Here is a 144,179-nt window from a genome sequence, read left to right as displayed (position 1 = left end):
GGGCTATAGCCCATGGCCTCGGACGGCATACTATAGCATGCCGTTTTTCATCATTTTTGAGGATTTGAAAAAAAGATGAAAATCACTCCGAGACAATGGACTATAGCCCATGGTCTCGGAGTGATTTTCGTCTTTTTTTCAAATCCTCAAAAATGATGAAAAACCCTCCGAGACCATGGGCTATAGCCCATGGCCTCGGACGGCATACTATAGCATGCCGTTTTTCATAATTTTTGAGGATTTGAAAAAAAGACGAAAATCACTCCGAGACCATGGGCTATAAAACGACGAGTATAATAAACTGGAAGAAAAGTAACAAGTGTGTGTTCTGGTCCTGTTGATTGAGCTGAGCAGGACCTATAAACCTTCAAGGTTTATAAGTCCTTCTCAGCTCAATCAACAGGACCAGAACACACCTGGGCTGGCTGCCAGGATCACATCCACCAATGGGGAGGCTGTCTGTGTCCTGTCATGGTTTCTCCTCTGTATTATCTGATTAACATCCACGATAACACTTAAAAGCACTAAAGACACCTTTGATGCACAGCACCATTCAAATGCTCTGTACATGATCCCAAGGCCCCATTTGAAAAGTGACACCAAGAAGAACAACTTTCAACCTAAAAATCACTGAGAGCTCAGTGGCACCCTTGTTAAGATGATGTCCATGTGAGCCAGAGGTTGTGAGTTCAAATCAAGCTGAGTTCCTGCTACTTTCACTTTGCAGCATGTTTTGGAGAATAACATCCAGAAGAGAACTGCAAAGAGATGGAAAGCTGAGGAGATTCTCAGAGAGCATGGTGGCCTCTGTCATAAGCTGCTGTCTATGAGAACCACAGGTCGTGCGTTCAAGTTCAGCCCATGGCCTCAGATGGCATACTATAGCATGCCATTTTTCATCATTTTTGAGGATTTGTAAAAAAGATGAAAATCACTCCGAGACAATGGACTATAGCCCATGGTCTCGGAGTGATTTTCGTCTTTTTTTCAAATCCTCAAAAATGATGAAAAACACTCCGAGACCATGGGCTATAGCCCATGGCCTCGGACGGCATACTATAGCATGCCGTTTTTCATCATTTTTGAGGATTTGTAAAAAAGATGAAAATCACTCCGAGACAATGGACTATAGCCCATGGTCTCGGAGTGATTTTCGTCTTTTTTTCAAATCCTCAAAAATGATGAAAAACACTACGAGACCATGGGCTATAGCCCATGGCCTCGGACGGCATACTATAGCATGCCGTTTTTCATCATTTTTGAGGATTTGAAAAAAAGATGAAAATCACTCCGAGACAATGGACTATAGCCTATGGTCTCGGAGTGATTTTCGTCTTTTTTTCAAATCCTCAAAAATGATGAAAAACCCTCCGAGACCATGGGCTATAGCCCATGGCCTCGGACGGCATACTATAGCATGCCGTTTTTCATCATTTTTGAGGATTTGAAAAAAAGACGAAAATCACTCCGAGACAATGGACTATAGCCCATGGTCTCGGAGTGATTTTCGTCTTTTTTTCAAATCCTCAAAAATGATGAAAAACACTCCGAGACCATGGGCTATAGCCCATGGCCTCGGACGGCATACTATAGCATGCCGTTTTTCATCATTTTTGAGGATTTGAAAAAAAGATGAAAATCACTCCGAGACAATGGACTATAGCCCATGGTCTCGGAGTGATTTTCGTCTTTTTTTCAAATCCTCAAAAATGATGAAAAACCCTCCGAGACCATGGGCTATAGCCCATGGCCTCGGACGGCATACTATAGCATGCCGTTTTTCATCATTTTTGAGGATTTGAAAAAAAGACGAAAATCACTCCGAGACCATGGGCTATAAAACGACGAGTATAATAAACTGGAAGAAAAGTAACAAGTGTGTGTTCTGGTCCTGTTGATTGAGCTGAGCAGGACCTATAAACCTTCAAGGTTTATAAGTCCTTCTCAGCTCAATCAACAGGACCAGAACACACCTGGGCTGGCTGCCAGGATCACATCCACCAATGGGGAGGCTGTCTGTGTCCTGTCATGGTTTCTCCTCTGTATTATCTGATTAACATCCACGATAACACTTAAAAGCACTAAAGACACCTTTGATGCACAGCACCATTCAAATGCTCTGTACATGATCCCAAGGCCCCATTTGAAAAGTGACACCAAGAAGAACAACTTTCAACCTAAAAATCACTGAGAGCTCAGTGGCACCCTTGTTAAGATGATGTCCATGTGAGCCAGAGGTTGTGAGTTCAAATCCAGCTGAGTTCCTGCTACTTTCACTTTGCAGCATGTTTTGGAGAATAACATCCAGAAGAGAACTGCAAAGAGATGGAAAGCTGAGGAGATTCTCAGAGAGCATGGTGGCCTCTGTCATAAGCTGCTGTCTATGAGAACCACAGGTCGTGCGTTCAAGTTCAGCCCATGGCCTCAGATGGCATACTATAGCATGCCATTTTTCATCATTTTTGAGGATTTGTAAAAAAGATGAAAATCACTCCGAGACAATGGACTATAGCCCATGGTCTCGGAGTGATTTTCGTCTTTTTTTCAAATCCTCAAAAATGATGAAAAACACTCCGAGACCATGGGCTATAGCCCATGGCCTCGACGGCATACTATAGCATGCCGTTTTTCATCATTTTTGAGGATTTGTAAAAAAGATGAAAATCACTCCGAGACAATGGACTATAGCCCATGGTCTCGGAGTGATTTTCGTATTTTTTTCAAATCCTCAAAAATGATGAAAAACACTCCGAGACCATGGGCTATAGCCCATGGCCTCGGACGGCATACTATAGCATGCCGTTTTTCATCATTTTTGAGGATTTGAAAAAAAGACGAAAATCACTCCGAGACCATGGGCTATAGTCCATTGTCTCGGAGTGATTTTCGTCTTTTTTTCAAATCCTCAAAAATGATGAAAAACCCTCCGAGACCATGGGCTATAGCCCATGGCCTCGGACGGCATACTATAGCATGCCGTTTTTCATCATTTTTGAGGATTTGAAAAAAAGACGAAAATCACTCCGAGACAATGGACTATAGCCCATGGTCTCGGAGTGATTTTCGTCTTTTTTTCAAATCCTCAAAAATGATGAAAAACACTCCGAGACCATGGGCTATAGCCCATGGCCTCGGACGGCATACTATAGCATGCCGTTTTTCATCATTTTTGAGGATTTGAAAAAAAGATGAAAATCACTCCGAGACAATGGACTATAGCCCATGGTCTCGGAGTGATTTTCGTCTTTTTTTCAAATCCTCAAAAATGATGAAAAACCCTCCGAGACCATGGGCTATAGCCCATGGCCTCGGACGGCATACTATAGCATGCCGTTTTTCATCATTTTTGAGGATTTGAAAAAAAGACGAAAATCACTCCGAGACCATGGGCTATAAAACGACGAGTATAATAAACTGGAAGAAAAGTAACAAGTGTGTGTTCTGGTCCTGTTGATTGAGCTGAGCAGGACCTATAAACCTTCAAGGTTTATAAGTCCTTCTCAGCTCAATCAACAGGACCAGAACACACCTGGGCTGGCTGCCAGGATCACATCCACCAATGGGGAGGCTGTCTGTGTCCTGTCATGGTTTCTCCTCTGTATTATCTGATTAACATCCATGATAACACTTAAAAGCACTAAAGACACCTTTGATGCACAGCACCATTCAAATGCTCTGTACATGATCCCAAGGCCCCATTTGAAAAGTGACACCAAGAAGAACAACTTTCAACCTAAAAATCACTGAGAGCTCAGTGGCACCCTTGTTAAGATGATGTCCATGTGAGCCAGAGGTTGTGAGTTCAAATCCAGCTGAGTTCCTGCTACTTTCACTTTGCAGCATGTTTTGGAGAATAACATCCAGAAGAGAACTGCAAAGAGATGGAAAGCTGAGGAGATTCTCAGAGAGCATGGTGGCCTCTGTCATAAGCTGCTGTCTATGAGAACCACAGGTCGTGCGTTCAAGTTCAGCCCATGGCCTCAGATGGCATACTATAGCATGCCATTTTTCATCATTTTTGAGGATTTGTAAAAAATATGAAAATCACTCCGAGACAATGGACTATAGCCCATGGTCTCGGAGTGATTTTCGTCTTTTTTTCAAATCCTCAAAAATGATGAAAAACACTCCGAGACCATGGGCTATAGCCCATGGCCTCGGACGGCATACTATAGCATGCCGTTTTTCATCATTTTTGAGGATTTGTAAAAAAGATGAAAATCACTCCGAGACAATGGACTATAGCCCATGGTCTCGGAGTGATTTTCGTCTTTTTTTCAAATCCTCAAAAATGATGAAAAACACTCCGAGACCATGGGCTATAGCCCATGGCCTCGGACGGCATACTATAGCATGCCGTTTTTCATCATTTTTGAGGATTTGAAAAAAAGATGAAAATCACTCCGAGACAATGGACTATAGCCCATGGTCTCGGAGTGATTTTCGTCTTTTTTTAAAATCCTCAAAAATGATGAAAATCACTCCGAGACCATGGGCTATAAAACGACGAGTATAATAAACTGGAAGAAAAGTAACAAGTGTGTGTTCTGGTCCTGTTGATTGAGCTGAGCAGGACCTATAAACCTTCAAGGTTTATAAGTCCTTCTCAGCTCAATCAACAGGACCAGAACACACCTGGGCTGGCTGCCAGGATCACATCCACCAATGGGGAGGCTGTCTGTGTCCTGTCATGGTTTCTCCTCTGTATTATCTGATTAACATCCACGATAACACTTAAAAGCACTAAAGACACCTTTGATGCACAGCACCATTCAAATGCTCTGTACATGATCCCAAGGCCCCATTTGAAAAGTGACACCAAGAAGAACAACTTTCAACCTAAAAATAACTGAGAGCTCAGTGGCACCCTTGTTAAGATGATGTCCATGTGAGCCAGAGGTTGTGAGTTCAAATCCAGCTGAGTTCCTGCTACTTTCACTTTGCAGCATGTTTTGGAGAATAACATCCAGAAGAGAACTGCAAAGAGATGGAAAGCTGAGGAGATTCTCAGAGAGCATGGTGGCCTCTGTCATAAGCTGCTGTCTATGAGAACCACAGGTCGTGCGTTCAAGTTCAGCCCATGGCCTCAGATGGCATACTATAGCATGCCATTTTTCATCATTTTTGAGGATTTGTAAAAAAGATGAAAATCACTCCGAGACAATGGACTATAGCCCATGGTCTCGGAGTGATTTTCGTCTTTTTTTCAAATCCTCAAAAATGATGAAAAACACTCCGAGACCATGGGCTATAGCCCATGGCCTCGGACGGCATACTATAGCATGCCATTTTTCATCATTTTTGAGGATTTGTAAAAAAGATGAAAATCACTCCGAGACAATGGACTATAGCCCATGGTCTCGGAGTGATTTTCGTCTTTTTTTCAAATCCTCAAAAATGATGAAAAACCCTCCGAGACCATGGGCTATAGCCCATGGCCTCGGACGGCATACTATAGCATGCCGTTTTTCATCATTTTTGAGGATTTGAAAAAAAGACGAAAATCACTCCGAGACCATGGGCTATAAAACGACGAGTATAATAAACTGGAAGAAAAGTAACAAGTGTGTGTTCTGGTCCTGTTGATTGAGCTGAGCAGGACCTATAAACCTTCAAGGTTTATAAGTCCTTCTCAGCTCAATAGGCCTATCTCACAGCCCGTTTTTCACGCCCACTTCCGGTAAATAGTGGTGACTTTAACATGGGCATTTACACGTTTTTTTCTCTGGAGAATCTAAGTACATTTTCTAATGTAAAAATGTGACAGACCAATATTATTATGAAGCAAACAAGATGGTAAATCAGGTCGAGCAGATAGAACAAACCTTACCTTGAGAAAACAAAAGTTGTAGACTTCTTAAATAACCTCTGTTAACATGTAGCGTCTATGGAGTGACGTCACGCTATCACCACTAACCCCGAAAGGGGGCGTATTTAGGGGGGCGGGGAAATTCTGTGAGATAGGCTTATCAACAGGACCAGAACACACCTGGGCTGGCTGCCAGGATCACATCCACCAATGGGGAGGCTGTCTGTGTCCTGTCATGGTTTCTCCTCTGTATTATCTGATTAACATCCACGATAACACTTAAAAGCACTAAAGACACCTTTGATGCACAGCACCATTCAAATGATCTGTACATGATCCCAAGGCCCCATTTGAAAAGTGACACCAAGAAGAACAACTTTCAACCTAAAAATCACTGAGAGCTCAGTGGCACCCTTGTTAAGATGATGTCCATGTGAGCCAGAGGTTGTTAGTTCAAATCCAGCTGAGATCCTGCTACTTTCACTTTGCAGCATGTTTTGGAGAATAACATCCAGAAGAGAACTGCAAAGAGATGGAAAGCTGAGGAGATTCTCAGAGAGCATGGTGGCCTCTGTCATAAGCTGCTGTCTATGAGAACCACAGGTCGTGCGTTCAAGTTCAGCCCATGGCCTCAGATGGCATACTATAGCATGCCATTTTTCATCATTTTTGAGGATTTGTAAAAAAGATGAAAATCACTCCGAGACAATGGACTATAGCCCATGGTCTCGGAGTGATTTTCGTCTTTTTTTCAAATCCTCAAAAATGATGAAAAACACTCCGAGACCATGGGCTATAGCCCATGGCCTCGGACGGCATACTATAGCATGCCGTTTTTCATCATTTTTGAGGATTTGTAAAAAAGATGAAAATCACTCCGAGACAATGGACTATAGCCCATGGTCTCGGAGTGATTTTCGTCTTTTTTTCAAATCCTCAAAAATGATGAAAAACACTCCGAGACCATGGGCTATAGCCCATGGCCTCGGACGGCATACTATAGCATGCCGTTTTTCATCATTTTTGAGGATTTGAAAAAAAGATGAAAATCACTCCGAGACAATGGACTATAGCCCATGGTCTCGGAGTGATTTTCGTCTTTTTTTCAAATCCTCAAAAATGATGAAAAACACTCCGAGACCATGGGCTATAGCCCATGGCCTCGGACGGCATACTATAGCATGCCGTTTTTCATCATTTTTGAGGATTTGTAAAAAAGATGAAAATCACTCCGAGACAATGGACTTATAGCCCATGGTCTCGGAGTGATTTTCGTCTTTTTTTCAAATCCTCAAAAATGATGAAAAACACTCCGAGACCATGGGCTATAGCCCATGGCCTCGGACGGCATACTATAGCATGCCGTTTTTCATCATTTTTGAGGATTTGAAAAAAAGATGAAAATCACTCCGAGACAATGGACTATAGCCCATGGTCTCGGAGTGATTTTCGTCTTTTTTTCAAATCCTCAAAAATGATGAAAAACCCTCCGAGACCATGGGCTATAGCCCATGGCCTCGGACGGCATACTATAGCATGCCGTTTTTCATCATTTTTGAGGATTTGAAAAAAAGACGAAAATCACTCCGAGACAATGGACTTTAGCCCATGGTCTCGGAGTGATTTTCGTCTTTTTTTCAAATCCTCAAAAATGATGAAAAACACTCCGAGACCATGGGCTATAGCCCATGGCCTCGGACGGCATACTATAGCATGCCGTTTTTCATCATTTTTGAGGATTTGAAAAAAAGATGAAAATCACTCCGAGACAATGGACTATAGCCCATGGTCTCGGAGTGATTTTCGTCTTTTTTTCAAATCCTCAAAAATGATGAAAAACCCTCCGAGACCATGGGCTATAGCCCATGGCCTCGGACGGCATACTATAGCATGCCGTTTTTCATCATTTTTGAGGATTTGAAAAAAAGACGAAAATCACTCCGAGACCATGGGCTATAAAACGACGAGTATAATAAACTGGAAGAAAAGTAACAAGTGTGTGTTCTGGTCCTGTTGATTGAGCTGAGCAGGACCTATAAACCTTCAAGGTTTATAAGTCCTTCTCAGCTCAATCAACAGGACCAGAACACACCTGGGCTGGCTGCCAGGATCACATCCACCAATGGGGAGGCTGTCTGTGTCCTGTCATGGTTTCTCCTCTGTATTATCTGATTAACATCCACGATAACACTTAAAAGCACTAAAGACACCTTTGATGCACAGCACCATTCAAATGCTCTGTACATGATCCCAAGGCCCCATTTGAAAAGTGACACCAAGAAGAACAACTTTCAACCTAAAAATCGCTGAGAGCTCAGTGGCACCCTTGTTAAGATGATGTCCATGTGAGCCAGAGGTTGTGAGTTCAAATCCAGCTGAGTTCCTGCTACTTTCACTTTGCAGCATGTTTTGGAGAATAACATCCAGAAGAGAACTGCAAAGAGATGGAAAGCTGAGGAGATTCTCAGAGAGCATGGTGGCCTCTGTCATAAGCTGCTGTCTATGAGAACCACAGGTCGTGCGTTCAAGTTCAGCCCATGGCATACTATAGCATGCCATTTTTCATCATTTTTGAGGATTTGTAAAAAAGATGAAAATCACTCCGAGACAATGGACTATAGCCCATGGTCTCGGAGTGATTTTCGTCTTTTTTTCAAATCCTCAAAAATGATGAAAAACACTCCGAGACCATGGGCTATAGCCCATGGCCTCGGACGGCATACTATAGCATGCCGTTTTTCATCATTTTTGAGGATTTGTAAAAAAGATGAAAATCACTCCGAGACAATGGACTATAGCCCATGGTCTCGGAGTGATTTTCGTCTTTTTTTCAAATCCTCAAAAATGATGAAAAACACTCCGAGACCATGGGCTATAGCCCATGGCCTCGGACGGCATACTATAGCATGCCGTTTTTCATCATTTTTGAGGATTTGAAAAAAAGATGAAAATCACTCCGAGACAATGGACTATAGCCCATGGTCTCGGAGTGATTTTCGTCTTTTTTTCAAATCCTCAAAAATGATGAAAAACCCTCCGAGACCATGGGCTATAGCCCATGGCCTCGGACGGCATACTATAGCATGCCGTTTTTCTACATTTTTGAGGATTTGAAAAAAAGACGAAAATCACTCCGAGACCATGGGCTATAAAACGACGAGTATAATAAACTGGAAGAAAAGTAACAAGTGTGTGTTCTGGTCCTGTTGATTGAGCTGAGCAGGACCTATAAACCTTCAAGGTTTATAAGTCCTTCTCAGCTCAATCAACAGGACCAGAACACACCTGGGCTGGCTGCCAGGATCACATCCACCAATGGGGAGGCTGTCTGTGTCCTGTCATGGTTTCTCCTCTGTATTATCTGATTAACATCCACGATAACACTTAAAAGCACTAAAGACACCTTTGATGCACAGCACCATTCAAATGCTCTGTACATGATCCCAAGGCCCCATTTGAAAAGTGACACCAAGAAGAACAACTTTCAACCTAAAAATCACTGAGAGCTCAGTGGCACCCTTGTTAAGATGATGTCCATGTGAGCCAGAGGTTGTGAGTTCAAATCCAGCTGAGTTCCTGCTACTTTCACTTTGCAGCATGTTTTGGAGAATAACATCCAGAAGAGAACTGCAAAGAGATGGAAAGCTGAGGAGATGCTCAGAGAGCATGGTGGCCTCTGTCATAAGCTGCTGTCTATGAGAACCACAGGTCGTGCGTTCAAGTTCAGCCCATGGCCTCAGATGGCATACTATAGCATGCCATTTTTCATCATTTTTGAGGATTTGTAAAAAAGATGAAAATCACTCCGAGACAATGGACTATAGCCCATGGTCTCGGAGTGATTTTCGTCTTTTTTTCAAATCCTCAAAAATGATGAAAAACACTCCGAGACCATGGGCTATAGCCCATGGCCTCGGACGGCATACTATAGCATGCCGTTTTTCATCATTTTTGAGGATTTGTAAAAAAGATGAAAATCACTCCGAGACAATGGACTATAGCCCATGGTCTCGGAGTGATTTAAGTATTTTTTTCAAATCCTCAAAAATGATGAAAAACACTCCGAGACCATGGGCTATAGCCCATGGCCTCGGACGGCATACTATAGCATGCCGTTTTTCATCATTTTTGAGGATTTGAAAAAAAGATGAAAATCACTCCGAGACAATGGACTATAGCCCATGGTCTCGGAGTGATTTTCGTCTTTTTTTCAAATCCTCAAAAATGATGAAAAACCCTCCGAGACCATGGGCTATAGCCCATGGCCTCGGACGGCATACTATAGCATGCCGTTTTTCTACATTTTTGAGGATTTGAAAAAAAGACGAAAATCACTCCGAGACCATGGGCTATAAAACGACGAGTATAATAAACTGGAAGAAAAGTAACAAGTGTGTGTTCTGGTCCTGTTGATTGAGCTGAGCAGGACCTATAAACCTTCAAGGTTTATAAGTCCTTCTCAGCTCAATCAACAGGACCAGAACACACCTGGGCTGGCTGCCAGGATCACATCCACCAATGGGGAGGCTGTCTGTGTCCTGTCATGGTTTCTCCTCTGTATTATCTGATTAACATCCACGATAACACTTAAAAGCACTAAAGACACCTTTGATGCACAGCACCATTCAAATGCTCTGTACATGATCCCAAGGCCCCATTTGAAAAGTGACACCAAGAAGAACAACTTTCAACCTAAAAATCACTGAGAGCTCAGTGGCACCCTTGTTAAGATGATGTCTATGTGAGCCAGAGGTTGTGAGTTCAAATCCAGCTGAGTTCCTGCTACTTTCACTTTGCAGCATGTTTTGGAGAATAACATCCAGAAGAGAACTGCAAAGAGATGGAAAGCTGAGGAGATTCTCAGAGAGCATGGTGGCCTCTGTCATAAGCTGCTGTCTATGAGAACCACAGGTCGTGCGTTCAAGTTCAGCCCATGGCATACTATAGCATGCCACTTTTCATCATTTTTAAGGATTTGTAAAAAAGATGAAAATCACTCCGAGACAATGGACTATAGCCCATGGTCTCGGAGTGATTTTCGTCTTTTTTTCAAATCCTCAAAAATGATGAAAAACACTCCGAGACCATGGGCTATAGCCCATGGCCTCGGACGGCATACTATAGCATGCCGTTTTTCATCATTTTTGAGGATTTGTAAAAAAGATGAAAATCACTCCGAGACAATGGACTATAGCCCATGGTCTCGGAGTGATTTTCGTCTTTTTTTCAAATCCTCAAAAATGATGAAAAACACTCCGAGACCATGGGCTATAGCCCATGGCCTCGGACGGCATACTATAGCATGCCGTTTTTCATCATTTTTGAGGATTTGAAAAAAAGATGAAAATCACTCCGAGACAATGGACTATAGCCCATGGTCTCGGAGTGATTTTCGTCTTTTTTTCAAATCCTCAAAAATGATGAAAAACCCTCCGAGACCATGGGCTATAGCCCATGGCCTCGGACGGCATACTATAGCATGCCGTTTTTCATCATTTTTGAGGATTTGAAAAAAAGACGAAAATCACTCCGAGACCATGGGCTATAAAACGACGAGTATAATAAACTGGAAGAAAAGTAACAAGTGTGTGTTCTGGTCCTGTTGATTGAGCTGAGCAGGACCTATAAACCTTCAAGGTTTATAAGTCCTTCTCAGCTCAATCAACAGGACCAGAACACACCTGGGCTGGCTGCCAGGATCACATCCACCAATGGGGAGGCTGTCTGTGTCCTGTCATGGTTTCTCCTCTGTATTATCTGATTAACATCCACGATAACACTTAAAAGCACTAAAGACACCTTTGATGCACAGCACCATTCAAATGATCTGTACATGATCCCAAGGCCCCATTTGAAAAGTGACACCAAGAAGAACAACTTTCAACCTAAAAATCACTGAGAGCTCAGTGGCACCCTTGTTAAGATGATGTCCATGTGAGCCAGAGGTTGTTAGTTCAAATCCAGCTGAGTTCCTGCTACTTTCACTTTGCAGCATGTTTTGGAGAATAACATCCAGAAGAGAACTGCAAAGAGATGGAAAGCTGAGGAGATTCTCAGAGAGCATGGTGGCCTCTGTCATAAGCTGCTGTCTATGAGAACCACAGGTCGTGCGTTCAAGTTCAGCCCATGGCCTCAGATGGCATACTATAGCATGCCATTTTGTCATCATTTTTGAGGATTTGTAAAAAAGATGAAAATCACTCCGAGACAATGGACTATAGCCCATGGTCTCGGAGTGATTTTCGTCTTTTTTTCAAATCCTCAAAAATGATGAAAAACACTCCGAGACCATGGGCTATAGCCCATGGCCTCGGACGGCATACTATAGCATGCCGTTTTTCATCATTTTTGAGGATTTGTAAAAAAGATGAAAATCACTCCGAGACAATGGACTATAGCCCATGGTCTCGGAGTGATTTTCGTCTTTTTTTCAAATCCTCAAAAATGATGAAAAACACTCCGAGACCATGGGCTATAGCCCATGGCCTCGGACGGCATACTATAGCATGCCGTTTTTCATCATTTTTGAGGATTTGTAAAAAAGATGAAAATCACTCCGAGACAATGGACTATAGCCCATGGTCTCGGAGTGATTTTCGTCTTTTTTTCAAATCCTCAAAAATGATGAAAAACACTCCGAGACCATGGGCTATAGCCCATGGCCTCGGACGGCATACTATAGCATGCCGTTTTTCATCATTTTTGAGGATTTGAAAAAAAGATGAAAATCACTCCGAGACAATGGACTATAGCCCATGGTCTCGGAGTGATTTTCGTCTTTTTTTCAAATCCTCAAAAATGATGAAAAACCCTCCGAGACCATGGGCTATAGCCCATGGCCTCGGACGGCATACTATAGCATGCCGTTTTTCATCATTTTTGAGGATTTGAAAAAAAGACGAAAATCACTCCGAGACAATGGACTATAGCCCATGGTCTCGGAGTGATTTTCGTCTTTTTTTCAAATCCTCAAAAATGATGAAAAACACTCCGAGACCATGGGCTATAGCCCATGGCCTCGGACGGCATACTATAGCATGCCGTTTTTCATCATTTTTGAGGATTTGAAAAAAAGACGAAAATCACTCCGAGACAATGGACTATAGCCCATGGTCTCGGAGTGATTTTCGTCTTTTTTTCAAATCCTCAAAAATGATGAAAAACACTCCGAGACCATGGGCTATAGCCCATGGCCTCGGACGGCATACTATAGCATGCCGTTTTTCATCATTTTTGAGGATTTGAAAAAAAGATGAAAATCACTCCGAGACAATGGACTATAGCCCATGGTCTCGGAGTGATTTTCGTCTTTTTTTCAAATCCTCAAAAATGATGAAAAACCCTCCGAGACCATGGGCTATAGCCCATGGCCTCGGACGGCATACTATAGCATGCCGTTTTTCATCATTTTTGAGGATTTGAAAAAAAGACGAAAATAACTCCGAGACCATGGGCTATAAAACGACGAGTATAATAAACTGGAAGAAAAGTAACAAGTGTGTGTTCTGGTCCTGTTGATTGAGCTGAGCAGGACCTATAAACCTTCAAGGTTTATAAGTCCTTCTCAGCTCAATCAACAGGACCAGAACACACCTGGGCTGGCTGCCAGGATCACATCCACCAATGGGGAGGCTGTCTGTGTCCTGTCATGGTTTCTCCTCTGTATTATCTGATTAACATCCACGATAACACTTAAAAGCACTAAAGACACCTTTGATGCACAGCACCATTCAAATGCTCTGTACATGATCCCAAGGCCCCATTTGAAAAGTGACACCAAGAAGAACAACTTTCAACCTAAAAATCACTGAGAGCTCAGTGGCACCCTTGTTAAGATGATGTCCATGTGAGCCAGAGGTTGTTAGTTCAAATCCAGCTGAGTTCCTGCTACTTTCACTTTGCAGCATGTTTTGGAGAATAACATCCAGAAGAGAACTGCAAAGAGATGGAAAGCTGAGGAGATTCTCAGAGAGCATGGTGGCCTCTGTCATAAGCTGCTGTCTATGAGAACCACAGGTCGTGCGTTCAAGTTCAGCCCATGGCCTCAGATGGCATACTATAGCATGCCATTTTTCATCATTTTTGAGGATTTGTAAAAAAGATGAAAATCACTCCGAGACAATGGACTATAGCCCATGGTCTCGGAGTGATTTTCGTCTTTTTTTCAAATCCTCAAAAATGATGAAAAACACTCCGAGACCATGGGCTATAGCCCATGGCCTCGGACGGCATACTATAGCATGCCGTTTTTCATCATTTTTGAGGATTTGTAAAAAAGATGAAAATCACTCCGAGACAATGGACTATAGCCCATGGTCTCGGAGTGATTTTCGTCTTTTTTTCAAATCCTCAAAAATGATGAAAAACACTCCGAGACCATGGGCTATAGCCCATGGCCTCGGACGGCATACTATAGCATGCCGTTTTTCATCATTTTTGAGGATTTGAAAAAAAGATGAAAATCACTCCGAGACAATGGACTATAGCCCATGGTCTCGGAGTGATTTTCGTCTTTTTTTCAAATCCTCAAAAATGATGAAAAACCCTCCGAGACCATGGGCTATAGCCCATGGCCTCGGACGGCATACTATAGCATGCCGTTTTTCATCATTTTTGAGGATTTGAAAAAAAGACGAAAATCACTCCGAGACAATGGACTATAGCCCATGGTCTCGGAGTGATTTTCGTCTTTTTTTCAAATCCTCAAAAATGATGAAAAACCCTCCGAGACCATGGGCTATAGCCCATGGCCTCGGACGGCATACTATAGCATGCCGTTTTTCATCATTTTTGAGGATTTGAAAAAAAGACGAAAATCACTCCGAGACCATGGGCTATAAAACGACGAGTATAATAAACTGGAAGAAAAGTAACAAGTGTGTGTTCTGGTCCTGTTGATTGAGCTGAGCAGGACCTATAAACCTTCAAGGTTTATAAGTCCTTCTCAGCTCAATCAACAGGACCAGAACACACCTGGGCTGGCTGCCAGGATCACATCCACCAATGGGGAGGCTGTCTGTGTCCTGTCATGGTTTCTCCTCTGTATTATCTGATTAACATCCACGATAACACTTAAAAGCACTAAAGACACCTTTGATGCACAGCACCATTCAAATGCTCTGTACATGATCCCAAGGCCCCATTTGAAAAGTGACACCAAGAAGAACAACTTTCAACCTAAAAATCACTGAGAGCTCAGTGGCACCCTTGTTAAGATGATGTCCATGTGAGCCAGAGGTTGTGAGTTCAAATCCAGCTGAGTTCCTGCTACTTTCACTTTGCAGCATGTTTTGGAGAATAACATCCAGAAGAGAACTGCAAATAGATGGAAAGCTGAGGAGATTCTCAGAGAGCATGGTGGCCTCTGTCATAAGCTGCTGTCTATGAGAACCACAGGTCGTGCGTTCAAGTTCAGCCCATGGCATACTATAGCATGCCACTTTTCATCATTTTTAAGGATTTGTAAAAAAGATGAAAATCACTCCGAGACAATGGACTATAGCCCATGGTCTCGGAGTGATTTTCGTCTTTTTTTCAAATCCTCAAAAATGATGAAAAACACTCCGAGACCATGGGCTATAGCCCATGGCCTCGGACGGCATACTATAGCATGCCGTTTTTCATCATTTTTGAGGATTTGTAAAAAAGATGAAAATCACTCCGAGACAATGGACTATAGCCCATGGTCTCGGAGTGATTTTCGTCTTTTTTTCAAATCCTCAAAAATGATGAAAAACACTCCGAGACCATGGGCTATAGCCCATGGCCTCGGACGGCATACTATAGCATGCCGTTTTTCATCATTTTTGAGGATTTGAAAAAAAGATGAAAATCACTCCGAGACAATGGACTATAGCCCATGGTCTCGGAGTGATTTTCGTCTTTTTTTCAAATCCTCAAAAATGATGAAAAACCCTCCGAGACCATGGGCTATAAAACGACGAGTATAATAAACTGGAAGAAAAGTAACAAGTGTGTGTTCTGGTCCTGTTGATTGAGCTGAGCAGGACCTATAAACCTTCAAGGTTTATAAGTCCTTCTCAGCTCAATCAACAGGACCAGAACACACCTGGGCTGGCTGCCAGGATCACATCCACCAATGGGGAGGCTGTCTGTGTCCTGTCATGGTTTCTCCTCTGTATTATCTGATTAACATCCACGATAACACTTAAAAGCACTAAAGACACCTTTGATGCACAGCACCATTCAAATGCTCTGTACATGATCCCAAGGCCCCATTTGAAAAGTGACACCAAGAAGAACAACTTTCAACCTAAAAATCACTGAGAGCTCAGTAGCACCCTTGTTAAGATGATGTCCATGTGAGCCAGAGGTTGTGAGTTCAAATCCAGCTGAGTTCCTGTTACTTTCACTTTGCAGCATGTTTTGGAGAATAACATCCAGAAGAGAACTGCAAAGAGATTGAAAGCTGAGGAGATTCTCAGAGAGCATGGTGGCCTCTGTCATAAGCTGCTGTCTATGAGAACCACAGGTCGTGCGTTCAAGTTCAGCCCATGGCATACTATAGCATGCCATTTTTCATCATTTTTGAGGATTTGTAAAAAAGATGAAAATCACTCCGAGACAATGGACTATAGCCCATGGTCTCGGAGTGATTTTCGTCTTTTTTTCAAATCCTCAAAAATGATGAAAAACACTCCGAGACCATGGGCTATAGCCCATGGCCTCGGACGGCATACTATAGCATGCCGTTTTTCATCATTTTTGAGGATTTGTAAAAAAGATGAAAATCACTCCGAGACAATGGACTATAGCCCATGGTCTCGGAGTGATTTTCGTCTTTTTTTCAAATCCTCAAAAATGATGAAAAAAACTCCGAGACCATGGGCTATAGCCCATGGCCTCGGACGGCATACTATAGCATGCCGTTTTTCATCATTTTTGAGGATTTGAAAAAAAGATGAAAATCACTCCGAGACAATGGACTATAGCCCATGGTCTCGGAGTGATTTTCGTCTTTTTTTCAAATCCTCAAAAATGATGAAAAACCCTCCGAGACCATGGGCTATAGCCCATGGCCTCGGACGGCATACTATAGCATGCCGTTTTTCATCATTTTTGAGGATTTGAAAAAAAGACGAAAATCACTCCGAGACCATGGGCTATAAAACGACGAGTATAATAAACTGGAAGAAAAGTAACAAGTGTGTGTTCTGGTCCTGTTGATTGAGCTGAGCAGGTTTATAAGTCCTTCTCAGCTCAATCAACAGGACCAGAACACACCTGGGCTGGCTGCCAGGATCACATCCACCAATGGGGAGGCTGTCTGTGTCCTGTCATGGTTTCTCCTCTGTATTATCTGATTAACATCCACGATAACACTTAAAAGCACTAAAGACACCTTTGATGCACAGCACCATTCAAATGCTCTGTACATGATCCCAAGGCCCCATTTGAAAAGTGACACCAAGAAGAACAACTTTCAACCTAAAAATCACTGAGAGCTCAGTGGCACCCTTGTTAAGATGATGACTATGTGAGCCAGAGGTTGTGAGTTCAAATCCAGCTGAGTTCCTGCTACTTTCACTTTGCAGCATGTTTTGGAGAATAACATCCAGAAGAGAACTGCAAAGAGATGGATTTCTGAGGAGATTCTCAGAGAGCATGGTGGCCTCTGTCATAAGCTGCTGTCTATGAGAACCACAGGTCGTGCGTTCAAGTTCAGCCCATGGCATACTATAGCATGCCACTTTTCATCATTTTTAAGGATTTGTAAAAAAGATGAAAATCACTCCGAGACAATGGACTATAGCCCATGGTCTCGGAGTGATTTTCGTATTTTTTTCAAATCCTCAAAAATGATGAAAAACACTCCGAGACCATGGGCTATAGCCCATGGCCTCGGACGGCATACTATAGCATGCCGTTTTTCATCATTTTTGAGGATTTGTAAAAAAGATGAAAATCACTCCGAGACAATGGACTATAGCCCATGGTCTCGGAGTGATTTTCGTCTTTTTTTCAAATCCTCAAAAATGATGAAAAACACACCGAGACCATGGGCTATAGCCCATGGCCTCGGACGGCATACTATAGCATGCCGTTTTTCATCATTTTTGAGGATTTGAAAAAAAGATGAAAATCACTCCGAGACAATGGACTATAGCCCATGGTCTCGGAGTGATTTTCGTCTTTTTTTCAAATCCTCAAAAATGATGAAAAACCCTCCGAGACCATGGGCTATAGCCCATGGCCTCGGACGGCATACTATAGCATGCCGTTTTTCATCATTTTTGAGGATTTGAAAAAAAGACGAAAATCACTCCGAGACCATGGGCTATAAAACGACGAGTATAATAAACTGGAAGAAAAGTAACAAGTGTGTGTTCTGGTCCTGTTGATTGAGCTGAGCAGGACCTATAAACCTTCAAGGTTTATAAGTCCTTCTCAGCTCAATCAACAGGACCAGAACACACCTGGGCTGGCTGCCAGGATCACATCCACCAATGGGGAGGCTGTCTGTGTCCTGTCATGGTTTCTCCTCTGTATTATCTGATTAACATCCACGATAACACTTAAAAGCACTAAAGACACCTTTGATGCACAGCACCATTCAAATGATCTGTACATGATCCCAAGGCCCCATTTGAAAAGTGACACCAAGAAGAACAACTTTCAACCTAAAAATCACTGAGAGCTCAGTGGCACCCTTGTTAAGATGATGTCCATGTGAGCCAGAGGTTGTTAGTTCAAATCCAGCTGAGTTCCTGCTACTTTCACTTTGCAGCATGTTTTGGAGAATAACATCCAGAAGAGAACTGCAAAGAGATGGAAAGCTGAGGAGATTCTCAGAGAGCATGGTGGCCTCTGTCATAAGCTGCTGTCTATGAGAACCACAGGTCGTGCGTTCAAGTTCAGCCCATGGCCTCAGATGGCATACTATAGCATGCCATTTTTCATCATTTTTGAGGATTTGTAAAAAAGATGAAAATCACTCCGAGACAATGGACTATAGCCCATGGTCTCGGAGTGATTTTCGTCTTTTTTTCAAATCCTCAAAAATGATGAAAAACACTCCGAGACCATGGGCTATAGCCCATGGCCTCGGACGGCATACTATAGCATGCCGTTTTTCATCATTTTTGAGGATTTGTAAAAAAGATGAAAATCACTCCGAGACAATGGACTATAGCCCATGGTCTCGGAGTGATTTTCGTCTTTTTTTCAAATCCTCAAAAATGATGAAAAACACTCCGAGACCATGGGCTATAGCCCATGGCCTCGGACGGCATACTATAGCATGCCGTTTTTCATCATTTTTGAGGATTTGAAAAAAAGATGAAAATCACTCCGAGACAATGGACTATAGCCCATGGTCTCGGAGTGATTTTCGTCTTTTTTTCAAATCCTCAAAAATGATGAAAAACCCTCCGAGACCATGGGCTATAGCCCATGGCCTCGGACGGCATACTATAGCATGCCGTTTTTCATCATTTTTGAGGATTTGAAAAAAAGACGAAAATCACTCCGAGACAATGGACTATAGCCCATGGTCTCGGAGTGATTTTCGTCTTTTTTTCAAATCCTCAAAAATGATGAAAAACACTCCGAGACCATGGGCTATAGCCCATGGCCTCGGACGGCATACTATAGCATGCCGTTTTTCATCATTTTTGAGGATTTGAAAAAAAGATGAAAATCACTCCGAGACAATGGACTATAGCCCATGGTCTCGGAGTGATTTTCGTCTTTTTTTCAAATCCTCAAAAATGATGAAAAACCCTCCGAGACCATGGGCTATAGCCCATGGCCTCGGACGGCATACTATAGCATGCCGTTTTTCATCATTTTTGAGGATTTGAAAAAAAGACGAAAATCACTCCGAGACCATGGGCTATAAAACGACGAGTATAATAAACTGGAAGAAAAGTAACAAGTGTGTGTTCTGGTCCTGTTGATTGAGCTGAGCAGGACCTATAAACCTTCAAGGTTTATAAGTCCTTCTCAGCTCAATCAACAGGACCAGAACACACCTGGGCTGGCTGCCAGGATCACATCCACCAATGGGGAGGCTGTCTGTGTCCTGTCATGGTTTCTCCTCTGTATTATCTGATTAACATCCACGATAACACTTAAAAGCACTAAAGACACCTTTGATGCACAGCACCATTCAAATGCTCTGTACATGATCCCAAGGCCCCATTTGAAAAGTGACACCAAGAAGAACAACTTTCAACCTAAGAATCACTGAGAGCTCAGTGGCACCCTTGTTAAGATGATGTCCATGTGAGCCAGAGGTTGTTAGTTCAAATCCAGCTGAGTTCCTGCTACTTTCACTTTGCAGCATGTTTTTGAGAATAACATCCAGAAGAGAACTGCAAAGAGATGGAAAGCTGAGGAGATTCTCAGAGAGCATGGTGGCCTCTGTCATAAGCTGCTGTCTATGAGAACCACAGGTCGTGCGTTCAAGTTCAGCCCATGGCCTCAGATGGCATACTATAGCATGCCATTTTTCATCATTTTTGAGGATTTGTAAAAAAGATGAAAATCACTCCGAGACAATGGACTATAGCCCATGGTCTCGGATTGATTTTCGTCTTTTTTTCAAATCCTCAAAAATGATGAAAAACACTCCGAGACCATGGGCTATAGCCCATGGCCTCGGACGGCATACTATAGCATGCCGTTTTTCATCATTTTTGAGGATTTGTAAAAAAGATGAAAATCACTCCGAGACAATGGACTATAGCCCATGGTCTCGGAGTGATTTTCGTCTTTTTTTCAAATCCTCAAAAATGATGAAAAACACTCCGAGACCATGGGCTATAGCCCATGGCCTCGGACGGCATACTATAGCATGCCGTTTTTCATCATTTTTGAGGATTTGAAAAAAAGATGAAAATCACTCCGAGACAATGGACTATAGCCCATGGTCTCGGAGTGATTTTCGTCTTTTTTTCAAATCCTCAAAAATGATGAAAAACCCTCCGAGACCATGGGCTATAGCCCATGGCCTCGGACGGCATACTATAGCATGCCGTTTTTCATCATTTTTGAGGATTTGAAAAAAAGACGAAAATCACTCCGAGACCATGGGCTATAAAACGACGAGTATAATAAACTGGAAGAAAAGTAACAAGTGTGTGTTCTGGTCCTGTTGATTGAGCTGAGCAGGTTTATAAGTCCTTCTCAGCTCAATCAACAGGACCAGAACACACCTGGGCTGGCTGCCAGGATCACATCCACCAATGGGGAGGCTGTCTGTGTCCTGTCATGGTTTCTCCTCTGTATTATCTGATTAACATCCACGATAACACTTAAAAGCACTAAAGACACCTTTGATGCACAGCACCATTCAAATGCTCTGTACATGATCCCAAGGCCCCATTTGAAAAGTGACACCAAGAAGAACAACTTTCAACCTAAAAATCACTGAGAGCTCAGTGGCACCCTTGTTAAGATGATGTCTATGTGAGCCAGAGGTTGTGAGTTCAAATCCAGCTGAGTTCCTGCTACTTTCACTTTGCAGCATGTTTTGGAGAATAACATCCAGAAGAGAACTGCAAAGAGATGGAAAGCTGAGGAGATTCTCAGAGAGCATGGTGGCCTCTGTCATAAGCTGCTGTCTATGAGAACCACAGGTCGTGCGTTCAAGTTCAGCCCATGGCATACTATAGCATGCCACTTTTCATCATTTTTAAGGATTTGTAAAAAAGATGAAAATCACTCCGAGACAATGGACTATAGCCCATGGTCTCGGAGTGATTTTCGTCTTTTTTTCAAATCCTCAAAAATGATGAAAAACACTCCGAGACCATGGGCTATAGCCCATGGCCTCGGACGGCATACTATAGCATGCCGTTTTTCATCATTTTTGAGGATTTGTAAAAAAGATGAAAATCACTCCGAGACAATGGACTATAGCCCATGGTCTCGGAGTGATTTTCGTCTTTTTTTCAAATCCTCAAAAATGATGAAAAACACTCCGAGACCATGGGCTATAGCCCATGGCCTTGGACGGCATACTATAGCATGCCGTTTTTCATCATTTTTGAGGATTTGAAAAAAAGATGAAAATCACTCCGAGACAATGGACTATAGCCCATGGTCTCGGAGTGATTTTCGTCTTTTTTTCAAATCCTCAAAAATGATGAAAAACCCTCCGAGACCATGGGCTATAGCCCATGGCCTCGGACGGCATACTATAGCATGCCGTTTTTCATCATTTTTGAGGATTTGAAAAAAAGACGAAAATCACTCCGAGACCATGGGCTATAAAACGACGAGTATAATAAACTGGAAGAAAAGTAACAAGTGTGTGTTCTGGTCCTGTTGATTGAGCTGAGCAGGACCTATAAACCTTCAAGGTTTATAAGTCCTTCTCAGCTCAATCAACAGGACCAGAACACACCTGGGCTGGCTGCCAGGATCACATCCACCAATGGGGAGGCTGTCTGTGTCCTGTCATGGTTTCTCCTCTGTATTATCTGATTAACATCCAAGATAACACTTAAAAGCACTAAAGACACCTTTGATGCACAGCACCATTCAAATGATCTGTACATGATCCCAAGGCCCCATTTGAAAAGTGACACCAAGAAGAACAACTTTCAACCTAAAAATCACTGAGAGCTCAGTGGCACCCTTGTTAAGATGATGTCCATGTGAGCCAGAGGTTGTTAGTTCAAATCCAGCTGAGTTCCTGCTACTTTCACTTTGCAGCATGTTTTGGAGAATAACATCCAGAAGAGAACTGCAAAGAGATGGAAAGCTGAGGAGATTCTCAGAGAGCATGGTGGCCTCTGTCATAAGCTGCTGTCTATGAGAACCACAGGTCGTGCGTTCAAGTTCAGCCCATGGCCTCAGATGGCATACTATAGCATGCCATTTTTCATCATTTTTGAGGATTTGTAAAAAAGATGAAAATCACTCCGAGACAATGGACTATAGCCCATGGTCTCGGAGTGATTTTCGTCTTTTTTTCAAATCCTCAAAAATGATGAAAAACACTCCGAGACCATGGGCTATAGCCCATGGCCTCGGACGGCATACTATAGCATGCCGTTTTTCATCATTTTTGAGGATTTGTAAAAAAGATGAAAATCACTCCGAGACAATGGACTATAGCCCATGGTCTCGGAGTGATTTTCGTCTTTTTTTCAAATCCTCAAAAATGATGAAAAACACTCCGAGACCATGGGCTATAGCCCATGGCCTCGGACGGCATACTATAGCATGCCGTTTTTCATCATTTTTGAGGATTTGTAAAAAAGATGAAAATCACTCCGAGACAATGGACTATAGCCCATGGTCTCGGAGTGATTTTCGTCTTTTTTTCAAATCCTCAAAAATGATGAAAAACACTCCGAGACCATGGGCTATAGCCCATGGCCTCGGACGGCATACTATAGCATGCCGTTTTTCATCATTTTTGAGGATTTGAAAAAAAGATGAAAATCACTCCGAGACAATGGACTATAGCCCATGGTCTCGGAGTGATTTTCGTCTTTTTTTCAAATCCTCAAAAATGATGAAAAACCCTCCGAGACCATGGGCTATAGCCCATGGCCTCGGACGGCATACTATAGCATGCCGTTTTTCATCATTTTTGAGGATTTGAAAAAAAGACGAAAATCACTCCGAGACAATGGACTATAGCCCATGGTCTCGGAGTGATTTTCGTCTTTTTTTCAAATCCTCAAAAATGATGAAAAACACTCCGAGACCATGGGCTATAGCCCATGGCCTCGGACGGCATACTATAGCATGCCGTTTTTCATCATTTTTGAGGATTTGAAAAAAAGATGAAAATCACTCCGAGACAATGGACTATAGCCCATGGTCTCGGAGTGATTTTCGTCTTTTTTTCAAATCCTCAAAAATGATGAAAAACCCTCCGAGACCATGGGCTATAGCCCATGGCCTCGGACGGCATACTATAGCATGCCGTTTTTCATCATTTTTGAGGATTTGAAAAAAAGACGAAAATCACTCCGAGACCATGGGCTATAAAACGACGAGTATAATAAACTGGAAGAAAAGTAACAAGTGTGTGTTCTGGTCCTGTTGATTGAGCTGAGCAGGACCTATAAACCTTCAAGGTTTATAAGTCCTTCTCAGCTCAATCAACAGGACCAGAACACACCTGGGCTGGCTGCCAGGATCACATCCACCAATGGGGAGGCTGTCTGTGTCCTGTCATGGTTTCTCCTCTGTATTATCTGATTAACATCCACGATAACACTTAAAAGCACTAAAGACACCTTTGATGCACAGCACCATTCAAATGCTCTGTACATGATCCCAAGGCCCCATTTGAAAAGTGACACCAAGAAGAACAACTTTCAACCTAAGAATCACTGAGAGCTCAGTGGCACCCTTGTTAAGATGATGTCCATGTGAGCCAGAGGTTGTTAGTTCAAATCCAGCTGAGTTCCTGCTACTTTCACTTTGCAGCATGTTTTTGAGAATAACATCCAGAAGAGAACTGCAAAGAGATGGAAAGCTGAGGAGATTCTCAGAGAGCATGGTGGCCTCTGTCATAAGCTGCTGTCTATGAGAACCACAGGTCGTGCGTTCAAGTTCAGCCCATGGCCTCAGATGGCATACTATAGCATGCCATTTTTCATCATTTTTGAGGATTTGTAAAAAAGATGAAAATCACTCCGAGACAATGGACTATAGCCCATGGTCTCGGATTGATTTTCGTCTTTTTTTCAAATCCTCAAAAATGATGAAAAACACTCCGAGACCATGGGCTATAGCCCATGGCCTCGGACGGCATACTATAGCATGCCGTTTTTCATCATTTTTGAGGATTTGTAAAAAAGATGAAAATCACTCCGAGACAATGGACTATAGCCCATGGTCTCGGAGTGATTTTCGTCTTTTTTTCAAATCCTCAAAAATGATGAAAAACACTCCGAGACCATGGGCTATAGCCCATGGCCTCGGACGGCATACTATAGCATGCCGTTTTTCATCATTTTTGAGGATTTGAAAAAAAGATGAAAATCACTCCGAGACAATGGACTATAGCCCATGGTCTCGGAGTGATTTTCGTCTTTTTTTCAAATCCTCAAAAATGATGAAAAACCCTCCGAGACCATGGGCTATAGCCCATGGCCTCGGACGGCATACTATAGCATGCCGTTTTTCATCATTTTTGAGGATTTGAAAAAAAGACGAAAATCACTCCGAGACCATGGGCTATAAAACGACGAGTATAATAAACTGGAAGAAAAGTAACAAGTGTGTGTTCTGGTCCTGTTGATTGAGCTGAGCAGGTTTATAAGTCCTTCTCAGCTCAATCAACAGGACCAGAACACACCTGGGCTGGCTGCCAGGATCACATCCACCAATGGGGAGGCTGTCTGTGTCCTGTCATGGTTTCTCCTCTGTATTATCTGATTAACATCCACGATAACACTTAAAAGCACTAAAGACACCTTTGATGCACAGCACCATTCAAATGCTCTGTACATGATCCCAAGGCCCCATTTGAAAAGTGACACCAAGAAGAACAACTTTCAACCTAAAAATCACTGAGAGCTCAGTGGCACCCTTGTTAAGATGATGTCTATGTGAGCCAGAGGTTGTGAGTTCAAATCCAGCTGAGTTCCTGCTACTTTCACTTTGCAGCATGTTTTGGAGAATAACATCCAGAAGAGAACTGCAAAGAGATGGAAAGCTGAGGAGATTCTCAGAGAGCATGGTGGCCTCTGTCATAAGCTGCTGTCTATGAGAACCACAGGTCGTGCGTTCAAGTTCAGCCCATGGCATACTATAGCATGCCACTTTTCATCATTTTTAAGGATTTGTAAAAAAGATGAAAATCACTCCGAGACAATGGACTATAGCCCATGGTCTCGGAGTGATTTTCGTCTTTTTTTCAAATCCTCAAAAATGATGAAAAACACTCCGAGACCATGGGCTATAGCCCATGGCCTCGGACGGCATACTATAGCATGCCGTTTTTCATCATTTTTGAGGATTTGTAAAAAAGATGAAAATCACTCCGAGACAATGGACTATAGCCCATGGTCTCGGAGTGATTTTCGTCTTTTTTTCAAATCCTCAAAAATGATGAAAAACACTCCGAGACCATGGGCTATAGCCCATGGCCTTGGACGGCATACTATAGCATGCCGTTTTTCATCATTTTTGAGGATTTGAAAAAAAGATGAAAATCACTCCGAGACAATGGACTATAGCCCATGGTCTCGGAGTGATTTTCGTCTTTTTTTCAAATCCTCAAAAATGATGAAAAACCCTCCGAGACCATGGGCTATAGCCCATGGCCTCGGACGGCATACTATAGCATGCCGTTTTTCATCATTTTTGAGGATTTGAAAAAAAGACGAAAATCACTCCGAGACCATGGGCTATAAAACGACGAGTATAATAAACTGGAAGAAAAGTAACAAGTGTGTGTTCTGGTCCTGTTGATTGAGCTGAGCAGGACCTATAAACCTTCAAGGTTTATAAGTCCTTCTCAGCTCAATCAACAGGACCAGAACACACCTGGGCTGGCTGCCAGGATCACATCCACCAATGGGGAGGCTGTCTGTGTCCTGTCATGGTTTCTCCTCTGTATTATCTGATTAACATCCAAGATAACACTTAAAAGCACTAAAGACACCTTTGATGCACAGCACCATTCAAATGATCTGTACATGATCCCAAGGCCCCATTTGAAAAGTGACACCAAGAAGAACAACTTTCAACCTAAAAATCACTGAGAGCTCAGTGGCACCCTTGTTAAGATGATGTCCATGTGAGCCAGAGGTTGTTAGTTCAAATCCAGCTGAGTTCCTGCTACTTTCACTTTGCAGCATGTTTTGGAGAATAACATCCAGAAGAGAACTGCAAAGAGATGGAAAGCTGAGGAGATTCTCAGAGAGCATGGTGGCCTCTGTCATAAGCTGCTGTCTATGAGAACCACAGGTCGTGCGTTCAAGTTCAGCCCATGGCCTCAGATGGCATACTATAGCATGCCATTTTTCATCATTTTTGAGGATTTGTAAAAAAGATGAAAATCACTCCGAGACAATGGACTATAGCCCATGGTCTCGGAGTGATTTTCGTCTTTTTTTCAAATCCTCAAAAATGATGAAAAACACTCCGAGACCATGGGCTATAGCCCATGGCCTCGGACGGCATACTATAGCATGCCGTTTTTCATCATTTTTGAGGATTTGTAAAAAAGATGAAAATCACTCCGAGACAATGGACTATAGCCCATGGTCTCGGAGTGATTTTCGTCTTTTTTTCAAATCCTCAAAAATGATGAAAAACACTCCGAGACCATGGGCTATAGCCCATGGCCTCGGACGGCATACTATAGCATGCCGTTTTTCATCATTTTTGAGGATTTGTAAAAAAGATGAAAATCACTCCGAGACAATGGACTATAGCCCATGGTCTCGGAGTGATTTTCGTCTTTTTTTCAAATCCTCAAAAATGATGAAAAACACTCCGAGACCATGGGCTATAGCCCATGGCCTCGGACGGCATACTATAGCATGCCGTTTTTCATCATTTTTGAGGATTTGAAAAAAAGATGAAAATCACTCCGAGACAATGGACTATAGCCCATGGTCTCGGAGTGATTTTCGTCTTTTTTTCAAATCCTCAAAAATGATGAAAAACCCTCCGAGACCATGGGCTATAGCCCATGGCCTCGGACGGCATACTATAGCATGCCGTTTTTCATCATTTTTGAGGATTTGAAAAAAAGACGAAAATCACTCCGAGACCATGGGCTATAAAACGACGAGTATAATAAACTGGAAGAAAAGTAACAAGTGTGTGTTATGGTCCTGTTGATTGAGCTGAGCAGGACCTATAAACCTTCAAGGTTTATAAGTCCTTCTCAGCTCAATCAACAGGACCAGAACACACCTGGGCTGGCTGCCAGGATCACATCCACCAATGGGGAGGCTGTCTGTGTCCTGTCATGGTTTCTCCTCTGTATTATCTGATTAACATCCACGATAACACTTAAAAGCACTAAAGACACCTTTGATGCACAGCACCATTCAAATGATCTGTACATGATCCCAAGGCCCCATTTGAAAAGTGACACCAAGAAGAACAACTTTCAACCTAAAAATCACTGAGAGCTCAGTGGCACCCTTGTTAAGATGATGTCCATGTGAGCCAGAGGTTGTTAGTTCAAATCCAGCTGAGTTCCTGCTACTTTCACTTTGCAGCATGTTTTGGAGAATAACATCCAGAAGAGAACTGCAAAGAGATGGAAAGCTGAGGAGATTCTCAGAGAGCATGGTGGCCTCTGTCATAAGCTGCTGTCTATGAGAACCACAGGTCGTGCGTTCAAGTTCAGCCCATGGCCTCAGATGGCATACTATAGCATGCCATTTTTCATCATTTTTGAGGATTTGTAAAAAAGATGAAAATCACTCCGAGACAATGGACTATAGCCCATGGTCTCGGAGTGATTTTCGTCTTTTTTTCAAATCCTCAAAAATGATGAAAAACACTCCGAGACCATGGGCTATAGCCCATGGCCTCGGACGGCATACTATAGCATGCCGTTTTTCATCATTTTTGAGGATTTGTAAAAAAGATGAAAATCACTCCGAGACAATGGACTATAGCCCATGGTCTCGGAGTGATTTTCGTCTTTTTTTCAAATCCTCAAAAATGATGAAAAACACTCCGAGACCATGGGCTATAGCCCATGGCCTCGGACGGCATACTATAGCATGCCGTTTTTCATCATTTTTGAGGATTTGAAAAAAAGATGAAAATCACTCCGAGACAATGGACTATAGCCCATGGTCTCGGAGTGATTTTCGTCTTTTTTTCAAATCCTCAAAAATGATGAAAAACCCTCCGAGACCATGGGCTATAGCCCATGGCCTCGGACGGCATACTATAGCATGCCGTTTTTCATCATTTTTGAGGATTTGAAAAAAAGACGAAAATCACTCCGAGACAATGGACTATAGCCCATGGTCTCGGAGTGATTTTCGTCTTTTTTTCAAATCCTCAAAAATGATGAAAAACACTCCGAGACCATGGGCTATAGCCCATGGCCTCGGACGGCATACTATAGCATGCCGTTTTTCATCATTTTTGAGGATTTGAAAAAAAGATGAAAATCACTCCGAGACAATGGACTATAGCCCATGGTCTCGGAGTGATTTTCGTCTTTTTTTTAAATCCTCAAAAATGATGAAAAACCCTCCGAGACCATGGGCTATAGCCCATGGCCTCGGACGGCATACTATAGCATGCCGTTTTTCATCATTTTTGAGGATTTGAAAAAAAGACGAAAATCACTCCGAGACCATGGGCTATAAAACGACGAGTATAATAAACTGGAAGAAAAGTAACAAGTGTGTGTTCTGGTCCTGTTGATTGAGCTGAGCAGGACCTATAAACCTTCAAGGTTTATAAGTCCTTCTCAGCTCAATCAACAGGACCAGAACACACCTGGGCTGGCTGCCAGGATCACATCCACCAATGGGGAGGCTGTCTGTGTCCTGTCATGGTTTCTCCTCTGTATTATCTGATTAACATCCACGATAACACTTAAAAGCACTAAAGACACCTTTGATGCACAGCACCATTCAAATGCTCTGTACATGATCCCAAGGCCCCATTTGAAAAGTGACACCAAGAAGAACAACTTTCAACCTAAGAATCACTGAGAGCTCAGTGGCACCCTTGTTAAGATGATGTCCATGTGAGCCAGAGGTTGTTAGTTCAAATCCAGCTGAGTTCCTGCTACTTTCACTTTGCAGCATGTTTTTGAGAATAACATCCAGAAGAGAACTGCAAAGAGATGGAAAGCTGAGGAGATTCTCAGAGAGCATGGTGGCCTCTGTCATAAGCTGCTGTCTATGAGAACCACAGGTCGTGCGTTCAAGTTCAGCCCATGGCCTCAGATGGCATACTATAGCATGCCATTTTTCATCATTTTTGAGGATTTGTAAAAAAGATGAAAATCACTCCGAGACAATGGACTATAGCCCATGGTCTCGGATTGATTTTCGTCTTTTTTTCAAATCCTCAAAAATGATGAAAAACACTCCGAGACCATGGGCTATAGCCCATGGCCTCGGACGGCATACTATAGCATGCCGTTTTTCATCATTTTTGAGGATTTGTAAAAAAGATGAAAATCACTCCGAGACAATGGACTATAGCCCATGGTCTCGGAGTGATTTTCGTCTTTTTTTCAAATCCTCAAAAATGATGAAAAACACTCCGAGACCATGGGCTATAGCCCATGGCCTCGGACGGCATACTATAGCATGCCGTTTTTCATCATTTTTGAGGATTTGAAAAAAAGATGAAAATCACTCCGAGACAATGGACTATAGCCCATGGTCTCGGAGTGATTTTCGTCTTTTTTTCAAATCCTCAAAAATGATGAAAAACACTCCGAGACCATGGGCTATAGCCCATGGCCTCGGACGGCATACTATAGCATGCCGTTTTTCATCATTTTTGAGGATTTGAAAAAAAGACGAAAATCACTCCGAGACCATGGGCTATAAAACGACGAGTATAATAAACTGGAAGAAAAGTAACAAGTGTGTGTTCTGGTCCTGTTGATTGAGCTGAGCAGGTTTATAAGTCCTTCTCAGCTCAATCAACAGGACCAGAACACACCTGGGCTGGCTGCCAGGATCACATCCACCAATGGGGAGGCTGTCTGTGTCCTGTCATGGTTTCTCCTCTGTATTATCTGATTAACATCCACGATAACACTTAAAAGCACTAAAGACACCTTTGATGCACAGCACCATTCAAATGCTCTGTACATGATCCCAAGGCCCCATTTGAAAAGTGACACCAAGAAGAACAACTTTCAACCTAAAAATCACTGAGAGCTCAGTGGCACCCTTGTTAAGATGATGTCTATGTGAGCCAGAGGTTGTGAGTTCAAATCCAGCTGAGTTCCTGCTACTTTCACTTTGCAGCATGTTTTGGAGAATAACATCCAGAAGAGAACTGCAAAGAGATGGAAAGCTGAGGAGATTCTCAGAGAGCATGGTGGCCTCTGTCATAAGCTGCTGTCTATGAGAACCACAGGTCGTGCGTTCAAGTTCAGCCCATGGCATACTATAGCATGCCACTTTTCATCATTTTTAAGGATTTGTAAAAAAGATGAAAATCACTCCGAGACAATGGACTATAGCCCATGGTCTCGGAGTGATTTTCGTCTTTTTTTCAAATCCTCAAAAATGATGAAAAACACTCCGAGACCATGGGCTATAGCCCATGGCCTCGGACGGCATACTATAGCATGCCGTTTTTCATCATTTTTGAGGATTTGTAAAAAAGATGAAAATCACTCCGAGACAATGGACTATAGCCCATGGTCTCGGAGTGATTTTCGTCTTTTTTTCAAATCCTCAAAAATGATGAAAAACACTCCGAGACCATGGGCTATAGCCCATGGCCTCGGACGGCATACTATAGCATGCCGTTTTTCATCATTTTTGAGGATTTGAAAAAAAGACGAAAATCACTCCGAGACCATGGGCTATAAAACGACGAGTATAATAAACTGGAAGAAAAGTAACAAGTGTGTGTTCTGGTCCTGTTGATTGAGCTGAGCAGGACCTATAAACCTTCAAGGTTTATAAGTCCTTCTCAGCTCAATCAACAGGACCAGAACACACCTGGGCTGGCTGCCAGGATCACATCCACCAATGGGGAGGCTGTCTGTGTCCTGTCATGGTTTCTCCTCTGTATTATCTGATTAACATCCAAGATAACACTTAAAAGCACTAAAGACACCTTTGATGCACAGCACCATTCAAATGATCTGTACATGATCCCAAGGCCCCATTTGAAAAGTGACACCAAGAAGAACAACTTTCAACCTAAAAATCACTGAGAGCTCAGTGGCACCCTTGTTAAGATGATGTCCATGTGAGCCAGAGGTTGTTAGTTCAAATCCAGCTGAGTTCCTGCTACTTTCACTTTGCAGCATGTTTTGGAGAATAACATCCAGAAGAGAACTGCAAAGAGATGGAAAGCTGAGGAGATTCTCAGAGAGCATGGTGGCCTCTGTCATAAGCTGCTGTCTATGAGAACCACAGGTCGTGCGTTCAAGTTCAGCCCATGGCCTCAGATGGCATACTATAGCATGCCATTTTTCATCATTTTTGAGGATTTGTAAAAAAGATGAAAATCACTCCGAGACAATGGACTATAGCCCATGGTCTCGGAGTGATTTTCGTCTTTTTTTCAAATCCTCAAAAATGATGAAAAACACTCCGAGACCATGGGCTATAGCCCATGGCCTCGGACGGCATACTATAGCATGCCGTTTTTCATCATTTTTGAGGATTTGTAAAAAAGATGAAAATCACTCCGAGACAATGGACTATAGCCCATGGTCTCGGAGTGATTTTCGTCTTTTTTTCAAATCCTCAAAAATGATGAAAAACACTCCGAGACCATGGGCTATAGCCCATGGCCTCGGACGGCATACTATAGCATGCCGTTTTTCATCATTTTTGAGGATTTGAAAAAAAGATGAAAATCACTCCGAGACAATGGACTATAGCCCATGGTCTCGGAGTGATTTTCGTCTTTTTTTCAAATCCTCAAAAATGATGAAAAACCCTCCGAGACCATGGGCTATAGCCCATGGCCTCGGACGGCATACTATAGCATGCCGTTTTTCATCATTTTTGAGGATTTGAAAAAAAGACGAAAATCACTCCGAGACAATGGACTATAGCCCATGGTCTCGGAGTGATTTTCGTCTTTTTTTCAAATCCTCAAAAATGATGAAAAACCCTCCGAGACCATGGGCTATAGCCCATGGCCTCGGACGGCATACTATAGCATGCCGTTTTTCATCATTTTTGAGGATTTGAAAAAAAGACGAAAATCACTCCGAGACCATGGGCTATAAAACGACGAGTATAATAAACTGGAAGAAAAGTAACAAGTGTGTGTTCTGGTCCTGTTGATTGAGCTGAGCAGGTTTATAAGTCCTTCTCAGCTCAATCAACAGGACCAGAACACACCTGGGCTGGCTGCCAGGATCACATCCACCAATGGGGAGGCTGTCTGTGTCCTGTCATGGTTTCTCCTCTGTATTATCTGATTAACATCCACGATAACACTTAAAAGCACTAAAGACACCTTTGATGCACAGCACCATTCAAATGCTCTGTACATGATCCCAAGGCCCCATTTGAAAAGTGACACCAAGAAGAACAACTTTCAACCTAAAAATCACTGAGAGCTCAGTGGCACCCTTGTTAAGATGATGTCTATGTGAGCCAGAGGTTGTGAGTTCAAATCCAGCTGAGTTCCTGCTACTTTCACTTTGCAGCATGTTTTGGAGAATAACATCCAGAAGAGAACTGCAAAGAGATGGAAAGCTGAGGAGATTCTCAGAGAGCATGGTGGCCTCTGTCATAAGCTGCTGTCTATGAGAACCACAGGTCGTGCGTTCAAGTTCAGCCCATGGCATACTATAGCATGCCACTTTTCATCATTTTTAAGGATTTGTAAAAAAGATGAAAATCACTCCGAGACAATGGACTATAGCCCATGGTCTCGGAGTGATTTTCGTCTTTTTTTCAAATCCTCAAAAATGATGAAAAACACTCCGAGACCATGGGCTATAGCCCATGGCCTCGGACGGCATACTATAGCATGCCGTTTTTCATCATTTTTGAGGATTTGTAAAAAAGATGAAAATCACTCCGAGACAATGGACTATAGCCCATGGTCTCGGAGTGATTTTCGTCTTTTTTTCAAATCCTCAAAAATGATGAAAAACACTCCGAGACCATGGGCTATAGCCCATGGCCTCGGACGGCATACTATAGCATGCCGTTTTTCATCATTTTTGAGGATTTGAAAAAAAGATGAAAATCACTCCGAGACAATGGACTATAGCCCATGGTCTCGGAGTGATTTTCGTCTTTTTTTCAAATCCTCAAAAATGATGAAAAACCCTCCGAGACCATGGGCTATAGCCCATGGCCTCGGACGGCATACTATAGCATGCCGTTTTTCATCATTTTTGAGGATTTGAAAAAAAGACGAAAATCACTCCGAGACCATGGGCTATAAAACGACGAGTATAATAAACTGGAAGAAAAGTAACAAGTGTGTGTTCTGGTCCTGTTGATTGAGCTGAGCAGGACCTATAAACCTTCAAGGTTTATAAGTCCTTCTCAGCTCAATCAACAGGACCAGAACACACCTGGGCTGGCTGCCAGGATCACATCCACCAATGGGGAGGCTGTCTGTGTCCTGTCATGGTTTCTCCTCTGTATTATCTGATTAACATCCACGATAACACTTAAAAGCACTAAAGACACCTTTGATGCACAGCACCATTCAAATGATCTGTACATGATCCCAAGGCCCCATTTGAAAAGTGACACCAAGAAGAACAACTTTCAACCTAAAAATCACTGAGAGCTCAGTGGCACCCTTGTTAAGATGATGTCCATGTGAGCCAGAGGTTGTTAGTTCAAATCCAGCTGAGTTCCTGCTACTTTCACTTTGCAGCATGTTTTGGAGAATAACATCCAGAAGAGAACTGCAAAGAGATGGAAAGCTGAGGAGATTCTCAGAGAGCATGGTGGCCTCTGTCATAAGCTGCTGTCTATGAGAACCACAGGTCGTGCGTTCAAGTTCAGCCCATGGCCTCAGATGGCATACTATAGCATGCCATTTTTCATCATTTTTGAGGATTTGTAAAAAAGATGAAAATCACTCCGAGACAATGGACTATAGCCCATGGTCTCGGAGTGATTTTCGTCTTTTTTTCAAATCCTCAAAAATGATGAAAAACACTCCGAGACCATGGGCTATAGCCCATGGCCTCGGACGGCATACTATAGCATGCCGTTTTTCATCATTTTTGAGGATTTGAAAAAAAGATGAAAATCACTCCGAGACAATGGACTATAGCCCATGGTCTCGGAGTGATTTTCGTCTTTTTTTCAAATCCTCAAAAATGATGAAAAACCCTCCGAGACCATGGGCTATAGCCCATGGCCTCGGACGGCATACTATAGCATGCCGTTTTTCATCATTTTTGAGGATTTGTAAAAAAGATGAAAATCACTCCGAGACAATGGACTATAGCCCATGGTCTCGGAGTGATTTTCGTCTTTTTTTCAAATCCTCAAAAATGATGAAAAACACTCCGAGACCATGGGCTATAGCCCATGGCCTCGGACGGCATACTATAGCATGCCGTTTTTCATCATTTTTGAGGATTTGAAAAAAAGATGAAAATCACTCCGAGACAATGGACTATAGCCCATGGTCTCGGAGTGATTTTCGTCTTTTTTTCAAATCCTCAAAAATGATGAAAAACCCTCCGAGACCATGGGCTATAGCCCATGGCCTCGGACGGCATACTATAGCATGCCGTTTTTCATCATTTTTGAGGATTTGAAAAAAAGACGAAAATCACTCCGAGACAATGGACTATAGCCCATGGTCTCGGAGTGATTTTCGTCTTTTTTTCAAATCCTCAAAAATGATGAAAAACCCTCCGAGACCATGGGCTATAGCCCATGGCCTCGGACGGCATACTATAGCATGCCGTTTTTCATCATTTTTGAGGATTTGAAAAAAAGACGAAAATCACTCCGAGACAATGGACTATAGCCCATGGTCTCGGAGTGATTTTCGTCTTTTTTTCAAATCCTCAAAAATGATGAAAAACACTCCGAGACCATGGGCTATAGCCCATGGCTATAGCCCATGGCCTCGGACGGCATACTATAGCATGCCGTTTTTCATCATTTTTGAGGATTTGAAAAAAAGATGAAAATCACTCCGAGACAATGGACTATAGCCCATGGTCTCGGAGTGATTTTCGTCTTTTTTTCAAATCCTCAAAAATGATGAAAAACCCTCCGAGACCATGGGCTATAGCCCATGGCCTCGGACGGCATACTATAGCATGCCGTTTTTCATCATTTTTGAGGATTTGAAAAAAAGACGAAAATCACTCCGAGACCATGGGCTATAAAACGACGAGTATAATAAACTGGAAGAAAAGTAACAAGTGTGTGTTCTGGTCCTGTTGATTGAGCTGAGCAGGACCTATAAACCTTCAAGGTTTATAAGTCCTTCTCAGCTCAATCAACAGGACCAGAACACACCTGGGCTGGCTGCCAGGATCACATCCACCAATGGGGAGGCTGTCTGTGTCCTGTCATGGTTTCTCCTCTGTATTATCTGATTAACATCCACGATAACACTTAAAAGCACTAAAGACACCTTTGATGCACAGCACCATTCAAATGCTCTGTACATGATCCCAAGGCCCCATTTGAAAAGTGACACCAAGAAGAACAACTTTCAACCTAAAAATCACTGAGAGCTCAGTGGCACCCTTGTTAAGATGATGTCCATGTGAGCCAGAGGTTGTGAGTTCAAATCCAGCTGAGTTCCTGCTACTTTCACTTTGCAGCATGTTTTGGAGAATAACATCCAGAAGAGAACTGCAAATAGATGGAAAGCTGAGGAGATTCTCAGAGAGCATGGTGGCCTCTGTCATAAGCTGCTGTCTATGAGAACCACAGGTCGTGCGTTCAAGTTCAGCCCATGGCATACTATAGCATGCCACTTTTCATCATTTTTAAGGATTTGTAAAAAAGATGAAAATCACTCCGAGACAATGGACTATAGCCCATGGTCTCGGAGTGATTTTCGTCTTTTTTTCAAATCCTCAAAAATGATGAAAAACACTCCGAGACCATGGGCTATAGCCCATGGCCTCGGACGGCATACTATAGCATGCCGTTTTTCATCATTTTTGAGGATTTGTAAAAAAGATGAAAATCACTCCGAGACAATGGACTATAGCCCATGGTCTCGGAGTGATTTTCGTCTTTTTTTCAAATCCTCAAAAATGATGAAAAACACTCCGAGACCATGGGCTATAGCCCATGGCCTCGGACGGCATACTATAGCATGCCGTTTTTCATCATTTTTGAGGATTTGAAAAAAAGATGAAAATCACTCCGAGACAATGGACTATAGCCCATGGTCTCGGAGTGATTTTCGTCTTTTTTTCAAATCCTCAAAAATGATGAAAAACCCTCCGAGACCATGGGCTATAAAACGACGAGTATAATAAACTGGAAGAAAAGTAACAAGTGTGTGTTCTGGTCCTGTTGATTGAGCTGAGCAGGACCTATAAACCTTCAAGGTTTATAAGTCCTTCTCAGCTCAATCAACAGGACCAGAACACACCTGGGCTGGCTGCCAGGATCACATCCACCAATGGGGAGGCTGTCTGTGTCCTGTCATGGTTTCTCCTCTGTATTATCTGATTAACATCCACGATAACACTTAAAAGCACTAAAGACACCTTTGATGCACAGCACCATTCAAATGCTCTGTACATGATCCCAAGGCCCCATTTGAAAAGTGACACCAAGAAGAACAACTTTCAACCTAAAAATCACTGAGAGCTCAGTGGCACCCTTGTTAAGATGATGTCCATGTGAGACAGAGGTTGTGAGTTCAAATCCAGCTGAGTTCCTGCTACTTTCACTTTGCAGCATGTTTTGGAGAATAACATCCAGAAGAGAACTGCAAATAGATGGAAAGCTGAGGAGATTCTCAGAGAGCATGGTGGCCTCTGTCATAAGCTGCTGTCTATGAGAACCACAGGTCGTGCGTTCAAGTTCAGCCCATGGCATACTATAGCATGCCACTTTTCATCATTTTTAAGGATTTGTAAAAAAGATGAAAATCACTCCGAGACAATGGACTATAGCCCATGGTCTCGGAGTGATTTTCGTCTTTTTTTCAAATCCTCAAAAATGATGAAAAACACTCCGAGACCATGGGCTATAGCCCATGGCCTCGGACGGCATACTATAGCATGCCGTTTTTCATCATTTTTGAGGATTTGTAAAAAAGATGAAAATCACTCCGAGACAATGGACTATAGCCCATGGTCTCGGAGTGATTTTCGTCTTTTTTTCAAATCCTCAAAAATGATGAAAAACACTCCGAGACCATGGGCTATAGCCCATGGCCTCGGACGGCATACTATAGCATGCCGTTTTTCATCATTTTTGAGGATTTGAAAAAAAGATGAAAATCACTCCGAGACAATGGACTATAGCCCATGGTCTCGGAGTGATTTTCGTCTTTTTTTCAAATCCTCAAAAATTATGAAAAACCCTCCGAGACCATGGGCTATAGCCCATGGCCTCGGACGGCATACTATAGCATGCCGTTTTTCATCATTTTTGAGGATTTGAAAAAAAGACGAAAATCACTCCGAGACCATGGGCTATAAAACGACGAGTATAATAAACTGGAAGAAAAGTAACAAGTGTGTGTTCTGGTCCTGTTGATTGAGCTGAGCAGGACCTATAAACCTTCAAGGTTTATAAGTCCTTCTCAGCTCAATCAACAGGACCAGAACACACCTGGGCTGGCTGCCAGGATCACATCCACCAATGGGGAGGCTGTCTGTGTCCTGTCATGGTTTCTCCTCTGTATTATCTGATTAACATCCACGATAACACTTAAAAGCACTAAAGACACCTTTGATGCACAGCACCATTCAAATGCTCTGTACATGATCCCAAGGCCCCATTTGAAAAGTGACACCAAGAAGAACAACTTTCAACCTAAAAATCACTGAGAGCTCAGTGTCACCCTTGTTAAGATGATGTCCATGTGAGCCAGAGGTTGTTAGTTCAAATCCAGCTGAGTTCCTGCTACTTTCACTTTGCAGCATGTTTTGGAGAATAACATCCAGAAGAGAACTGCAAAGAGATGGAAAGCTGAGGAGATTCTCAGAGAGCATGGTGGCCTCTGTCATAAGCTGCTGTCTATGAGAACCACAGGTCGTGCGTTCAAGTTCAGCCCATGGCCTCAGATGGCATACTATAGCATGCCATTTTTCATCATTTTTGAGGATTTGTAAAAAAGATGAAAATCACTCCGAGACAATGGACTATAGCCCATGGTCTCGGAGTGATTTTCGTCTTTTTTTCAAATCCTCAAAAATGATGAAAAACACTCCGAGACCATGGGCTATAGCCCATGGCCTCGGACGGCATACTATAGCATGCCGTTTTTCATCATTTTTGAGGATTTGTAAAAAAGATGAAAATCACTCCGAGACAATGGACTATAGCCCATGGTCTCGGAGTGATTTTCGTCTTTTTTTCAAATCCTCAAAAATGATGAAAAACACTCCGAGACCATGGGCTATAGCCCATGGCCTCGGACGGCATACTATAGCATGCCGTTTTTCATCATTTTTGAGGATTTGAAAAAAAGATGAAAATCACTCCGAGACAATGGACTATAGCCCATGGTCTCGGAGTGATTTTCGTCTTTTTTTCAAATCCTCAAAAATGATGAAAAACCCTCCGAGACCATGGGCTATAGCCCATGGCCTCGGACGGCATACTATAGCATGCCGTTTTTCATCATTTTTGAGGATTTGAAAAAAAGACGAAAATCACTCCGAGACAATGGACTATAGCCCATGGTCTCGGAGTGATTTTCGTCTTTTTTTCAAATCCTCAAAAATGATGAAAAACACTCCGAGACCATGGGCTATAGCCCATGGCCTCGGACGGCATACTATAGCATGCCGTTTTTCATCATTTTTGAGGATTTGAAAAAAAGATGAAAATCACTCCGAGACAATGGACTATAGCCCATGGTCTCGGAGTGATTTTCGTCTTTTTTTCAAATCCTCAAAAATGATGAAAAACCCTCCGAGACCATGGGCTATAGCCCATGGCCTCGGACGGCATACTATAGCATGCCGTTTTTCATCATTTTTGAGGATTTGAAAAAAAGACGAAAATCACTCCGAGACCATGGGCTATAAAACGACGAGTATAATAAACTGGAAGAAAAGTAACAAGTGTGTGTTCTGGTCCTGTTGATTGAGCTGAGCAGGACCTATAAACCTTCAAGGTTTATAAGTCCTTCTCAGCTCAATCAACAGGACCAGAACACACCTGGGCTGGCTGCCAGGATCACATCCACCAATGGGGAGGCTGTCTGTGTCCTGTCATGGTTTCTCCTCTGTATTATCTGATTAACATCCACGATAACACTTAAAAGCACTAAAGACACCTTTGATGCACAGCACCATTCAAATGCTCTGTACATGATCCCAAGGCCCCATTTGAAAAGTGACACCAAGAAGAACAACTTTCAACCTAAAAATCACTGAGAGCTCAGTGGCACCCTTGTTAAGATGATGTCCATGTGAGCCAGAGGTTGTTAGTTCAAATCCAGCTGAGTTCCTGCTACTTTCACTTTGCAGCATGTTTTGGAGAATAACATCCAGAAGAGAACTGCAAAGAGATGGAAAGCTGAGGAGATTCTCAGAGAGCATGGTGGCCTCTGTCATAAGCTGCTGTCTATGAGAACCACAGGTCGTGCGTTCAAGTTCAGCCCATGGCCTCAGATGGCATACTATAGCATGCCATTTTTCATCATTTTTGAGGATTTGTAAAAAAGATGAAAATCACTCCGAGACAATGGACTATAGCCCATGGTCTCGGAGTGATTTTCGTCTTTTTTTCAAATCCTCAAAAATGATGAAAAACACTCCGAGACCATGGGCTATAGCCCATGGCCTCGGACGGCATACTATAGCATGCCGTTTTTCATCATTTTTGAGGATTTGTAAAAAAGATGAAAATCACTCCGAGACAATGGACTATAGCCCATGGTCTCGGAGTGATTTTCGTCTTTTTTTCAAATCCTCAAAAATGATGAAAAACACTCCGAGACCATGGGCTATAGCCCATGGCCTCGGACGGCATACTATAGCATGCCGTTTTTCATCATTTTTGAGGATTTGAAAAAAAGATGAAAATCACTCCGAGACAATGGACTATAGCCCATGGTCTCGGAGTGATTTTCGTCTTTTTTTCAAATCCTCAAAAATGATGAAAAACCCTCCGAGACCATGGGCTATAGCCCATGGCCTCGGACGGCATACTATAGCATGCCGTTTTTCATCATTTTTGAGGATTTGAAAAAAAGACGAAAATCACTCCGAGACAATGGACTATAGCCCATGGTCTCGGAGTGATTTTCGTCTTTTTTTCAAATCCTCAAAAATGATGAAAAACACTCCGAGACCATGGGCTATAGCCCATGGCTATAGCCCATGGCCTCGGACGGCATACTATAGCATGCCGTTTTTCATCATTTTTGAGGATTTGAAAAAAAGATGAAAATCACTCCGAGACAATGGACTATAGCCCATGGTCTCGGAGTGATTTTCGTCTTTTTTTCAAATCCTCAAAAATGATGAAAAACCCTCCGAGACCATGGGCTATAGCCCATGGCCTCGGACGGCATACTATAGCATGCCGTTTTTCATCATTTTTGAGGATTTGAAAAAAAGACGAAAATCACTCCGAGACCATGGGCTATAAAACGACGAGTATAATAAACTGGAAGAAAAGTAACAAGTGTGTGTTCTGGTCCTGTTGATTGAGCTGAGCAGGACCTATAAACCTTCAAGGTTTATAAGTCCTTCTCAGCTCAATCAACAGGACCAGAACACACCTGGGCTGGCTGCCAGGATCACATCCACCAATGGGGAGGCTGTCTGTGTCCTGTCATGGTTTCTCCTCTGTATTATCTGATTAACATCCACGATAACACTTAAAAGCACTAAAGACACCTTTGATGCACAGCACCATTCAAATGCTCTGTACATGATCCCAAGGCCCCATTTGAAAAGTGACACCAAGAAGAACAACTTTCAACCTAAAAATCACTGAGAGCTCAGTGGCACCCTTGTTAAGATGATGTCCATGTGAGCCAGAGGTTGTGAGTTCAAATCCAGCTGAGTTCCTGCTACTTTCACTTTGCAGCATGTTTTGGAGAATAACATCCAGAAGAGAACTGCAAATAGATGGAAAGCTGAGGAGATTCTCAGAGAGCATGGTGGCCTCTGTCATAAGCTGCTGTCTATGAGAACCACAGGTCGTGCGTTCAAGTTCAGCCCATGGCATACTATAGCATGCCACTTTTCATCATTTTTAAGGATTTGTAAAAAAGATGAAAATCACTCCGAGACAATGGACTATAGCCCATGGTCTCGGAGTGATTTTCGTCTTTTTTTCAAATCCTCAAAAATGATGAAAAACACTCCGAGACCATGGGCTATAGCCCATGGCCTCGGACGGCATACTATAGCATGCCGTTTTTCATCATTTTTGAGGATTTGTAAAAAAGATGAAAATCACTCCGAGACAATGGACTATAGCCCATGGTCTCGGAGTGATTTTCGTCTTTTTTTCAAATCCTCAAAAATGATGAAAAACACTCCGAGACCATGGGCTATAGCCCATGGCCTCGGACGGCATACTATAGCATGCCGTTTTTCATCATTTTTGAGGATTTGAAAAAAAGATGAAAATCACTCCGAGACAATGGACTATAGCCCATGGTCTCGGAGTGATTTTCGTCTTTTTTTCAAATCCTCAAAAATGATGAAAAACCCTCCGAGACCATGGGCTATAAAACGACGAGTATAATAAACTGGAAGAAAAGTAACAAGTGTGTGTTCTGGTCCTGTTGATTGAGCTGAGCAGGACCTATAAACCTTCAAGGTTTATAAGTCCTTCTCAGCTCAATCAACAGGACCAGAACACACCTGGGCTGGCTGCCAGGATCACATCCACCAATGGGGAGGCTGTCTGTGTCCTGTCATGGTTTCTCCTCTGTATTATCTGATTAACATCCACGATAACACTTAAAAGCACTAAAGACACCTTTGATGCACAGCACCATTCAAATGCTCTGTACATGATCCCAAGGCCCCATTTGAAAAGTGACACCAAGAAGAACAACTTTCAACCTAAAAATCACTCAGAGCTCAGTGGCACCCTTGTTAAGATGATGTCCATGTGAGCCAGAGGTTGTGAGTTCAAATCCAGCTGAGTTCCTGCTACTTTCACTTTGCAGCATGTTTTGGAGAATAACATCCAGAAGAGAACTGCAAATAGATGGAAAGCTGAGGAGATTCTCAGAGAGCATGGTGGCCTCTGTCATAAGCTGCTGTCTATGAGAACCACAGGTCGTGCGTTCAAGTTCAGCCCATGGCATACTATAGCATGCCACTTTTCATCATTTTTAAGGATTTGTAAAAAAGATGAAAATCACTCCGAGACAATGGACTATAGCCCATGGTCTCGGAGTGATTTTCGTCTTTTTTTCAAATCCTCAAAAATGATGAAAAACACTCCGAGACCATGGGCTATAGCCCATGGCCTCGGACGGCATACTATAGCATGCCGTTTTTCATCATTTTTGAGGATTTGTAAAAAAGATGAAAATCACTCCGAGACAATGGACTATAGCCCATGGTCTCAGAGTGATTTTCGTCTTTTTTTCAAATCCTCAAAAATGATGAAAAACACTCCGAGACCATGGGCTATAGCCCATGGCCTCGGACGGCATACTATAGCATGCCGTTTTTCATCATTTTTGAGGATTTGAAAAAAAGATGAAAATCACTCCGAGACAATGGACTATAGCCCATGGTCTCGGAGTGATTTTCGTCTTTTTTTCAAATCCTCAAAAATGATGAAAAACCCTCCGAGACCATGGGCTATAGCCCATGGCCTCGGACGGCATACTATAGCATGCCGTTTTTCATCATTTTTGAGGATTTGAAAAAAAGACGAAAATCACTCCGAGACCATGGGCTATAAAACGACGAGTAAAATAAACTGGAAGAAAAGTAACAAGTGTGTGTTCTGGTCCTGTTGATTGAGCTGAGCAGGACCTATAAACCTTCAAGGTTTATAAGTCCTTCTCAGCTCAATCAACAGGACCAGAACACACCTGGGCTGGCTGCCAGGATCACATCCACCAATGGGGAGGCTGTCTGTGTCCTGTCATGGTTTCTCCTCTGTATTATCTGATTAACATCCACGATAACACTTAAAAGCACTAAAGACACCTTTGATGCACAGCACCATTCAAATGCTCTGTACATGATCCCAAGGCCCCATTTGAAAAGTGACACCAAGAAGAACAACTTTCAACCTAAAAATCACTGAGAGCTCAGTGGCACCCTTGTTAAGATGATGTCCATGTGAGCCAGAGGTTGTGAGTTCAAATCCAGCTGAGTTCCTGCTACTTTCACTTTGCAGCATGTTTTGGAGAATAACATCCAGAAGAGAACTGCAAAGAGATGGAAAGCTGAGGAGATTCTCAGAGAGCATGGTGGCCTCTGTCATAAGCTGCTGTCTATGAGAACCACAGGTCGTGCGTTCAAGTTCAGCCCATGGCCTCAGATGGCATACTATAGCATGCCATTTTTCATCATTTTTGAGGATTTGTAAAAAAGATGAAAATCACTCCGAGACAATGGACTATAGCCCATGGTCTCGGAGTGATTTTCGTATTTTTTTCAAATCCTCAAAAATGATGAAAAACACTCCGAGACCATGGGCTATAGCCCATGGCCTCGGACGGCATACTATAGCATGCCGTTTTTCATCATTTTTGAGGATTTGTAAAAAAGATGAAAATCACTCCGAGACAATGGACTATAGCCCATGGTCTCGGAGTGATTTTCGTCTTTTTTTCAAATCCTCAAAAATGATGAAAAACACTCCGAGACCATGGGCTATAGCCCATAGACTCGGACGGCATACTATAGCATGCCGTTATTCATCATTTTTGAGGATTTGAAAAAAAGATGAAAATCACTCCGAGACAATGGACTATAGCCCATGGTCTCGGAGTGATTTTCGTCTTTTTTTCAAATCCTCAAAAATGATGAAAAACCCTCCGAGACCATGGGCTATAGCCCATGGCCTCGGACGGCATACTATAGCATGCCGTTTTTCATCATTTTTGAGGATTTGAAAAAAAGACGAAAATCACTCCGAGACAATGGACTATAGCCCATGGTCTCGGAGTGATTTTCGTCTTTTTTTCAAATCCTCAAAAATGATGAAAAACACTCCGAGACCATGGGCTATAGCCCATAGACTCGGACGGCATACTATAGCATGCCGTTATTCATCATTTTTGAGGATTTGAAAAAAAGATGAAAATCACTCCGAGACAATGGACTATAGCCCATGGTCTCGGAGTGATTTTCGTCTTTTTTTCAAATCCTCAAAAATGATGAAAAACCCTCCGAGACCATGGGCTATAGCCCATGGCCTCGGACGGCATACTATAGCATGCCGTTTTTCATCATTTTTGAGGATTTGAAAAAAAGACGAAAATCACTCCGAGACAATGGACTATAGCCCATGGTCTCGGAGTGATTTTCGTCTTTTTTTCAAATCCTCAAAAATGATGAAAAACACTCCGAGACCATGGGCTATAGCCCATGGCCTCGGACGGCATACTATAGCATGCCGTTTTTCATCATTTTTGAGGATTTGAAAAAAAGATGAAAATCACTCCGAGACAATGGACTATAGCCCATGGTCTCGGAGTGATTTTCGTCTTTTTTTCAAATCCTCAAAAATGATGAAAAACCCTCCGAGACCATGGGCTATAGCCCATGGCCTCGGACGGCATACTATAGCATGCCGTTTTTCATCATTTTTGAGGATTTGAAAAAAAGACGAAAATCACTCCGAGACCATGGGCTATAAAACGTCGAGTATAATAAACTGGAAGAAAAGTAACAAGTGTGTGTTCTGGTCCTGTTGATTGAGCTGAGCAGGACCTATAAACCTTCAAGGTTTATAAGTCCTTCTCAGCTCAATCAACAGGACCAGAACACACCTGGGCTGGCTGCCAGGATCACATCCACCAATGGGGAGGCTGTCTGTGTCCTGTCATGGTTTCTCCTCTGTATTATCTGATTAACATCCACGATAACACTTAAAAGCACTAAAGACACCTTTGATGCACAGCACCATTCAAATGCTCTGTACATGATCCCAAGGCCCCATTTGAAAAGTGACACCAAGAAGAACAACTTTCAACCTAAAAATCACTGAGAGCTCAGTGGCACCCTTGTTAAGATGATGTCCATGTGAGCCAGAGGTTGTGAGTTCAAATCCAGCTGAGTTCCTGCTACTTTCACTTTGCAGCATGTTTTGGAGAATAACATCCAGAAGAGAACTGCAAATAGATGAAAGCTGAGGAGATTCTCAGAGAGCATGGTGGCCTCTGTCATAAGCTGCTGTCTATGAGAACCACAGGTCGTGCGTTCAAGTTCAGCCCATGGCATACTATAGCATGCCACTTTTCATCATTTTTAAGGATTTGTAAAAAAGATGAAAATCACTCCGAGACAATGGACTATGCCCATGGTCTCGGAGTGATTTTCGTCTTTTTTTCAAATCCTCAAAAATGATGAAAAACCCTCCGAGACCATGGGCTATAGCCCATGGCCTCGGACGGCATACTATAGCATGCAGTTTTTCATCATTTTTGAGGATTTGAAAAAAAGACGAAAATCACTCCGAGACCATGGGCTATAAAACGACGAGTATAATAAACTGGAAGAAAAGTAACAAGTGTGTGTTCTGGTCCTGTTGATTGAGCTGAGCAGGACCTATAAACCTTCAAGGTTTATAAGTCCTTCTCAGCTCAATCAACAGGACCAGAACACACCTGGGCTGGCTGCCAGGATCACATCCACCAATGGGGAGGCTGTCTGTGTCCTGTCATGGTTTCTCCTCTGTATTATCTGATTAACATCCACGATAACACTTAAAAGCACTAAAGACACCTTTGATGCACAGCACCATTCAAATGCTCTGTACATGATCCCAAGGCCCCATTTGAAAAGTGACACCAAGAAGAACAACTTTCAACCTAAAAATCACTGAGAGCTCAGTGGCACCCTTGTTAAGATGATGTCCATGTGAGCCAGAGGTCGTGAGTTCAAATCCAGCTGAGTTCCTGCTACTTTCACTTTGCAGCATGTTTTGGAGAATAACATCCAGAAGAGAACTGCAAAGAGATGGAAAGCTGAGGAGATTCTCAGAGAGCATGGTGGCCTCTGTCATAAGCTGCTGTCTATGAGAACCACAGGTCGTGCGTTCAAGTTCAGCCCATGGCCTCAGATGGCATACTATAGCATGCCATTTTTCATCATTTTTGAGGATTTGTAAAAAAGATGAAAATCACTCCGAGACAATGGACTATAGCCCATGGTCTCGGAGTGATTTTCGTCTTTTTTTCAAATCCTCAAAAATGATGAAAAACACTCCGAGACCATGGGCTATAGCCCATGGCCTCGGACGGCATACTATAGCATGCCGTTTTTCATCATTTTTGAGGATTTGAAAAAAAGATGAAAATCACTCCGAGACAATGGACTATAGCCCATGGTCTCGGAGTGATTTTCGTCTTTTTTTCAAATCCTCAAAAATGATGAAAAACCCTCCGAGACCATGGGCTATAGCCCATGGCCTCGGACGGCATACTATAGCATGCCGTTTTTCATCATTTTTGAGGATTTGAAAAAAAGACGAAAATCACTCCGAGACAATGGACTATAGCCCATGGTCTCGGAGTGATTTTCGTCTTTTTTTCAAATCCTCAAAAATGATGAAAAACACTCCGAGACCATGGGCTATAGCCCATGGCCTCGGACGGCATACTATAGCATGCCGTTTTTCATCATTTTTGAGGATTTGAAAAAAAGATGAAAATCACTCCGAGACAATGGACTATAGCCCATGGTCTCGGAGTGATTTTCGTCTTTTTTTCAAATCCTCAAAAATGATGAAAAACCCTCCGAGACCATGGGCTATAGCCCATGGCCTCGGACGGCATACTATAGCATGCCGTTTTTCATCATTTTTGAGGATTTGAAAAAAAGACGAAAATCACTCCGAGACCATGGGCTATAAAACGACGAGTATAATAAACTGGAAGAAAAGTAACAAGTGTGTGTTCTGGTCCTGTTGATTGAGCTGAGCAGGACCTATAAACCTTCAAGGTTTATAAGTCCTTCTCAGCTCAATCAACAGGACCAGAACACACCTGGGCTGGCTGCCAGGATCACATCCACCAATGGGGAGGCTGTCTGTGTCCTGTCATGGTTTCTCCTCTGTATTATCTGATTAACATCCACGATAACACTTAAAAGCACTAAAGACACCTTTGATGCACAGCACCATTCAAATGCTCTGTACATGATCCCAAGGCCCCATTTGAAAAGTGACACCAAGAAGAACAACTTTCAACCTAAAAATCACTGAGAGCTCAGTGGCACCCTTGTTAAGATGATGTCCATGTGAGCCAGAGGTTGTGAGTTCAAATCCAGCTGAGTTCCTGCTACTTTCACTTTGCAGCATGTTTTGGAGAATAACATCCAGAAGAGAACTGCAAAGAGATGGAAAGCTGAGGAGATTCTCAGAGAGCATGGTGGCCTCTGTCATAAGCTGCTGTCTATGAGAACCACAGGTCGTGCGTTCAAGTTCAGCCCATGGCCTCAGATGGCATACTATAGCATGCCATTTTTCATCATTTTTGAGGATTTGTAAAAAAGATGAAAATCACTCCGAGACAATGGACTATAGCCCATGGTCTCGGAGTGATTTTCGTCTTTTTTTCAAATCCTCAAAAATGATGAAAAACACTCCGAGACCATGGGCTATAGCCCATGGCCTCGGACGGCATACTATAGCATGCCGTTTTTCATCATTTTTGAGGATTTGTAAAACAGATGAAAATCACTCCGAGACAATGGACTATAGCCCATGGTCTCGGAGTGATTTTCGTCTTTTTTTCAAATCCTCAAAAATGATGAAAAACACTCCGAGACCATGGGCTATAGCCCATGGCCTCGGACGGCATACTATAGCATGCCGTTTTTCATCATTTTTGAGGATTTGAAAAAAAGATGAAAATCACTCCGAGACAATGGACTATAGCCCATGGTCTCGGAGTGATTTTCGTCTTTTTTTCAAATCCTCAAAAATGATGAAAAACCCTCCGAGACCATGGGCTATAGCCCATGGCCTCGGACGGCATACTATAGCATGCCGTTTTTCATCATTTTTGAGGATTTGAAAAAAAGACGAAAATCACTCAGAGACAATGGACTATAGCCCATGGTCTCGGAGTGATTTTCGTCTTTTTTTCAAATCCTCAAAAATGATGAAAAACACTCCGAGACCATGGGCTATAGCCCATGGCCTCGGACGGCATACTATAGCATGCCGTTTTTCATCATTTTTGAGGATTTGAAAAAAAGATGAAAATCACTCCGAGACAATGGACTATAGCCCATGGTCTCGGAGTGATTTTCGTATTTTTTTCAAATCCTCAAAAATGATGAAAAACCCTCCGAGACCATGGGCTATAGCCCATGGCCTCGGACGGCATACTATAGCATGCCGTTTTTCATCATTTTTGAGGATTTGAAAAAAAGACGAAAATCACTCCGAGACCATGGGCTATAAAACGACGAGTATAATAAACTGGAAGAAAAGTAACAAGTGTGTGTTCTGGTCCTGTTGATTGAGCTGAGCAGGACCTATAAACCTTCAAGGTTTATAAGTCCTTCTCAGCTCAATCAACAGGACCAGAACACACCTGGGCTGGCTGCCAGGATCACATCCACCAATGGGGAGGCTGTCTGTGTCCTGTCATGGTTTCTCCTCTGTATTATCTGATTAACATCCACGATAACACTTAAAAGCACTAAAGACACCTTTGATGCACAGCACCATTCAAATGCTCTGTACATGATCCCAAGGCCCCATTTGAAAAGTGACACCAAGAAGAACAACTTTCAACCTAAAAATCACTGAGAGCTCAGTGGCACCCTTGTTAAGATGATGTCCATGTGAGCCAGAGGTTGTGAGTTCAAATCCAGCTGAGTTCCTGCTACTTTCACTTTGCAGCATGTTTTGGAGAATAACATCCAGAAGAGAACTGCAAAGAGATGGAAAGCTGAGGAGATTCTCAGAGAGCATGGTGGCCTCTGTCATAAGCTGCTGTCTATGAGAACCACAGGTCGTGCGTTCAAGTTCAGCCCATGGCCTCAGATGGCATACTATAGCATGCCATTTTTCATCATTTTTGAGGATTTGTAAAAAAAGATGAAAATCACTCCGAGACAATGGACTATAGCCCATGGTCTCGGAGTGATTTTCGTATTTTTTTCAAATCCTCAAAAATGATGAAAAACACTCCGAGACCATGGGCTATAGCCCATGGCCTCGGACGGCATACTATAGCATGCCGTTTTTCATCATTTTTGAGGATTTGTAAAAAAGATGAAAATCACTCCGAGACAATGGACTATAGCCCATGGTCTCGGAGTGATTTTCGTCTTTTTTTCAAATCCTCAAAAATGATGAAAAACACTCCGAGACCATGGGCTATAGCCCATAGACTCGGACGGCATACTATAGCATGCCGTTATTCATCATTTTTGAGGATTTGAAAAAAAGATGAAAATCACTCCGAGACAATGGACTATAGCCCATGGTCTCGGAGTGATTTTCGTCTTTTTTTCAAATCCTCAAAAATGATGAAAAACCCTCCGAGACCATGGGCTATAGCCCATGGCCTCGGACGGCATACTATAGCATGCCGTTTTTCATCATTTTTGAGGATTTGAAAAAAAGACGAAAATCACTCCGAGACAATGGACTATAGCCCATGGTCTCGGAGTGATTTTCGTCTTTTTTTCAAATCCTCAAAAATGATGAAAAACACTCCGAGACCATGGGCTATAGCCCATGGCCTCGGACGGCATACTATAGCATGCCGTTTTTCATCATTTTTGAGGATTTGAAAAAAAGATGAAAATCACTCCGAGACAATGGACTATAGCCCATGGTCTCGGAGTGATTTTCGTCTTTTTTTCAAATCCTCAAAAATGATGAAAAACCCTCCGAGACCATGGGCTATAGCCCATGGCCTCGGACGGCATACTATAGCATGCCGTTTTTCATCATTTTTGAGGATTTGAAAAAAAGACGAAAATCACTCCGAGACCATGGGCTATAAAACGTCGAGTATAATAAACTGGAAGAAAAGTAACAAGTGTGTGTTCTGGTCCTGTTGATTGAGCTGAGCAGGACCTATAAACCTTCAAGGTTTATAAGTCCTTCTCAGCTCAATCAACAGGACCAGAACACACCTGGGCTGGCTGCCAGGATCACATCCACCAATGGGGAGGCTGTCTGTGTCCTGTCATGGTTTCTCCTCTGTATTATCTGATTAACATCCACGATAACACTTAAAAGCACTAAAGACACCTTTGATGCACAGCACCATTCAAATGCTCTGTACATGTAGCCTGGTTAATAAACCAGACCGAATCAGCCGTTGGCAAAAAAAAGTTGCCTACCAGCGGATTTCGGTCTGGCGAGGCTCAGTAGCACGCCTCTTTCCTACAATCGAGAACAGGTCGGACCAATCGGGACACGGTATGCAATATGGGCGGGCTTTGGTACAGTGACGTTCAATGCTTGAGACTTTTGACTGACAGTAGCTCTGACCAATTGCGTCAAAGAGAAAATGTTTGAACCCGCCCCCCGGGAAATGAAATCCAAGTGGAGCCAGCCCAGACTGATATACCGCGACAGTGTTGTGTGATATTAGTCTGGCTTTTTAGCCAGGCTACTGTACATGATCCCAAGGCCCCATTTGAAAAGTGACACCAAGAAGAACAACTTTCAACCTAAAAATCACTGAGAGCTCAGTGGCACCCTTGTTAAGATGATGTCCATGTGAGCCAGAGGTTGTGAGTTCAAATCCAGCTGAGTTCCTGCTACTTTCACTTTGCAGCATGTTTTGGAGAATAACATCCAGAAGAGAACTGCAAATAGATGGAAAGCTGAGGAGATTCTCAGAGAGCATGGTGGCCTCTGTCATAAGCTGCTGTCTATGAGAACCACAGGTCGTGCGTTCAAGTTCAGCCCATGGCATACTATAGCATGCCACTTTTCATCATTTTTAAGGATTTGTAAAAAAGATGAAAATCACTCCGAGACAATGGACTATAGCCCATGGTCTCGGAGTGATTTTCGTCTTTTTTTCAAATCCTCAAAAATGATGAAAAACCCTCCGAGACCATGGGCTATAGCCCATGGCCTCGGACGGCATACTATAGCATGCAGTTTTTCATCATTTTTGAGGATTTGAAAAAAAGACGAAAATCACTCCGAGACCATGGGCTATAAAACAACGAGTATAATAAACTGGAAGAAAAGTAACAAGTGTGTGTTCTGGTCCTGTTGATTGAGCTGAGCAGGACCTATAAACCTTCAAGGTTTATAAGTCCTTCTCAGCTCAATCAACAGGACCAGAACACACCTGGGCTGGCTGCCAGGATCACATCCACCAATGGGGAGGCTGTCTGTGTCCTGTCATGGTTTCTCCTCTGTATTATCTGATTAACATCCACGATAACACTTAAAAGCACTAAAGACACCTTTGATGCACAGCACCATTCAAATGCTCTGTACATGATCCCAAGGCCCCATTTGAAAAGTGACACCAAGAAGAACAACTTTCAACCTAAAAATCACTGAGAGCTCAGTGGCACCCTTGTTAAGATGATGTCCATGTGAGCCAGAGGTTGTGAGTTCAAATCCAGCTGAGTTCCTGCTACTTTCACTTTGCAGCATGTTTTGGAGAATAACATCCAGAAGAGAACTGCAAAGAGATGGAAAGCTGAGGAGATTCTCAGAGAGCATGGTGGCCTCTGTCATAAGCTGCTGTCTATGAGAACCACAGGTCGTGCGTTCAAGTTCAGCCCATGGCCTCAGATGGCATACTATAGCATGCCATTTTTCATCATTTTTGAGGATTTGTAAAAAAGATGAAAATCACTCCGAGACAATGGACTATAGCCCATGGTCTCGGAGTGATTTTCGTATTTTTTTCAAATCCTCAAAAATGATGAAAAACACTCCGAGACCATGGGCTATAGCCCATGGCCTCGGACGGCATACTATAGCATGCCGTTTTTCATCATTTTTGAGGATTTGTAAAAAAGATGAAAATCACTCCGAGACAATGGACTATAGCCCATGGTCTCGGAGTGATTTTCGTCTTTTTTTCAAATCCTCAAAAATGATGAAAAACACTCCGAGACCATGGGCTATAGCCCATAGACTCGGACGGCATACTATAGCATGCCGTTATTCATCATTTTTGAGGATTTGAAAAAAAGATGAAAATCACTCCGAGACAATGGACTATAGCCCATGGTCTCGGAGTGATTTTCGTCTTTTTTTCAAATCCTCAAAAATGATGAAAAACCCTCCGAGACCATGGGCTATAGCCCATGGCCTCGGACGGCATACTATAGCATGCCGTTTTTCATCATTTTTGAGGATTTGAAAAAAAGACGAAAATCACTCCGAGACAATGGACTATAGCCCATGGTCTCGGAGTGATTTTCGTCTTTTTTTCAAATCCTCAAAAATGATGAAAAACACTCCGAGACCATGGGCTATAGCCCATGGCCTCGGACGGCATACTATAGCATGCCGTTTTTCATCATTTTTGAGGATTTGAAAAAAAGATGAAAATCACTCCGAGACAATGGACTATAGCCCATGGTCTCGGAGTGATTTTCGTCTTTTTTTCAAATCCTCAAAAATGATGAAAAACCCTCCGAGACCATGGGCTATAGCCCATGGCCTCGGACGGCATACTATAGCATGCCGTTTTTCATCATTTTTGAGGATTTGAAAAAAAGACGAAAATCACTCCGAGACCATGGGCTATAAAACGTCGAGTATAATAAACTGGAAGAAAAGTAACAAGTGTGTGTTCTGGTCCTGTTGATTGAGCTGAGCAGGACCTATAAACCTTCAAGGTTTATAAGTCCTTCTCAGCTCAATCAACAGGACCAGAACACACCTGGGCTGGCTGCCAGGATCACATCCACCAATGGGGAGGCTGTCTGTGTCCTGTCATGGTTTCTCCTCTGTATTATCTGATTAACATCCACGATAACACTTAAAAGCACTAAAGACACCTTTGATGCACAGCACCATTCAAATGCTCTGTACATGTAGCCTGGTTAATAAACCAGACCGAATCAGCCGTTGGCAAAAAAAAGTTGCCTACCAGCGGATTTCGGTCTGGCGAGGCTCAGTAGCACGCCTCTTTCCTACAATCGAGAACAGGTCGGACCAATCGGGACACGGTATGCAATATGGGCGGGCTTTGGTACAGTGACGTTCAATGCTTGAGACTTTTGACTGACAGTAGCTCTGACCAATTGCGTCAAAGAGAAAATGTTTGAACCCGCCCCCCGGGAAATGAAATCCAAGTGGAGCCAGCCCAGACTGATATACCGCGACAGTGTTGTGTGATATTAGTCTGGCTTTTTAGCCAGGCTACTGTACATGATCCCAAGGCCCCATTTGAAAAGTGACACCAAGAAGAACAACTTTCAACCTAAAAATCACTGAGAGCTCAGTGGCACCCTTGTTAAGATGATGTCCATGTGAGCCAGAGGTTGTGAGTTCAAATCCAGCTGAGTTCCTGCTACTTTCACTTTGCAGCATGTTTTGGAGAATAACATCCAGAAGAGAACTGCAAATAGATGGAAAGCTGAGGAGATTCTCAGAGAGCATGGTGGCCTCTGTCATAAGCTGCTGTCTATGAGAACCACAGGTCGTGCGTTCAAGTTCAGCCCATGGCATACTATAGCATGCCACTTTTCATCATTTTTAAGGATTTGTAAAAAAGATGAAAATCACTCCGAGACAATGGACTATAGCCCATGGTCTCGGAGTGATTTTCGTCTTTTTTTCAAATCCTCAAAAATGATGAAAAACCCTCCGAGACCATGGGCTATAGCCCATGGCCTCGGACGGCATACTATAGCATGCAGTTTTTCATCATTTTTGAGGATTTGAAAAAAAGACGAAAATCACTCCGAGACCATGGGCTATAAAACAACGAGTATAATAAACTGGAAGAAAAGTAACAAGTGTGTGTTCTGGTCCTGTTGATTGAGCTGAGCAGGACCTATAAACCTTCAAGGTTTATAAGTCCTTCTCAGCTCAATCAACAGGACCAGAACACACCTGGGCTGGCTGCCAGGATCACATCCACCAATGGGGAGGCTGTCTGTGTCCTGTCATGGTTTCTCCTCTGTATTATCTGATTAACATCCACGATAACACTTAAAAGCACTAAAGACACCTTTGATGCACAGCACCATTCAAATGCTCTGTACATGATCCCAAGGCCCCATTTGAAAAGTGACACCAAGAAGAACAACTTTCAACCTAAAAATCACTGAGAGCTCAGTGGCACCCTTGTTAAGATGATGTCCATGTGAGCCAGAGGTTGTCAGTTCAAATCCAGCTGAGTTCCTGCTACTTTCACTTTGCAGCATGTTTTGGAGAATAACATCCAGAAGAGAACTGCAAATAGATGGAAAGCTGAGGAGATTCTCAGAGAGCATGGTGGCCTCTGTCATAAGCTGCTGTCTATGAGAACCACAGGTCGTGCGTTCAAGTTCAGCCCATGGCCTCAGATGGCATACTATAGCATGCCACTTTTCATCATTTTTGAGGATTTGTAAAAAAGATGAAAATCACTCCGAGAAAATGGACTATAGCCCATGGTCTCGGAGTGATTTTCGTCTTTTTTTCAAATCCTCAAAAATGATGAAAAACACTCCGAGACCATGGGCTATAGCCCATGGCCTCGGACGGCATACTATAGCATGCCGTTTTTCATCATTTTTGAGGATTTGTAAAAAAGATGAAAATCACTCCGAGACAATGGACTATAGCCCATGGTCTCGGAGTGATTTTCGTCTTTTTTTCAAATCCTCAAAAATGATGAAAAACACTCCGAGACCATGGGCTATAGCCCATGGCCTCGGACGGCATACTATAGCATGCCGTTTTTCATCATTTTTGAGGATTTGAAAAAAAGATGAAAATCACTCCGAGACAATGGACTATAGCCCATGGTTTCGGAGTGATTTTCGTCTTTTTTTCAAATCCTCAAAAATGATGAAAAACCCTCCGAGACCATGGGCTATAGCCCATGGCCTCGGACGGCATACTATAGCATGCAGTTTTTCATCATTTTTGAGGATTTGAAAAAAAGACGAAAATCACTCCGAGACCATGGGCTATAAAACGACGAGTATAATAAACTGGAAGAAAAGTAACAAGTGTGTGTTCTGGTCCTGTTGATTGAGCTGAGCAGGACCTATAAACCTTCAAGGTTTATAAGTCCTTCTCAGCTCAATCAACAGGACCAGAACACACCTGGGCTGGCTGCCAGGATCACATCCACCAATGGGGAGGCTGTCTGTGTCCTGTCATGGTTTCTCCTCTGTATTATCTGATTAACATCCACGATAACACTTAAAAGCACTAAAGACACCTTTGATGCACAGCACCATTCAAATGCTCTGTACATGATCCCAAGGCCCCATTTGAAAAGTGACACCAAGAAGAACAACTTTCAACCTAAAAATCACTGAGAGCTCAGTGGCACCCTTGTTAAGATGATGTCCATGTGAGCCAGAGGTTGTGAGTTCAAATCCAGCTGAGTTCCTGCTACTTTCACTTTGCAGCATGTTTTGGAGAATAACATCCAGAAGAGAACTGCAAAGAGATGGAAAGCTGAGGAGATTCTCAGAGAGCATGGTGGCCTCTGTCATAAGCTGCTGTCTATGAGAACCACAGGTCGTGCGTTCAAGTTCAGCCCATGGCCTCAGATGGCATACTATAGCATGCCATTTTTCATCATTTTTGAGGATTTGTAAAAAAGATGAAAATCACTCCGAGACAATGGACTATAGCCCATGGTCTCGGAGTGATTTTCGTATTTTTTTCAAATCCTCAAAAATGATGAAAAACACTCCGAGACCATGGGCTATAGCCCATGGCCTCGGACGGCATACTATAGCATGCCGTTTTTCATCATTTTTGAGGATTTGTAAAAAAGATGAAAATCACTCCGAGACAATGGACTATAGCCCATGGTCTCGGAGTGATTTTCGTCTTTTTTTCAAATCCTCAAAAATGATGAAAAACACTCCGAGACCATGGGCTATAGCCCATAGACTCGGACGGCATACTATAGCATGCCGTTATTCATCATTTTTGAGGATTTGAAAAAAAGATGAAAATCACTCCGAGACAATGGACTATAGCCCATGGTCTCGGAGTGATTTTCGTCTTTTTTTCAAATCCTCAAAAATGATGAAAAACCCTCCGAGACCATGGGCTATAGCCCATGGCCTCGGACGGCATACTATAGCATGCCGTTTTTCATCATTTTTGAGGATTTGAAAAAAAGACGAAAATCACTCCGAGACAATGGACTATAGCCCATGGTCTCGGAGTGATTTTCGTCTTTTTTTCAAATCCTCAAAAATGATGAAAAACACTCCGAGACCATGGGCTATAGCCCATGGCCTCGGACGGCATACTATAGCATGCCGTTTTTCATCATTTTTGAGGATTTGAAAAAAAGATGAAAATCACTCCGAGACAATGGACTATAGCCCATGGTCTCGGAGTGATTTTCGTCTTTTTTTCAAATCCTCAAAAATGATGAAAAACCCTCCGAGACCATGGGCTATAGCCCATGGCCTCGGACGGCATACTATAGCATGCCGTTTTTCATCATTTTTGAGGATTTGAAAAAAAGACGAAAATCACTCCGAGACCATGGGCTATAAAACGTCGAGTATAATAAACTGGAAGAAAAGTAACAAGTGTGTGTTCTGGTCCTGTTGATTGAGCTGAGCAGGACCTATAAACCTTCAAGGTTTATAAGTCCTTCTCAGCTCAATCAACAGGACCAGAACACACCTGGGCTGGCTGCCAGGATCACATCCACCAATGGGGAGGCTGTCTGTGTCCTGTCATGGTTTCTCCTCTGTATTATCTGATTAACATCCACGATAACACTTAAAAGCACTAAAGACACCTTTGATGCACAGCACCATTCAAATGCTCTGTACATGTAGCCTGGTTAATAAACCAGACCGAATCAGCCGTTGGCAAAAAAAAGTTGCCTACCAGCGGATTTCGGTCTGGCGAGGCTCAGTAGCACGCCTCTTTCCTACAATCGAGAACAGGTCGGACCAATCGGGACACGGTATGCAATATGGGCGGGCTTTGGTACAGTGACGTTCAATGCTTGAGACTTTTGACTGACAGTAGCTCTGACCAATTGCGTCAAAGAGAAAATGTTTGAACCCGCCCCCCGGGAAATGAAATCCAAGTGGAGCCAGCCCAGACTGATATACCGCGACAGTGTTGTGTGATATTAGTCTGGCTTTTTAGCCAGGCTACTGTACATGATCCCAAGGCCCCATTTGAAAAGTGACACCAAGAAGAACAACTTTCAACCTAAAAATCACTGAGAGCTCAGTGGCACCCTTGTTAAGATGATGTCCATGTGAGCCAGAGGTTGTGAGTTCAAATCCAGCTGAGTTCCTGCTACTTTCACTTTGCAGCATGTTTTGGAGAATAACATCCAGAAGAGAACTGCAAATAGATGGAAAGCTGAGGAGATTCTCAGAGAGCATGGTGGCCTCTGTCATAAGCTGCTGTCTATGAGAACCACAGGTCGTGCGTTCAAGTTCAGCCCATGGCATACTATAGCATGCCACTTTTCATCATTTTTAAGGATTTGTAAAAAAGATGAAAATCACTCCGAGACAATGGACTATAGCCCATGGTCTCGGAGTGATTTTCGTCTTTTTTTTAAATCCTCAAAAATGATGAAAAACCCTCCGAGACCATGGGCTATAGCCCATGGCCTCGGACGGCATACTATAGCATGCCGTTTTTCATCATTTTTGAGGATTTGAAAAAAAGACGAAAATCACTCCGAGACCATGGGCTATAAAACGACGAGTATAATAAACTGGAAGAAAAGTAACAAGTGTGTGTTCTGGTCCTGTTGATTGAGCTGAGCAGGACCTATAAACCTTCAAGGTTTATAAGTCCTTCTCAGCTCAATCAACAGGACCAGAACACACCTGGGCTGGCTGCCAGGATCACATCCACCAATGGGGAGGCTGTCTGTGTCCTGTCATGGTTTCTCCTCTGTATTATCTGATTAACATCCACGATAACACTTAAAAGCACTAAAGACACCTTTGATGCACAGCACCATTCAAATGCTCTGTACATGATCCCAAGGCCCCATTTGAAAAGTGACACCAAGAAGAACAACTTTCAACCTAAAAATCACTGAGAGCTCAGTGGCACCCTTGTTAAGATGATGTCCATGTGAGCCAGAGGTCGTGAGTTCAAATCCAGCTGAGTTCCTGCTACTTTCACTTTGCAGCATGTTTTGGAGAATAACATCCAGAAGAGAACTGCAAAGAGATGGAAAGCTGAGGAGATTCTCAGAGAGCATGGTGGCCTCTGTCATAAGCTGCTGTCTATGAGAACCACAGGTCGTGCGTTCAAGTTCAGCCCATGGCCTCAGATGGCATACTATAGCATGCCATTTTTCATCATTTTTGAGGATTTGTAAAAAATATGAAAATCACTCCGAGACAATGGACTATAGCCCATGGTCTCGGAGTGATTTTCGTCTTTTTTTCAAATCCTCAAAAATGATGAAAAACACTCCGAGACCATGGGCTATAGCCCATGGCCTCGGACGGCATACTATAGCATGCCGTTTTTCATCATTTTTGAGGATTTGTAAAAAAGATGAAAATCACTCCGAGACAATGGACTATAGCCCATGGTCTCGGAGTGATTTTCGTCTTTTTTTCAAATCCTCAAAAATGATGAAAAACACTCCGAGACCATGGGCTATAGCCCATGGCCTCGGACGGCATACTATAGCATGCCGTTTTTCATCATTTTTGAGGATTTGAAAAAAAGATGAAAATCACTCCGAGACAATGGACTATAGCCCATGGTCTCGGAGTGATTTTCGTCTTTTTTTCAAATCCTCAAAAATGATGAAAAACCCTCCGAGACCATGGGCTATAGCCCATGGCCTCGGACGGCATACTATAGCATGCCGTTTTTCATCATTTTTGAGGATTTGAAAAAAAGACGAAAATCACTCCGAGACAATGGACTATAGCCCATGGTCTCGGAGTGATTTTCGTCTTTTTTTCAAATCCTCAAAAATGATGAAAAACACTCCGAGACCATGGGCTATAGCCCATGGCCTCGGACGGCATACTATAGCATGCCGTTTTTCATCATTTTTGAGGATTTGAAAAAAAGATGAAAATCACTCCGAGACAATGGACTATAGCCCATGGTCTCGGAGTGATTTTCGTCTTTTTTTCAAATCCTCAAAAATGATGAAAAACCCTCCGAGACCATGGGCTATAGCCCATGGCCTCGGACGGCATACTATAGCATGCCGTTTTTCATCATTTTTGAGGATTTGAAAAAAAGACGAAAATCACTCCGAGACCATGGGCTATAAAACGACGAGTATAATAAACTGGAAGAAAAGTAACAAGTGTGTGTTCTGGTCCTGTTGATTGAGCTGAGCAGGACCTATAAACCTTCAAGGTTTATAAGTCCTTCTCAGCTCAATCAACAGGACCAGAACACACCTGGGCTGGCTGCCAGGATCACATCCACCAATGGGGAGGCTGTCTGTGTCCTGTCATGGTTTGTCCTCTGTATTATCTGATTAACATCCACGATAACACTTAAAAGCACTAAAGACACCTTTGATGCACAGCACCATTCAAATGCTCTGTACATGATCCCAAGGCCCCATTTGAAAAGTGACACCAAGAAGAACAACTTTCAACCTAAAAATCACTGAGAGCTCAGTGGCACCCTTGTTAAGATGATGTCCATGTGAGCCAGAGGTTGTGAGTTCAAATCCAGCTGAGTTCCTGCTACTTTCACTTTGCAGCATGTTTTGGAGAATAACATCCAGAAGAGAACTGCAAAGAGATGGAAAGCTGAGGAGATTCTCAGAGAGCATGGTGGCCTCTGTCATAAGCTGCTGTCTATGAGAACCACAGGTCGTGCGTTCAAGTTCAGCCCATGGCCTCAGATGGCATACTATAGCATGCCATTTTTCATCATTTTTGAGGATTTGTAAAAAAGATGAAAATCACTCCGAGACAATGGACTATAGCCCATGGTCTCGGAGTGATTTTCGTCTTTTTTTCAAATCCTCAAAAATGATGAAAAACACTCCGAGACCATGGGCTATAGCCCATGGCCTCGGACGGCATACTATAGCATGCCGTTTTTCATCATTTTTGAGGATTTGTAAAACAGATGAAAATCACTCCGAGACAATGGACTATAGCCCATGGTCTCGGAGTGATTTTCGTCTTTTTTTCAAATCCTCAAAAATGATGAAAAACACTCCGAGACCATGGGCTATAGCCCATGGCCTCGGACGGCATACTATAGCATGCCGTTTTTCATCATTTTTGAGGATTTGAAAAAAAGATGAAAATCACTCCGAGACAATGGACTATAGCCCATGGTCTCGGAGTGATTTTCGTCTTTTTTTCAAATCCTCAAAAATGATGAAAAACCCTCCGAGACCATGGGCTATAGCCCATGGCCTCGGACGGCATACTATAGCATGCCGTTTTTCATCATTTTTGAGGATTTGAAAAAAAGACGAAAATCACTCCGAGACAATGGACTATAGCCCATGGTCTCGGAGTGATTTTCGTCTTTTTTTCAAATCCTCAAAAATGATGAAAAACACTCCGAGACCATGGGCTATAGCCCATGGCCTCGGACGGCATACTATAGCATGCCGTTTTTCATCATTTTTGAGGATTTGAAAAAAAGATGAAAATCACTCCGAGACAATGGACTATAGCCCATGGTCTCGGAGTGATTTTCGTATTTTTTTCAAATCCTCAAAAATGATGAAAAACCCTCCGAGACCATGGGCTATAGCCCATGGCCTCGGACGGCATACTATAGCATGCCGTTTTTCATCATTTTTGAGGATTTGAAAAAAAGACGAAAATCACTCCGAGACCATGGGCTATAAAACGACGAGTATAATAAACTGGAAGAAAAGTAACAAGTGTGTGTTCTGGTCCTGTTGATTGAGCTGAGCAGGACCTATAAACCTTCAAGGTTTATAAGTCCTTCTCAGCTCAATCAACAGGACCAGAACACACCTGGGCTGGCTGCCAGGATCACATCCACCAATGGGGAGGCTGTCTGTGTCCTGTCATGGTTTCTCCTCTGTATTATCTGATTAACATCCACGATAACACTTAAAAGCACTAAAGACACCTTTGATGCACAGCACCATTCAAATGCTCTGTACATGATCCCAAGGCCCCATTTGAAAAGTGACACCAAGAAGAACAACTTTCAACCTAAAAATCACTGAGAGCTCAGTGGCACCCTTGTTAAGATGATGTCCATGTGAGCCAGAGGTTGTGAGTTCAAATCCAGCTGAGTTCCTGCTAGTTTCACTTTGCAGCATGTTTTGGAGAATAACATCCAGAAGAGAACTGCAAATAGATGGAAAGCTGAGGAGATTCTCAGAGAGCATGGTGGCCTCTGTCATAAGCTGCTGTCTATGAGAACCACAGGTCGTGCGTTCAAGTTCAGCCCATGGCCTCAGATGGCATACTATAGCATGCCATTTTTCATCATTTTTGAGGATTTGTAAAAAAGATGAAAATCACTCCGAGACAATGGACTATAGCCCATGGTCTCGGAGTGATTTTCGTCTTTTTTTCAAATCCTCAAAAATGATGAAAAACACTCCGAGACCATGGGCTATAGCCCATGGCCTCGGACGGCATACTATAGCATGCCGTTTTTCATCATTTTTGAGGATTTGTAAAAAAGATGAAAATCACTCCGAGACAATGGACTATAGTCCATGGTCTCGGAGTGATTTTCGTCTTTTTTTCAAATCCTCAAAAATGATGAAAAACACTCCGAGACCATGGGCTATAGCCCATGGCCTCGGACGGCATACTATAGCATGCCGTTTTTCATCATTTTTGAGGATTTGAAAAAAAGATGAAAATCACTCCGAGACAATGGACTATAGCCCATGGTCTCGGAGTGATTTTCGTCTTTTTTTCAAATCCTCAAAAATGATGAAAAACCCTCCGAGACCATGGGCTATAGCCCATGGCCTCGGACGGCATACTATAGCATGCCGTTTTTCATCATTTTTGAGGATTTGAAAAAAAGACGAAAATCACTCCGAGACAATGGACTATAGCCCATGGTCTCGGAGTGATTTTCGTCTTTTTTTCAAATCCTCAAAAATGATGAAAAACACTCCGAGACCATGGGCTATAGCCCATGGCCTCGGACGGCATACTATAGCATGCCGTTTTTCATCATTTTTGAGGATTTGAAAAAAAGATGAAAATCACTCCGAGACAATGGACTATAGCCCATGGTCTCGGAGTGATTTTCGTCTTTTTTTCAAATCCTCAAAAATGATGAAAAACCCTCCGAGACCATGGGCTATAGCCCATGGCCTCGGACGGCATACTATAGCATGCCGTTTTTCATCATTTTTGAGGATTTGAAAAAAAGACGAAAATCACTCCGAGACCATGGGCTATAAAACGACGAGTATAATAAACTGGAAGAAAAGTAACAAGTGTGTGTTCTGGTCCTGTTGATTGAGCTGAGCAGGACCTATAAACCTTCAAGGTTTATAAGTCCTTCTCAGCTCAATCAACAGGACCAGAACACACCTGGGCTGGCTGCCAGGATCACATCCACCAATGGGGAGGCTGTCTGTGTCCTGTCATGGTTTCTCCTCTGTATTATCTGATTAACATCCACGATAACACTTAAAAGCACTAAAGACACCTTTGATGCACAGCACCATTCAAATGCTCTGTACATGATCCCAAGGCCCCATTTGAAAAGTGACACCAAGAAGAACAACTTTCAACCTAAAAATCACTGAGAGCTCAGTGGCACCCTTGTTAAGATGATGTCCATGTGAGCCAGAGGTTGTGAGTTCAAATCCAGCTGAGTTCCTGCTACTTTCACTTTGCAGCATGTTTTGGAGAATAACATCCAGAAGAGAACTGCAAAGAGATGGAAAGCTGAGGAGATTCTCAGAGAGCATGGTGGCCTCTGTCATAAGCTGCTGTCTATGAGAACCACAGGTCGTGCGTTCAAGTTCAGCCCATGGCCTCAGATGGCATACTATAGCATGCCATTTTTCATCATTTTTGAGGATTTGTAAAAAAGATGAAAATCACTCCGAGACAATGGACTATAGCCCATGGTCTCGGAGTGATTTTCGTCTTTTTTTCAAATCCTCAAAAATGATGAAAAACACTCCGAGACCATGGGCTATAGCCCATGGCCTCGGACGGCATACTATAGCATGCCGTTTTTCATCATTTTTGAGGATTTGTAAAACAGATGAAAATCACTCCGAGACAATGGACTATAGCCCATGGTCTCGGAGTGATTTTCGTCTTTTTTTCAAATCCTCAAAAATTATGAAAAACACTCCGAGACCATGGGCTATAGCCCATGGCCTCGGACGGCATACTATAGCATGCCGTTTTTCATCATTTTTGAGGATTTGAAAAAAAGATGAAAATCACTCCGAGACAATGGACTATAGCCCATGGTCTCGGAGTGATTTTCGTCTTTTTTTCAAATCCTCAAAAATGATGAAAAACCCTCCGAGACCATGGGCTATAGCCCATGGCCTCGGACGGCATACTATAGCATGCCGTTTTTCATCATTTTTGAGGATTTGAAAAAAAGACGAAAATCACTCCGAGACAATGGACTATAGCCCATGGTCTCGGAGTGATTTTCGTCTTTTTTTCAAATCCTCAAAAATGATGAAAAACACTCCGAGACCATGGGCTATAGCCCATGGCCTCGGACGGCATACTATAGCATGCCGTTTTTCATCATTTTTGAGGATTTGAAAAAAAGATGAAAATCACTCCGAGACAATGGACTATAGCCCATGGTCTCGGAGTGATTTTCGTATTTTTTTCAAATCCTCAAAAATGATGAAAAACCCTCCGAGACCATGGGCTATAGCCCATGGCCTCGGACGGCATACTATAGCATGCCGTTTTTCATCATTTTTGAGGATTTGAAAAAAAGACGAAAATCACTCCGAGACCATGGGCTATAAAACGACGAGTATAATAAACTGGAAGAAAAGTAACAAGTGTGTGTTCTGGTCCTGTTGATTGAGCTGAGCAGGACCTATAAACCTTCAAGGTTTATAAGTCCTTCTCAGCTCAATCAACAGGACCAGAACACACCTGGGCTGGCTGCCAGGATCACATCCACCAATGGGGAGGCTGTCTGTGTCCTGTCATGGTTTCTCCTCTGTATTATCTGATTAACATCCACGATAACACTTAAAAGCACTAAAGACACCTTTGATGCACAGCACCATTCAAATGCTCTGTACATGATCCCAAGGCCCCATTTGAAAAGTGACACCAAGAAGAACAACTTTCAACCTAAAAATCACTGAGAGCTCAGTGGCACCCTTGTTAAGATGATGTCCATGTGAGCCAGAGGTTGTGAGTTCAAATCCAGCTGAGTTCCTGCTACTTTCACTTTGCAGCATGTTTTGGAGAATAACATCCAGAAGAGAACTGCAAATAGATGGAAAGCTGAGGAGATTCTCAGAGAGCATGGTGGCCTCTGTCATAAGCTGCTGTCTATGAGAACCACAGGTCGTGCGTTCAAGTTCAGCCCATGGCCTCAGATGGCATACTATAGCATGCCATTTTTCATCATTTTTGAGGATTTGTAAAAAAGATGAAAATCACTCCGAGACAATGGACTATAGCCCATGGTCTCGGAGTGATTTTCGTCTTTTTTTCAAATATTCAAAAATGATGAAAAACACTCCGAGACCATGGGCTATAGCCCATGGCCTCGGACGGCATACTATAGCATGCCGTTTTTCATCATTTTTGAGGATTTGTAAAAAAGATGAAAATCACTCCGAGACAATGGACTATAGCCCATGGTCTCGGAGTGATTTTCGTCTTTTTTTCAAATCCTCAAAAATGATGAAAAACACTCCGAGACCATGGGCTATAGCCCATGGCCTCGGACGGCATACTATAGCATGCCGTTTTTCATCATTTTTGAGGATTTGAAAAAAAGATGAAAATCACTCCGAGACAATGGACTATAGCCCATGGTCTCGGAGTGATTTTCGTCTTTTTTTCAAATCCTCAAAAATGATGAAAAACCCTCCGAGACCATGGGCTATAGCCCATGGCCTCGGACGGCATACTATAGCATGCCGTTTTTCATCATTTTTGAGGATTTGAAAAAAATACGAAAATCACTCCGAGACAATGGACTATAGCCCATGGTCTCGGAGTGATTTTCGTCTTTTTTTCAAATCCTCAAAAATGATGAAAAACACTCCGAGACCATGGGCTATAGCCCATGGCCTCGGACGGCATACTATAGCATGCCGTTTTTCATCATTTTTGAGGATTTTAAAAAAAGATGAAAATCACTCCGAGACAATGGACTATAGCCCATGGTCTCGGAGTGATTTTCGTCTTTTTTTCAAATCCTCAAAAATGATGAAAAACCCTCCGAGACCATGGGCTATAGCCCATGGCCTCGGACGGCATACTATAGCATGCCGTTTTTCATCATTTTTGAGGATTTGACAAAAAGACGAAAATCACTCCGAGACCATGGGCTATAAAACGACGAGTATAATAAACTGGAAGAAAAGTAACAAGTGTGTGTTCTGGTCCTGTTGATTGAGCTGAGCAGGACCTATAAACCTTCAAGGTTTATAAGTCCTTCTCAGCTCAATCAACAGGACCAGAACACACCTGGGCTGGCTGCCAGGATCACATCCACCAATGGGGAGGCTGTCTGTGTCCTGTCATGGTTTCTCCTCTGTATTATCTGATTAACATCCACGATAACACTTAAAAGCACTAAAGACACCTTTGATGCACAGCACCATTCAAATGCTCTGTACATGATCCCAAGGCCCCATTTGAAAAGTGACACCAAGAAGAACAACTTTCAACCTAAAAATCACTGAGAGCTCAGTGGCACCCTTGTTAAGATGATGTCCATGTGAGCCAGAGGTTGTGAGTTCAAATCCAGCTGAGTTCCTGCTACTTTCACTTTGCAGCATGTTTTGGAGAATAACATCCAGAAGAGAACTGCAAAGAGATGGAAAGCTGAGGAGATTCTCAGAGAGCATGGTGGCCTCTGTCATAAGCTGCTGTCTATGAGAACCACAGGTCGTGCGTTCAAGTTCAGCCCATGGCCTCAGATGGCATACTATAGCATGCCATTTTTCATCATTTTTAAGGATTTGTAAAAAAGATGAAAATCACTCCGAGACAATGGACTATAGCCCATGGTCTCGGAGTGATTTTCGTATTTTTTTCAAATCCTCAAAAATGATGAAAAACACTCCGAGACCATGGGCTATAGCCCATGGCCTCGGACGGCATACTATAGCATGCCGTTTTTCATCATTTTTGAGGATTTGTAAAAAAGATGAAAATCACTCAGAGACAATGGACTATAGCCCATGGTCTCGGAGTGATTTTCGTCTTTTTTTCAAATCCTCAAAAATGATGAAAAACCCTCCGAGACCATGGGCTATAGCCCATGGCCTCGGACGGCATACTATAGCATGCCGTTTTTCATCATTTTTGAGGATTTGTAAAAAAGATGAAAATCACTCAGAGACAATGGACTATAGCCCATGGTCTCGGAGTGATTTTCGTCTTTTTTTCAAATCCTCAAAAATGATGAAAAACCCTCCGAGACCATGGGCTATAGCCCATGGCCTCGGACGGCATACTATAGCATGCCGTTTTTCATCATTTTTGAGGATTTGAAAAAAAGACGAAAATCACTCCGAGACCATGGGCTATAAAACGACGAGTATAATAAACTGGAAGAAAAGTAACAAGTGTGTGTTCTGGTCCTGTTGATTGAGCTGAGCAGGACCTATAAACCTTCAAGGTTTATAAGTCCTTCTCAGCTCAATCAACAGGACCAGAACACACCTGGGCTGGCTGCCAGCATCACATCCACCAATGGGGAGGCTGTCTGTGTCCTGTCATGGTTTCTCCTCTGTATTATCTGATTAACATCCACGATAACACTTAAAAGCACTAAAGACACCTTTGATGCACAGCACCATTCAAATGATCTGTACATGATCCCAAGGCCCCATTTGAAAAGTGACACCAAGAAGAACAACTTTCAACCTAAAAATCACTGAGAGCTCAGTGGCACCCTTGTTAAGATGATGTCCATGTGAGCCAGAGGTTGTTAGTTCAAATCCAGCTGAGTTCCTGTTACTTTCACTTTGCAGCATGTTTTGGAGAATAACATCCAGAAGAAAACTGCAAAGAGATGGAAAGCTGAGGAGATTCTCAGAGAGCATGGTGGCCTCTGTCATAAGCTGCTGTCTATGAGAACCACAGGTCGTGCGTTCAAGTTCAGCCCATGGCCTCAGATGGCATACTATAGCATGCCATTTTTCATCATTTTTAAGGATTTGTAAAAAAGATGAAAATCACTCCGAGACAATGGACTATAGCCCATGGTCTCGGAGTGATTTTCGTATTTTTTTCAAATCCTCAAAAATGATGAAAAACACTCCGAGACCATGGGCTATAGCCCATGGCCTCGGACGGCATACTATAGCATGCCGTTTTTCATCATTTTTGAGGATTTGTAAAAAAGATGAAAATCACTCAGAGACAATGGACTATAGCCCATGGTCTCGGAGTGATTTTCGTCTTTTTTTCAAATCCTCAAAAATGATGAAAAACCCTCCGAGACCATGGGCTATAGCCCATGGCCTCGGACGGCATACTATAGCATGCCGTTTTTCATCATTTTTGAGGATTTGAAAAAAAGACGAAAATCACTCCGAGACCATGGGCTATAAAACGACGAGTATAATAAACTGGAAGAAAAGTAACAAGTGTGTGTTCTGGTCCTGTTGATTGAGCTGAGCAGGACCTATAAACCTTCAAGGTTTATAAGTCCTTCTCAGCTCAATCAACAGGACCAGAACACACCTGGGCTGGCTGCCAGCATCACATCCACCAATGGGGAGGCTGTCTGTGTCCTGTCATGGTTTCTCCTCTGTATTATCTGATTAACATCCACGATAACACTTAAAAGCACTAAAGACACCTTTGATGCACAGCACCATTCAAATGATCTGTACATGATCCCAAGGCCCCATTTGAAAAGTGACACCAAGAAGAACAACTTTCAACCTAAAAATCACTGAGAGCTCAGTGGCACCCTTGTTAAGATGATGTCCATGTGAGCCAGAGGTTGTTAGTTCAAATCCAGCTGAGTTCCTGTTACTTTCACTTTGCAGCATGTTTTGGAGAATAACATCCAGAAGAAAACTGCAAAGAGATGGAAAGCTGAGGAGATTCTCAGAGAGCATGGTGGCCTCTGTCATAAGCTGCTGTCTATGAGAACCACAGGTCGTGCGTTCAAGTTCAGCCCATGGCATACTATAGCATGCCACTTTTCATCATTTTTAAGGATTTGTAAAAAAGATGAAAATCACTCCGAGACAATGCACTATAGCCCATGGTCTCGGAGTGATTTTCGTCTTTTTTTCAAATCCTCAAAAATGATGAAAAACCCTCCGAGACCATGGGCTATAGCCCATGGCCTCGGACGGCATACTATAGCATGCCGTTTTTCATCATTTTTGAGGATTTGAAAAAAAGACGAAAATCACTCCGAGACCATGGGCTATAAAACGACGAGTATAATAAACTGGAAGAAAATTAACAAGTGTGTGTTCTGGTCCTGTTGATTGAGCTGAGCAGGACCTATAAACCTTCAAGGTTTATAAGTCCTTCTCAGCTCAATCAACAGGACCAGAACACACCTGGGCTGGCTGCCAGCATCACATCCACCAATGGGGAGGCTGTCTGTGTCCTGTCATGGTTTCTCCTCTGTATTATCTGATTAACATCCACGATAACACTTAAAAGCACTAAAGACACCTTTGATGCAGAGCACCATTCAAATGCTCTGTACATGATCCCAAGGCCCCATTTGAAAAGTGACACCAAGAAGAACAACTTTCAACCTAAAAATCACTGAGAGCTCAGTGGCACCCTTGTTAAGATGATGTCCATGTGAGCCAGAGGTTGTGAGTTCAAATCTAGCTGAGTTCCTGTTACTTTCACTTTGCAGCATGTTTTGGAGAATAACATCCAGAAGAGAACTGCAAAGAGATGGAAAGCTGAGGAGATTCTCAGAGAGCATGGTGGCCTCTGTCATAAGCTGCTGTCTATGAGAACCACAGGTCGTGCGTTCAAGTTCAGCCCATGGCCTCAGATGGCATACTATAGCATGCCATTTTTCATAATTTTTAAGGATTTGTAAAAAAGATGAAAATCACTCCGAGACAATGGACTATAGCCCATGGTCTCGGAGTGATTTTCGTATTTTTTTCAAATCCTCAAAAATGATGAAAAACACTCCGAGACCATGGGCTATAGCCCATGGCCTCGGACGGCATACTATAGCATGCCGTTTTTCATCATTTTTGAGGATTTGAAAAAAAGATGAAAATCACTCCGAGACAATGGACTATAGCCCATGGTCTCGGAGTGATTTTCGTCTTTTTTTCAAATCCTCAAAAATGATGAAAAACACTCCGAGACCATGGGCTATAGCCCATGGCCTCGGACGGCATACTATAGCATGCCGTTTTTCATCATTTTTGAGGATTTGTAAAAAAGATGAAAATCACTCCGAGACAATGGACTATAGCCCATGGTCTCTGAGTGATTTTCGTCTTTTTTTCAAATCCTCAAAAATGATGAAAAACACTCCGAGACCATGGGCTATAGCCCATGGCCTCGGACGGCATACTATAGCATGCCGTTTTTCATCATTTTTGAGGATTTGAAAAAAAGATGAAAATCACTCCGAGACAATGGACTATAGCCCATGGTCTCGGAGGGATTTTCGTCTTTTTTTTAAATCCTCAAAAATGATGAAAAACCCTCCGAGACCATGGGCTATAGCCCATGGCCTCGGACGGCATACTATAGCATGCCGTTTTTCATCATTTTTGAGGATTTGAAAAAAAGACGAAAATCACTCCGAGACAATGGACTATAGCCCATGGTCTCGGAGTGATTTTCGTATTTTTTTCAAATCCTCAAAAATGATGAAAAACCCTCCGAGACCATGGGCTATAGCCCATGGCCTCGGACGGCATACTATAGCATGCCGTTTTTCATCATTTTTGAGGATTTGAAAAAAAGACGAAAATCACTCCGAGACCATGGGCTATAAAACGACGAGTATAATAAACTGGAAGAAAAGTAACAAGTGTGTGTTCTGGTCCTGTTGATTGAGCTGAGCAGGACCTATAAACCTTCAAGGTTTATAAGTCCTTCTCAGCTCAATCAACAGGACCAGAACACACCTGGGCTGGCTGCCAGGATCACATCCACCAATGGGGAGGCTGTCTGTGTCCTGTCATGGTTTCTCCTCTGTATTATCTGATTAACATCCACGATAACACTTAAAAGCACTAAAGACACCTTTGATGCACAGCACCATTCAAATGCTCTGTACATGATCCCAAGGCCCCATTTGAAAAGTGACACCAAGAAGAACAACTTTCAACCTAAAAATCACTGAGAGCTCAGTGGCACCCTTGTTAAGATGATGTCCATGTGAGCCAGAGGTTGTGAGTTCAAATCCAGCTGAGTTCCTGTTACTTTCACTTTGCAGCATGTTTTGGAGAATAACATCCAGAAGAGAACTGCAAAGAGATGGAAAGCTGAGGAGATTCTCAGAGAGCATGGTGGCCTCTGTCATAAGCTGCTGTCTATGAGAACCACAGGTCGTGCGTTCAAGTTCAGCCCATGGCCTCAGATGGCATACTATAGCATGCCATTTTTCATCATTTTTGAGGATTTGTAAAAAAGATGAAAATCACTCCGAGACAATGGACTATAGCCCATGGTCTCGGAGTGATTTTCGTCTTTTTTTCAAATCCTCAAAAATGATGAAAAACACTCCGAGACCATGGGCTATAGACCATGGCCTCGGACGGCATACTATAGCATGCCGTTTTTCATCATTTTTGAGGATTTGTAAAAAAGATGAAAATCACTCCGAGACAATGGACTATAGCCCATGGTCTCGGAGTGATTTTCGTCTTTTTTTCAAATCCTCAAAAATGATGAAAAACACTCCGAGACCATGGGCTATAGCCCATGGCCTCGGACGGCATACTATAGCATGCCGTTTTTCATCATTTTTGAGGATTTGAAAAAAAGATGAAAATCACTCCGAGACAATGGACTATAGCCCATGGTCTCGGAGTGATTTTCGTCTTTTTTTCAAATCCTCAAAAATGATGAAAAACCCTCCGAGACCATGGGCTATAGCCCATGGCCTCGGACGGCATACTATAGCATGCCGTTTTTCATCATTTTTGAGGATTTGAAAAAAAGACGAAAATCACTCCGAGACAATGGACTATAGCCCATGGTCTCGGAGTGATTTTCGTCTTTTTTTCAAATCCTCAAAAATGATGAAAAACACTCCGAGACCATGGGCTATAGCCCATGGCCTCGGACGGCATACTATAGCATGCCGTTTTTCATCATTTTTGAGGATTTGAAAAAAAGATGAAAATCACTCCGGGACAATGGACTATAGCCCATGGTCTCGGAGTGATTTTCGTATTTTTTTCAAATCCTCAAAAATGATGAAAAACCCTCCGAGACCATGGGCTATAGCCCATGGCCTCGGACGGCATACTATAGCATGCCGTTTTTCATCATTTTTGAGGATTTGAAAAAAAGACGAAAATCACTCCGAGACCATGGGCTATAAAACGACGAGTATAATAAACTGGAAGAAAAGTAACAAGTGTGTGTTCTGGTCCTGTTGATTGAGCTGAGCAGGACCTATAAACCTTCAAGGTTTATAAGTCCTTCTCAGCTCAATCAACAGGACCAGAACACACCTGGGCTGGCTGCCAGGATCACATCCACCAATGGGGAGGCTGTCTGTGTCCTGTCATGGTTTCTCCTCTGTATTATCTGATTAACATCCACGATAACACTTAAAAGCACTAAAGACACCTTTGATGCACAGCACCATTCAAATGCTCTGTACATGATCCCAAGGCCCCATTTGAAAAGTGACACCAAGAAGAACAACTTTCAACCTAAAAATCACTGAGAGCTCAGTGGCACCCTTGTTAAGATGATGTCCATGTGAGCCAGAGGTTGTGAGTTCAAATCCAGCTGAGTTCCTGTTACTTTCACTTTGCAGCATGTTTTGGAGAATAACATCCAGAAGAAAACTGCAAAGAGATGGAAAGCTGAGGAGATTCTCAGAGAGCATGGTGGCCTCTGTCATAAGCTGCTGTCTATGAGAACCACAGGTCGTGCGTTCAAGTTCAGCCCATGGCATACTATAGCATGCCACTTTTCATCATTTTTAAGGATTTGTAAAAAAGATGAAAATCACTCCGAGACAATGGACTATAGCCCATGGTCTCGGAGTGATTTTCGTCTTTTTTTCAAATCCTCAAAAATGATGAAAAACCCTCCGAGACCATGGGCTATAGCCCATGGCCTCGGACGGCATACTATAGCATGCCGTTTTTCATCATTTTTGAGGATTTGAAAAAAAGACGAAAATCAATCCGAGACCATGGGCTATAAAACGACGAGTATAATAAACTGGAAGAAAAGTAACAAGTGTGTGTTCTGGTCCTGTTGATTGAGCTGAGCAGGACCTATAAGGTTTATAAGTCCTTCTCAGCTCAATCAACAGGACCAGAACACACCTGGGCTGGCTGCCAGGATCACATCCACCAATGGGGAGGCTGTCTGTGTCCTGTCATGGTTTCTCCTCTGTATTATCTGATTAACATCCACGATAACACTTAAAAGCACTAAAGACACCTTTGATGCACAGCACCATTCAAATGCTCTGTACATGATCCCAAGGCCCCATTTGAAAAGTGACACCAAGAAGAACAACTTTCAACCTAAAAATCACTGAGAGCTCAGTGGCACCCTTGTTAAGATGATGTCCATGTGAGCCAGAGGTTGTGAGTTCAAATCTAGCTGAGTTCCTGTTACTTTCACTTTGCAGCATGTTTTGGAGAATAACATCCAGAAGAGAACTGCAAAGAGATGGAAAGCTGAGGAGATTCTCAGAGAGCATGGTGGCCTCTGTCATAAGCTGCTGTCTATGAGAACCACAGGTCGTGCGTTCAAGTTCAGCCCATGGCCTCAGATGGCATACTATAGCATGCCATTTTTCATCATTTTTAAGGATTTGTAAAAAAGATGAAAATCACTCCGAGACAATGGACTATAGCCCATGGTCTCGGAGTGATTTTCGTATTTTTTTCAAATCCTCAAAAATGATGAAAAACACTCCGAGACCATGGGCTATAGCCCATGGCCTCGGACGGCATACTATAGCATGCCGTTTTTCATCATTTTTGAGGATTTGTAAAAAAGATGAAAATCACTCCGAGACAATGGACTATAGCCCATGGTCTCGGAGTGATTTTCGTCTTTTTTTCAAATCCTCAAAAATAATGAAAAACACTCCGAGACCATGGGCTATAGCCCATGGCCTCGGACGGCATACTATAGCATGCCGTTTTTCATCATTTTTGAGGATTTGAAAAAAAGATGAAAATCACTCCGAGACAATGGACTATAGCCCATGGTCTCGGAGTGATTTTCGTCTTTTTTTCAAATCCTCAAAAATGATGAAAAACACTCCGAGACCATGGGCTATAGCCCATGGCCTCGGACGGCATACTATAGCATGCCGTTTTTCATCATTTTTGAGGATTTGAAAAAAAGACGAAAATCACTCCGAGACCATGGGCTATAAAACGACGAGTATAATAAACTGGAAGAAAAGTAACAAGTGTGTGTTCTGGTCCTGTTGATTGAGCTGAGCAGGACCTATAAACCTTCAAGGTTTATAAGTCCTTCTCAGCTCAATCAACAGGACCAGAACACACCTGGGCTGGCTGCCAGGATCACATCCACCAATGGGGAGGCTGTCTGTGTCCTGTCATGGTTTCTCCTCTGTATTATCTGATTAACATCCACGATAACACTTAAAAGCACTAAAGACACCTTTGATGCACAGCACCATTCAAATGCTCTGTACATGATCCCAAGGCCCCATTTGAAAAGTGACACCAAGAAGAACAACTTTCAACCTAAAAATCACTGAGAGCTCAGTGGCACCCTTGTTAAGATGATGTCCATGTGAGCCAGAGGTTGTGAGTTCAAATCATCAGATGAAAATCACTCCGAGACAATGGACTATAGCCCATGGTCTCGGAGTGATTTTCGTCTTTTTTTCAAATCCTCAAAAATGATGAAAAACACTCCGAGACCATGGGCTATAGCCCATGGCCTCGGACGGCATACTATAGCATGCCGTTTTTCATCATTTTTGAGGATTTGTAAAAAAGATGAAAATCACTCCGAGACAATGGACTATAGCCCATGGTCTCGGAGTGATTTTCGTCTTTTTTTCAAATCCTCAAAAATGATGAAAAACACTCCGAGACCATGGGCTATAGCCCATGGCCTCGGACGGCATACTATAGCATGCCGTTTTTCATCATTTTTGAGGATTTGAAAAAAAGATGAAAATCACTCCGAGACAATGGACTATAGCCCATGGTCTCGGAGTGATTTTCGTCTTTTTTTCAAATCCTCAAAAATGATGAAAAACCCTCCGAGACCATGGGCTATAGCCCATGGCCTCGGACGGCATACTATAGCATGCCGTTTTTCATCATTTTTGAGGATTTGAAAAAAAGACGAAAATCACTCCGAGACAATGGACTATAGCCCATGGTCTCGGAGTGATTTTCGTCTTTTTTTCAAATCCTCAAAAATGATGAAAAACACTCCGAGACCATGGGCTATAGCCCATGGCCTCGGACGGCATACTATAGCATGCCGTTTTTCATAATTTTTGAGGATTTGAAAAAAAGATGAAAATCACTCCGAGACAATGGACTATAGCCCATGGTCTCGGAGTGATTTTCGTCTTTTTTTCAAATCCTCAAAAATGATGAAAAACACTCCGAGACCATGGGCTATAGCCCATGGCCTCGGACGGCATACTATAGCATGCCGTTTTTCATCATTTTTGAGGATTTGAAAAAAAGACGAAAATCACTCCGAGACCATGGGCTATAAAACGACGAGTATAATAAACTGGAAGAAAAGTAACAAGTGTGTGTTCTGGTCCTGTTGATTGAGCTGAGCAGGACCTATAAACCTTCAAGGTTTATAAGTCCTTCTCAGCTCAATCAACAGGACCAGAACACACCTGGGCTGGCTGCCAGGATCACATCCACCAATGGGGAGGCTGTCTGTGTCCTGTCATGGTTTCTCCTCTGTATTATCTGATTAACATCCACGATAACACTTAAAAGCACTAAAGACACCTTTGATGCACAGCACCATTCAAATGATCTGTACATGATCCCAAGGCCCCATTTGAAAAGTGACACCAAGAAGAACAACTTTCAACCTAAAAATCACTGAGAGCTCAGTGGCACCCTTGTTAAGATGATGTCCATGTGAGCCAGAGGTTGTTAGTTCAAATCCAGCTGAGTTCCTGCTACTTTCACTTTGCAGCATGTTTTGGAGAATAACATCCAGAAGAGAACTGCAAATAGATGGAAAGCTGAGGAGATTCTCAGAGAGCATGGTGGCCTCTGTCATAAGCTGCTGTCTATGAGAACCACAGGTCGTGCGTTCAAGTTCAGCCCATGGCCTCAGATGGCATACTATGGCATGCCATTTTTCATCATTTTTGAGGATTTGTAAAAAAGATGAAAATCACTCCGAGACAATGGACTATAGCCCATGGTCTCGGAGTGATTTTCGTCTTTTTTTCAAATCCTCAAAAATGATGAAAAACACTCCGAGACCATGGGCTATAGCCCATGGCCTCGGACGGCATACTATAGCATGCCGTTTTTCATCATTTTTGAGGATTTGTAAAAAAGATGAAAATCACTCCGAGACAATGGACTATAGCCCATGGTCTCGGAGTGATTTTCGTCTTTTTTTCAAATCCTCAAAAATGATGAAAAACACTCCGAGACCATGGGCTATAGCCCATGGCCTCGGACGGCATACTATAGCATGCCGTTTTTCATCATTTTTGAGGATTTGAAAAAAAGATGAAAATCACTCCGAGACAATGGACTATAGCCCATGGTCTCGGAGTGATTTTCGTCTTTTTTTCAAATCCTCAAAAATGATGAAAAACCCTCCGAGACCATGGGCTATAGCCCATGGCCTCGGACGGCATCCTATAGCATGCCGTTTTTCATCATTTTTGAGGATTTGAAAAAAAGACGAAAATCACTCCGAGACAATGGACTATAGCCCATGGTCTCGGAGTGATTTTCGTCTTTTTTTCAAATCCTCAAAAATGATGAAAAACACTCCGAGACCATGGGCTATAGCCCATGGCCTCGGACGGCATACTATAGCATGCCGTTTTTCATCATTTTTGAGGATTTGAAAAAAAGATGAAAATCACTCCGAGACAATGGACTATAGCCCATGGTCTCGGAGTGATTTTCGTCTTTTTTTCAAATCCTCAAAAATGATGAAAAACACTCCGAGACCATGGGCTATAGCCCATGGCCTCGGACGGCATACTATAGCATGCCGTTTTTCATCATTTTTGAGGATTTGAAAAAAAGACGAAAATCACTCCGAGACCATGGGCTATAAAACGACGAGTATAATAAACTGGAAGAAAAGTAACAAGTGTGTGTTCTGGTCCTGTTGATTGAGCTGAGCAGGACCTATAAACCTTCAAGGTTTATAAGTCCTTCTCAGCTCAATCAACAGGACCAGAACACACCTGGGCTGGCTGCCAGGATCACATCCACCAATGGGGAGGCTGTCTGTGTCCTGTCATGGTTTCTCCTCTGTATTATCTGATTAACATCCACGATAACACTTAAAAGCACTAAAGACACCTTTGATGCACAGCACCATTCAAATGATCTGTACATGATCCCAAGGCCCCATTTGAAAAGTGACACCAAGAAGAACAACTTTCAACCTAAAAATCACTGAGAGCTCAGTGGCACCCTTGTTAAGATGATGTCCATGTGAGCCAGAGGTTGTTAGTTCAAATCCAGCTGAGTTCCTGCTACTTTCACTTTGCAGCATGTTTTGGAGAATAACATCCAGAAGAGAACTGCAAATAGATGGAAAGCTGAGGAGATTCTCAGAGAGCATGGTGGCCTCTGTCATAAGCTGCTGTCTATGAGAACCACAGGTCGTGCGTTCAAGTTCAGCCCATGGCCTCAGATGGCATACTATAGCATGCCATTTTTCATCATTTTTGAGGATTTGTAAAAAAGATGAAAATCACTCCGAGACAATGGACTATAGCCCATGGTCTCGGAGTGATTTTCGTCTTTTTTTCAAATCCTCAAAAATGATGAAAAACACTCCGAGACCATGGGCTATAGCCCATGGCCTCGGACGGCATACTATAGCATGCCGTTTTTCATCATTTTTGAGGATTTGTAAAAAAGATGAAAATCACTCCGAGACAATGGACTATAGCCCATGGTCTCGGAGTGATTTTCGTCTTTTTTTCAAATCCTCAAAAATGATGAAAAACACTCCGAGACCATGGGCTATAGCCCATGGCCTCGGACGGCATACTATAGCATGCCGTTTTTCATCATTTTTGAGGATTTGAAAAAAAGATGAAAATCACTCCGAGACAATGGACTATAGCCCATGGTCTCGGAGTGATTTTCGTCTTTTTTTCAAATCCTCAAAAATGATGAAAAACCCTCCGAGACCATGGGCTATAGCCCATGGCCTAGGACGGCATACTATAGCATGCCGTTTTTCATCATTTTTGAGGATTTGAAAAAAAGACGAAAATCACTCCGAGACAATGGACTATAGCCCATGGTCTCGGAGTGATTTTCGTCTTTTTTTCAAATCCTCAAAAATGATGAAAAACACTCCGAGACCATGGGCTATAGCCCATGGCCTCGGACGGCATACTATAGCATGCCGTTTTTCATCATTTTTGAGGATTTGAAAAAAAGATGAAAATCACTCCGAGACAATGGACTATAGCCCATGGTCTCGGAGTGATTTTCGTCTTTTTTTCAAATCCTCAAAAATGATGAAAAACACTCCGAGACCATGGGCTATAGCCCATGGCCTCGGACGGCATACTATAGCATGCCGTTTTTCATCATTTTTGAGGATTTGAAAAAAAGACGAAAATCACTCCGAGACCATGGGCTATAAAACGACGAGTATAATAAACTGGAAGAAAAGTAACAAGTGTGTGTTCTGGTCCTGTTGATTGAGCTGAGCAGGACCTATAAACCTTCAAGGTTTATAAGTCCTTCTCAGCTCAATCAACAGGACCAGAACACACCTGGGCTGGCTGCCAGGATCACATCCACCAATGGGGAGGCTGTCTGTGTCCTGTCATGGTTTCTCCTCTGTATTATCTGATTAACATCCACGATAACACTTAAAAGCACTAAAGACACCTTTGATGCACAGCACCATTCAAATGATCTGTACATGATCCCAAGGCCCCATTTGAAAAGTGACACCAAGAAGAACAACTTTCAACCTAAAAATCACTGAGAGCTCAGTGGCACCCTTGTTAAACAACGTCAAACTCACCAACATTGCAGCTTTGCTGCAAAGTGTTCGTTTCATAAAAATCCACCATAGACATGTTATGAGCTACTTCCTGTCAAAATTCCTTGCAAGTGTCAGAGTTTGGAAGCGCTCGTTATCAGTAAAGCAACCTCCTGCTGCCTCCTGCATGATGTGCACATTCTAAACAGGTGGTACACATGGGCCGTTGAGTGATAGTCAACGAGCGCTTCCAAACTCCAACACAAAGAAAAAAATCACATGCAAGGAATTTATTGACGGGAAGTAGCTCATAACATGTCCACAGTGGATTTGTATGAAACACTTTACAGATTGAAAGAGGATAATTCAAGCTTTTCGTACAGCTGCAACGCTGGAGAGTTTGAAGTTGTTTGATACAATTAGATATGAATTTTCTGTTTGGATGAATGGGCTGTCATTGGGAAGTAGCACCTAGTTAGCCTGGGCACCATTTCATTTAGGTATATGATCCTGTCGGGAGCGGATGATGGTCGACAGGTAGGAACAGGCGGCAACTTCCTTTTCCCTCAAACCGATTTCTCAATAAAAGCTACAGGCTACGAGAGCTTTTATTGTTTGAGGGAAAAGGAAGTTGCCGCCTGTTGTTCCTGCCTGTCGCCTACAAAACAATACTACAACATGACGTAACGATATCATCCGCTCCCGACAGGATCATACAGACTTTTGAAACAGAGACCAGGCTTTCCTCCGAGGTGGTGGAAAGCCTGGTGAGGCGAGCTTAGCACCTAGTTAGCACCTTGCTGGCCAGATGGCCGCGGTCTGAATAAGGTCAATTGGGACACTTTGCCCATTTTGCAACCAGATCTTATTTTAATGATGTTTGAGAGACAAGAAACACTTTCCTGGGGTTTATGTGGGTAATGTGTTTAGATATTTTAGTATTTCAAAGTGTCCATGATGTCATGGACACTGGGCTCACTTACTTCCTGGACTACATGTTGTCTCCATAAGACAACAGTAAGTTAGTCAATCATTTGTATGACAATTAAGGTACAACTAACATGTAGTAATGGTGACACAGCCCTAGTTTCTACTACAGCCACATGTAATCAGGGCCGGTTCTAGGGGGGGGCAGGGGTGGGCATAGCCCACCCAAACGTGCGTCCTGCCCACCCAATGTGGGTTTGACACCCCACCCGCGCCGGCGGAGTCGCCCCCCCTTACAATTCTGTCTGCCCACCTGAGTGGGGCTGGCTAAATCCGGCCCTGCATGTAATCCAGGTACGTACCGTGGGGGGCCTTCCGTCGCTCGGTTGAAGATAAGCTGGTATTAATAGAGCCGCGAAGGTTGTATAGCACATATGTCTCGAGCACCGTTCGCCTCGTAATCTCAGGGAGAGCGTTCGTTGACACCGTTAAACGTTTCAGCTCTCGGGGGCTCGCTGCTGCGTCGACTCCGTCCAGGTTCCATCTCCACGCCCCCTTTCCTGAGTAGACACTCTATTATACCAGCCATCTCCTGATGACGGCATCCAAGGTCACCGCATGACACCAAGGTCATGATTAACCTGCAAGACATGCATAAATATATCAAGATTAGACTCTTTATCCAGATTGTATACATTGTATAATTCATAGATTAAAAAAGGGGGGGAAAAAATCTACATTATTTCTACATAGGCCTATTATTATGTATTTAATTTAAAAATAAATCTAGTTTGTTGTATTTAATAGTGGTATACATTTTTCCCCTTTTTTGTCAATGGTGGTTGGTGCTGGGGTCTTACTGTAGCTGTCCCTTTAATCTTAAAATGAAATAAAAATGCATTTAAAAAAATCTATTATATAGAACTTGACTAAGTAAAAAAAAAAAGAAAAAGGTATTGGTATCAAAATGACCAAAAGTATGCAGTATGACCCATTTGAAATAAAAGCAGATCTACAAGCTCACAATGTGTCGCATCACAATGCATTGTGAGCTTGTAGATCAGCCATTTTCAAATGGTCGAAATATGTCTGTAGTGGTAATGACCATAGGCCAGTATTTTTGGTAATAATACAACTCTACAAAGTAACTAGTAGCTAAAACGTTTCCGAATACTTTTAGTACAAAAGTACAATATTTTACACACTATACTTCAGTAAATGTAACGATGTACTTTACACACCAGCGGGTGGGCGGACGGACGGACGGACGGACGGACGGACGGACGGACGGACTGGGCAGGGGTCCCTGGTACAACATAGTGTTCAGATGGGGGTCCCTGGATCAACATATGTTCAGATGGGGGTCCCTGGTACAACATAGTGTTCAGATGGGGGTTCCTGGTACAACATAGTGTTCAGATGGGGGTCCCTGGTACAACATAGTGTTCAGATGGGGGTCCCTGGAACAACATATGTTCAGATGGGGGTCCCTGGAACAACATATGTTCAGATGGGGGTCCCTGGATCAACATATGTTCAGATGGGGGTCCCTGGTACAACATAGTGTTCAGATGGGGGTTCCTGGTACAACATAGTGTTCAGATGGGGGTCCCTGGTACCACATATGTTCAGATGGGGGTCCCTGGTACAACATAGTGTTCAGATGGGGGTCCCTGGAACAACATATGTTCAGATGGGGGTCCCTGGAACAACATAGTGTTCAGATGGGGGTCCCTGGTACAACATAGTGTTCAGATGGGGGTCCCTGGAACAACATATGTTCAGATGGGGGTCCCTGGTACAACATAGTGTTCAGATGGGGGTCCCTGGTACCACATATGTTCAGATGGGGGTCCCTGGTACAACATAGTGTTCAGATGGGGGTCCCTGGAACAACATATGTTCAGATGGGGGTCCCTGGAACAACATATGTTCAGATGGGGGTCCCTGGTACAACATAGTGTTCAGATGGGGGTCCCTGGTACAACATAGTGTTCAGATGGGGGTCCCTGGTACAACATAGTGTTCAGATGGGGGTCCCTGGTACCACATATGTTCAGATGGGGGTCCCTGGTACAACATAGTGTTCAGATGGGGGTCCCTGGAACAACATATGTTCAGATGGGGGTCCCTGGAACAACATAGTGTTCAGATGGGAGTCCCTGGTACAACATAGTGTTCAGATGGGGGTCCCTGGAACAACATATGTTCAGATGGGGGTCCCTGGTACAACATAGTGTTCAGATGGGGGTCCCTGGTACCACATATGTTCAGATGGGGGTCCCTGGTACAACATAGTGTTCAGATGGGGGTCCCTGGAACAACATATGTTCAGATGGGGGTCCCTGGAACAACATATGTTCAGATGGGGGTCCCTGGTACAACATAGTGTTCAGATGGGGGTCCCTGGAACAACATATGTTCAGATGGGGGTCCCTGGAACAACATATGTTCAGATGGGGGTCCCTGGTACAACATATGTTCAGATGGGGGTCCCTGGTACAACATAGTGTTCAGATGGGGGTCCCTGGTACAACATAGTGTTCAGATGGGGGTCCCTGGTACAACATATCTTCAGATGGGGGTCCCTGGTACAACATAGTGTTCAGGTGGGGGTCCCTGGTACAACATAGTGTTCAGATGGGGGTCCCTGGTACAACATATCTTCAGATGGGGGTCCCTGGTACAACATATCTTCAGATGGGGGTCCCTGGTACAACATAGTGTTCAGATGGGGGTCCCTGGTACAAGATAGTGTTCAGATGGGGGTCCCTGGTACAACATAGTGTTCAGATGGGGTCCCTGGTACAACATATCTTCAGATGGGGGTCCCTGGAACAACATAGTGTTCAGGTGGGGGTCCCTGGTACAACATAGTGTTCAGATGGGGGTCCCTGGAACAACACATGTTCAGATGGGGGTCCCTGGAACAACATATGTTCAGATGGGGGTCCCTGGTACAACATAGTGTTCAGATGGGGGTCCCTGGTACCACATATGTTCAGATGGGGTTCCTGGTACAACATAGTGTTCAGATGGGGGTCCCTGGTACCACATATGTTCAGATGGGGGTCCCTGGTACAACATAGCGTTCAGATGGGGATCCCTGGAACAACATATGTTCAGATGGGGGTCCCTGGAACAACATAGTGTTCAGATGGGGGTCCCTGGTACAACATAGTGTTCAGATGGGGGTCCCTGGAACAACATATGTTCAGATGGGGGTCCCTGGTACAACATAGTGTTCAGATGGGGGTCCCTGGTACCACATATGTTCAGATGGGGGTCCCTGGTACAACATAGTGTTCAGATGGGGGTCCCTGGAACAACATATGTTCAGATGGGCGTCCCTGGAACAACATATGTTCAGATGGGGGTCCCTGGTACAACATAGTGTTCAGATGGGGGTCCCTGGTACCACATATGTTCAGATGGGGGTCCCTGGAACAACATATGTTCAGATGGGGGTCCCTGGTACAACATATGTTCAGATGGGGGTCCCTGGTACAACATAGTGTTCAGATGGGGGTCCCTGCTACAACATAGTGTTCAGATGGGGGTCCCTGGTACAACATAGTGTTCAGATGGGGGTCCCTGGTACAACATATCTTCAGATGGGGGTCCCTGGTACAACATAGTGTTCAGGTGGGGGTCCCTGGTACAACATAGTGTTCAGATGGGGGTCCCTGGTACAACATATCTTCAGATGGGGGTCCCTGGTACAACATATCTCAGATGGGGGTCCCTGGTACAACATAGTGTTCAGATGGGGGTCCCTGGTACAACATAGTGTTCAGATGGGGGTCCCTGGTACAACATATCTTCAGATGGGGGTCCCTGGTACAACATAGTGTTCAGATGGGGGTCCCTGGTACAAGATAGTGTTCAGATGGGGGTCCCTGGTACAACATAGTGTTCAGATGGGGGTCCCTGGTACAACATATCTTCAGATGGGGGTCCCTGGAACAACATAGTGTTCAGGTGGGGGTCCCTGGTACAACATAGTGTTCAGATGGGGGTCCCTGGAACAACATATGTTCAGATGGGGGTCCCTGGAACAACATATGTTCAGATGGGGGTCCCTGGTACAACATAGTGTTCAGATGGGGGTCCCTGGTACCACATATGTTCAGATGGGGTTCCTGGTACAACATAGTGTTCAGATGGGGGTCCCTGGTACAACATAGTGTTCAGATGGGGATCCCTGGAACAACATATGTTCAGATGGGGGTCCCTGGAACAACATAGTGTTCAGATGGGGGTCCCTGGTACAACATAGTGTTCAGATGGGGGTCCCTGGAACAACATATGTTCAGATGGGGGTCCCTGGTACAACATAGTGTTCAGATGGGGGTCCCTGGTACCACATATGTTCAGATGGGGGTCCCTGGTACAACATAGTGTTCAGATGGGGGTCCCTGGAACAACATATGTTCAGATGGGCGTCCCTGGAACAACATATGTTCAGATGGGGGTCCCTGGTACAACATAGTGTTCAGATGGGGGTCCCTGGTACCACATATGTTCAGATGGGGGTCCCTGGAACAACATATGTTCAGATGGGGGTCCCTGGTACAACATATGTTCAGATGGGGGTCCCTGGTACAACATAGTGTTCAGATGGGGGTCCCTGCTACAACATAGTGTTCAGATGGGGGTCCCTGGTACAACATAGTGTTCAGATGGGGGTCCCTGGTACAACATATCTTCAGATGGGGGTCCCTGGTACAACATAGTGTTCAGGTGGGGGTCCCTGGTACAACATAGTGTTCAGATGGGGGTCCCTGGTACAACATATCTTCAGATGGGGGTCCCTGGTACAACATATCTTCAGATGGGGGTCCCTGGTACAACATAGTGTTCAGATGGGGGTCCCTGGTACAACATATTGTTCAGATGGGGGTCCCTAGTCCAACATAGTGTTCAGATGGGGGTCCCTGGTACAACATAGTGTTCAGATGGGGGTCCCTGGTACAACATATCTTCAGATGGGGGTCCCTGGAACAACATAGTGTTCAGGTGGGGGTCCCTGGAACAACATATGTTCAGATGGGGGTCCCTGGTACAACATAGTGTTCAGATGGGGGTCCCTGGTACAACATATGTTCAGATGGGGGTCCCTGGAACAACATATGTCCAGGTGGTGGTCCCTGGAACAACATAGTGTTCAGATGGGGGTCCCTGGAACAACATAGTGTTCAGATGGGGGTCCCTGGTACAACATATGTTCAGATGGGGGTCCCTGACATTAATTTGGGGGTCCTTGAACTCCATGATCAATGCTCTGAGAAGCATTGATTTGCAGCACCCATAATAAATAATCTTCAGACACATGCAGTGTCTGCTGGTGAACACTAGATGGCAGCAAAACTTCGGTTGTTCAGCATGACACATGACTTTAAACGATTTGTAGACTCTCTATCTCTCTCTCTCTCTCTCTCTCTCTCTCTCTCTCCCCCTCCCCTCACCCCCCCCTATCTCTCTCTCTCTCTCTCTCTCTCTCTCTCTCTCTCTCTCTCTCTCTCTCTCGCTCTCTCTCTCCCTCCCCCCTCTCTCTCTCCCCCTCCCCTCTCTCTCTCTCTCTCTCTCTCTCTCTCTCTCTCTCTCAATTCAATTCAATTAAATTCAATTCAATTAGCTTTATTGGCATGAATGTAATAACTACAGTATTGCCAAAGCATACAATGCAGCCAAAAATAAAATAAATAAAAATATAACAGAAAACAATATCAAACATACAGATAGAACATTAACTTACACAATACAATATGCAAATGATCAAAATGTACAGTATTAAAGTGTCCGTTGTGTGTGTGTGTGTGTGTGTGTGTGTGTGTGTGTGTGTGTGTGTGTGTGTGTGTGTGTGTGTGTGTGTGTGTGTGTGTGTGTGTGTGTGTGTGTGTGTGTGTGTGTGTGTGTGTGTGTCTTCCGCCGTAGTCTGAAAACCCACCTTTTCAGACTCCATCATGGCCCATAGCACTTATCCTACCCCTTTAGACAGCACTTTTTAGACTTAGATAGCATTTGATACAGACTTATAGCATGTCATGTAGACAGCACAATAATTGCATTGTATGTAGTCATAGCACTTCATAGTACATATGTACAGCATAGTATAGTATATATGTATAGTTTATATGTATAGTGTCATTATATAGATATGTTCTAGTTACGTTCTTAGCTTACGCATGTTTCTTGATAAATGCTTTTTATATATGTGATGTATTCCCATGCTTTTTGTTCGCTTAATGTAAATCGCTCTGGATTAAGAGCGTCTGCTAAATGCCTAAATTGTAATTGTAATTGTAATTGTAATTGTAATTGTTGTGTGTGTGTGTGTGTGTGTGTGTGTGTGTGTGTGTGTGTGTGTGTGTGTGTGTGTGTGTGTGTGTGTGTGTGTGTGTGTGTGTGTGTGTGTGTGTGTGTGTGTGTGTGTGACATGTAGTCACATACTGTGCAGCCAGGTGTGCTGCAGGTCCCTCTCCTAACAGAATGAGTTGTTTGTTATTGTCATCTAGTTCCTTAAAATTTGGGATCAACAACTCAAATTTCCTAAAATATTCTGCTCTTATCATATTTATTGCATTTTAATAGGATGTGTGTCTCAGTCTCTACCTCAGCTGTATTTGGTCAAGATCTGTCTTTGCTTTTTGTCTTTGACCGAAAACAGATACTCAGCCAGTATATATTCATGTTTTAGGGCCAGATAACAATTAAGTTTGTTTTGAGTTTTGGTTTGATTAGTCCAATGTTCCAGATAGCCAGAAGCCAATAAAAAAATCACACCTGTGTGAACTGAGTGGTGCAACTACACATTTATTGTTATAGTTACTGTACATTAGAACCAGGAAAGCATCTGATGTCAGTGGCGTCACATACTAACCATAGCAACCATGCTCACCCGTACAGGCACAAACACACACACGGGTACTAACGAAGCCAGTTGTTGGAGTGGTTTGCACCACACGGGTACTAACGAAGCCAGTTGTTGGAGTGGTTTGCACCACACGGGTACTAACGAAGCCAGTTGTTGGAGTGGTTTGCACCACACGGGTACTAACGAAGCCAGTTGTTGGAGTGGTTTGCACCACACGGGTACTAACGAAGCCAGTTGTTGGAGTGGTTTGCACCACACGGGTACTAACGAAGCCAGTTGTTGGAGTGGTTTGCACCACACGGGTACTAACGAAGCCAGTTGTTGGAGTGGTTTGCACCACACGGGTACTAACGAAGCCAGTTGTTGGAGTGGTTTGCACCACACGGGTACTAACGAAGCCAGTTGTTGGAGTGGTTTGCACCACTCAAACACACACACGGGTACTAACGAAGCCAGTTGTTGGAGTGGTTTTGCACCTCAAAAAAGACTATATACCACATTTCCCTCTATAAATAAAACAAGCCTGTCGGCTGTCGGCTATCAGTGCCTGGCCAAGTATTTACATGGACATGTAGTTCTAATGTAGTTCTTTACATGGTCATGTAGTTCTTTACATGGTCATGTAGTTCTTTACATGGTCATGTAGTTCGGTAAATGGTAATGTAGTTCTTTACATGGACATGTAGTTCTTTACATGGACATGTAGTTATTTACATGGACATGTAGTTCTTTACATGGTCATGTAGTTCTTTACATGGTCATGTAGTTCTTTACATGGTCATGTAGTTCTTTACATGGTCATGTAGTTCGGTAAATGGTAATGTAGTTCTTTACATGGAGATGTAGTTCTTTACATGAACATGTAGTTCTTTACATGGTCATGTAGTTCTTTACATGGTCATGTAGTTCGGTAAATGGTAATGTAGTTCTTTACATGGACATGCAGTTCTTTACATGGACATGTAGTTCTTTACATGGTCATGTAGTTCTTTACATGGACATGTAGTTCTTTACATGGTCATGTAGTTCTTTACATGGTCATGTAGTTCTTTACATGGTCATGTAGTTCGGTAAATGGTAATGTAGTTCTTTACATGGACATGTAGTTCTTTACATGGTCATGTAGTTCTTTACATGGTCATGTAGTTCTTTACATGGACATGTAGTTCTTTACATGGACATGTAGTTCTTTACATGGTCATGTAGTTCTTTACATGGTCATGTAGTTCTTTACATGGTCATGTAGTTCTTTACATGGTCATGTAGTTCGGTAAATGGTAATGTAGTTCTTTACATGGACATGTAGTTCTTTACATGGACATGTAGTTATTTACATGGACATGTAGTTCTTTACATGGTCATGTAGTTCTTTACATGGTCATGTAGTTCTTTACATGGTCATGTAGTTCGGTAAATGGTAATGTAGTTCTTTACATGGAGATGTAGTTCTTTACATGAACATGTAGTTCTTTACATGGTCATGTAGTTCTTTACATGGTCATGTAGTTCGGTAAATGGTAATGTAGTTCTTTACATGGACATGCAGTTCTTTACATGGATATGTAGTTCTTTACATGGTCATGTAGTTCTTTACATGGACATGTAGTTCTTTACATGGTCATGTAGTTCTTTACATGGTCATGTAGTTCTTTACATGGTCATGTAGTTCTTTACATGGTCATGTAGTTCGGTAAATGGTAATGTAGTTCTTTACATGGACATGTAGTTCTTTACATGGTCATGTAGTTCTTTACATGGTCATGTAGTTCTTTACATGGACATGTAGTTCTTTACATGGTCATGTAGTTCTTTACATGGACATGTAGTTCTTTACATGGTCATGTAGTTCTTTACATGGTCATGTAGTTCTTTACATGGTCATGTAGTTCGGTAAATGGTAATGTAGTTCTTTACATGGTCATGTAGTTCTTTACATGGTCATGTAGTTATTTACATGGACATGTAGTTCTTTACATGGTCATGTAGTTCTTTACATGATCATGTAGTTCTTTACATGGACATGTAGTTCTTTACATGGACATGTAGTTCTTTACATGGTCATGTAGTTCTTTACATGGTCATGTAGTTCTTTACATGGTCATGTAGTTCTTTACATGGTCATGTAGTTCGGTAAATGGTAATGTAGTTCTTTACATGGACATGTAGTTCTTTACATGGACATGTAGTTATTTACATGGACATGTAGTTCTTTACATGGTCATGTAGTTCTTTACATGGTCATGTAGTTCTTTACATGGTCATGTAGTTCGGTAAATGGTAATGTAGTTCTTTACATGGAGATGTAGTTCTTTACATGAACATGTAGTTCTTTACATGGTCATGTAGTTCTTTACATGGTCATGTAGTTCGGTAAATGGTAATGTAGTTCTTTACATGGACATGCAGTTCTTTACATGGACATGTAGTTCTTTACATGGTCATGTAGTTCTTTACATGGACATGTAGTTATTTACATGGTCATGTAGTTCTTTACATGGTCATGTAGTTCTTTACATGGTCATGTAGTTCTTTACATGGTCATGTAGTTCGGTAAATGGTAATGTAGTTCTTTACATGGACATGTAGTTCTTTACATGGTCATGTAGTTCTTTACATGGTCATGTAGTTCTTTACATGGACATGTAGTTCTTTACATGGACATGTAGTTCTTTACATGGTCATGTAGTTCTTTACATGGTCATGTAGTTCTTTACATGGTCATGTAGTTCGGTAAATGGTAATGTAGTTCTTTACATGGACATGTAGTTCTTTACATGGTCATGTAGTTCTTTACATGGTCATGTAGTTCGGTAAATGGTAATGTAGTTCTTTACATGGACATGTAGTTCTTTACATGGACATGTAGTTCTTTACATGGACATGTAGTTCTTTACATGGTCGTGTAGTTCTTTACATGGTCATGTAGTTCGGTAAATGGTAATGTAGTTCTTTACATGGACATGTAGTTCTTTACATGGACATGTAGTTCTTTACATGGACATGTAGTTCTTTACATGGTCGTGTAGTTCTTTACATGGTCATGTAGTTCTTTACATGGTCATGTAGTTCTTTACATGGACATGTAGTTCTTTACATGGTCGTGTAGTTCTTTACATGGTCATGTAGTTCTTTACATGGACATGTAGTTCTTTACATGGACATGTAGTTCTTTACATGGTCGTGTAGTTCTTTACATGGTCATGTTGTCGCAATGGAAAACCTACAACTTTCTCTTCCGTCCTCCAGGATGCTGTTATTGGTCTCAGATTGATGTTGAATATCATGCAGCAAAACAGAAAAGTGCACAAAGACCCACCGTCTACAATACCAACTTTATTTATAGGCAACGTGTCGGTCAAAGACCTTCTTCAGGCATCTGAATATCAGCAAAACAAAATTCATCTTGTTCTCCAGAGCCAAAAATATAAATCTATTGTAAACCAGGCCTGCAGTAGGCTATGCACTGGACACATGTCTTCTAAATCTAGTCAACCAGGCCTGCAGTAGGCTATGCACTGGACACATGTCTTCTAAATCTAGTCAACCAGGCCTGCAGTAGGCTATGCACTGGACACATGTCTTCTAAATCTAGTCAACCAGGCCTGCAGTAGGCTATGCACTGGATACATGTCTTCTAAATCTAGTGGACCAGGCCTGCAGTAGGATATGCACTGGACACATGTCTTCTAAATCTAGTCAACCAGGCCTGCAGTAGACTATGCACTGGACACATGTCTTCTAAATCTAGTCAACCAGGCCTGCAGTAGGCTATTCACTGGACACATGTCTTCTAAATCTAGTATTATTGCACCTGGGTGGGTCAGTCGTGTAACTGTCCCGACGTTAAGCTGTGTTTGATTGATTGATTGATGAATTTATTAACCGATTGGAGAATTACAGTACATTTCAAGCACAACTCAATAGATGTGGACGACACCATAAAGTATTAGGCTACACTTGTTTACAATAGGGCCCACCATGTTCAATTCATCATAACAATTAGAGACGTACAAATATACTCTTGTATATATAAAAACAGGAAATCATCAGAGGAGGTAAAAAGGGAAAAAAATAAACAGTGCGGGGAAAAAGGGGTTCAGATTCACATTTCCAGTTTTGAAGCGGTTTTGAAGGAGTCAAGGGATTTGCATGTCTTAAAGGAGAATTCCATGCTAGAAGGCTTTCTTACCTTTATTTGTAGTTGTTACGTCTCCACCAAAGAGGTCCAGGTGTTATTTTGTGCAGAAGTGGGGGTTGGGTTTTTGTGCTAATTCGCTTATTTCCATCAAAATAAGTAGTCTTCCGCTTGTAAAAAAAATATAGATTTTTGAGATGGAAATGGAAATAAGCGAATTAACACAACACCCCGATGCCCAATTAAATGTAATGCAATTCAATTCATTGAGGACTTATGGTAGCGGAAATAGCCAATAATGCGCTTTTGCACAAAATAACACCTGGACCTCTTTGGTGGGGACGTAACAACTACAAATAAAGGTAAGAAAGCCTTCTAGCATGGAATTCTCCTTTAATGAATGTTGGTAGGGCGTTCCACATTTTGGTTGGCATAGGAGCGAAAATAATTGAGTCCCTTGTTAGTACCGATTCTGGGTTGCACATGGTTTGTAGAGCTCCCTCTGGTGGTGTGGGTGTGGGTTGCACATGGTTTGTAGAGCTCCCTCTGGTGGTGTGGGTGTGGGTTGCACATGGTTTGTAGAGCTCCCTCTGGTGGTGTGGGTGTGGGTTGCACATGGTTTGTAGAGCTCCCTCTGGTGGTGTGGGTGTGGGTTGCACATGGTTTGTAGAGCTCCCTCTGGTGGTGTGGGTGTGGGTTGCACATGGTTTGTAGAGCTCCCTCTGGTGGTGTGGGTGTGGACTTTGAGGTGGCGAAAGCTTGGCCTGCATAGCAACGGTTGCTAAACTATATGGATTGGCATTGGACGATGGCTTCTTGGGGGCGGGGTTTAGCCAAGGGCTAATTGGCTGGTTTTGTGTAACAACTGTGGTGTCCAATAGCAGCTGTTTGTGATTCAGATTTACATTCTGCATTGTACATTGTAAGAAGCTGTGTTCATGTAATTCAGTGGTTCAGTGGTTCAGTGGTTCATTGTAAGAAGCTGTGTTAATGTAATTCAGTGGTTCTCAAACCTTTTCATGTCAAGGACCCCCAAAATGGAAATTATTTATTATCCCACAGACCCCCATTTGAAGAGAAATACCAGGGACCCCCATAAGATAAGAGGGACCCCCATAAGAGAAGAGGGACCCCCATAAGAGAAGAGGGACCCCCATAAGAGAAGAGGGACCCCCATAAGAGAAGAGGGACCCCCATAAGAGAAGAGGGACCCCCATAAGAGAAGAGGGACCCCCATAAGAGAAGAGGGACCCCCATAAGAGAAGAGGGACCCCCATAAGAGAAGAGGGACCCCCATAAGATAAGAGGGACCCCCATAAGAGAAGAGGGACCCCCATAAGAGAAGATTTCTACATATCTAGCAGTGATTTTCAACCATTTTCATTTCAAGGACCCCCAGTTTGACATGCATTAGGCTACGGACCACCATTTAATGGAATTTAACTCTGAGAGTGTACAAATGGAACCAATTTATATTGTAAAATCAATGCTAATTTAACTCGAGTGTACAAATGGAACCAAATGGACCCATCAGGGTCCGTATGGTTCCATTTGTACTCTCTCAGAGTTACAGACCCGTAAGGGTCCATTTGGTTCCATGTGTACACTCTCAGAGTTACAGACCCATAAGAGTCCATTTGGTTCCATGTGTTACACTCTCAGAGTTACAGACCCGTAAGGGTCCATTTGGTTCCATGTGTTACACTCTCAGAGTTACAGACCCGTAAGGGTCCATTTGGTTCCATGTGTACACTCTCTGAGTCACAGACCCGTAAGGGTCCATTTGGTTCCATGTGTTACACTCTCAGAGTTACAGACCCGTAAGGGTCCATTTGGTTCCATGTGTTACACTCTCAGAGTTCCAGACCCATAAGGGTCCATTTGGTTCCATGTGTACACTCTCAGAGTTCCAGACCCATAAGGGTCCATTTGGTTCCAAACTAACACTTAGCTGGGGACCCCCTAGAACTCCATCAAGGACCCCATGGGGGTCCCCGGACCCCACTTTGGGAACCACTGTTGTACAGGTATGTGTATCTAATATTTGCTTGTGCAGTTTACATATTTGCTATGAGCTTGTAGGTCTGCTATTTTTTTAATGTACCATACCATAATGTGGTATAATATCTCTCTATTTTTCAATAGCTAAAGTGTAACATGATGCTTAAAACACCAAGAGGGGTTCCCGTTCAAAATGGACATGGTCCTAGCCTAGGTCATTAGCACTGACGAAGGTCCTAGGACCCAAACCTTGGCTACTTTTAATTGCGCTTTGATCACAGAGCACTTTATGAGCATGATGAAATCAAATGTCATCATGCAAAGTCTGGGTCTGTACGGAGTTCTCCTTCAAGGTCTGGGTCTGTACGGAGTTCTCCTTCAAAGTCTGGGTCTGTACGGAGTTCTCCTTCATCAACTGTTCAGGACTAGAAAGCCTGCAGTTTCTATTGGCTTGGAGTCCCCATCGATGATGATGATGTCACTGGTGGACGGGTTTCGAAACCTATGAGACACAAACTGAGTAGGAAGACATTGTGGTCTCTGTCTCTGTCTCTCTGTCTCTGTCTCTTGTCTCTCTCTCTGTCTCTCTCTCTCTCTCTCTCTGTCTCTCTGTCTCTGTCTCTGTCTCTGTCTCTGTCACTGCCACCTTCACGTAATGTGGCCCTTAGATTAATATCAGAATACTGATCTATTATTAATTTCTGTTACAATTCCAAGGTTCATGAAGTTAACATAACTAGAATTAAAGGGCATTTGAAATAAAATGAAAAAAACAACAACATTATTTTCAGGATTACAATAAAATAAAAAAGTAAAAAAATATGATTCAGGATTTCAATTAAAACATAGCAATGTAGAAATATATAGCGGCCCTCTGGAGTGAGTGTGGAAATATAGTGGCCCTCTGGAGTGAGTGTGGAACTATAGTGGCCCTCTGGAGTGAGTGTGGAACTATAGTGGCCCTCTGGAGTGAGTGTGGAACTATAGTGGCCCTCTGGAGTGAGTGTGGAACTATAGTGGCCCTCTGGAGTGAGTGTGGAACTATAGTGACCCTCTGGAGTGAGTGTGGAACTATAGTGGCCCTCTGGAGTGAGTGTGGAACTATAGTGGCCCTCTGGAGTGAGTGTGGAACTATAGTGACCCTCTGGAGTGAGTGTGGAACTATAGTGGCCCTCTGGAGTGAGTGTGGAACTATAGTGGCCCTATATGGCCCCATCGTCAAAGTTGCCCCACCCCATGCTCTATCTCAGGGGGGGGGGGGTTGCTTGGGGTTGTTTGGGTCCCCAAACTATTACAAAAAAAAGAAAATATGTTTTTTTTCTTTTTTGCAACTGAATGGCTGAATGGCTATGTTTACATAGTACATGCATAAGCCTTCCTTAATGATTATATCTGGTTTCAGTATTTATTCATGATGTATTTTCACTATATGGTTATTGTAGCGGCCAATTTGTATTGAGGGGTAGGGAGGGGTCACGACTAGACACGGCCAAAGCATTTCTGGGGGTCCCAAGAGGGGGTCCCCAGAGGGGGTCCCCAGCCCCCAAAACGTTGAGAACCCCTTGGACTCTATCTCATCTGCGTAGTGACCAGGTTGTGGTAGACCCCCCTGCTGGCCAGCAGCTGCTGGTGCGTGCCCTGCTCCACCACGCGGCCGCCCTGGAACACGGCGATGCGGTCGGCGCTCTGGATGGTGGACAGACGGTGGGCGACCACGATGCACGTCCTGCCGCGACGCGCCGCGTCCAGGGCCTCCTGCACCACCTAGTGGACACAAAGGTATGACACGTTAGACCACGATGCACCACGACACGTTAAAAAAACAACCGGGACACAACGACACGTTAAAAAACAACCTGGACACAACGATACAAAGACACAACGACACGTTAAAAAACAACCTGGACACAACGACACGTTAAAAAACAACCTGGACACAACGATACAAAGACACAACGACACGTTAAAAAACAACCTGGACACAACGACACGTTAAAAAACAACCTGGACACAACGACACGTTAAAAAACAAACGCTGGCCTAGCGGTCCAGGCACAGTGGTCCAGAGCACTCTGCTGTCCACCAAACCAAATTCCTTTTTTTTTTAATCTACATTTTCATCCCACAATTTTGTAACCCATGTTTCACCCCTGTGTCAAGTATCTAATGTGATCCTAGGCTCTACACACCCTCCGCCAACATGCTTCCTTCTATGCATGAGGAGTCCAAGTCGCTCCTTTTCACCTGACAGGGGGGAGTTTCCCTGGTTGGACGTAGCGCGTGGAAGGAACACGTTATTCCGACCAGTTCCTTTCCCCTCCATCAGGCGCCCCGGCTGGCCAGGGGGAGGCAGTATAGAGACCAGTTCCTTTCCCTTCCATCAGGCGCCCCGGCTGGCCAGGGGGAGGCAGTATAGAGACCAGTTCCTTTCCCCTCCATCAGGCGCCACGGCTGGCCAGGGGGAGGCAGTATAGAGACCAGTTCCTTTCCCTTCCATCTGGCGCCCCGGCTGGCCAGGGGGAGGCAGTATAGAGACCAGTTCCTTTCCCTTCCATCTGGCGCCCCGGCTGGCCAGGGGGAGGCAGTATAGAGACCAGTTCCTTTCCCTTCCATCAGGCGCCCCGGCTGGCCAGGGGGAGGCAGTATAGAGACCAGTTCCTTTCCCCTCCATCTGGCGCCCCGGTTGGCCAGGGGGAGGCAGTATAGAGACCAGTTCCTTTCCCCTCCATCAGGCGCCCCGGTTGGCCAGGGAGGGTATGTTTTGTGAGGGTATCTACTAGTGATGTGAGGGTATCCACTAGTGATGTGAGGGTATCTACTAGTGATGTGAGGGTATCTACTAGTGATGTGAGGGTATCTACTAGTGATGTGAGGGTATCTACTAGTGATGTGAGGGTATCCACTAGTGATGTGAGGGTATCCACTAGTGATGTGAGGGTATCCACTAGTGATGTGAGGGTATCCACTAGTGATGTGAGGGTATCCACTAGTGATGTGAGGGTATCCACTAGTGATGTGAGGGTATCTACTAGTGATGTGAGGGTATCTACTAGTGATGTGAGGGTATCCACTAGTGATGTGAGGGTATCTACTAGTGATGTGAGGGTATCTACTAGTGATGTGAGGGTATCCACTAGTGATGTGAGGGTATCTACTAGTGATGTGAGGGTATCCACTAGTGATGTGAGGGTATCTACTAGTGATGTGAGGGTATCTACTAGTGATGTGAGGGTATCCACTAGTGATGTGAGGGTATCTACTAGTGATGTGAGGGTATCTACTAGTGATGTGAGGGTATCTACTAGTGATGTGAGGGTATCCACTAGTGATGTGAGGGTATCCACTAGTGATGTGAGGGTATCTACTAGTGATGTGAGGGTATCCACTAGTGATGTGAGGGTATCCACTAGTGATGTGAGGGTATCCACTAGTGATGTGAGGGTATCTACTAGTGATGTGAGGGTATCTACTAGTGATGTGAGGGTATCCACTAGTGATGTGAGGGTATCTACTAGTGATGTGAGGGTATCCACTAGTGATGTGAGGGTATCTACTAGTGATGTGAGGGTATCTACTAGTGATGTGAGGGTATCCACTAGTGATGTGAGGGTATCTACTAGTGATGTGAGGGTATCCACTAGTGATGTGAGGGTATCCACTAGTGATGTGAGGGTATCCACTAGTGATGTGAGGGTATCTACTAGTGATGTGAGGGTATCCACTAGTGATGTGAGGGTATCTACTAGTGATGTGAGGGTATCCACTAGTGATGTGAGGGTATCCACTAGTGATGTGAGGGTATCTACTAGTGATGTGAGGGTATCTACTAGTGATGTGAGGGTATCCACTAGTGATGTGAGGGTATCCACTAGTGATGTGAGGGTATCTACTAGTGATGTGAGGGTATCCACTAGTGATGTGAGGGTATCTACTAGTGATGTGAGGGTATCTACTAGTGATGTGAGGGTATCCACTAGTGATGTGAGGGTATCCACTAGTGATGTGAGGGTATCTACTAGTGATGTGAGGGTATCCACTAGTGATGTGAGGGTATCCACTAGTGATGTGAGGGTATCCACTAGTGATGTGAGGGTATCCACTAGTGATGTGAGGGTATCCACTAGTGATGTGAGGGTATCCACTAGTGATGTGAGGGTATCCACTAGTGATGTGAGGGTATCCACTAGTGATGTGAGGGTATCCACTAGTGATGTGAGGGTATCTACTAGTGATGTGAGGGTATCTACTAGTGATGTGAGGGTATCCACTAGTGATGTGAGGGTATCCACTAGTGATGTGAGGGTATCCACTAGTGATGTGAGGGTATCCACTAGTGATGTGAGGGTATCCACTAGTGATGTGAGGGTATCCACTAGTGATGTGAGGGTATCCACTAGTGATGTGAGGGTATCCACTAGTGATGTGAGGGTATCTACTAGTGATGTGAGGGTATCCACTAGTGATGTGAGGGTATCTACTAGTGATGTGAGGGTATCCACTAGTGATGTGAGGGTATCTACTAGTGATGTGAGGGTATCTACTAGTGATGTGAGGGTATCTACTAGTGATGTGAGGGTATCTACTAGTGATGTGAGGGTATCCACTAGTGATGTGAGGGTATCCACTAGTGATGTGAGGGTATCTACTAGTGATGTGAGGGTATCTACTAGTGATGTGAGGGTATCCACTAGTGATGTGAGGGTATCTACTAGTGATGTGAGGGTATCCACTAGTGATGTGAGGGTATCTACTAGTGATGTGAGGGTATCCACTAGTGATGTGAGGGTATCTACTAGTGATGTGAGGGTATCCACTAGTGATGTGAGGGTATCTACTAGTGATGTGAGGGTATCTACTAGTGATGTGAGGGTATCTACTAGTGATGTGAGGGTATCCACTAGTGATGTGAGGGTATCTACTAGTGATGTGAGGGTATCCACTAGTGATGTGAGGGTATCCACTAGTGATGTGAGGGTATCCACTAGTGATGTGAGGGTATCTACTAGTGATGTGAGGGTATCTACTAGTGATGTGAGGGTATCTACTAGTGACGCGCGGGCCGGCCCGTTGCCCACGTCCCGTGGGGCGGGCCGGCCCGTTGCCCACGTCCCGTGGGACGGGCGGACGGGTCTAACATTTATATTTTAGTTTTAGTCATAATTCTTTGGAATTAAACTTCATTTAGTTTTAGTACATTTTAGTCACCCGGAATGTTTTAGTGTTGGTCTAGTTTAAATATCATAAGATTTTAGTCGACTAAATCAACTGTAGATTTAGTCGACTAAAATGTGTTTTGGGGCCCAGGCGGTGGCGTAACCGTCTGGGCACCCGACTGGTAATCCAGTCGTATTGTGCCGCGGGTTCGACTCCCGAGCCCGACACGGCCTTTACTGCATGTCTTCCCCCATCTCTGTCCCGTTTCCTGTCAGCCTACTGTCTGTCCCTTCAAAAAACAATAAAAAGGCGTAAGCCGCAAAAAAAATATCTTTAAAAAACAAAAAAAAGTGTTTTGGCGGGCCTTGATGCCATCATAATGACTGATTTTACACTCTTGTCCACTAGTCCCTTCCTCACATTTTAGTCTAGTTTTTTATCTGTTGACGAAATCGTCAATATATTTAGTCTCAGCTTTAGTCATCACATGGCTTAGTTTTCATTTAGTTTCCATTTAGTTTTCGTCGGTGAAAAAAAGGTCTTTTTTCGTCTTAGTTTTAGTCGACGAAAACAACACTTGAGTGAGCTGACCTTCTCGCTCTCGGTGTCCAGGGCGCTCGTGGCCTCGTCCAGAAGCAGGATTTTGGGGTTTCGGAGGATGGCTCTGGCGATGGCGATCCTCTGCTTCTGACCTCCTGACAGCTGGGTGCCCTTATCCCCCGCCTGGGTGTTGTACTTCTATACACACGCACGCACGCACGCACGCACGCACGCACGCACGCACGCACGCACGCACGCACGCACGCACGCACGCACGCACGCACGCACGCACGCACGCACGCACGCACGCACAAGCACACACACACACAGACACACACACACACAGACACACACACACACACACACACACACACACACACACACACACACACACACACACACACACACACACACACACTTAACATCTCTATTTTGCATTCACATGTAATTGTTTACTGCCAGCTACGTATACAGGTCCATCTCTACGTATACAGGTCCATCTCTACGTATACAGGTCCATCTCTGCTTGCTTGCTCTCGTACAGTGAGGACGCTTCGCTCCGCTGCTCTCGCCTATGCTTGCATTCTTCAACTGATATCAATGTTTTATTTTTCTTTGAGAAACTACAAGTGGATCCTCATTACTTGTAAACCGATGGGACTGTATTTCTTCTATAGAACGAAGCTTTTGCCATACTGCAAAATACTCTTTTTTTACCTCCAGTGAATGGGTACGTGGCACATAGCTATAGCTAACTAGCACTGGATACTTGGCAAATAGCCAGCACCGCGATGTTCCCTGTCATATCTTCAAAGGACTTTCAGAAACTGCTTCAAAAGATTGCAGTGCTCGAAGCGGAATTACACTATTTAAAAGTTAATTTGGAAGTAAAACAACAACATGGGAATCAGGAGAACCGCACGCAGGATAAGACATTCTCCTGGAGTTCTCTCGGCGCAAGGCCAAAGGACATGAAAGGACGAAAAACTGGGGGTGTCTCCCCCCCCGGTATATCCACTGTGATTACAAACAGAGAGAACGGCGTACAGGACTTGAAAGGACGACTAACTGGAAGAGCTCGGAGCCCCGATAAGACCAGCTGGCCTACGCTACCAGCCCGACTCAGAGCCTCGTCCACCCCCCTTCAAAATTGGAAAACTGTGAAAAGCAGATCAAAAATCATATCTCCCCATATGGAGAATGTGCAGGTGGCTAACAGATTCAGCCCACTGCTCCAGATGAACGACAGAGATATCGCCACACCGAGCAGGGTAAGATTCAACATCACAGAAAATGAAAGGCGAGCTAATGGAGACCAAATTAACGAATTCCTGATTGTTGGTGATCAGGCTGTGAAATATGTTAAAAGTAACAAAAAGAAAAAAGCAAAAGTTCTATGCTTTCCCAAAGACACAGTCTCTGATTTGAATGACAGAATCTCTGATGTTGTTGCTGCACACCCTATGGTGAAAACACTGATACTGCACATCGGTACACGTGATACAGAAAAACAACAGTCAGAAATCCTAAAAAATGATTTCAGAGCCCTATTCCACACCCTCAGCTCCCTAGATTTAGACGTGTGGATCAGCGGGCCACTACCTCCAATGACTGGATGTGAACGCTTCAGCAGACTGTATGCACTCAGCAAATGGCTCTCAACGGCATGCACAGAAGAATCATTCAATTTCATTGACAACTTCAATTTCTTCTTTGATCGTAGGCACCTCTTTGTTGATGGAATTCACCTAAACAAGCTGGGGGTTAAACTATTCTCCAGCAACTTGTTCCACAACATGGAATCAAGAGATAGCGCCCTAGCCAAAACAGATAATATTGTGGCGGCGGGTGCCAAGCTTCTCCCCCTCGCCAAGGATGTTCTCAAAACAAGGAATACCACAGATAGTGAACCCACAGCTCCTCCTGGTGGAGAAGTCAAATCAAGTGAACACACAACTCCTCCTGATGTGCTCTGGACTGATGCAGAAGAGTGGTCCTCCTCTGATGGAGAAGAGGAAGTGCATCCCCCCTGGTATATCTGCATCTGCTGTGACTACATAGAGCGTGATGCATGGTCCCCTGGTGATGCATGGCCCCCTGAAAAACTCACCCCCTATGAACTCACCCCCGTGTTCATAGGGGGTGACTATTGCGGAGAAAAACGCACAGAGCGTGAGGTCACAGCGCCCCCTGGTGGAGAAAAACGCACAGAGCGTAAAGTCACAGCGCCCCCTGGTGGAGAAAAACGCACAGAGCGTAAAGTCACTGCGCCCCCTGGTAGAGAAAAACTCACAGGGCGTGAAGTCACAGCGCCCCCTGGTGGAGAAAAACGCACGGGGTGTGAAGTCACAGCGCCCCCTGGTGGAGAAAAACTCACAGGGCGTGAAGTCACAGCGCCCCCTGGTGGAGAAAAACTCACAGGGCGTGAAGTCACAGCGCCCCCTGGTGGAGAAAAACGCACAGAGCGTGGAGTCACAGCGCCCCCTGGTGGAGAAAAACTCACAGAGCGTGAAGTCACAGCGCCCCCTGGTGGAGGAAAACTCACAGGGCGTGGAGTCACAGCGCCCCCTGGTGGAGATAAACTCACAGAGCGTGAAGTCACAGGGGCCACTGGTGGAGAGGATACTGAGGCCGCCGAGAGGTCCATCAATGACAGTCGAATGGAGGAATTTCAAACTCCTTCACCAATACATCACCTCAAATTCACTCCGGGCATGATGGACCTGATAAACGCTGGAGTAAGGCTGACCCCCCTTACCGTACGGCCAGCCCAACAGCCCAAAATGCGAGAGATACCATGGCCAGAGTTAATCCCACGCTATATGCCACGCCCATATAGCCTAGAAAATACATTTGATAACTGATATGAACAGGGTCCATTATGCGTAGCAACAAACATGTATGGACCCCTTGCTTCTAGAAAGCCTGGTGTTTCAATCACCGTACAGGTTGAGGTTCACAACATTTCCACTGTTATTTCAAATAGATTGTCCAAGACAAGGAGTAGCCTGAAGAGAGAATGCTGCTTGGTTAATGTACCTCACAGGCATCACAGCCCCCAAAAATCTGATAACAAGCTAAACCTTGCCTTGTTTAACATCAGGTCATTAACAAATAAGTCCTCTTCTGTAAATGATATAATATGTAAAGAGAAGCTAGATATTATCTTTCTAACAGAGACATGGCTTGGCTCGGATGGAGCTGTTCTCCTAGCGCCAGCCTGTCCCGCAAACTACAGTTTCATCCACTCTGTTCGCGAGGCTAAGAAAGGAGGTGGACTGGCAATCATTTTTTCAGACACTTTAAAATTCAAGGCTCTGACGCTCGGCAGCTTTTCATCCTTTGAATACCAGGCCACAATACTGCAGGGTCAGTCCTCTATCCCAATGATCAGCATTTATCGTCCTCCAAAGTGCAGCAAAGCTGTATTTCTAACAGAAATATCAGAACTTTTATCTATCTGTTCCACTAACTATGACAGAACTCTTATCTCGGGCGATCTTAATCTACACCTGGACGATGCTTCAAATGCGGTGGCTCTGGGTTTCTTAGAGTTATTGCACTCCTTTGAGTTCATCCAACATGTTGTTGGGCCTACACATAAACAGGGGCACACTCTGGACCTGGTGATTTCTAGAGGTCTGAACATCACTGTTGAAAGGACTATTGAAATGCCTGAGCTATCAGACCACTATTTGCTGTGTTTTAATATGACTGTCTCTGATCTAGAGAAAAACATCACTGAATATACTATAAAAAAGCGTTTTTTTAGCTCATCTGCAGCCAACGAGTTCTCTCGTCATCTGGGCCCCCCCCTATCCGATACTCCCCCAGTGAATGATATGGTCCAAATGTTTAATCTTAAACTAGAGTCAGCTCTTGACATAGTGGCTCCTATGAAAACTAAAAAGAAACAGAACACCAGAGTAACACCCTGGATAAATGAGCATACACGTTCACTGAAGCAAGATTGTCGTAGAGCTGAGCGAGCTTGGAGAAAAAACAAACTCACCATCCACCTAGAGATTCTTAAAAAGTCAACAGTCACATATAACAAAGCCCTGCGTCTGGCAAGGCAGGCTTATTTCTCTGGCATTATTAATGAGAACAAGAAAAATGCCAGAGTCTTATTCTCTACCATTGAACGACTTTTAAACCCCCCCCAGTCCTACAAGCAGTCGTTCCCGGCCTCTAAAGCTAAGTGTAATGAGTTTGCATGCTTTTTTGATAACAAAATTTGTAACATTAGAGCTGATATTATGAATGGTGCTGCTGCTAGCTCAAGCCCTCTAACAGCAGCTAATGGTGCCAGGGTTGATCTCTCCAGGGGGAGCCTATTGTCTTTCTGTACAATTGATGAAGACGAACTCCGAAAAACCATATCTCAGATGACATCATCCTCCTGTTCATTGGACACAATTCCCACCACCTTTCTCAAAGAGGTTTTAGACAGTGTGATTGGAGATATCCTAAAAATTGTAAACAGCTCTCTACAATCAGGCGTCTTTCCAGACTCACTGAAGACGGCTGTAGTTAGGCCCTTACTCAAGAAACACAATCTTGATCCCTCTGTGATGGGTAACTACCGACCCATTTCTAATCTGCCCTTTCTGGGCAAGGTTTTAGAAAAATGCATCTTTCATCAATTGGATGTGTTTCTACAGAACAACAATGTGCATAACAAATTCCAATCTGGCTTTAGGAAAGGCCACAGCACAGAAACAGCACTTGTAAAAGTAATGAATGATCTTAGGGTGTCTGCTGACAAGAAACATGTTTCCGTTCTTTTACTTCTAGATCTAACGGCTGCATTTGACACGATTGACCATTCAATTTTAATACAGCGTCTGGAGCACTGGGTAGGCCTGTCTGGCACGGCCCTGTCCTGGTTTTCCTCCTACCTAACAAACAGAAGCTATTTTGTCAATCTAGCTGAGTTTGACTCAGACAAACACAACATCAGTTCTGGTATTCCACAGGGCTCAATTCTTGGTCCTCTGTTATTCTCCCTGTACATACTGCCATTGGGAGAACTCATTACCAATCACGGAGTCAATTTTCATTTCTATGCTGATGATACCCAACTTTATCTTTCTGTAGATCCAGATGATCTCTGTGCCTTAGACCCGCTGTTGACCTGTCTGTCTAGCATTAAATGCTGGATGAGTGAGAACTTTCTCAAGCTAAATGAGGATAAGACAGAAGTTCTCATAATCGGTTCTAGTGAGCAGAAAGAATCGATAAAAAGCAGACTTGGCAACCTGACTGTAGAAAGTAACAGTACAGTAAAGAACTTGGGGATCACTATTGATTCTGAACTGAATTTTAATTCACACATTAATCATGTTACCAAGATTGCCTTTTTTCATCTTAGAAATATTGCACGAATCAGAGCCTATTTGTCACTGGACGATGCAAAAACGCTAATCCACGCCTTTGTTTTTTCTCGGCTTGATTACTGCAATGCACTTTTTTCTGGATTGCCTAAGAAATCAACTGACAGATTACAACTTGTCCAAAATGCAGCAGCCAGAGTCTTAACTAGAACTAAGATGAGAGAACATATTACTCCAGTCTTGGCCTCATTGCACTGGCTTCCGGTTGTTTTTAGGATTGATTTTAAAATTATTTTACTTGTTTATAAAGCTCTCAATGGTCTCGCACCTTCCTACCTACATGACTGCCTGCCGAAATATGTCCCAAACCGCCCCCTAAGGTCTTCCACTGCTGGCCTGCTCGCTTTGCCTAAAAAAAAAAAAAATGGCAACTAAAAAATACGGGGAAGCAGCTTTTTGCTTCTACGGGCCGACGGCGTGGAACAAACTCCCACTGTACCTTCGACAGGCAGCCTCTGTAGACATTTTTAAAGCTCAGCTCAAGACCCACTTTTACACCCTTGCTTTTAATTGATTTATCTGTCTTTTAAAAAAAATGTTATTCATGTCCTCACTGTATTGTTTATGCCCTGCTTTTCTTTTCTTTTTTGTGTAAAGCACTTTGAGCTGCATTTCATGTCATGAAAGGTGCTATACAAATAAAGTTTTATTATTATTATTATTATCTCTACGTATACAGGTCCATCTCTACGTATACAGGTCCATCTCTACGTATACAGGTCCATCTCTACGTATACAGGTCCATCTCTACGTATACAGGTCCATCTCTACGTATACAGGTCCATCTCTACGTATACAGGTCCATCTCTACGTATACAGGTCCATCTCTACGTATACAGGTCCATCTCTACGTATACAGGTCCATCTCTACGTATACAGGTCCATCTCATCGTATACAGGTCCATCTCTACGTATACAGGTCCATCTCTACGTATACAGGTCCATCTCTACGTATACAGGTCCATCTCTACGTATACAGGTCCATCTCTACGTATACAGGTCCATCTCTACGTATACAGGTCCATCTCTACGTATACAGGTCCATCTCATCGTATACAGGTCCATCTCTACGTATACAGGTCCATCTCTACGTATACAGGTCCATCTCTACGTATACAGGTCCATCTCATCGTATACAGGTCCATCTCATCGTATACAGGTCCATCTCATCGTATACAGGTCCATCTCTACGTATACAGGTCCATCTCATCGTATACAGGTCCATCTCTACGTATACAGGTCCATCTCTACGTATACAGGTCCATCTCTACGTATACAGGTCCATCTCTACGTATACAGGTCCATCTCTACGTATACAGGTCCATCTCTACGTATACAGGTCCATCTCTACGTATACAGGTCCATCTCTACGTATACAGGTCCATCTCTACGTATACAGGTCCATCTCTACGTATACAGGTCCATCTCTACGTATACAGGTCCATCTCTACGTATACAGGTCCATCTCTACGTATACAGGTCCATCTCCACGTATACAGGTCCATCTCCACGTATACAGGTCCATCTCCACGTATACAGGTCCATCTCCACGTATACAGGTCCATCTCCACGTATACAGGTCCATCTCTACGTATACAGGTCCATCTCTACGTATACAGGTCCATCTCTACGTATACAGGTCAATCTCTACGTATACAGGTCCATCTCTACGTATACAGGTCCATCTCTACGTATACAGGTCCATCTCTACGTATACAGGTCCATCTCTACGTATACAGGTCCATCTCTACGTATACAGGTCCATCTCTACGTATACAGGTCCATCTCTACGTATACAGGTCCATCTCTACGTATACAGGTCCATCTCTACGTATACAGGTCCATCTCTACGTATACAGGTCCATCTCTACGTATACAGGTACATCTCTACGTATACAGGTCCATCTCTACGTATACAGGTCCATCTCTACGTATACAGGTCCATCTCTACGTATACAGGTCCATCTCATCGTATACAGGTCCATCTCTACGTATACAGGTCCATCTCTACGTATACAGGTCCATCTCTACGTATACAGGTCCATCTCTACGTATACAGGTCCATCTCTACGTATACAGGTCCATCTCTACGTATACAGGTCCATCTCTACGTATACAGGTCCATCTCTACGTATACAGGTCCATCTCTACGTATACAGGTCCATCTCTACGTATACAGGTCCATCTCTACGTATACAGGTCCATCTCTACGTATACAGGTCCATCTCTACGTATACAGGTCCATCTCTACGTATACAGGTCCATCTCTACGTATACAGGTCCATCTCTACGTATACAGGTCCATCTCATCGTATACAGGTCCATCTCTACGTATACAGGTCCATCTCTACGTATACAGGTCCATCTCTACGTATACAGGTCCATATCTACGTATACAGGTCCATCTCTACGTATACAGGTCCATCTCTACGTATACAGGTCCATCTCTACGTATACAGGTCCATCTCTACGTATACAGGTCCATCTCTACGTATACAGGTCCATCTCTACGTATACAGGTCCATCTCTACGTATACAGGTCCATCTCATCGTATACAGGTCCATCTCTACGTATACAGGTCCATCTCTACGTATACAGGTCCATCTCTACGTATACAGGTCCATCTCTACGTATACAGGTCCATCTCTACGTATACAGGTCCATCTCTACGTATACAGGTCCATCTCTACGTATACAGGTCCATCTCTACGTATACAGGTCCATCTCTACGTATACAGGTCCATCTCTACGTATACAGGTCCATCTCTACGTATACAGGTCCATCTCTACGTATACAGGTCCATCTCATCGTATACAGGTCCATCTCTACGTATACAGGTCCATCTCTACGTATACAGGTCCATCTCTACGTATACAGGTCCATCTCTACGTATACAGGTCCATCTCTACGTATACAGGTCCATCTCCACGTATACAGGTCCATCTCCACGTATACAGGTCCATCTCCACGTATACAGGTCCATCTCTACGTATACAGGTCCATCTCTACGTATACAGGTCCATCTCTACGTATACAGGTCCATCTCTACGTATACAGGTCAATCTCTACGTATACAGGTCCATCTCTACGTATACAGGTCCATCTCTACGTATACAGGTCCATCTCTACGTATACAGGTCCATCTCTACGTATACAGGTCCATCTCTACGTATACAGGTCCATCTCTACGTATACAGGTCCATCTCTACGTATACAGGTCCATCTCTACGTATACAGGTCCATCTCTACGTATACAGGTCCATCTCTACGTATACAGGTCCATCTCTACGTATACAGGTCCATCTCTACGTATACAGGTACATCTCTACGTATACAGGTCCATCTCTACGTATACAGGTCCATCTCTACGTATACAGGTCCATATCTACGTATACAGGTCCATCTCATCGTATACAGGTCCATCTCTACGTATACAGGTCCATCTCTACGTATACAGGTCCATCTCTACGTATACAGGTCCATCTCTACGTATACAGGTCCATCTCTACGTATACAGGTCCATCTCTACGTATACAGGTCCATCTCTACGTATACAGGTCCATCTCTACGTATACAGGTCCATCTCTACGTATACAGGTCCATCTCATCGTATACAGGTCCATCTCTACGTATACAGGTCCATCTCTACGTATACAGGTCCATCTCTACGTATACAGGTCCATCTCTACGTATACAGGTCCATCTCTACGTATACAGGTCCATCTCTACGTATACAGGTCCATCTCTACGTATACAGGTCCATCTCTACGTATACAGGTCCATCTCATCGTATACAGGTCCATCTCTACGTATACAGGTCCATCTCTACGTATACAGGTCCATCTCTACGTATACAGGTCCATATCTACGTATACAGGTCCATCTCTACGTATACAGGTCCATCTCTACGTATACAGGTCCATCTCTACGTATACAGGTCCATCTCTACGTATACAGGTCCATCTCTACGTATACAGGTCCATCTCTACGTATACAGGTCCATCTCTACGTATACAGGTCCATCTCTACGTATACAGGTCCATCTCATCGTATACAGGTCCATCTCTACGTATACAGGTCCATCTCTACGTATACAGGTCCATCTCTACGTATACAGGTCCATCTCTACGTATACAGGTCCATCTCTACGTATACAGGTCCATCTCTACGTATACAGGTCCATCTCATCGTATACAGGTCCATCTCTACGTATACAGGTCCATCTCTACGTATACAGGTCCATCTCTACGTATACAGGTCCATCTCTACGTATACAGGTCCATCTCTACGTATACAGGTCCATCTCATCGTATACAGGTCCATCTCTACGTATACAGGTCCATCTCTACGTATACAGGTCCATCTCTACGTATACAGGTCCATCTCTACGTATACAGGTCCATCTCTACGTATACAGGTCCATCTCTACGTATACAGGTCCATCTCTACGTATACAGGTCCATCTCTACGTATACAGGTCCATCTCTACGTATACAGGTCCATCTCTACGTATACAGGTCCATCTCTACGTATACAGGTCCATCTCTACGTATACAGGTCCATCTCTACGTATACAGGTCCATCTCTACGTATACAGGTCCATCTCATCGTATACAGGTCCATCTCTACGTATACAGGTCCATCTCTACGTATACAGGTCCATCTCTACGTATACAGGTCCATCTCTACGTATACAGGTCCATCTCTACGTATACAGGTCCATCTCAAGTAATTAGAATATTTTGTAAAAGTTCATTTTCTTCCGTAAGTGAAACTTTCATATATTCTCAATTCATTGTGCATAAAGTGAAGTTTTTAAAACCTTTGTTTTGTTTTAATGACCATTATATGGCGTACAGCTCATGGAAATCAAAACATCCTATCTCAATGAATTAGAAAATTTTACAATTTTTAAACCAAAAAAAAAAAATAATAATTAACGAGAAATGTCGACCATCTGAAAAGTATATTAATGTATGCAGTTAATACTTGGTCTGGGCTACTTTTGACAAATCATTTCATCAATGGGGCGTGGCATGGAGGTGATCAGCCAATGGGGCGTGGCATGGAGGTGATCAGCCAATGGGGCGTGGCATGGAGGTGATCAGCCAATGGGGCGTGGCATGGATGTGATCAGCCAATGGGGCGTGGCATGGAGGTGATCAGCCAATGGGGCGTGGCATGGATGTGATCAGCCAATGGGGCGTGGCATGGAGGTGATCAGCCTGTGGCACTGTTGAGGTGTTATGGAAGCCCAGGTTTGCTTTGATAACAGCCGTAAATTGAATTTGTATTGTTCAGTCTTATGTCTCACACCTTCCTCTTGACAATACAACCTATAGATTCTCTGTGGGGTTCAGGTCAGGCCAGTTGGCTGGTCAGTTAAGCACAGTAATACCATGGTCAGTACACCAGTTACTAGTAGTTTTAACACAGTAATACCATGGTCAGTACACCAGTTACTAGTAGTTTTAACACAGTAATACCATGGTCAGTACACCAGTTACTAGTAGTTTTAACACAGTAATACCATGGTCAGTACACCAGTTACTAGTAGTTTTAACACAGTAATACCATGGTCAGTACACCAGTTACTAGTAGTTTTAACACAGTAATACCAGGGTCAGTACACCAGTTACTAGTAGTTTTAACACAGTAATACCATGGTCAGTACACCAGTTACTAGTAGTTTTAACACAGTAATACCATGGTCAGTACACCAGTTACTAGTAGTTTTAACACAGTAATACCATGGTCAGTACACCAGTTACTAGTAGTTTTAACACAGTAATACCATGGTCAGTACACCAGTTACTAGTAGTTTTAACACAGTAATACCATGGTCAGTACACCAGTTACTAGTAGTTTTAACACAGTAATGCCAGGGTCAGTACACCAGTTACTAGTAGTTTTAACACAGTAATACCATGGTCAGTACACCAGTTACTAGTAGTTTTAACACAGTAATACCATGGTCAGTACACCAGTTACTAGTAGTTTTAACACAGTAATACCATGGTCAGTACACCAGTTACTAGTAGTTTTAACACAGTAATACCATGGTCAGTACACCAGTTACTAGTAGTTTTAACACAGTAATACCATGGTCAGTACACCAGTTACTAGTAGTTTTAACACAGTAATACCATGGTCAGTACACCAGTTACTAGTAGTTTTGGCTCTGGGTGCCAAATCGAGCTGGAAAGGAAAATTAGCATCTCCATGAAGCTTGTCAACATACTGAAGCACAATGTACTCTAAAAAGATGGCCGTGTTGAAACCAGTGTTAAGTTTTCACTGTCAGTGGATCAACACCAGCAGATAACACGGCCTAAATCAGCACTGTGTTTTGTCCAGAGTCTCAACACAACCATCTATTATGATATTTTACAGCACTGTGTGCTTCCGTACATTGACAAGCTTTATGTTGATGCTGATCTTCCTTTTCCAGCATGCATGCATGTGTGCTGTGGCGTGGCGTGGCGTGGCGTGTGTGGCGTGGCGTGCGTGCGTGCGTGCGTGCGTGCGTGCGTGCGTGCGTGCGTGCGTGCGTGCGTGCGTGCGTGCGTGCGTGCGTGCGTGCGTGCGTGCGTGCGTACACGTGCGTGCGTGCGTGCGTGTACCTGTGGAAGGCCCTCTATGAATTGCTGTGGATGTTGGCCTGCATGGTGTGTGTGTGTGTGTGTGTGTGTGTGTGTGTGTGTGTGTGTGTGTGTGTGTGTGTGTGTGTGTGTGTGTGTGTACCTGTGGAAGACTCTCTATGAAGCTGTGTATGTTGGCCTGCATGGTGTGTGTGTGTGTGTGTGTGTGTGTGTGTGTGTGTGTGTGTGTGTGTGTGTGTGTGTGTGTGTGTGTACCTGTGGAAGACTCTCTATGAAGCAGTGGATGTTGGCCTGTATGGTGTGTGTGTGTGTGTGTGTGTGTGTGTGTGTGTGTGTGTGTGTGTGTGTGTGTGTGTGTGTGTGTGCGTGTACCTGTGGAAGACTCTCTATGAAGCTGTGGATGTTGGCCTGTATGGCTGCAGCATGGATCTCCTCCAGGGGGACGGCGGAGCGGCTGGTGTCTCCGTAGGCGATGTTCTCCGCCAGGCTGCAGTCGAACAGGACCGGCTCCTGAGACACCAGGCCCATCTGGGCCCGCAGCCAGCGGATGTTCAGATGGGACACGTCACGCTCGTCCAACAGCTGGGAGGAGAGAGAGTGGGGGGGGGGTGAGAGAGGGGGGGGGGGGGGGGGGGGGGGAGAGGGAGGGGGGAGGGGGGAGAGAGAGGGAGGGGGGAGAGAGAGGGGGGCGGAGAGAGAGAGAGAGGGGGGAGGGGGGAGAGAGGGAGGGGGGAGGGGGGAGGGGGGAGAGAGAGGGGGCGGAGAGAGAGAGAGAGGGGGGAGGGGGGAGAGAGAGGGAGGGGGGGGGGGGGGGGGCGGAGAGAGAGAGAGATACTCACTAGAACTAGAGGTACTCACTAGAACCTCTACAACGTATGGATGCTGGTACTCACTAGAACCTCTACAACATCTGGATGATGGTACTCACCACTAGAACCTCTATAACATCTGGATGCTGGTACTCACCACCAGAACCTCTATAACATCTGGATGATGGTACTCACTAGAACCTCTACAACCTATGGATGCTGGTACTCACTAGAACCTCTACAACATCTGGATGCTGGTACTCACTAGAACCTCTACAACATCTGGATGCTAGTACTCACTAGAACCTCTACAACATCTGGATGCTAGTACTCACTAGAACCTATACAACATCTGGATGCTGGTACTCACCACTAGAACCTCTATAACATCTGGATGATGGTACTCACTAGAACCTCTACAACATCTGGATGCTGGTACTCACTAGAACCTCTACAACATCTGGATGCTGGTACTCACTAGAACCTCTACAACATCTGGATGATGGTACTCACTAGAACCTCTACAACATCTGGATGCTGGTACTCACCACTAGAACCTCTATAACATCTGGATGCTGGTACTCAATAGAACCTCTACAACATCTGGATGCTGGTACTCACTAGAACCTCTACAACATCTGGATGCTGGTACTCACTAGAACCTCTACAACATCTGGATGCTGGTACTCACTAGAACCTCTACAACATCTGGATGATGGTACTCACCACTAGAACCTCTACAACATCTGGATGATGGTACTCACCACTAGAACCTCTACAACATCTGGATGCTGGTACTCACCACTAGAACATCTACAACATCTGGATGCTGGTACTCACTACTAGCACCTCTACAACATCTGGATGATGGTACTCACTAGAACCTCTACAACATCTGGATGCTGGTACTCACTAGAAGCTCTACAACATCTGGATGCTGGTACTCACTAGAACCTCTACAACATCTGGATGCTGGTACTCACTAGAACCTCTACAACATCTGGATGATGGTACTCACCACTAGAACCTCTATAACATCTGGATGATGGTACTCACCACCAGAACCTCTACAACATCTGGATGCTGGTACTCGCCACAAGAACCTCTACAACATCTGGATGCTGGTACTCACCACTAGAACCTCTACAACATCTGGATGATGGTACTCACCACCAGAACCTCTACAACATCTGGATGCTGGTACTCACCACTAGAACCTCTACAACATCTGGATGCTGGTACTCACTAGAACCTCTACAACATCTGGATGCTGGTACTCACTAGAACCTCTACAACATCTGGATGCTGGTACTCACTAGAACCTCTACAACATCTGGATGATGGTACTCACCACTAGAACCTCTATAACATCTGGATGCTGGTACTCACCACCAGAACCTCTATAACATCTGGATGCTGTTACTCACCACCAGAACCTCTATAACATCTGGATGATGGTACTCACTAGAACCTCTAGAACCTCTGGATGCTGGTACTCACTAGAACCTCTACAACATCTGGATGATGGTACTCACCACCAGAACCTCTATAACATCTGGATGCTGGTACTCACTAGAACCTCTACAACATCTGGATGATGGTACTCACCACCAGAACCTCTATAACATCTGGATGCTGGTACTCACTAGAACCTTTACAACATATGGATGCTGGTACTCACTAGAACCTCTACAACATCTGGATGCTGGTACTCACTAGAACCTCTACAACATCTGGATGCTGGTACTCACTACTAGAACCTCTATAACATCTGGATGCTGGTACTCACTAGAACCTTTACAACATATGGATGCTGGTACTCACTAGAACCTCTACAACATCTGGATGCTGGTACTCACTAGAACCTCTATAACATCTGGATGCTGGTACTCACTAGAACCTTTACAACATATGGATGCTGGTACTCACTAGAACCTCTACAACATCTGGATGCTGGTACTCACTAGAACCTCTACAACATCTGGATGCTGGTACTCACTACTAGAACCTCTACAACCTATGGATGCTGGTACTCACTAGAACCTCTACAACATCTGGATGATGGTACTCACCACCAGAACCTCTACAACATATGGATGCTGGTACTCACTAGAACCTCTACAACATATGGATGCTGGTACTCACTAGAACCTCTACAACATCTGGATGCTGGTACTCACTAGAACCTCTACAACATCTGGATGCTGGTACTCACTAGAACCTCTACAACATCTGGATGCTGGTACTCACCACTATAACCTCTATAACATCTGGATGCTGGTACTCACTAGAACATCTACAACATCTGGATGCTGGTACTCACTAGAACCTCTACAACATCTGGATGCTGGTACTCACTAGAACCTCTACAACATCTGGATGCTGGTCGTTACTAGAACCTCTACAACATCTGGATGATGGTACTCACCACTAGAACCTCTACAACATCTGGATGCTGGTACTCACCACTAGAACCTCTACAACATCTGGATGCTGGTACTCACTACTAGAACCTCTACAACATCTGGATGATGGTACTCACTATAACCTCTACAACATCTGGATGCTGGTACTCACTAGAACCTCTATAACATCTGGATGCTGGTACTCACTAGAACCTCTACAACATCTGGATGCTGGTACTCACCACTAGAACCTCTATAACATCTGGATGATGGTACTCACCACCAGAACCTCTACAACATCTGGATGCTGGTACTCGCCACTAGAACCTCTACAACATCTGGATGCTGGTACTCACTAGAACCTCTACAACATCTGGATGCTGGTACTCACCACTAGAACCTCTACAACATCTGGATGCTGGTACTCACTACTAGAACCTCTACAACCTATGGATGCTGGTACTCACTAGAACCTCTACAACATCTGGATGATGGTACTCACCACCAGAACCTCTACAACATATGGATGCTGGTACTCACTAGAACCTCTACAACATCTGGATGCTGGTACTCACTAGAACCTCTACAACATCTGGATGCTGGTACTCACTAGAACCTCTACAACATCTGGATGCTGGTACTCACCACTATAACCTCTATAACATCTGGATGCTGGTACTCACTAGAACATCTACAACATCTGGATGCTGGTACTCACTAGAACCTCTACAACATCTGGATGCTGGTACTCACTAGAACCTCTACAACATCTGGATGCTGGTACTCACTAGAACCTCTACAACATCTGGATGATGGTACTCACCACTAGAACCTCTACAACATCTGGATGCTGGTACTCACCACTAGAACCTCTACAACATCTGGATGATGGTACTCACTAGAACCTCTACAACATCTGGATGCTGGTACTCACTAGAACCTCTATAACATCTGGATGCTGGTACTCACTAGAACCTCTACAACATCTGGATGCTGGTACTCACTAGAACCTCTACAACATCTGGATGATGGTACTCACTAGAACCTCTACAACATCTGGATGCTGGTACTCACCACTAGAACCTCTACAACATCTGGATGATGGTACTCACCACCAGAACCTCCACAACATCTGGATGCTGGTACTCACCACTAGAACCTCTACAACAGCTGGATGCTGGTACTCACTAGAACCTCTACAACATCTGGATGCTGGGACTCACTAGAACCTCTACAACATCTGGATGCTGGTACTCACTAGAACCTCTACAACATCTGGATGATGGTACTCACCACTAGAACCTCTATAACATATGGATGCTGGTACTCACTAGAACCTCTACAACATCTGGATGCTGGTACTCACCACCAGAACCTCTATAACATCTGGATGCTGTGACTCACCACCAGAACCTCTATAACATCTGGATGATGGTATTCACTAGAACCTCTAGAACCTCTGGATGCTGGTACTCACTAGAACCTCTACAACATCTGGATGATGGTACTCACTAGAACCTCTACAACATCTGGATGCTGGTACTCACTAGAACCTCTACAACATCTGGATGCTAGTACTCACTAGAACCTCTACAACATCTGGATGCTGGTACTCACTAGAACCTCTATAACATCTGGATGCTGGTACTCACTAGAACCTCTACAACATCTGGATGCTGGTACTCACTAGAACCTCTACAACATCTGGATGATGGTACTCACTAGAACCTCTACAACATCTGGATGCTGGTACTCACCACTAGAACCTCTACAACATCTGGATGATGGTACTCACCACCAGAACCTCTACAACATCTGGATGCTGGTACTCAACCACTAGAACCTCTACAACATCTGGATGCTGGTACTCACTAGAACCTCTACAACATCTGGATGCTGGGACTCACTAGAACCTCTACAACATCTGGATGCTGGTACTCACTAGAACCTCTACAACATCTGGATGATGGTACTCACCACTAGAACCTCTATAACATATGGATGCTGGTACTCACTAGAACCTCTACAACATCTGGATGCTGGTACTCACCACCAGAACCTCTATAACATCTGGATGCTGTTACTCACCACCAGAACCTCTATAAGATCTGGATGATGGTATTCACTAGAACCTCTAGAACCTCTGGATGCTGGTACTCACTAGAACCTCTACAACATCTGGATGATGGTACTCACTAGAACCTCTACAACATCTGGATGCTGGTACTCACTAGAACCTCTACAACATCTGGATGCTAGTACTCACTAGAACCTCTACAACATCTGGATGCTGGTACTCACTAGAACCTCTACAACATCTGGATGCTGGTACTCACTAGAACCTCTACAACATCTGGATGATGGTACTCACCACTAGAACCTCTACTACATCTGGATGCTGGTACTCACCACTAGAACCTCTACAACATATGGAAGCTGGTACTCACCACTAGAACCTCTACAACATCTGGATGCTGGTACTCACTACTAGAACCTCTACAACATCTGGATGATGGTACTCACTAGAACCTCTACAACATCTGGATGCTGGTACTCACTAGAACCTCTACAACATCTGGATGATGGTACTCACTAGAACCTCTACAACATCTGGATGCTGGTACTCACCACTAGAACCTCTATAACATCTGGATGCTGGTACTCAATAGAACCTCTACAACATCTGGATGCTGGTACTCACTAGAACCTCTACAACATCTGGATGCTGGTACTCACTAGAACCTCTACAACATCTGGATGCTGGTACTCACTAGAACCTCTACAACATCTGGATGATGGTACTCACCACTAGAACCTCTACAACATCTGGATGCTGGTACTCACCACTAGAACCTCTACAACATCTGGATGCTGGTACTCGCCACTAGAACCTCTACAACATCTGGATGCTGTTACTCACCACCAGAACCTCTATAACATCTGGATGATGGTACTCACTAGAACCTCTACAACCTATGGATGCTGGTACTCACTATAACCTCTACAACATCTGGATGATGGTACTCACCACCAGAACCTCTACAACATCTGGATGCTGGTACTCACTAGAACCTCTACAACATATGGATGCTGGTACTCACTAGAACCTCTACAACATCTGGATGCTGGTTCTCACTAGAACCTCTACAACATCTGGATGCTAGTACTCACTAGAACCTCTACAACATCTGGATGCTGGTACTCACCACTAGAACCTATATAACATCTGGATGCTGGTACTCACTAGAACATCTACAACATATGGATGCTGGTACTCACTAGAACCTCTACAACATCTGGATGCTGGTACTCACTAGAACCTCTACAACATCTGGATGATGGTACTCACCACTAGAACCTCTACAACATCTGGATGCTGGTACTCACCACTAGAACATCTACAACATCTGGATGCTGGTACTCACTACTAGAACCTCTACAACATCTGGATGATGGTACTCACTAGAACCTCTACAACATCTGGATGCTGGTACTCACTAGAACCTCTACAACATCTGGATGCTGGTACTCACTAGAACCTCTACAACATCTGGATGCTGGTACTCACTAGAACCTCTACAACATCTGGATGATGGTACTCACCACTAGAACCTCTATAACATCTGGATGATGGTACTCACCACCAGAACCTCTACAACATCTGGATGATGGTACTCGCCACTAGAACCTCTACAACATCTGGATGCTGGTACTCACCACTAGAACCTCTACAACATCTGGATGATGGTACTCACCACCAGAACCTCTACAACATCTGGATGCTGGTACTCACCACTAGAACCTCTACAACATATGGATGCTGGTACTCACTAGAACCTCTACAACATCTGGATGCTGGTACTCACTAGAACCTCTACAACATCTGGATGCTGGTACTCACCACCAGAACCTCTATAACATCTGGATGCTGTTACTCACCACCAGAACCTCTACAACATCTGGATGATGGTACTCACCACCAGAACCTCTACAACATCTGGATGCTGGTACTCACCACTAGAACCTCTACAACATATGGATGCTGGTACTCACTAGAACCTCTACAACATCTGGATGATGGTACTCACCACTAGAACCTCTATGACATCTGGATGCTGGTACTCACCACCAGAACCTCTATAACATCTGGATGCTGTTACTCACCACCAGAACCTCTATAACATCTGGATGATGGTACTCACTAGAACCTCTAGAACCTCTGGATGCTGGTACTCACTAGAACCTCTACAACATCTGGATGATGGTACTCACCACCAGAACCTCTATAACATCTGGATGCTGGTACTCACTAGAACCTCTACAACATCTGGATGATGGTACTCACCACCAGAACCTCTACAACATCTGGATGCTGGTACTCACTAGAACCTCTACAACATCTGGATGATGGTACTCACTAAAACCTCTACAACATCTGGATGCTGGTACTCACCACTAGAACCTCTATAACATCTGGATGCTGGTACTCAATAGAACCTCTACAACATATGGATGCTGGTACTCACTAGAACCTCTACAACATCTGGATGCTGGTACTCACTAGAACCTCTACAACATATGGATGCTGGTACTCACTAGAACCTCTACAACATCTGGATGATGGTACTCACCACTAGAACCTCTACAACATCTGGATGCTGGTACTCACCACTAGAACCTCTACAACATCTGGATGCTGGTACTCGCCACTAGAACCTCTACAACATCTGGATGCTGTTACTCACCACCAGAACCTCTATAACATCTGGATGATGGTACTCACTAGAACCTCTACAACATATGGATGCTGGTACTCACTAGAACCTCTACAACATCTGGATGCTGGTACTCACCACCAGAACCTCTACAACATCTGGATGCTGGTACTCACCACTAGAACCTCTACAACATATGGATGCTGGTACTCACTAGAACCTCTACAACATCTGGATGCTGGTACTCACTAGAACCTCTACAACATCTGGATGCTGGTACTCACTAGAACCTCTACAACATCTGGATGATGGTACTCACCACTAGAACCTCTATAACATCTGGATGCTGGTACTCACCACCAGAACCTCTATAACATCTGGATGCTGTTACTCACCACCAGAACCTCTATAACATCTGGATGATGGTACTCACTAGAACCTCTAGAACCTCTGGATGCTGGTACTCACTAGAACCTCTACAACATCTGGATGATGGTACTCACCACCAGAACCTCTACAACATCTGGATGCTGGTACTCACTAGAACCTCTACAACATCTGGATGATGGTACTCACTAGAACCTCTACAACATCTGGATGCTGGTACTCACTAGAACCTCTACAACATCTGGATGATGGTACTCACCACTAGAACCTCTACAACATCTGGATGCTGGTACTCACCACTAGAACCTCTACAACATCTGGATGCTGGTACTCGCCACTAGAACCTCTACAACATCTGGATGCTGTTACTCACCACCAGAACCTCTATAACATCTGGATGATGGTACTCACTAGAACCTCTACAACATATGGATGCTGGTACTCACTAGAACCTCTACAACATCTGGATGCTGGTACTCACTAGAACCTCTACAACATCTGGATGCTGGTACTCACCACTAGAACCTCTACAACATCTGGATGCTGGTACTCACTACTAGAACCTCTACAACCTATGGATGCTGGTACTCACTAGAACCTCTACAACATCTGGATGATGGTACTCACCACCAGAACCTCTACAACATATGGATGCTGGTACTCACTAGAACCTCTACAACATATGGATGCTGGTACTCACTAGAACCTCTACAACATCTGGATGCTGGTACTCACTAGAACCTCTACAACATCTGGATGCTGGTACTCACCACTATAACCTCTATAACATCTGGATGCTGGTACTCACTAGAACATCTACAACATCTGGATGCTGGTACTCACTAGAACCTCTACAACATCTGGATGCTGGTACTCACTAGAACCTCTACAACATCTGGATGCTGGTACTCACTAGAACCTCTACAACATCTGGATGATGGTACTCACCACTAGAACCTCTACAACATCTGGATGCTGGTACTCACCACTAGAACCTCTACAACATCTGGATGCTGGTACTCACTACTAGAACCTCTACAACATCTGGATGATGGTACTCAGTCACTATAACCTCTACAACATCTGGATGCTGGTACTCACTAGAACCTCTATAACATCTGGATGCTGGTACTCACTAGAACCTCTACAACATCTGGATGATGGTACTCACTAGAACCTCTACAACATCTGGATGATGGTACTCACCACTAGAACCTCTATAACATCTGGATGATGGTACTCACCACCAGAACCTCTACAACATCTGGATGCTGGTACTCGCCACTAGAACCTCTACAATATCTGGATGCTGGTACTCACTAGAACCTCTACAACATCTGGATGCTGGTACTCACCACTAGAACCTCTACAACATCTGGATGCTGGTACTCACTACTAGAACCTCTACAACCTATGGATGCTGGTACTCACTAGAACCTCTACAACATCTGGATGATGGTACTCACCACCAGAACCTCTACAACATATGGATGCTGGTACTCACTAGAACCTCTACAACATATGGATGCTGGTACTCACTAGAACCTCTACAACATCTGGATGCTGGTACTCACTAGAACCTCTACAACATCTGGATGCTGGTACTCACTAGAACCTCTACAACATCTGGATGCTGGTACTCACCACTATAACCTCTATAACATCTGGATGCTGGTACTCACTAGAACATCTACAACATCTGGATGCTGGTACTCACTAGAACCTCTACAACATCTGGATGCTGGTACTCACTAGAACCTCTACAACATCTGGATGCTGGTACTCACTAGAACCTCTACAACATCTGGATGATGGTACTCACCACTAGAACCTCTACAACATCTGGATGCTGGTACTCACCACTAGAACCTCTACTACATCTGGATGCTGGTACTCACTACTAGAACCTCTACAACATCTGGATGATGGTACTCACTAGAACCTCTACAACATCTGGATGATGGTACTCACTAGAACCTCTATAACATCTGGATGCTGGTACTCACTAGAACCTCTACAACATCTGGATGCTGGTACTCACTAGAACCTCTATAACATCTGGATGCTAGTACTCACTAGAACCTCTATAACATCTGGATGCTGGTACTCACTAGAACCTCTACAACATCTGGATGATGGTACTCACCACTAGAACCTCTATAACATCTGGATGCTGGTACTCACCACCAGAACCTCTATAACATCTGGATGCTGTTACTCACCACCAGAACCTCTATAACATCTGGATGATGGTACTCACTAGAACCTCTAGAACCTCTGGATGCTGGTACTCACTAGAACCTCTACAACATCTGGATGATGGTACTCACCACCAGAACCTCTACAACATCTGGATGCTGGTACTCACTAGAACCTCTACAACATCTGGATGATGGTACTCACTAGAACCTCTACAACATCTGGATGCTGGTACTCACTAGAACCTCTACAACATCTGGATGATGGTACTCACCACTAGAACCTCTACAACATCTGGATGCTGGTACTCACCACTAGAACCTCTACAACATCTGGATGCTGGTACTCGCCACTAGAACCTCTACAACATCTAGATGCTGGTACTCACTAGAACCTCTACAACATCTGGATGATGGTACTCACCACTAGAACCTCTACAACATCTGGATGCTGGTACTCACCACTAGAACCTCTACAACATCTGGATGCTGGTACTCGCCACTAGAACCTCTACAACATCTGGATGCTGTTACTCACCACCAGAACCTCTATAACATCTGGATGATGGTACTCACTAGAACCTCTACAACATATGGATGCTGGTACTCACTAGAACCTCTACAACATCTGGATGCTGGTACTCACCACCAGAACCTCTACAACATCTGGATGCTGGTACTCACCACTAGAACCTCTACAACATATGGATGCTGGTACTCACTAGAACCTCTACAACATCTGGATGCTGGTACTCACTAGAACCTCTACAACATCTGGATGCTGGTACTCACTAGAACCTCTACAACATCTGGATGATGGTACTCACCACTAGAACCTCTATAACATCTGGATGCTGGTACTCACCACCAGAACCTCTATAACATCTGGATGCTGTTACTCACCACCAGAACCTCTATAACATCTGGATGATGGTACTCACTAGAACCTCTAGAACCTCTGGATGCTGGTACTCACTAGAACCTCTACAACATCTGGATGATGGTACTCACCACCAGAACCTCTACAACATCTGGATGCTGGTACTCACTAGAACCTCTACAACATCTGGATGATGGTACTCACTAGAACCTCTACAACATCTGGATGCTGGTACTCACTAGAACCTCTACAACATCTGGATGATGGTACTCACCACTAGAACCTCTACAACATCTGGATGCTGGTACTCACCACTAGAACCTCTACAACATCTGGATGCTGGTACTCGCCACTAGAACCTCTACAACATCTGGATGCTGTTACTCACCACCAGAACCTCTATAACATCTGGATGATGGTACTCACTAGAACCTCTACAACATATGGATGCTGGTACTCACTAGAACCTCTACAACATCTGGATGCTGGTACTCACTAGAACCTCTACAACATCTGGATGCTGGTACTCACCACTAGAACCTCTACAACATCTGGATGCTGGTACTCACTACTAGAACCTCTACAACCTATGGATGCTGGTACTCACTAGAACCTCTACAACATCTGGATGATGGTACTCACCACCAGAACCTCTACAACATATGGATGCTGGTACTCACTAGAACCTCTACAACATCTGGATGCTGTTACTCACCACCAGAACCTCTACAACATCTGGATGCTGGTACTCACAAGAACCTCTACAACATCTGGATGCTGGTACTCACTAGAACCTCTACAACATCTGGATGCTGGTACTCACCACTATAACCTCTATAACATCTGGATGCTGGTACTCACTAGAACATCTACAACATCTGGATGCTGGTACTCACTAGAACCTCTACAACATCTGGATGCTGGTACTCACTAGAACCTCTACAACATCTGGATGCTGGTACTCACTAGAACCTCTACAACATCTGGATGATGGTACTCACCACTAGAACCTCTACAACATCTGGATGCTGGTACTCACCACTAGAACCTCTACAACATCTGGATGCTGGTACTCACTACTAGAACCTCTACAACATCTGGATGATGGTACTCACTATAACCTCTACAACATCTGGATGCTGGTACTCACTAGAACCTCTATAACATCTGGATGCTGGTACTCACTAGAACCTCTACAACATCTGGATGATGGTACTCACTAGAACCTCTACAACATCTGGATGATGGTACTCACCACTAGAACCTCTATAACATCTGGATGATGGTACTCACCACCAGAACCTCTACAACATCTGGATGCTGGTACTCGCCACTAGAACCTCTACAATATCTGGATGCTGGTACTCACTAGAACCTCTACAACATCTGGATGCTGGTACTCACCACTAGAACCTCTACAACATCTGGATGCTGGTACTCACTACTAGAACCTCTACAACCTATGGATGCTGGTACTCACTAGAACCTCTACAACATCTGGATGATGGTACTCACCACCAGAACCTCTACAACATATGGATGCTGGTACTCACTAGAACCTCTACAACATATGGATGCTGGTACTCACTAGAACCTCTACAACATCTGGATGCTGGTACTCACTAGAACCTCTACAACATCTGGATGCTGGTACTCACTAGAACCTCTACAACATCTGGATGCTGGTACTCACCACTATAACCTCTATAACATCTGGATGCTGGTACTCACTAGAACATCTACAACATCTGGATGCTGGTACTCACTAGAACCTCTACAACATCTGGATGCTGGTACTCACTAGAACCTCTACAACATCTGGATGCTGGTACTCACTAGAACCTCTACAACATCTGGATGATGGTACTCACCACTAGAACCTCTACAACATCTGGATGCTGGTACTCACCACTAGAACCTCTACTACATCTGGATGCTGGTACTCACTACTAGAACCTCTACAACATCTGGATGATGGTACTCACTAGAACCTCTACAACATCTGGATGCTGGTACTCACTAGAACCTCTATAACATCTGGATGCTGGTACTCACTAGAACCTCTACAACATATGGATGCTGGTACTCACTAGAACCTCTATAACATCTGGATGCTAGTACTCACTAGAACCTCTATAACATCTGGATGCTGGTACTCACTAGAACCTCTACAACATCTGGATGATGGTACTCACTAGAACCTCTACAACATCTGGATGCTGGTACTCACTAGAACCTCTACAACATCTGAATGCTGGTACTCACTAGAACCTCTACAACATCTGGATGATGGTACTCACCACTAGAACCTCTATAACATCTGGATGCTGGTACTCACCACTAGAACCTCTACAACATCTGGATGCTGGTACTCACTACTAGAACCTCTACAACATCTGGATATTGGTACTCACTAGAACATCTACAACATCTGGATGCTGGTACTCACTAGAACCTCTACAACATCTGGATGCTGGTACTCACTAGAACCTCTACAACATCTGGATGCTGGTACTCACCACTAGAAACTCTATAACATCTGGATGATGGTACTCACTAGAACCTCTACAACATCTGGATGCTGGTACTCACTAGAACCTCTACAACATCTGGATGCTGGTACTCACGAGAACCTCTACAACATCTGGATGCTGGTACTCACCACTAGAACCTCTACAACATCTGGATGATGATACTCACCACCAGAACCTCTACAACATCTGGATGCTGGTACTCACTAGAACCTCTACAACATCTGGATGATGGTACTCACCACTAGAACCTCTATAACATCTGGATGCTGGTACTCACTAGAACCTCTACAACATCTGGATGCTGGTACTCACTAGAACCTCTACAACATCTGGATGATGGTACTCACCACTAGAACCTCTATAACATCTGGATGCTGGTACTCACCACCAGAACCTCTATAACATCTGGATGCTGTTACTCACCACCAGAACCTCTATAACATCTGGATGATGGTACTCACTAGAACCTCTACAACCTCTGGATGCTGGTACTCACTAGAACCTCTACAACATCTGGATGATGGTACTCACCACCAGAACCTCTATAACATCTGGATGCTGGTACTCACTAGAACCTCTACAACATATGGATGCTGGTACTCACTAGAACCTCTACAACATCTGGATGCTGGTACTCACTAGAACCTCTACAACATCTGGATGCTAGTACTCACTAGAACCTCTACAACATCTGGATGCTGGTACTCACCACTAGAACCTCTATAACATCTGGATGCTGGTACTCACTAGAACCTCTAGAACATCTGGATGCTGGTACTCACTAGAACCTCTACAACATCTGGATGCTGGTACTCACTAGAACCTCTACAACATCTGGATGATGGTACTCACCACTAGAACCTCTACAACATCTGGATGCTGGTACTCACCACTAGAACCTCTACAACATCTGGATGCTGGTACTCACCACTAGAACCTCTACAACATCTGGATGCTGGTACTCACTACTAGAACCTCTACAACATCTGGATGATGGTACTCACTAGAACCTCTACAACATCTGGATGATGGTACTCACCACTAGAACCTCTACAACATCTGGATGATGGTACTTACTACTGGAACCTCTACACCATCTGGACGCTGGTACTCACTACTAGAACTTCTACAACATCTGGATGATGGTACTCACCACTAGAACCTCTACAACATCTGGATGATGGTACTCACTAGAACCTCTACAACATCTGGATGATGGTACTCACCACTAGAACGTCTATAACATCTGGATGATGGTACTCACCACTAGAACCTCTACAACATCTGGATGATGGTACTCACCAATAGAACCTCTACAACATCTGGATGCTGGTACTCACTATAACCTCTACAACATCTGGATGATGGTACTCACTAGAACCTCTACAACATCTGGATGCTGGTACTCACCACTAGAACCTCTACAACATCTGGATGATGGTACTCACTAGAACCTCTACAACATCTGGATGATGGTACTCACTAGAACCTCTACAACATCTGCATGCTGGTACTCACCACTAGAACCTCTACAACATCTGGATGCTGGTACTCACCACTAGAACCTCCAACATCTGGATGCTGGTACTCACCACTAGAACCTCTACAACATCTGGATGATGGTACTCACTAGAACCTCTACAACATCTGGATGGTGGTACTCACCACTAGAACCTCTACAACATCTGGATGCTGGTACTCACTAGAACCTCTACAACATCTGGATGCTGGTGATCACCACTAGAACCTCTATAACATCTGGATGCTGTTACTCACCACCAGAACCTCTATAACATCTGGATGCTGGTACTCACTAGAACCTCTACAACATATGGATGCTGGTACTCACTAGAACCTCTACAACATCTGGATGCTGGTACTCACTAGAACCTCTACAACATCTGGATGCTAGTACTCACTAGAACCTCTACAACATCTGGATGCTGGTACTCACCACTAGAACCTCAATACCATCTGGATGCTGGTACTCACTAGAACCTCTACAAGATCTGGATGCTGGTACTCACTAGAACCTCTACAACATATGGATGCTGGTACTCACTAGAACCTCTACAACATCTGGATGATGGTACTCACCACTAGAACCTCTACAACATCTGGATGCTGGTACTCACCACTAGAACCTCTACAACATCTGGATGCTGGTACTCACTACTAGAACCTCTACAACATCTGGATGATGGTACTCACTAGAACCTCTACAACATCTGGATGCTGGTACTCACTAGAACCTCTACAACATCTGGATGCTGGTACTCACTAGAACCTCTACAACATCTGAATGCTGGTACTCACTAGAACCTCTACAACATCTGGATGATGGTACTCACCACTAGAACCTCTATAACATCTGGATGCTGGTACTCACCACTAGAACCTCTACAACATCTGGATGCTGGTACTCACTACTAGAACCTCTACAACATCTGGATATTGGTACTCACTAGAACCTCTACAACATCTGGATGCTGGTACTCACTAGAACCTCTACAACATCTGGATGCTGGTACTCACTAGAACCTCTACAACATCTGGATGCTGGTACTCACTAGAACCTCTACAACATCTGGATGATGGTACTCACCACTAGAAACTCTATAACATCTGGATGATGGTACTCACCACCATAACCTCTACAACATCTGGATGCTGGTACTCACCACTAGAACCTCTACAACATCTGGATGCTGGTACTCACGAGAACCTCTACAACATCTGGATGCTGGTACTCACCACTAGAACCTCTACAACATCTGGATGATGATACTCACCACCAGAACCTCTACAACATCTGGATGCTGGTACTCACTAGAACCTCTACAACATCTGGATGATGGTACTCACCACTAGAACCTCTATAACATCTGGATGCTGGTACTCACTAGAACCTCTACAACATCTGGATGCTGGTACTCACTAGAACCTCTACAACATCTGGATGATGGTACTCACCACTAGAACCTCTATAACATCTGGATGCTGGTACTCACCACCAGAACCTCTATAATATCTGGATGCTGTTACTCACCACCAGAACCTCTATAACATCTGGATGATGGTACTCACTAGAACCTCTACAACCTCTGGATGCTGGTACTCACTAGAACCTCTACAACATCTGGATGATGGTACTCACCACCAGAACCTCTATAACATATGGATGCTGGTACTCACTAGAACCTCTACAACATATGGATGCTGGTACTCACTAGAACCTCTACAACATCTGGATGCTGGTACTCACTAGAACCTCTACAACATCTGGATGCTAGTACTCACTAGAACCTCTATAACATCTGGATGCTGGTACTCACTAGAACCTCTACAACATCTGGATGCTGGTACTCACTAGAACCTCTACAACATCTGGATGCTAGTACTCACTAGAACCTCTACAACATCTGGATGCTGGTACTCACCACTAGAACCTATATACCATCTGGATGCTGGTACTCACTAGAACCTCTACAAGATCTGGATGCTGGTACTCACTAGAACCTCTACAACATATGGATGCTGGTACTCACTAGAACCTCTACAACATCTGGATGATGGTACTCACCACTAGAACCTCTACAACATCTGGATGCTGGTACTCACCACTAGAACCTCTACAACATCTGGATGCTGGTACTCACTACTAGAACCTCTACAACATCTGGATGCTGGTACTCACTACTAGAACCTCTACAACATCTGGATGATGGTACTCACTAGAACCTCTACAACATCTGGATGCTGGTACTCACTATAACCTCTACAACATCTGGATGCTGGTACTCACTAGAACCTCTACAACATCTGAATGCTGGTACTCACTAGAACCTATACAACATCTGGATGATGGTACTCACCACTAGAACCTCTATAACATCTGGATGCTGGTACTCACTACTAGAACCTCTACAACATCTGGATGATGGTACTCACTAGAACCTCTACAACATCTGGATGCTGGTACTCACTATAACCTCTACAACATCTGGATGCTGGTACTCACTAGAACCTCTACAACATCTGAATGCTGGTACTCACTAGAACCTATACAACATCTGGATGATGGTACTCACCACTAGAACCTCTATAACATCTGGATGCTGGTACTCACCACTAGAACCTCTACAACATCTGGATGCTGGTACTCACTACTAGAACCTCTACAACATCTGGATATTGGTACTCACTAGAACCTCTACAACATCTGGATGCTGGTACTCACTAGAACCTCTACAACATCTGGATGCTGGTACTCACTAGAACCTCTACAACATCTGGATGCTGGTACTCACTAGAACCTCTACAACTTCTGGATGATGGTACTCACCACTAGAAACTCTATAACATCTGGATGATGGTACTCACCACCATAACCTCTACAACATCTGGATGCTGGTACTCACCACTAGAACCTCTACAACATCTGGATGCTGGTACTCACGAGAACCTCTACAACATCTGGATGCTGGTACTCACTAGAACCTCTACAACATCTGGATGATGGTACTCACCACTAGAACCTCTACAACATCTGGATGCTGGTACTCACCACTAGAACATCTACAACATCTGGATGCTGGTACTCACCACTAGAACCTCTACAACATCTGGATGCTGGTACTCACTACTAGAACCTCTACAACATCTGGATGATGGTACTCACTAGAACCTCTACAACATCTGGATGATGGTACTCACCACTAGAACCTCTACAACATCTGGATGATGGTACTTACTACTAGAACCTCTACAACATCTGGACGCTGGTACTCACTACTAGAACTTCTACAACATCTGGATGATGGTACTCACCACTAGAACCTCTACAACATCTGGATGATGGTACTCACTAGAACCTCTACAACATCTGGATGATGGTACTCACCACTAGAACCTCTATAACATCTGGATGATGGTACTCACCACTAGAACCTCTACAACATCTGGATGATGGTACTCACCACTAGAAGCTCTACAACATCTGGATGCTGGTACTCACTATAACCTCTACAACATCTGGATGATGGTACTCACTAGAACCTCTACAACATCTGGATGCTGGTACTCACCACTAGAACCTCTACAACATCTGGATGATGGTACTCACTAGAAACTCTACAACATCTGGATGATGGTACTCACTAGAACCTCTACAACATCTGCATGCTGGTACTCACCACTAGAACCTCTACAACATCTTGATGCTGGTACTCACCACTAGAACCTCCAACATCTGGATGCTGGTACTCACCACTAGAACCTCTACAACATCTGGATGATGGTACTCACTAGAACCTCTACAACATCTGGATGCTGGTACTCACCACTATAACCTCTATAACATCTGGATGCTGGTACTCACTAGAACATCTACAACATCTGGATGCTGGTACTCACTAGAACCTCTACAACATCTGGATGCTGGTACTCACTAGAACCTCTACAACATCTGGATGCTGGTACTCACTAGAACCTCTACAACATCTGGATGATGGTACTCACCACTAGAACCTCTACAACATCTGGATGCTGGTACTCACCACTAGAACCTCTACTACATATGGATGCTGGTACTCACTACTAGAACCTCTACAACATCTGGATGATGGTACTCACTAGAACCTCTACAACATCTGGATGCTGGTACTCACTAGAACCTCTATAACATCTGGATGCTGGTACTCACTAGAACCTCTACAACATCTGGATGCTGGTACTCACTAGAACCTCTATAACATCTGGATGCTAGTACTCACTAGAACCTCTATAACATCTGGATGCTGGTACTCACTAGAACCTCTACAACATCTGGATGATGGTACTCACTAGAACCTCTACAACATCTGGATGCTGGTACTCACTAGAACCTCTACAACATCTGAATGCTGGTACTCACTAGAACCTCAACAACATCTGGATGATGGTACTCACCACTAGAACCTCTATAACATCTGGATGCTGGTACTCACCACTAGAACCTCTACAACATCTGGATGCTGGTACTCACTACTAGAACCTCTACAACATCTGGATATTGGTACTCACTAGAACCTCTACAACATCTGGATGCTGGTACTCACTAGAACCTCTACAACATCTGGATGCTGGTACTCACTAGAACCTCTACAACATCTGGATGCTGGTACTCACCACTAGAAACTCTATAACATCTGGATGATGGTACTCACTAGAACCTCTATAACATCTGGATGCTGGTACTCACTAGAACCTCTACAACATCTGGATGCTGGTACTCACGAGAACCTCTACAACATCTGGATGCTGGTACTCACCACTAGAACCTCTACAACATCTGGATGATGATACTCACCACCAGAACCTCTACAACATCTGGATGCTGGTACTCACTAGAACCTCTACAACATCTGGATGATGGTACTCACCACTAGAACCTCTATAACATCTGGATGCTGGTACTCACTAGAACCTCTACAACATCTGGATGCTGGTACTCACTAGAACCTCTACAACATCTGGATGATGGTACTCACCACTAGAACCTCTATAACATCTGGATGCTGGTACTCACCACCAGAACCTCTATAACATCTGGATGCTGTTACTCACCACCAGAACCTCTATAACATCTGGATGATGGTACTCACTAGAACCTCTACAACCTCTGGATGCTGGTACTCACTAGAACCTCTACAACATCTGGATGATGGTACTCACCACCAGAACCTCTATAACATCTGGATGCTGGTACTCACTAGAACCTCTACAACATATGGATGCTGGTACTCACTAGAACCTCTACAACATCTGGATGCTGGTACTCACTAGAACCTCTACAACATCTGGATGCTAGTACTCACTAGAACCTCTACAACATCTGGATGCTGGTACTCACCACTAGAACCTCTATAACATCTGGATGCTGGTACTCACTAGAACCTCTAGAACATCTGGATGCTGGTACTCACTAGAACCTCTACAACATCTGGATGCTGGTACTCACTAGAACCTCTACAACATCTGGATGATGGTACTCACCAATAGAACCTCTACAACATATGGATGCTGGTACTCACCACTAGAACCTCTACAACATCTGGATGCTGGTACTCACCACTAGAACCTCTACAACATCTGGATGCTGGTACTCACTACTAGAACCTCTACAACATCTGGATGATGGTACTCACTAGAACCTCTACAACATCTGGATGATGGTACTCACCACTAGAACCTCTACAACATCTGGATGATGGTACTTACTACTGGAACCTCTACACCATCAGGACGCTGGTACTCACTACTAGAACTTCTACAACATCTGGATGATGGTACTCACCACTAGAACCTCTACAACATCTGGATGATGGTACTCACTAGAACCTCTACAACATCTGGATGATGGTACTCACCACTAGAACCTCTATAACATCTGGATGATGGTACTCACCACTAGAACCTCTACAACATCTGGATGATGGTACTCACCAATAGAACCTCTACAACATCTGGATGCTGGTACTCACTATAACCTCTACAACATCTGGATGATGGTACTCACTAGAACCTCTACAACATCTGGATGCTGGTACTCACCACTAGAACCTCTACAACATCTGGATGATGGTACTCACTAGAACCTCTACAACATCTGGATGATGGTACTCACTAGAACCTCTAAAACATCTGCATGCTGGTACTCACCACTAGAACCTCTACAACATCTGGATGCTGGTACTCACCACTAGAACCTCCAACATCTGGATGCTGGTACTCACCACTAGAACCTCTACAACATCTAGATGATGGTACTCACTAGAACCTCTACAACATCTGGATGGTGGTACTCACCACTAGAACCTCTACAACATCTGGATGCTGGTACTCACTAGAACCTCTACAACATCTGGATGCTGGTGATCACCACTAGAACCTCTATAACATCTGGATGCTGTTACTCACCACCAGAACCTCTATAACATCTGGATGCTGGTACTCACTAGAACCTCTACAACATATGGATGCTGGTACTCACTAGAACCTCTACAACATCTGGATGCTGGTACTCACTAGAACCTCTACAACATCTGGATGCTAGTACTCACTAGAACCTCTACAACATCTGGATGCTGGTACTCACCACTAGAACCTCAATACCATCTGGATGCTGGTACTCACTAGAACCTCTACAAGATCTGGATGCTGGTACTCACTAGAACCTCTACAACATATGGATGCTGGTACTCACTAGAACCTCTACAACATCTGGATGATGGTACTCACCACTAGAACCTCTACAACATCTGGATGCTGGTACTCACCACTAGAACCTCTACAACATCTGGATGCTGGTACTCACTACTAGAACCTCTACAACATCTGGATGATGGTACTCACTAGAACCTCTACAACATCTGGATGCTGGTACTCACTAGAACCTCTACAACATCTGGATGCTGGTACTCACTAGAACCTCTACAACATCTGAATGCTGGTACTCACTAGAACCTCTACAACATCTGGATGATGGTACTCACCACTAGAACCTCTATAACATCTGGATGCTGGTACTCACCACTAGAACCTCTACAACATCTGGATGCTGGTACTCACTACTAGAACCTCTACAACATCTGGATATTGGTACTCACTAGAACCTCTACAACATCTGGATGCTGGTACTCACTAGAACCTCTACAACATCTGGATGCTGGTACTCACTAGAACCTCTACAACATCTGGATGCTGGTACTCACTAGAACCTCTACAACATCTGGATGATGGTACTCACCACTAGAAACTCTATAACATCTGGATGATGGTACTCACCACCATAACCTCTACAACATCTGGATGCTGGTACTCACCACTAGAACCTCTACAACATCTGGATGCTGGTACTCACGAGAACCTCTACAACATCTGGATGCTGGTACTCACCACTAGAACCTCTACAACATCTGGATGATGATACTCACCACCAGAACCTCTACAACATCTGGATGCTGGTACTCACTAGAACCTCTACAACATCTGGATGATGGTACTCACCACTAGAACCTCTATAACATCTGGATGCTGGTACTCACTAGAACCTCTACAACATCTGGATGCTGGTACTCACTAGAACCTCTACAACATCTGGATGATGGTACTCACCACTAGAACCTCTATAACATCTGGATGCTGGTACTCACCACCAGAACCTCTATAATATCTGGATGCTGTTACTCACCACCAGAACCTCTATAACATCTGGATGATGGTACTCACTAGAACCTCTACAACCTCTGGGTGCTGGTACTCACTAGAACCTCTACAACATCTGGATGATGGTACTCACCACCAGAACCTCTATAAAATATGGATGCTGGTACTCACTAGAACCTCTACAACATATGGATGCTGGTACTCACTAGAACCTCTACAACATCTGGATGCTGGTACTCACTAGAACCTCTACAACATCTGGATGCTAGTACTCACTAGAACCTCTATAACATCTGGATGCTGGTACTCACTAGAACCTCTACAACATATGGATGCTGGTACTCACTAGAACCTCTACAACATCTGGATGCTGGTACTCACTAGAACCTCTACAACATCTGGATGCTAGTACTCACTAGAACCTCTACAACATCTGGATGCTGGTACTCACCACTAGAACCTCTATACCATCTGGATGCTGGTACTCACTAGAACCTCTACAAGATCTGGATGCTGGTACTCACTAGAACCTCTACAACATATGGATGCTGGTACTCACTAGAACCTCTACAACATCTGGATGATGGTACTCACCACTAGAACCTCTACAACATCTGGATGCTGGTACTCACCACTAGAACCTCTACAACATCTGGATGCTGGTACTCACTACTAGAACCTCTACAACATCTGGATGATGGTACTCACTAGAACCTCTACAACATCTGGATGCTGGTACTCACTATAACCTCTACAACATCTGGATGCTGGTACTCACTAGAACCTCTACAACATCTGAATGCTGGTACTCACTAGAACCTCTACAACATCTGGATGATGGTACTCACCACTAGAACCTCTATAACATCTGGATGCTGGTACTCACCACTAGAACCTCTACAACATCTGGATGCTGGTACTCACTACTAGAACCTCTACAACATCTGGATATTGGTACTCACTAGAACCTCTACAACATCTGGATGCTGGTACTCACTAGAACCTCTACAACATCTGGATGCTGGTACTCACTAGAACCTCTACAACATCTGGATGCTGGTACTCACTAGAACCTCTACAACATCTGGATGATGGTACTCACCACTAGAAACTCTATAACATCTGGATGATGGTACTCACCACCATAACCTCTACAACATCTGGATGCTGGTACTCACCACTAGAACCTCTACAACATCTGGATGCTGGTACTCACGAGAACCTCTACAACATCTGGATGCTGGTACTCACTAGAACCTCTACAACATCTGGATGATGGTACTCACCACTAGAACCTCTACAACATCTGGATGCTGGTACTCACCACTAGAACATCTACAACATCTGGATGCTGGTACTCACCACTAGAACCTCTACAACATCTGGATGCTGGTACTCACTACTAGAACCTCTACAACACAACATCTGGATGATGGTACTCACTAGAACCTCTACAACATCTGGATGATGGTACTCACCACTAGAACCTCTACAACATCTGGATGATGGTACTTACTACTAGAACCTCTACAACATCTGGACGCTGGTACTCACTACTAGAACTTCTACAACATCTGGATGATGGTACTCACCACTAGAACCTCTATAACATCTGGATGATGGTACTCACTAGAACCTCTACAACATCTGGATGATGGTACTCACCACTAGAACCTCTATAACATCTGGATGATGGTACTCACCACTAGAACCTCTACAACATCTGGATGATGGTACTCACCACTAGAACCTCTACAACATCTGGATGCTGGTACTCACTATAACCTCTACAACATCTGGATGATGGTACTCACTAGAACCTCTACAACATCTGGATGCTGGTACTCACCACTAGAACCTCTACAACATCTGGATGATGGTACTCACTAGAAACTCTACAACATCTGGATGATGGTACTCACTAGAACCTCTACAACATCTGCATGCTGGTACTCACCACTAGAACCTCTACAACATCTTGATGCTGGTACTCACCACTAGAACCTCCAACATCTGGATGCTGGTACTCACCACTAGAACCTCTACAACATCTGGATGATGGTACTCACTAGAACCTCTACAACATCTGGATGGTGGTACTCACCACTAGAACCTCTACAACATCTGGATGCTGGTACTCACTAGAACCTCTACAACATCTGGATGCTGGTGATCACCACTAGAACCTCTACAACATCTGGATGCTGGTACTCACTAGAACCTCTACAACATCTGGATGCTGGTACTCACTAGAACCTCTACAACATCTGGATGCTGGTACTCACTAGAACCTCTTCAACATCTGGATGCTGGTACTCACTAGAACCTCTACAACAGCTGGATGCTGGTACTCATTAGAACCTCTACAACATCTGGATGATGGTACTCACCACTAGAACCTCTACAACATCTGGATGCTGGTACTCACCACTAGAACCACTACAACATCTGGATGCTGGTACTCACCACTAGAACCTCTACAACATATGGATGCTGGTACTCACTACTAGAACCTCTACAACATCTGGATGATGGTACTCACTAGAACCTCTACAACATCTGGATGATGGTACTCACCTGTAGAACCTCTACAACATCTGGATGATGGTACTCACTACTAGAACCTCTACAACATCTGGACGCTGGTACTCACTACTAGAACTTCTACAACATCTGGATGATGGTACTCACCACTAGAACCTCTACAACATCTGGATGATGGTACTCACTAGAACCTCTACAACATCTGGATGATGGTACTCACCACTAGAACCTCTATAACATCTGGATGATGGTACTCACCACTAGAACCTCTACAACATCTGGATGATGGTACTCACCACTAGAACCTCTACAACATCTGGATGCTGGTACTCACTATAACCTCTACAACATCTGGATGATGGTACTCACTAGAACCTCTACAACATCTGGATGCTGGTACTCACCACTAGAACCTCTACAACATCTGGATGATGGTACTCACTAGAACCTCTACAACATCTGGATGATGGTACTCACTAGAACCTCTACAACATCTGCATAATGGTACTCACCACTAGAACCTCTACAACATATGGATGCTGGTACTCACCACTAGAACCTCCAACATCTGGATGCTGGTACTCACCACTAGAACCTCTACAACATCTGGATGATGGTACTCACTAGAACCTCTACAACATCTGGATGGTGGTACTCACCACTAGAACCTCTACAACATCTGGATGCTGGTACTCATTAGAACCTCTACAACATCTGGATGCTGGTGATCACCACTAGAACCTCTACAACATCTGGATGCTGGTACTCACTAGAACCTCTACAACATCTGGATGCTGGTACTCACTAGAACCTCTACAACATCTGGATGCTGGTACTCACTAGAACCTCTTTAACATCTGGATGCTGGTACTCACTAGAACCTCTACAACAGCTGGATGCTGGTACTCACCACTATAACCTCCAACATTTGGATGATGGTACTCACTAGAACCTCTACAACATCTGGATGATGGTACTCACTAGAACCTCTACAACATCTGGATGCTGGTACTCACTAGAACCTCTACAACATCTGGATGATGGTACTCTAGAGCTGCCAACGAATATTCCATATTCGAACGAATTTTCGAATCAAAAAAATAAATGAATAACTGAATATATAAAATTAAGATTCAAATAAAAAAAAATGCTGTGCAAGTTTTCGCGAGACGGTTCCGTGGGTAAGCGTTGTGAGCTTGTAGATTAGTTATATTTGCCACGCGCCGACACCGGCATACATTGAAGAATAAATCAGCTGCCTCGCACTCTTCCTAAACACAGACTACGCAGGCTGCGTAGTTCCGATTCACAAAAGGCCCCCGCCCGCCCTGCGCAAAGTCGGCAAAGAGCGCACTACGTTATTTGCGTACGGACGGTGCGCAAATAACGGTGAGCACAGGGCGGGCGGGGCCTTTTACGTTATTTGTGCAGTGAGTGTACGCTGCTCAGAAGGGTGAAATCTTCCGTCAACAGCGTACCTAGTGATCAGAATCAGAGACAGGCCTGGCCTACACCGAAACTTATTTTGCTGTGTTGTGTTGTGTTGTGTTGTGTTGTGTTGTGTTGTGTTGTGTTGTGTTGTGTCGGACGGACGGGAGAGTATATTTTTAGACAACAACACACAGATCTATCACTCATCAATCTTCAATCATGAAGCGACTTTATCCTTCAGGAATGAACAGGATGAACTGCGGCGCCGGTCCGGCAGCAGCAGCAATGCCGTGTTCTGTTCTGTGAATTAATACTGCCTCCGTGCCGTGAAGTTTTATGGGAGAAGGGAGAATGCATGCGTTGTGTTCCAACTCGGAGAGAGAGAGTTGCGCCAGCAATGCGATCTTAAATGTTATGTCTCAGGTTGTATTGGTGTAAATATAATTATTAAAAAATCCGAATGGCCCCGAATGGCCCCGAATCGGAATCGAAATCCGAATGGGTCGAATCCACGTGGGTTTTTAAAACGAATATCCGAATGTAATTTTTGGACAATTCCGGCAGCACTATGGTACTCACCACTAGAACCTCTACAACATCTGGATGCTGGTACTCACTAGAACCTCTCCAACATCTGGATGCTGGTACTCACCACTCTGCCCTCCAGGGGGTCGTAGAACCTCTCCAACATCTGGATGCTGGTACTCTTGCCACAGCCGCTGCTTCCCACCAGCGCCAACGTCTCTCCTTTGCCCACCTGCGGAAATTGGGACGGGGCTCGTTAATTGGGACGGGGCTCGTTAAGTGGGACGGGGCTCGTTAAGTGGGACGGGGCTCGTTAAGTGGGACGGGGCTTGTTAATTGGGACGGGGCTTGTTAAGTGGGACGGGGCTCATTAATTGGGACGGGGCTCGTTAAGTGGGACGGGGCTTGTTAATTGGGACGGGGCTTGTTAATTGGGACGGGGCTTGTTAAGTGGGACGGGGCTTGTTAAGTGGGACGGGGCTCATTAATTGGGACGGGGCTCGTTAAGTGGGACGGGGCTTGTTAATTGGGACGGGGCTCGTTAAGTGGGACGGGGCTCGTTAAGTGGGACGGGGTCGTTAAGTGGGACGGGGCTTGTTAATTGGGACGGGGCTCGTTAAGTGGGACGGGGCTTGTTAATTGGGACGGGGCTCGTTAAGTGGGACGGGGCTTGTTAATTGGGACGGGGCTCGTTAAGTGTGACTCAGAGACAGTCATGGTGGCAAGACTAATCAGGAGGAGAAAGACATTTTTATTGTATTTGTTTTAATCCAAAATGAGTTAACATCACAGGTACTCCTAACCACTAGACCACCAGGGAAAACATCACTACAGGTACTCTCCACATACTAGAGTTAACATCACAGGTACTACACAGGTACACAGGTAACTACAGGTACTCTCCACATACTAGAGTTAACATCACAGGTACTCTCCACATACTAGAGTTAACATCACAGGTACTCTCCACATACTAGAGGTACTCTCCACATACTAGAGGTACTCTCCACATACTAGAGTTACTCTCCACATACTAGAGTTAACATCACAGGTACTACACAGGTACACAGGTAACTACAGGTACTCTCCACATACTAGAGTTAACATCACAGGTACTACACAGGTACACAGGTAACTACAGGTACTCTCCACATACTAGAGTTAACATCACAGGTACTATCAACATACTAGAGTTAACATCACAGGTACTCTCCACATACTAGAGGTACTCTCCACATACTAGAGGTACTCTCCACATACTAGTGTTACTCTCCACATACTAGAGTTAACATCACAGGTACTCTCCACATACTAGAGGTAACATCACAGGTACTCTCCACATACTAGAGTTAACATCACAGGTACTCTCCATATACTAGAGGTTAACATCACAGGTACTCTCCACATACTAGAGTTAACATCACAGGTACTCTCCACATACTAGAGTTAACATCACAGGTACTCTCCACATACTAGAGGTAACATCACAGGTACTCTCCACATACTAGAGTTAACATCACAGGTACTCTCCACATACTAGAGGTAACATCACAGGTACTCTCCACATACTAGAGTTAACATCACAGGTACTCTCCATATACTAGAGGTTAACATCACAGGTACTCTCCACATACTAGAGTTAACATCACAGGTACTCTCCACATACTAGAGGTAACATCACAGGTACTCTCCACATACTAGAGTTAACATCACAGGTACTCTCCATATACTAGAGGTTAACATCACAGGTACTCTCCACATACTAGAGTTAACATCACAGGTACTCTCCACATACTAGAGGTAACATCACAGGTACTCTCCACATACTAGAGTTAACATCACAGGTACTCTCCATATACTAGAGGTTAACATCACAGGTACTCTCCACATACTAGAGTTAACATCACAGGTACTCTCCACATACTAGAGTTAACATCACAGGTACTCTCCACATACTAGAGTTAACATCACAGGTACTCTCCACATACTAGAGGTAACATCACAGGTACTCTCCACATACTAGAGTTAACATCACAGGTACTCTCCACATACTAGAGGTAACATCACAGGTACTCTCCACATACTAGAGTTAACATCACAGGTACTCTCCATATACTAGAGGTTAACATCACAGGTACTCTCCACATACTAGAGTTAACATCACAGGTACTCTCCACATACTAGAGGTAACATCACAGGTACTCTCCACATACTAGAGTTAACATCACAGGTACTCTCCACATACTAGAGGTAACATCACAGGTACTCTCCACATACTAGAGTTAACATCACAGGTACTCTCCACATACTAGAGCGTGTCTGAGATAAATGAGTTAACATCACAGGTACTCTCCACATACTAGAGCGTGTCTGAGATAAATGTCAGAGCTGTAATCGACATGTAAATATGAAATAAATGCTTAAACATGTAGCTAGGTGTAATGTTAGAGTCCACAGAAGACATGTAAATATGAAATAAATGCTTAAACAAGTAGCTAGGTGTAATGTTAGAGTTCACAGAAGACAAGTAAATATGAAATAAATGCTTAAACATGTAGCTAGGTGTAATGTTAGAGACCACAGAAGACATGTAAATATGAAATAAATGCTTAAACATGTAGCTAGGTGTAATGTTAGAGTCCACAGAAGACGTATAAATGACAGATAAATGCTTAAATGGACCGCTATGCTCCTTAACAGGCTTGATAAGCCCAAAGCTTATTGATAACGGGTACTCGATAAGCCCAAAGCTTATCGATACCGGGTACTGGACCAGTGGCGGCCGGTCCATAGGGGGCGCTGGTGCGCCGCACCACCATGCACAACCCCTGAATAAAACGTGAATAAGAATGACGGAGAAACGAAATCTGCAGCCTGTAATTTATTTAAAATTAGCAATCCAGAAACGTAAATATTATATAATATAAGGAACCACTAACCAAAGGCAGTGATTAAAAGTTGTATTATGCTGCCACGTTGTATTATGCTGCCATGAAATGTCAAATGTTGTTTACGTTGTGTGACGTTTCTGATTGGTTACTGAGTGTCACATGTTGGTGCGCGTTCATCTGTAGCCCTTGACTCTCAACACTGAAGAGTAATGCATTGCGGTCCACATGTCTTCAATACAAACGATAGGAAGCCACTGGGTCGCAAAATGTGTGCGATCAATGTTATTCACACCACAAACCACTTGGGGGCAGCATTAACATCACAACACAGTTTGACATATAGTTTAACACACAGTCAACACAGACGCTAGAAAAACATGAATGATGAGCCACATGGAGCCAGGTAAAGATAATAATTCATTTTCATAATGGAACAACAAGACAATGAAAAAAAAAACTGTAGCCTCAATCTACATGGAAAATGCAGTGCAATTAGCCATGTTTGGCAATGCCATGTTTATTTTGTATTTTTAAAAGCCTTCCATTGAATGTGATGATACCTATAGTGCATGTTTTCCCTCTCTAGGACAAAAGTCACCAGCCGCCACTGTACTGGACAAGACCAAAGCTTATTGATACCGGGTACTGGACAAGACCAAAGCTTATTGATACCGGGTACTCGATAAGACCAAAGCTTATTGATACCGGGTACTGGATAAGCCCAAAGCTTATTGATACCGGGTACTCGATAAGACCAAAGCTTATTGATACCGGGTACTGGACAAGACCAAAGCTTATTGATACCGGGTACTCGATAAGACCAAAGCTTATTGATACCGGGTACTCGATAAGCCCAAAGCTTATCGATACCGGATACTCGATAAGCCCAAAGCTTATCGATACCGGGTACTCGATAAGACCAAAGCTTATCGATACCGGGTACTCGATAAGCCCAAAGCTTATCGATACCGGGTACTCGATAAGCCCAAAGCTTATCGATACTGGGCACTCGATAAGCCCAAAGCTTATTGATACCGGGTACTGAATGATGTCATAGTGATGTCATAGTGATGTCATCCCTACCTGTAAACTGAGGCCCTTCAGAACAGTGATGTCATAGTGATGTCATAGTGATGCAATGGTGATGTCATAGTGATGTCATTACCTGCAGACTGAGGCCCTTCAAGACAGTGATGTCAGGGCGTGACGGGTAATGGAACTCCACGTTGTCAAATCGCACGCTGCCGTCAAACTCCTCCTGCAAGAACAGAGAATTTACACACAACCAATCAGAGAACAGAGAATTTACACACACTGATCACTGAATGACCACTAATCTATTTTATACTTTATATGATTTTTTTTACAATATAAATTGGGGGTCCCAGAGATAGAAATGGGTGGGTGGGTGGGTGTATGTGTGTGTATGGGTGGGTGGGTGTGGGTGTGTGTGTGGGTGTATGGGTGGGGGGTGGGGGATGTATGTGTGGGTAGGGGTACGGTGGGTGTATGGTGGGGGGGTGTTGGGTGTATGGTGGGGGGGTGTTGGGTGTATGGTGGGGGGGTGTTGGGTGTATGGTGGGGGGGTGTTGGGTGTATGGTGGGGGGGGTGTTGGGTGTATGGTGGGGGGGTGTTGGGTGTATGGTGGGGGGTGTTGGGTGTATGGTGGGGGGGGGGTGTTGGGTGTATGGTGGGGGGGGTGTTGGGTGTATGGTGGGGGGGTGTTGGGTGTATGGTGGGGGGGTGTTGGGTGTATGGTGGGGGGGTGTTGGGTGTATGGTGGGGGGGTGTTGGGTGTATGGTGGGGGGGTGCTGGGTGTATGGTGGGGGGGTGTTGGGTGTATGGTGGGGGGGTGTATGGTGGGGGGGTGTTGGGTGTATGGTGGGGGGGTGTTGGGTGTATGGTGGGGGGGGTGTATGGATGTATGTGTGGATGTGTGTGGGGGGGGGGGGGGTGTATGGGGGGGAGGGTGGGGGTACCGGGCTCTCTCCTTCCAGCGACATGTTGTCTATGGCCGGCTGTCTGTTGATCAGCATCATCAGGTGGGAGGCTGACACCTTGGCCTATGGGACGCAATGAAACTTTATTAACACTGACACCTTGGCCTATGGGACGCAATTAAACTTTATTAACACTGACACCTTGGCCTATGGGACGCAATGAAACTTTATTAACACTGACACCTTGGCCTATGGGACGCAATGAAACTTTATTAACACTGACACCTTGGCATATGGGACGCAATGAAACTTTATTAACACTGACACCTTGGCCTATGGGACGCAATGAAACTTTATTAACACTGACACCTTGGCCTATGGGACGCAATGAAACTTTATTAACACTGACACCTTGGCCTATGGGACGCAATGAAACTTTATTAACACTGACACCTTGGCATATGGGACGCAATGAAACTTTATTAACACTGACACCTTGGCCTATGGGACGCAATGAAACTTTATTAACACTGACACCTTGGCCTATGGGCCGCAATGAAACTTTATTAACACTGACACCTTGGCCTATGGGACGGAATGAAACTTTATTAACACTGACACCTTGGCCTATGGGACGGAATGAAACTTTATTAACACTGACACCTTGGCCTATGGGACGGAATTAAACTTTATTAACACTGACA

The sequence above is a fragment of the Electrona antarctica genome, assembly GCF_951216825.1.
Source record: "Electrona antarctica genome assembly, contig: scaffold_111, whole genome shotgun sequence".
NCBI classification, from domain to species: Eukaryota; Metazoa; Chordata; class Actinopteri; order Myctophiformes; family Myctophidae; genus Electrona; species Electrona antarctica.
This window is presented reverse-complemented; position numbering follows the sequence as displayed.